Below are 144,179 nucleotides of genomic sequence, written 5' to 3' on the forward strand. Positions count from 1 at the left end.
TTAGCCTTGCGGTCCTCATGACAATCTTCTCCATTTTGCCCTATTTTCTGCATCTCCTCTTGTTAACCCCCTTGTCCGCATTTCTTCTTCGACCATCTTTAGCCAAGTCTTTCTCAGTCTTCCCCGTCCTCTACTTCCTTCCACAATCATTTCCATCACTCTTCTCAACCAGTCACTTTCATCCTTCCTCAACACATGACCAAACCATCTCAAACTGTTTCTCTTCACAGCATCCATCACAGGCTCTATTCCCATCATCTTTCGCAGTTCATCATTTGTCTTCCTCTCTCTCAACGATACTCCACAGTCCACACATCCACCGAACCAGTGCCGTATATTAACAGAGTCTGGCCAGCCTTTGATCTGCTCAACTACCGCCGTGATTGGTCGAGCCCGCGTCACGTGGTTTACAGGCGCCATTTTGCATACCACCTCAGCCGAACAGCTTTCCCGCTGCACCCATTCCGTGCCATTGCTTCGTATCGTTGCATATTTCATTTGAGTAATATTTCAATAAAATCAACCAATATGGTGTGTTGTGCCGCTTGGGGATGTTCTGTTAGACCAGGACAAGGTCGTATCATGCACAGATTTCCTCGAGACAAGGAACGAAGTGCTATTTGGGCGGTTAAAATACGCCGAGTTGGATGGAATCCATCACCTTACTCATATTTATGTTCGGTAAGTGAAATCGCTTAATATATATTGGTTTCAAATCAAAAGTGACATGACACGTGTGTATTAGGTCTCTGGTGAGCTTAACATTTATTTAGTCAACCATATATATATATTATACATATTCCCTGTAACATTTTTCGTGTACATATGCAGTGTACAGGGTATATATATAAGGGATTATGTATAATAACTGAAAATCAGGTATTATACATAATCCCTTATTATACATATACCCTGTAACATGCACTGTTTATATATGCTTATATATATCAGGAAATACTTGTTTATGACGCAATATTTGTCACTGTTTGTGTCAGTTTCCTGAGTAAAGTGTTCTTTGAAAACGTAAAACGAAAGTCTAACAACTTTGAAAACGAAAGTATAACAACATTTGTGAACCCAAGCTAATGAATAAAATAATAGACATTGTACTTTCGTAGCATTATGGGAATATTGTATGTTACGTTTCCAGATAATAGATGAAAACTGGTATACAAGCTCCATTTTATCAAATTACAATTTCATGCCAAGAGAAATAAAATTTATCAGTATGCTGTATGCAGCTGACAATAAATCGTGTGCAAACAATTCGTGTGAATAAATGATGCCGCTTGCAGATTTTATTATTCCAATAACAAACAACACGTCACTTTAACTTGAATTAGTTGTTCCTCATTAAATCTGCGACCAAACAGTAATAACATCGATTCCCTCGTGTCACAGAACCACAGGATTGCCACAACTGACATACATCTTGCAGTTCCAGCGCGCGAAGTTAGGTATGCAACATGGCGCCAGTATTTCAGTTGGCCAGACTCTCAATATACACAGCACTGCACCGAACCATTCGCATTTCCACCCTTTCCAGCCTTCGTTGCTAGTCTACGTTCATTACCCATGTCTCGCTCCCATAAATCATAACACTTCTCACACATGCAGCATACACCTTTCGCTTCAGCTTCAACGACACTCCGCTCCTCGTCAGCACGCCACTCAGTTCCCGAAACTTCTTCCATGCACATCTCACTCTCGCAACCGTTGCCGAGTCTGATCCACCTTCTCCATTCAGCATGTCTCCTAGGTAACAAAATGTTTTCACACCTTCCAGCTTCACGCCGTCTCCAAGATCCAACTCAACATTTCCTGCATCTGCCAGTCCCTCTGTGCACACCTCACACTTGAATATAGCTGCCACACTGGTTAATGACCCTCTCAAACCACTACATTTTTGATGAACCCACTCAGCACACATTGTACATTGAAAGGAATTCACTCTGATGCTCTTCCTGCACACAGCACACGGCCACTTCCCAGTTCTTTCCACCTCACCACATGCTTTAACACTTGCCATCACCTTCGTTTTTCCGATATTCACTTTCAGACCTTTTGTCTCCATACATTCCTTCCACTTGTTCATCTTCTCCTTCAGTCCATCCATACTTTCTGCAATCAACACCAGATCATCTGCATACAACAACTCCCACGGTAAACCCTCCTTTACGTTCTGAGCCAGCACCTCCATCACAGCTACAAATAGTAGTGGACTTAGTACTGACCCCTGATGCACTCCCACCTTCACCTCAAACTCACCACTGTTCCCATCCTTCGTCCTTACAGCTGTGCGCGCTCTTTTGTACATTGCCATCACTACTCTGATCAACCATTCCTCCACTCCTAACTTCCTCAACGCCCATGTCACTACTTCACGTGGAACCCTATCGAATGCTTTCTACAAGTCAACAAACCCAAGAAACAACTTCTTCCTCTTCTCCATGTACTTCTCCTGCAACTGCCTCACAATAAAAAGTGCGTCTGTCGTTCCTCTTCCTGGCGTAAATCCAAACTGCATTTTGTCAATCTTCACTTTCTTCCTTATACTCCTCTCCAACACCCTTTCCAATACCTTCATTCCATGCTCCAATAACTTTATCGCTCAATACGAGCCACATTCCAGAGTGTCACCTTTCCCCTTGTATAGATGGACGAAGGTACTCAGTTCCTAATCCACTGGAATGCGGCCTTTTTTCAACACCAGATTGCAGATCTCTGTCATTCTCTTCACACCCCAATTTCCCACTGCCGTCAACATATCTCCCACAACTCCCGTCGGCCCTCCCGCTTTTCTACTCTTCATTGCTTTTATCGCTTCCTCAACTTCCTTCTCGGTTATCTTCTCTGCCGGTCCTAAAACTGGGTTACTCTCCATTTTGCCATCCCATTCATTCTCTGCATTCAACAGTATTTCCATATATCTCTTCCATCTTCCTTTAATTCCATCTGGGTCCACAAAGATTTGTCCCACTTCATCCTTCAAGCAACTCACCCCCATCACATCACGCCTCTCTTTCGCTATCTGCTTTGCAATCCTGAATACCGCTCTCTGACCCGCTTCCAAATCCAAGCGTTCTCCGAACATTTTCCTACATGCCTCCTGCGCCTTTGCTACCTCTTTCTTTGCAGCATTCTTGGCTGCCTTATATCTTTCATTCTCTGCCTTTTCTGCTCCCATACCCTTTGCCTTCTGCCACTCCTTCAACTTCTTCCTCTTCTCGTCAATCTTCTTTCCAACTTCATCATCCCACCACCATGTTTCCGAGTGCTTTGGTGGTCCTTTTGTCCATCCACATACCTCATCAACGGCTCCCAACAGACTATCTTTCATTGACATCCAACCAGTTTCAAGCTCAACCACATTATCCTCTACCATACTCAGCCTCTCTTTTAATGCCTCCCTCAATGTCACCTCTTTCAACCTCCACACCTTCATTCTCGGTTGGTACTTCACCCGCCGAGCTCTCCTCGCACCTTTCACCCTTATGTCGCAGACAACCAAGTGGTGCTGTGAAACAGCCTCCTCCCCCTGGATCACCTTTGTGTCCCAGAGGTGCCCCCTATCTCGCCTACACACCAGCAGGTAGTCAACGGTCGTCGTCGACCCACAAGCTTATTATCCTCTTTCTGGAACTGAGTATTACAAATCAACAAATCAGCTCCATCAGCAAACTCCAAAATCCTTTCACCTTCTCCATTTCTCACACCATATCCGTAACCCCCATGAACTCCCTCAAAACCATCCATACTCCTTCCAACATGTCCATTTAGGTCTCCTCCTACCACAACTTCCTCATCTTTCACATTTTCCATCAGCTTCTCTATTGCACACCAGAACTTGTCCTTCTCTTCATCGCTCTGACCAACCTGCGGAGCATATCCCGAGATGACGTTCACCAAAAGCTTTCCAATCATCATTTTCACCATCATCAACCTTTCACTCACTCTAGTCACACTCACCACACTGTCTACAAACTCCTCAAAAAACAGGACACCAACACCATTCACGCCTTCTGGGCACCCTTGCCACACAAACCTGTATTTCTGTCCCTGCCTACCCTTCACCATTCTCACACCACTTCCCTTCCATCTCGTCTCCTGCACACAACATATGTCTACTCTTCTTCTGACCAATGCTTCCACCACTTCTCCTGATCTCCCTGTCATTGTCCCTACATTCCATGTCCCAAACCTCAGAAACCGATCTCCACTTCGGGTATCAGATGTTTCGTCGTCATAAATGGAGTGATTTCCACCCTTGCTTCGATCGGGTTCCCCACCTTGAGTTTTGACGAGAGGGAGTGGGGTCCCCTACGGGGTACTTCGGGCTGTACCCTGCCCATATGTAGTTGTAATTGTCATGGTTTACTTTTTGAGGCAATGCTTTTTTTTATGGCCGGATGCCCTTCCTGACGCCAACCCTTTTAGTCGCCTCTTACGACACGCAGGGATACGGTGTACCTATTCTAAACCGGGGTACACATCGGTGGCGGGGACACAGATACAACTTATTCCCACATACGGCTAAACATAGAACTTATTACAGGTAGATTCCCTATCACGACAGTCGAGCACCTACCTATGCAGATCTACCTGGATCTAGATATTCCTCTACCTCTAATTCATGACAAAAATTTGGCCAAAGGTCAACGCCAGTAGTATGTGTTTACCTTGATGTGGACACAGTAAACGAATCCCAACACCACTGTAGATGAGATGATGCGGAGTATTTAATGGAGCACAAAAACAGAGCCAACAAGAGGGACTGTTACGAATTGCGGATTTATGTGAATTACTATTCAGGTCCTTTCTTATTAATGTTTATTCTATTAAAGGTTGTTGTGGTTAAATGGTTAGAAGCACTCCTGGTAACAACGAGACCGGAAACGGGATCGTAAACCGGGAGAAAAAAGGAAGAAGGTCGAAAGAGAACAGCGGCCATTTTTCTTCGCCCCGCTCTGACGCGAGCCGAGTCGATCTTTACCTGCTTTGGAACGCTGAGTTTGAAAAGCCCGTCTGGCGAGAGGAGTTACCTGCGCGGGGTAATTACCTGTTACGTGTCAGGCTGCCGTGTGTTCCTGGGAGGAACCAAGCGTCCGGCACCGTTCGCCTCAACGTCTACAAGGACGCGTACGGGAGGGGCCTTGGGCCTCGCGCGCTTTGCGAGCCGTTCACAGCCCAGAAGCCGCGATCACGGGTTCCGACCTCGGTGGCTTGCCGAGAAAGGGTCCGCTGCAGCAGCTGTTCCCGGTACGGGACGTGCACGTTTGAAGCACGTCAGGAAGGTGTCCGTTCAACCGCCCGCTTGCGGAGATCGAACTACGGGGGCGCAGGGTCGGCGCGAATACCGCCATCCTAGTCAACCTTGTTCGGCCATTGACTGAAGATCGCGATTCGCCGGCGCGAATCGACCTTCACCTGGGTCGGGAGGGGCCCAGAGACATTGTGAGAGACAGTGACCATTGAGGGTGCCGTGAGTGGGGTTCAAGGGGGAAATATATAAGATGGCCATCTTAGAAATATTGTTGGAATATTCATACTGAGCTTTGAAGTATTGTGTTGTTGATGATTCTACTCAGGGGTGAATATATTGTTGATTGATCCGGATCCTTGGTGTGGTTTCTTTATTGATTTGGATTGTTTCCTTCGTTGGTCTACTGGAGGGTTTACTTGGTATTGATTGCGTTACGAAAGCGTATAAATCATATATCTTTCTGGCGGGGTTCCTCTCAAGGTCCGGGGGTCACCGAGACCAGGTAGTCACAGGGGGAACCACGTAACAGAATTGGGGGCTCGTCCAATTGAATTCCGGGATATAAAATTGTATAAAATAATAAAATAATATTTTTATTAATTAAAATTAATTAATTAATTATTAATTGGTAAATTTTTGGGAAATTGTGGTAAAGTCTTGGGTGAAGGTTAACAGGTGTTAACGATAGTCACCATGGCGTTTGTGGCACAGAACTTTGCGGTAACCCCGAGTGAGGTACAGTTCCGAGCGTTACTAAAATCGGACCTCTTGAAATTGGCCAAACATTTTAACTTGGAGGTCCGAACTAATTTGAGGAAGGCAGAGTTGCAGACCGCGGTGATATAATCTATGGTGGGATTAGGAACATGGGACGAATTAGCCTGGGAGTGGCTACCCGAAGAACCAGAAGACGTTGAGCTCCGGAAACTGGAGTTGCAATTACGGAGCCAGGAACGGATCAAAGAAGAGGAAAGGAAAGCAGAAGAGAGGAGAGAAGAGAAACAAGCAGAAGAAAGGAGAGTGGAACGAGAACTCCAGGAAAGGTTAGAAAGGATGAAAACAGAGGAAAAGAAAGCAGTAGAGAGGAGAGAAGAGAAACAAGCAGAGGAAAGGAGAGTGGAACGAGAACTCCAGGAAAGGTTAGAAGGGAGAAAAGCAGAGGAGAGGAGAGCTGCAAGGGAACTCGAAGCAGAGGAGAGAAAAGCCGAAAGGGAATTAAAGGAACGTGACATGGTGCTTCAGCAAGAAATTAAATTCAAGGAGCTGGAGATAATGAGAGAACGGGGAGAGGTACCATCCTTGCTGACTGGGTCGACACCGAGCCAGAACACCTGGGATGTGGGCAGACATGTGAGGCTGGTTCCACCCTTCAGTGAAAAGGAAGTCGCTAAATTTTTTCCACACTTTGAGAAAGTGGCTCGACAGTTAAACTGGCCGGAGGAGGCCTGGACCATACTAGTGCAAAGTGTGCTGGTGGGTAAAGCTCAAGATATTTATTCGGCGCTACCAATGGACCAATGTGCAGATTATGAAGTATTGAAGAAGCACATTCTCAAAGCCTATGAGTTGGTTCCTGAAGCTTACCGGCAAAAATTCAGGAATGCCAGGAAGAGGGAGAGTGAGACCCATGTGGAGTTTGCCAGAGTGAAAGAAAACATGTTTGATCGGTGGTGTGAGTCAAAAGGAGTCGGGAAAGACTTCGAAGCATTGCGTGACTTGATCCTGGTGGAGGAATTTCAACAGTGTGTCCACGAGGACATCAAAGTGTACCTGCAGGAAAAGAAAGTACCAAAGTTGTGGGACGCAGCCACCATGGCAGATGATTATGCCTTAACACACGGGATAGGGGTCCACAAACCTAACTCCTCGCCTAGACTTCAGCAGGGGAGTTATGGAACATCCGGTGCGGAGAACGACAATACATGGTGGCGGCCTCGAGATGATTATGGGGACAACTCTGATACCCCAACTGCTCGAAATCAGGGGGCTACGGGCCCAAGACAAACTTATTTTCCGGGGGGCCTGAGGCAGACCACGAGTTTTTCCTCCGGGCCTACTTGCGCTTTTTGCAAGAAACCTGGACATGTGATGTCCCAATGTTATGCCCTGAAAAAGGAAAATCAGGAGCGGAGTTCGACTCGTACGACTCCAAATGCAATGGCCATTGTGAGAAATTGCCATCAAAAGGGTTACCAACCATTTATTTCAGAGTGGTTTGTGTCACTGGATGGAGCCTCGACTAACCGGAGACCGGTTAGGATATTGAGGGACACAGGAGCACATCAATCTTTAATGCTGGAAGGCATCTTGCCATGGTCCGAGGAGACGGCAATGGGGGATAGTGTTCGTTTACAGGGGATCGGTGGCTGTGTTAGTGCTCCACTTCATGTCATCCATTTGGAGTCCGATTTGGTGTCAGGACCAGACACCGTCGGGTTACAAGCCACGCTTCCTGTAGAGGGTGTATCTGTGGTTATCGGGAATGATTTGGCCGGGGGTCAAGTTTATGGTAACCCGAGGGTTGATAAAGAGCCCAGCAGGGAAAATAACACCACACCAGCTCGGGATGGCGACAAAAGTACCAAGTTATTTGTAGGGGGACTGAACTTCAAAACAGCGGAAGAAGTTCTGACCTCTGTTTTCAACAGATATGGGCCGCTGGTGGAAGTGCGGTTGGTAAAGGACAGGGAAACGCAACAGTCAAGAGGGTTCGGCTTTGTCACGTTTGCAAGCACAAAGGATGCCAAAGAGGCAGAGAAGAATTGGAATGGCAAGGATTTGGAGGGTCGGACCATAACAGTAGGGAAGGCATTTCGTAGGCGTCGAGAGGTCTACAGAAGGGGACAACTTGGCGGTAGTTTTGGTGGTGGCCGCAGCCGATATTACTATGGAGGCTCCCAGAGTTATGGCATCTCCCGAAAGAATGACTATCAGGGTAGCAGCCGAGAGGGAGACCGCTATTCCCGTGACTACTGTGACAAGTGGTCCCACCGTAATTATTAGGAGTCCAGAGAAGTTGAAGCACGGAATGCGGCGGAGCCGCCGAGCCCAGATTCCTACATGGACGAACCGTGAACGCCACGTTCCTAAAGGCGTCCAGGTAGTGAACTTTCCTGCACGGACTAACCGTGAACTCCACGTTCCTGAAGGCGTCCATGTAGTGAACTTTCCTCCCCGGACTAACCGTGAACTCCACCTTCCTAAAGGCGTCCATGTAGTGAATACTCGGCTTGGCCTCCGGGAAAAAGGGCTATCGAGATGCGTAACTTTGGATTTTTGATCAACCCCTTAACCTTCATTCACAAGAAACTGACAGTCAAAGTCAGAGGGTCATGAGATGGAGTTTGGCTTGGCAGGAGTCCAACGGGAAATTGAACATGTAAAGGGCAGGGACAATGTCGTTGCTGGTGCTTTGTCCAGAGTGAATTACCTTTGGAAATCTCTGGGGGTTTTGTGAAATTTTGTTGCTTTATTTTTGAGATGTAATAATTGTTGCCCGGGGGAACTGATGATTTGGGGGTGTGAGTTATCTTGTTTGTTTATCAAAGTTGGCCTGCAAAGAAAGTTTTCGCGGTGTTCAAACTTTCTTTTCTTGAAAGGGGGGAGTGTTACGAATTCCGGATTTATGTGAATTACTATTCAGGTCCTTTCTTATTAATGTTTATTCTATTAAAGGTTGTTGTGGTTAAATGGTTAGAAGCGCTCCTGGTAACAACGAGACCGGAAACGGGATCGTAAACCGGGAGAAAAAAGGAAGAAGGTCGAGAGAGAACAGCGGCCATTTTTCTTCGCCCCACTCTGACGTGAGCCGAGTCGATCTTTACCTGCTTTGGAACGCTGAGTTTGAAAAGCCCATCTGGCGAGAGGAGTTACCTGCGCGGGGTAATTACCTGTTACGTGTCAGGTTGCCGTGGGTTCCTGGGAGGAACCAAGCGTCCGGCACCGTTCGCCTCAACGTCTACAAGGACGCGTACGGGAGGGGACTTGGGCCTCGCGCGCTTTGCGAGCCGTTCACAGCCCAGAAGCCGCGATCACGGGTTCCGACCTCGGTGGCTTGCCGAGAAGGGGTCCGCTGCAGCAGCTGTTCCCGATACGGGACGTGCACGTTTGAAGCACGTCAGGAAGGTGTCCGTTCAACCGCCCGCGTGCGGAGATCGAACTACGGGGGCGCAGGGTCGGCGCGAATACCGCCATCCTAGTCGACCTTGTTCGGCCATTGACTGAAGATCGCGATTCGCCGGCGCGAATCGACCTTCACCTGGGTCGGGAGGGGCCCAGAGACATTGTGAGAGACATTGACCATTGAGGGTGCCGTGAGTGGGATTCAAGGGGGAAATATATAAGATGGCCATCTTAGAAATATTGTTGGAATATTCATACTGAGCTTTGAAGTATTGTTGTTGATGATTCTACTCAGGGGTGAATATATTGTTGATTGATCCGGATCCTTGGTGTGGTTTCCTTATTGATTTGGATTGTTTCCTTCGTTGGTCTACTGGAGGGTTTACTTGGTATTGATTGCGTTCCGAAAGCGTATAAATCATATATCTTTCTGGCGGGGTTCCTCTCAAGGTCCGGGGGTCACCGAGACCAGGTAGTCACAGGGGGAACCACGTAACAGGGACCAAAAACCCCGGAACCCACGCAACCGGAAGCCCCACCTACAGCGGGTCATTGATATATAATGGCGCATTGGCGCAAGGTCATTGTGCCATTAAATCGAAGACATCATCCAATTGATCTGAAACTTTAAGAACTTGCACAATGGGTCTCTGAATTGGTAAACCAATGAAAAGCTATGAGCCAATTGTTTTTAGATCAAAAGATCAAAGGTCAAGGTTGCATAAAATCATCAATTTTCATCCGATTGACCTGAAATTTGAGCAGAGTTGATTTTAAATATCAGGTCAATGAAGCCTCTTGCTTTTGTGGTCAAAAGGTCAACGTCGCGTAAAATCGTCAACTGTTTTCTATTTTTACATCCAACACCCACGGTGGGTGCAGAGGTTAGGTTTTAACCCCTGTCGGTTTGTCTGTCTCTGTGAACAAAATATCTCAAGAAGTTGAGGACGGATTCGGACAAAATTTGGTGGACAGCTTGGGTGTGTGACAAAAATTCGATGTTGGTGAAGTTCCAAATACGGATCGGGATACGAGTACGATAATTATTTAAAATCTTTAAGTGATTCTTCACCATTGAGTATCTAAAAAAATAACCACCTTCAGAGGCCATTTTTCCCCGCAAGCAAGGGTTGGCCTTTTTCGGGAACCGTGGTTGTTGTTGTTTTTTGGTCCCCTTTTTGAAGCAATGTTTTACGGCCGGATGCCCTTCCTGACGCCAACCCTTTTTGCCGCCTTTAGCGACAAACAGGGAATTACCAGTGAACTGGTACTCAATTAGCCAACCTCGGAAGGATGACAGGCTGAGTCAACCCCCCTGGCGTTAATTCAGCGATCGACCGGGATTCGAACCCAGGATCCTAGGATCCTAAGCCGGCACCCTAGCCGCTAGCCCAACACCAGGGATTGTGGCCCCTCGGCTGTCCATATTCTTCACCATTGAGTGATAGGGCTAAAACGATATGTAGCATAATATTTCAAAACGTTGTGGACGACTTATGACAAAACTTGGTGGATGAGTTGGGTAAGTGACAAGAACAAGCGGATTCGATTTTGGTTCATGTCGGATCCAGATCTGACCTTTCAGTGGGGTACAAAACATAAACTGTTCAGCATGCGCTCTAACGGGTGCCATTCTAGTTGTGCTATGCTTCACCGCTGGGTAGTTTTGTTTCATCCTTGGGACAGGTGTTCTGATTTTTAAAACGGCAACGTTCCATTGTGCCTGTGCGGTTGGGTTAGTCCATTTTCTAATGAGGGGTTACTTTGTGATCACGTGGGTTAGTCCATTTACTAATGAGCGGTTAATTTGTGATCACATGCGTTAGTCCATTTACTAATGAAGGGTTACTTTGTGATCACGTGGGTTAGTCCATTTACTAATGAGGGGTTAATTTGTGATCACGTGGGTTAGTCCATTTACTAATGAGGGGTTAATTTGTGATCACATGCGTTAGTCCATTTACTAATGAGGGGTTGTTTTGTAATCACACGAGTTAGTCCATTTACTAATGAGGGGTTGTTTTGTAATCACACGGGTTAGTCCATTTACTAATGAGGGTTTACTTTGTGATCACATGGGTTAGTCCATTTACTAATGAGGGGTTGTTTTGTAATCACACGGGTTAGTCCATTTACTAATGAGGGTTTACTTTGTGATCACATGGGTTAGTCCATTTACTAATGAGGGGTTACTTTGTGATCACATGGGTTAGTCCATTTACTAATGAGGGATTGTTTTGTAATCACACAGGTTAGTCCATTTACTAATGAGGGGTTGTTTTGTAATCACACGGGTTAGTCCATTTACTAATGAGGGTTTACTTTGTGATCACATGGGTTAGTCCATTCACTAATGAGGGGTTGTTTTGTAATCACACAGGTTAGTCCATTTACTAATGAGGGGTTACTTTGTGATCACATGGGTTAGTCCATTTACTAATGAGGGGTTGTTTTGTAATCACACAGGTTAGTCCATTTACTAATGAGGGTTTACTTTGTGATCACATGTGTTAGTCCATTTACTAATGAGGGGTTGTTTTGTAATCACACGGGTTAGTCCATTTACTAATGAGGGGTTACTTTGTGATCACATGGGTTAGTCCATTTCCTAATGAGGGGTTACTTTGTGATCATATGGGTTAGTCCATTTATTAATGAGGGTTTGTTTTGTAATCACACGGGTTAGTACATTTACTAATGAGGAGTTGTTTTGTGATCAAATGGGTTAGTCCATTTACTAATGAGGGGTTGTTTTGTAATCACTTGGGTTAGTCCATTTACTAATGAGGGGTTACTTTGTGATCACTTGGGTTAGTCCATTTACTGATGAGGGGTTACTTTGTGATCACATGGGTTAGTCCAGTTACTAATGAGGGGTTGTTTTGTAGTCACACGGGTTAGTCCATTTACTGATGAGGGGTTGTTTTGTGATCACATGGGTTAGTCCATTTACTAATGAGGGGTTGTTTTGTGGTGATCGTACAATAAATTATAGCGTGGATTTGCTAAACAATATCAATATGTATTAACATTAGGAATTATCCAATTTTTTTATTGTGATTATTGTTGCATTTGTATACATTAAACATACAGTAATTATTATTCCACTTAACTTGCTTTCTCTCCTAATACTAATCTCAACCCCTAATTTTTAAATAATCCCATCTATTTACATCACAGCCCATTGGGACGAAGAGGATAAGTAAGTAAGTTAAACATCAGGGAAAATATTTCTTCATTGATTCATTACTCATTATAACATCATTATTCGTGGCATTGCTTTCTTTCCTTGAGATGAAGCATTCCCTTTGCGCTGTTTATCACCACTCACAAGTTGATATGTTTTGTCGGAAAAGTGAGACCATCCAACCTCAGGGGCCGCCTCGAAAGATTAATGAACCACGATTGGTCATCTCTTGTTATCTTGGGGTCCATACTATTGAACGGGATGCATGGCTCTTATGACGCCTCTGCCCAGTGCCCTCAATGAGCTTGGGGCCCTGCTTGCCCGTGCATTAATCTGCCACTGTGCTGCCACAATCTGCCACAATCTGCCCTATACCAATCATATTTCCCCTATACCATATTTCCCCTGCACGTGCCCTGCAGAAACCTGGTGGGAGGGTGAGAGGAGGGGATAAAGCATGGAAAGCGCAGAGGATGCAAGACCAGAAAAGAGGTGATAGAGAGAGAGAGATAGAGAGATAGAGAGATAGAGAGATAGAGATAGAGATAGAGATAGAGAGAGAGAGAGAGAGAGAGAGAGAGAGAGAGAGAGAGAGAGAGAGAGAGAGAGAGAGAGAGAGACTTTGACTTTTTAGTCCTTTTATTACAAAAATATAAAAATAACAATATACACGTTTTGCAATGAAATCAATAATGCCAACAAAAAGAAAAAAGAAAAAGGAGGAAGAAGAAGAAGCACCCAATGATCATCAAATAAGAAACATAATCAGTATCTCATAACAGTATTCTCAATTCGTTTTCTTTAACCTCACAAAAACCACCAACACACCAAGTATCAACAAAGTTTTGAAAATTTCCGGCCTCGTTGGAAAGGGTAAACTCAAGTTTCAATCTTGCTGAGACTAATGCATTAAAAGACAACATGATATTGCAGTGCTCTATCGGTTTGCCAGATAGTTTGTCTTTTCTTGTCAAATAAACAGCAAGTTTCGCAGTTGCTATTAGGAAACTAAACAGTTTAGATGCAGGATTCTGTTTAGGAGCAAAACCAAAGACGAAATTTCTCAAAGAAAAAGTAACATGCATTTAGTGTGCAATGTAATTCAACCAATGAAACAAAGGAAATAATCGGATACAGTCTATGAATGCATGAAACAAGTCCTCATTGACTGTACAGAAGGGACAACAAACAGATACAGGAGAAAAATGTCTAATAAACGTGTTGGAGGGAACAATCCAGTGGGCCAAACGCCACTGGAGATCACCTGTTCTTTTGGATGTGGGCTCACTATACATGGCTTCCCAGATAGGTTCGGAGGGGGGTCCTCCGGGTAACAATCCTTTCCATCGGGTAACTCCATTTAATGAAGGGTTCCCATTTAACAACTTGAGGCACATCTTATAGATGCCCTTGCTGTCCATTGTCTGGAAAAGCTTTGACCCATCGCTAACAGGGGGCAAATCATTTTGAATGGGTTCAACAATCAATTTAGGCACTGTCGGCTCATTTAGATCTTCTTCTGTACCTCGAGTCCAAGTTAGGCCAAGTTGCCGTCCCACCTGAATCATTTTCCTCAAAATTTTTGCAATCATCCTATGGGACCAAATCCCTGTCAGGTCTGCGATTTCACTTACGGATTTCCAACCATACCCTGAGTCATGTCGGAGATGCCGCACCTTCACGATACCAGCTGCTATAAAGTGTTGGCAAAAATCTCGACTCTTTGGAATGTTGGGAAAGAGAGGGTTGTAGAACAAAGGCTCGTGTGCCAGCATTTTCATTACATATGTGTCCGCCTGACGACTCACAGAAAGGCTCTGCCAGGCATTTAAGAGGCTTTGGTAAAAAGCAGGGAGAACCGATATGTCGACATGTTGGAGGTTCATTTGAAAAAGTTCAAACCCGTACCCGAGCCTACCCGCTCGCTGCAGCACAAGGCGTGCAGGGAGCCGGTCTGGCAGATGTTCCATGTAGAGGAGACGTTGAATGGACCGCAGCCGGAAGGCCATTAGGCGGGCTTTGATGTCGACGAGGTTGTGGCCACCCTCAGCCGAGGGGCGACATATCACATCGGGTCGTAGCCAGTGGTAGCCTCCCCAGAAGAAGTCCACCAGTTTGCCCTGGAGTGCTTTGAGTAGGGCCTCCGGCGGTTACAGGCAGATGAACCTATGCCACAACATTGTGGCAACTAAGTTGTTGATCACTAGCACACGGCCCTTGAAGGACAAATGAGGTAAAACCCTTTTCCATCGGTTCAATCTTTCTCCCACTTGCTCAATTACCCCGTCCCAATTTCTCTGAGCATACTGTGAGGAACCAAGGAATATGCCCAAGTACTTAATTCCCTCACTTCCCCACAGCAACCCTGCGGGGAGGGATGGGGGCGGCTGTGGTATAGGCTGAAGAAGGTTGGGATAAAGGGAGGGTATCCATAATGTCTTGCTCTTGTTCCAATTGATTTTTAAAGAGGAGGCAGCGTGAAACTTTGATAGGCACTCAACAAGGATATCAATATCATCCTTATCTTTTACAAAGATGCAGACGTCATCCGCATAAGCACATAGGGTTAGCGGTGCACTCATGGGAGAAAGTGCTATTCCAGAAATCTTCTTTCTCAGTAGATTGAGAAGAGGCTCTAAAGAAAGAGCAAACAATAAACCAGAGACTGGGCACCCTTGCCGAACCCCTCTCCGAACCTTGATGGGGGGAGCCAGCACATTATTAATCTTAATTAAACTAAATACATCTGTGTATAGCAAGGAAATGTAGGAACGAAAGTTTGCTCCGAGGCCGCATGCCTGTAACACATGATGCATAAACTTATGGTCGATACTGTCAAATGCCTTTTCAAGATCAAGCGACATCATTCCAAAGTCTTCTTTAACACGGTTACCATCAATGAGATCTCTGATTAAAGAAATATTATCATGGATGGATCTTCCAGGAACACAGTAACTCTGTTCTGGTAGTACTAGATCACCAATAACCTTTTTTAGTCGATTAGCTAGTACTTTTGAAAAAAGCTTGTAGTCCGTGCACAGCAGGGAGATCGGTCGCCAGTTCACCAAAAGTCTGGGATCTCCAGTTTTCGGGAGAAAGCACACTACGGCTCTTCTTAGACTCAGCGGCATTATACCAGTCTGTATAGAAGTGTCCAAAACATTCAGCAACTCAGGGCCTAAAAGGTTCCAAAATGTCAGAAAGAATTCGGGAGGTAGACCGTCAATACCCGGAGCTTTCCCTGAATCCATGGCAGCAAGAGCACAGGTTAGCTCAAGGAGGGTGATTTGTAGGTCAAGCTCCAACCGTTGAGCCTCAGTTAGGGAGGGGAAGTGAGAGGTTAAATCCATCATTGTATCATTACAAACAGTCTGCTCCTCAAAAAGTTTTGTAAAGAATTCAATAATGTTTATTCTAACATCATCCTCGTTGACAACAACGTTGCCTCTTGAGTCCAAAACAGAAGAGATTAGCCGTGATGGCTTGCTTAAGGATTCTAAATGAAAGAGACTTGTTTGGGGTGTCTGATAATTTTACATTCTGTATTCTAAGTCTAATTAATGTACCGGCTGCTTTCTCTTGAACTAACTCCCTTAAAAGAGCTTTCTTTACAAGCAATAACCGGTAATTGGCATCATTATTTTCATGAGCCAATTTACTCTCCAATTGTAGAATATCTAATTCCAACCGGGCCATTGTAATGTGCTTGTCGTTTGTGCTGTGTGATTGGAAACATTGACAAAAAACCCGAATTTGAGATTTCATGTTATCCCACCATATGCTGGATGAAGAAAAGGAAGATTTCTTTGCTACTAGACTTGCCCAGAAAACACGAAAGGCTTCTTTAAACATACTATCTTCTCGAAGTCTAACATTAAACTTCCAATAAGCGCTCCTATTTGCGGGTTGAGGAAAGGAAAGGTTTAGGTTTACCATATGATGGTCTGAAAACACGGAAGGGAAAAGATTTGAAGAAACCGCAGTATTTTTAAAGGGTACGTTGATGTCCCATCTGTCAAGCCTTGCCAAGGATACTCGACTATTGGCGCATCGACACCAGGTGTACTGGGATCTGTTTGGGTGGTGCAACCGCCAAACATCAACGAAGCCCATTGTGCTAAAAAAATTGGATAAGTGTACATGGGACTCAGGATGGGGTTCGACAGAGTTTCTGTCAACCGATGGGTCGAAGGTGCAATTGAAATCACCTCCGACACACACACAATGATCAAAATCAACCGATCTTAAGTGATTTATCATTGAGGTGAAGAAGGACTTATGCTCTACGCTATCACTTGGCACATACACATTAAAAATGGTGTAATGGAAGTTATGGCTTACTAGTTTGAGAGAGCTAAGCCGACCATTTATTACCTCCTGAAAATGGCATGACTCACACACGAGGCCTGGCTTCAGCAAGAAGCCGATTCCAGCAGATGAAGCTGATAAATTGCTGAAATAGCATTGGCTCTTAAAAAGTTGATGCCAGTTATGTTCCACATTTGGTGTGATGTGAGTTTCTTGAAGTAAGATCACATCCACCTTTTTCCGTTGAAATATGTTTTTTACTTGAACCTGGCGGAGGTGGCTAGCACCACCACCGTTAATATTTAAAGTTGCAAGTTTTATAGTTTTCATCCTGTATTGATGAAATCAGCCTGTGGCTGGGAACACTCTACACCTGCACGTGTGATGAATTTTCTTAACCTGTGGTATTGTGACTTATTCAGGTCAAATTGTTCAGGCGTTTTAATTATGGATTTTGCAGTGTGGATGAATGCAACCAAATCGTCAAAATAGTCTTTAATGACTATGTTACGCTGTCTGTACGTTTCGGCTAGAAACGACACGATGTGTTGGGGGGGTATCTGTGACTGAGATGCTGATGACTGTGACAGCTCAGTCACTTCCACCTCGTCCTCAGACTCTGACAAGTCTGATAATGTCCCACCTGGATCTTGGGCCTTACTTGCAGCTCTCACGAGCTCCTCTGGAGGCATCTCCTGAGATTTAGTTGGGTACTCTGGTACACACTCACGAGCAGACTGGTGCTTACTTTCTTTATGTGTGCTTTGGCAAATGGCTGCAGATCTCTGCGTAGCCGGGGTTACGATTTCTGTTTGTGAGACAGAGCAATTTGTTTGGTCACCAGTCCGCTCAGCTACTGGAGGGGGAACCGGTAGGGCTTCGCGTTCAGGCTCAAAAATGGCCGCATTGTTCGGATCAATGTAGGCTTTATTCTCAGAGCCTGGGAAATCAGTGACATCCTCTTTTCCACTTTGGCGTTCGATATTTTCGTTTGCTGTAGACGTTTTGCCCTCTTTTGCAGAGACAGTGTCTCTGCCCAAGACAGCCTTCTTTATCGCACCATCGGGGCTATTTGTTAGTGGTGCTTTCCGTTTTTTGGTCAGTATGACAAGTTCTTCATTCATGGGTTCGCCAGCAGTACTAGCATCACCAAGTGCCATCTCACTGGGTTTGGGTAGCACCGGGGCGTCGGGAAGCACGGTCGGGGCGTCGGGAAGCACAGTCGTGGCGTCGGGAAGCACAGTCGGGGCTTCGGGTAGCACGGTTGGGGCTTCAGGTAGCACGGTTGGGGCTTCGGGAAGCGTAGTCGGGACCTCGGGAAGCACAGTCGGGGCGTCGGGAAGCACGGTCGGGGCTTCAGGTAGCACAGTTTGAGCATCAGGAAGCACGGTTTTAGCGTCGGGGAGCACGGTTTGAGCGTCGGGGAGCACGGTTTGAGCGTCGGGGAGCACGGTCGGGGCGTGAGGAAGCACGGTCGAGGCGTGAGGAAGCACGGTCGAGGCGTGAGGAAGCACGGTCGAGGCGTGAGGAAGCACGGTCGAGGCTTGAGGAAGCACGGTCGAGGCGTGAGGAAGCACGGTCGGGGCGTTTTCTTTTTTACAGCCCACATTGGTGTGTCCCAATTTGCCGCACTTCGTACAAGATGCTTTGGGACAAAACCTTTTAACGTGTCCGAAGGCTCCACAAAGGAAGCACGTTAAGGTGCCTGACGAAGCGTACATTTGATATTGACGATCATTTACCGAAATTTTAAACGAGATGTTTAGTCCTGTATCGTCGCCGCGATCAGGAAGCACCATGAATACTTGTCTCCGGAAACTCATAACATGTTTCATTCGTTCATCCCGACATCCCAGGGGAATCATCGAGATTCGGGAAACAACAGTTCCATACCGGGTCAGAACAGCCATTAACTTATCATCTGTGATAAACGGAGCGACATTTGAAATAATAACTTTAATCGCCGGTGTGTCCATCGGGGAAACCATGACGAACTGCCCACCTTTCAATGACAGACCGGTACTAACAACATCATGCACGAACTTCTCGTCCGACACGAAAACAACAAACTTTTGGTTCATCCGCGACGCGGCGCGGACATTTTCATCGCCGATAACATTCCCTACAGCTAGGATAATGTCCTCGGTAGGAACACCTTCGGGAGGGACACACACAAAAGCATGCTTCCTTGTTAGGGCTTCAAACCCTTCCTGCCGTGCACGAACACTCGCCATAACGGCGATGTCTCACCTTTCCACCTTGACCAGGCGGAAAGGACACAAAATAAATAAAGTCGAAATGAAATAATGAATAATAAAGTTCTCATGACGCGAGTAAGGTAAACAGCACCGACGGAGCAGGTAAGCTGAACCGAACGGGTCTGCTCTCACCTTTGGGCTCTTCTCTCACTCTCTCTGTCTCAAGGGAGGGAAAGAGGGACAGGTGGTAAAGAAGGACACGACAAAGGCGCGATGGGAAAGGAAGGAATGGGGGGGGGGGGGGGTAACAACACAACACAAGCACGGAGCTACAGCACACGCACACGAGTGCACGCCATCTTGAGAGAGACAGAGACAGAGAGAGAGAGAGAGAGAGAGAGAGAGAGAGAGAGATAGAGATATCATTGATGACGATCAGGAAAAGCACGGGCCCAGCACACTGCCTTGGGGCGCTAAAACCCTGACAGGGAGAAGAGATGAAAAGATTATGTTGAAAGCGACACATTGGCTATGAAATTAGAGGAAGTCAGTAAGCCATATTTAGGGTAGGTCTTGAGTGTCATATGCAGATAGTTTGGAGAGCAAGGTGGGATGCCAGACTGTATCAAGAGCATGAGATATGTCCAGAGAGACAGCCTTGATCTCAATTCCGACATTGAGGATCTCCATCCATTATTGGGTGAGTAGAATCAGTATGTGCAAGGTATAATTGACTTGGTCTGACACCAAATTGGTGATCTGGAGAAAAGGAAAGATTTCATATCAACTGTGATTGTGGATTCCATGACATTGCTGATGATTGGAAGTAAGCTAATAGGTCTGTAGTTAAGGGGATCGGTTTTTGCACCTTTTTATGTAGTGCAGTGATGTTGGCCGATTTCCTAGCTAATGGAAGATGACCAAGGAAAAATGACAGGGTGAAAAGGGCAGAGCGATGATGTGCAAGAGCAGTAGAGCAGGTTTTTAGGATGTGTGAGCTGATGCCATCCAGTCCAGTTGTTAGGGTTAGGGTTAGGGTTAGGGTTAGAATTTGAGAGCTGCCAGAAACCTCTCCGCCTTCTAAGGTGCAAAAGACAGAGAGTCAAGAAGCAGCAAAGTCGAATGTGATGCCATTTGAAGTGCGTGAGGGGAGCACACATCAGATGTGGCATGTGGCCCTGACAGGCGTGTTTACCACCCTGCTGGCCACTGCACCCCTGGACATGCCTGATTCCCCGTTGCCTGGGCCGCAGCCTCCACCAGATAAGCCTCAACATCGGCCTGCCAGGGTCCGGGCCCGTCCAGGTTACCGACGGGACGATGTATCCTGCTTCCATACCTGAACTTTCCAAAAGCGGGGGAAAATGTTATGTCTGCATATTGGCGTGTTACATCAGTGCTGCGAATTAATGCTTGCTTCACAACTACTATGTTTTACGGCACCTCGGCCATTTTGGGCTCGGGTGACAAATGCTATGTGCACGATTAAAGTAGTTTGTTTGACACTCATCTATGCGGTCGTGTCCCTTCTTTAAGGGACACCCTCCTCGGCCCGGAGAGATGGAGCTTGGCTTGTATCGTGCATTATATATGTCGGGTGCCCTCCTTGGCCTGGAGAAGGTGGAGCTTGGCTTGTATTGATCATTGTATGTCGAGTGCCCTCCTCGGCCTAGAGAAGGTGGAGCTTGGCTTGTATTGATCATTGTATGTCGGGTGCCCTCCTCGGCCTGGAGAGGATGGAGCTTGGCTTGTGTCGAGCATCATATATGTTTGGTGCCCTCCTTGGCCTGGAGAAGGTGGAGCTTGGCTTGTATTGATCATTGTATGTCGAGTGCCCTCCTCGGCCTGGAGAAGGTGGAGCTTGGCTTGTATTGATCATTGTATGTCGAGTGCCCTCCTCGGCCTGGAGAAGGTGGAGCTTGGCTTGTATTGATCATTGTATGTCGAGTGCCCTCCTCGGCCTGGAGAAGGTGGAGCTTGGCTTGTATTGATCATTGTATGTCGAGTGCCCTCCTCGGCCTGGAGAAGGTGGAGCTTGGCTTGTATTGATCATTGTATGTCGAGTGCCCTCCTCGGCCTGGAGAAGGTGGAGGTTAGCTTGTATCGAGCATCATATATGTTTGGTGTCCTCTCGGCCTGCAGAAGGTGGAGCTTGGCTTGTATCGAGCATCATATATGTCGGGTGCCCTCCTCGGCCTGGAGAGGATGGAGCTTGGCTTGTGTCGAGCATCATATATGTTTGGTGCCCTCCTCGGCCTGGAGAAGGTGGAGCTTGGCTTGTATTGATCATTGTATGTCGAGTGCCCTCCTCGGCCTGAAGAGGATGGAGCTTGTAGTCAGGTTCACTTTGTTTTTTCGTTCAAAATTTATGGAGATCAGCAACACCATACATTTTTGGAATATTCAGAGCATGAGGAATCCAAAAATTAATGTTGGCATTTGCGAGTTAATTTTGCCGAAAATGACACAGGACAGTGATGAAGATCTGTAAAAGCATATATATTCCTGAACGGTATAGACCTAGTAGATCCTGTTTATAGGACTTGTAGTTCAATCTGATACTAACAAGGCTGCTTTCTTGCTTTATAAACCCATACCTATAACTTCAAGTGACTTGCAATATCATGTATTATGTAATACAGTTATATCACAAATATAAAGACAATGGTTTTCAATTACCTTTGTTTGTTGCTTTTCTATAATCCTGAGCACTATTTTGAGGCCTTTATTGGATTCCTTGACCCAGAAAACATCGGATTAGCATATTTAATTAAGTTTCTAGGTTGACTAGAAGCCGAGATAGCGCAAAATATGTATGTTATGGCGGCCATTTTGAAAATCCAAAATGGCGGCCATGCAGGTGTTTGTGCAAATGCCAACATTGATTTTCGGATTCTACATGCTCTGATGATTCCAAAAATGTACAGGTTTTTGTTAACATTTTGTTTTTGTTGACATAGTGAACCTGACTATTGGCTTGTATCGAGTATCCATCATACGTCGGGTGCCGTCTTTGGCCTGGAGAGGGTGGACCTTGGATTGTCCTTCTGCACATCTTTGTTTGAAGGTTAATTCTCTGTCCGGAATCAAACCTATTGTATTTAAATTTAATTTTCCATATGAAAAATAGAAAAAAACATACGATGGGCCACTGTCTCTGGATGACTATATTGAGTCTCATGAGTGCAGGTCACATGATCCTGTAATGACCCTAAGCAAGGAAATGTGGAAGCTGTTTCGGCCATCCTTGCAATGTTTGTTGCACTTGCACTCCCAAGTTAATTTTTACTGCAGGTTTGAAGCATGTATTCCTGACTATTGTGGTGCAGAGTGGGCGGGAGATGCAGGAAGTACTGGGGATTGGAAAGAGGCATTTGAGAAACATGGGGCTGAAAATGAGCAAGAAGAAGACCGAGGTGATGTGGTTCGGGAAGCAGAGAAAATAAATGAATATCAGGTTAGCGGGGAAGGATATCAGACAAAAAAACTGGTTTGAGTATCTGGAGGGAACAGTGATTGGGGATGGTAAGTCAGAGGCAGAGGTGTGAAGGAGGATTCAGGTGGGAGCGAATGTGTGGAGGAAGGAGGAGGATGTAATGGCAGACGAAAGATATCAAAGAGATTGAAAGGTTACGTTCTGATGTCATGTGTTATGGTGGCCTACCTTTACAGTCTGGAAATGGTGGCACTAGTCAGGTTCACTATGTTAACAAATATAATTTCGTTCAAAATTTTGGTAGATTAGCAAAACTATACATTTTTGGAATATTTAGAGCATGAGGAATCCAAAAATTAATGTTTACATTTGCGTAGACACCTTTGCGAAAATTACACTCAGGACAGTGATGAAGATAGTCAGGTTCACTATGTTAACAAATATAATTTCTTTCAAAATTTTGGGATTAGCAAACCTGTACATTTTTGGAATCTTCAGAGCATGGAGAATCTGAAAATCAATGTTGGCATTTGCACAGCCACCTGCATAGCCGCCATTTTGGATTTTGAAAATGGCCGCCATAAAATACATATTGTTGCGGATATGGGATTTGGCCTCCATATCCGCTTGTAAATATTCCCCTATTTCCCCAATACTCCCCAACTATCCCCAATCCCCCATTCCCTAGTCCCATTGTCTGTAAACAACACTCTGTAGAACCGACCTTCCCCTTTTCCCCCCATTAAATGTCGTGCCCAGGTTCACCGCATCTCACATAGACAACTATAGGACATCTTGCTAGTTATTCTTAGTCTATGTCAGTTAAGGACTCGTTTCCATTAATTCTGACTCTTCGTTGCACCAGAATGTGATTGTATGGCACCAGTAGTGAGTTTAGGACCTCCCCATACCTCCTCCCATCTTCCTCATAAAACAACAACAACTACAACAACAGCGCGCGGGGAGTGTGCGTCCTCACACCGGCTTGGTTAGCCGCCATTGCCCATGTGCGCCGACGGGGTTACCACGAAGGGGCTGACTGTCGGCCCCTCGTCAAGGGCGGAGCCCGGTAACCCCCCGCACCCAATAAGAAGCAACGGGCCGATTCCATCTGGGGCGGAGCTAACGAGCCGAGGGCGTGTCACTCCCCGCTGGATATACGCAGCGACTTACCGGACGTGACGTCAGATGCGCCCCGAGCTTGAAGTAAAGAGAACCAGTCGCCACCTCCGAGCGCTGAGAGACCTCCCGCATCTCTGGACCGGACCGGGTCGATTCTGCCCCTGAGCCAAGGTGCACCTTGAGCCTCGACTACCTGCCCTTCCTTGCCATCAATCCCGGTGTGAGTCAGTCTTGTCCCGTTTATCTGTCGTCTGTCAGGGCTACTATAAGACCGTATTTAAGTGCCTACCTTCGTATGCTGTCTCTCTCGTCCTTGTAATCTAACGTTCCGAAATATTATAACCTCCTCCGGAGGTCTTGAGAACTGTACCCCTGGTGTCGTGTCATTTTAACCCAGCCGTTGTGTCCTTTCCTCAATTGATTTAGCGTAGCGCGACTCGGCCAACGTTCGAGTATAATCGGGTAAACTGTGCAGACGCGGTCATACCAAACCGCTCGGTAAACCAACATCCACAACCGCGTCTGTAACATTTGGTGTCGAGGAGTTGGATTCGGACCTGGGACTAAATTTGTTAGGCCCAAATTTTGGAACACCAATTGTACCATTAGGGTAAATTTGGTGTCGGGAAGTGGGATTCGATCCGGAGCGCGTTTCACGCGCTCGAAATTATAACGGCGAAATTTGATTTTGTTTTACGAAAATAAAAACCCGAATTTTGAAAGTCGCGCTATGGCAGACCAAGACGGCTGGGTTCCGGTAGAGAGTGAGGCAGGGTCGATCCAGGACCAAATTGAGGGACAAGAGGAGAGCGAAGCAGTGAGGGTAGCAGATTCGCAAAATAGCGCCGTCACGCACGAGGTAGCGGGCGCGCAAAATGGCGCCTCGCAGATGGCCACGGCGACCACGCCCGCGACCGTGGTAGCGCCGCAGGTGGATTCGAACCTTTTTATGTTGCAAATGGGGGCCCTTATGGAGAGGCTAGAAGCAAAAATGGGGGTAATGGGAAACCAAATGGGGGTAATGAGGGACGAAGCGAGGGGTACTGGTGAGGGGTTAGACAAGAAATTTGGGAAGTTAGACAAAAATTTTGAGGGGTTAGACAACGGGATAAAAGAGGTAAATAATGGGTTAATGGGGTTAGAAAACAGTATGGAAGGCAAATTGAGGGACATGAGGGACCAAGCGGAAAGGGAAGTTAAACAAATGGAGCAGCGGATAGAGGGGGTCAGAATGGGGGTAGAGACCAAACTGGATGCTCACAGGGAGGAAATGGAGCAGATGAGGGTGGCATCTGGGCAGGAGATGCAAGTGATGGGAGAGGAGATCAGAAGAGGAGTGAGTGAGGAGGTCGGAGGAGTGCGCGCGGAGGTGAGGCACTGTAAGGAGCACATGGAGAAGGAGGTGAGAAAGGGGACTGTAAAGTTACAAGGGGGCATAGAGGACCTGACGCAGGAGGTGGAACAGCTGACGGAGGGACAAAAAGGACTAACGGAGCAGGTTCAAAGGAACACTGCGGTATTAGGAGGGTTAAAGGCGACACAGAAAGAACTAAAAGATGACTTGATAGCGACGAAGAGGGAATGTCAGATGGTACGTGAGGGACTGACAACGAGGTTGGACGAGGTGATAGAGGTAATGGAGACGAAGGACTGGCAGGTGAGGACGCACATGGAAACGGTCAAGGTAGCCTTGGAGGACGAGCTTGAGGAGACGTACCGGGGAATAAAAGAGGTGAAGCAGAAATTAGAAGAAGTGGAAGAAGGGGTGAGCGAAATTAAGAAGCGACGGAGAGAGGATAAGAAAGAGATAAAAGAGGAGATAAAAGAATTGGTCCAAAGTCTGTATTTGGATCGTGATGATGTGCTCATTAACCGGATGAGGGATTCGCAGGTGATGGAGGAGAAGCGAAGAGGAAGAGGACCCGGTGTAAGTGGTGACCAATATGGTCGTGCGTATGATGCGCCAGGGGATTTAAGAAGCTTGGGGGTCGAGATGGACCCGGGTGTTCGTGAGAGGCCGTTGGTGAAGTGTGCGACAGGTCTGGTGTGCGAAAAAGGAGGTGTGCGAGAAAGTCCGACTCTGGGGTGTGTGAGGAAAAAGTGCGTGCCAAGGAGTGAGGGTGCTGGCGAGAGTGAGTCGGTCGTAGCGCGTGTGCGAGGGAGCACATGGAAGCGCGGTGTGGTAAGTGTTACAGAGGGTGTGACGGGAGAGTGTGCGCAAGAGTGTGCGCGAGAAAGGTGTGTGACGGACAGGTGCATGGGGAAAGAGTGCGCTGTCAAAGGCAAGGAAGGATGCACGCCTGTGGTGAGTGTTACAGAGGGTGTGACGGGAGAGTGTGCGCAAGAGTGTGCGCGAGAAAGGTGTGTGACGGACAGGTGCATGAGGAAAGAGTGCGCTGTCAAAAGTAAGGAAGAGTGTCCACCTGTGGTGAGTGTTACAGAGGGTGTAACGGGAGAGTGTGCGCAAGAAAGGTGTGTAACGGACAGGTGCATGGGGAAAGAGTGCGCTGTCGGGAGTAAGGGTGAGTGCGTTGTCAAGAGTGGTGGTGAGAGGAGTGAGAGTGACAAGGAGCGTGAGTTGGTTATGACAGGTGAGCGAGGATGGACACCTGGAATGGAAGGATGCACACCTGGAATGGTAGAGCGTGAGTGGGAATGCACGCTGGAATTGGTAGTGAGGCACGTGGTTGGGTGTGCGAATGAGAGCACACCTGTGATTGTCACAGAGGAGGTGACCGAGGAGGGGGCGCGAAGAGGTGTGTTGGTGAGGTGTGCGACCAACGAATGTGTGCCAAAGTGTTCGGTGGTCAGGTGTATGACCAAGGCTGTGAGTGGAATGAGTGTACCTGGGTGTGTAAGGAAAGGTACGAGGAGCATGGGAACGGCTGGATGTGTGAGCAAGGAACGGGCTGCGGGGTGTAAGCATGCAGGTGAAGCATCGACGTTAAACGGGTTAACGGTTAGAGCGACTTTTAGCCGAATCGGGCCCTCGGTGCGTGCTGGGCCTCGCTTTGAACGGCCGCGTCTGTGCTCCACTAGGCGGAGCGGGCGGCTGGATAGGAAGGGTCGTCATGGCGACCACTTTTTGTTGAGGCATTCCGGCAGGTCGAGATCGAGCCATGGGATGGCTCCGTGCCGAGAAGGTGCGTGGGATCTCGGCCCGGGTAAACCTCCTTCCCTGCACCGAGTGCCGGACGCATCCAGCCGCTGGCACAGAACAACCCGCATTTATGGCTTGGCCTTACGAAGCCGGGCTTTGGACAGGAATTGGCGCACCGAGAGGCAGTAGTGAGTAGACTGTGTGATGAGGATAGTGTTTTGGCCCCAAAATTAGAAAAAAAACAAAATTTGATGATTGGCAAAGGATTGGCAGTAGTGATTGGCAGATGATGGGCAGTGATTGGCAAATTTTTTGATTGGTTGGAATTTGGACGAGCAAAATTGATAGTGAGAGACCCCCGATGTGGTGGGATGGGCAATCCACCATCCCTCACACCAATGGGGCAAATGCGCAATAGCTTATGGGGTGTATGGCAGTGAAAACTAGCCCGGGTGGGTTAGGTTATATTGTGTGTAGGAATCTAGCGAAGATGACATTAGGTAACGTTAGGGTTTAGATAGTGACTGATACCTGTAGTGGGGACGCAGGTAGATTAGTGTGGATGATAATGACGAGGGAGCGCAATAGTTTAAAGGGACGACTGGGAAGCGCAAGTTTCAGAGGGGAGTAGTTAGATGAGATGATGCTGTGTGAGAATTGAACAGGTGTGAGAACTGGACAGGGGTGTGGAGCAGTGTATGAGTAGTGAGTGTTGTGGATCAGCGCGAATGCGCTTGGGGAGAGAAGGGTGCAGGTGGCACCAGGTGTGAGAGCACAGGTGTGCAAGTAAAGGTGGTGTGGAGAGAGTTGGAGTAAGTGGTACGGAGTGGTGTGCATGGTGCGAAGGTGTGGATGGGGGAAGAGTGGGCCCCTTTCACGAGTACCCGGGGCGGGTAGTGTAAGTGTTAGGTAGAGGGTATAGGTAAATTGTGGTTGGATATTGGCATTTGTGGTGCGGTTGCAGAATGGTATTGTGGATGGGTGCATTAGTGTTGTGGAAATGGCTGGGCGTGTAGCCTGTTAGTGTGTGTAGTTGGTTGGGCACTCCACCACTGTGAGGATGTCGGCCAGGTGAGGCCGCAGGTGGGCTCTGGGAGCCGTTAGTGTCAGTGGGGCCCGAGGATCCGGAGGACGGACCCGGGTAGCCCAGTGCCAGAGAGGGCACCGAGTGGGGAGAGCGCCAGAGGGCCTTCCCCAGGTAGTTAGGTTAGGGTAAGGAGCAGGTAAGCTCGGAGGCAACTGCAGTGGTGGAGGTGTGCAGGTGGGTAGACCCGCTGGGAGAGGTACACGTCGCGGCCCAGAAATTGTGCGAGGGCACCGGGAGATGAATCGGGGCAGTGAGACCCCAAATTGAAAAGCACCACAGTTTGGTCAATGGGAATTGGTTTTTAGAACCCATAGTGTAAGAGGGCCAATGGTTTGGCAAGAGAAAGACCCCGGGTAATGTAAAATTGTTAAAGTCATTTAGGAAATAGTTAGGATTGATGAGCCTGTCGCACCATACGCATCCACTTACCTGAGGTGATGATGATGACTCCACACCTGTGTTTTCTTTGTTCTGTGTGCAGGAAATGAGAATTGCTGTGTGGATTTGTGAGACGCATCACGACGTGGATGAGACATTGGGGTGATTCCATCTCTCCCTCCTTAGGAGGGACTGATGATGAATTGGTAATGGCAAATTTTGATGTTCAGTTGGAGATGGCAAATTTTGATGAGAGTTGAAAATGGCAAATTTGATTGGTTAGGAGGGAGAGAAGACGAATTTGGTATATGGGAGGAACGGGGAAGACAGTAGGGACGTTTGTTGATTTGTAAAGTAGATGTTTATGGGTAGTGTTGTGTTTTGTGGATACAGTAAGGGGTAAGGGAGGGGCCATGTAGGTTACCTGGTGGGGGGGGGGGGGGGCGTACGGTAGGAACGTACCTGTCTCACCTGGTTCCCATGTGCCCCCAGTGTGCATCATCTTGTATTGCGTGCACTTTTGCGCCCTTACCACCTTACTCACTTGTCTTCTTCTTTTGTCTCCCACCTCCGAGGATCTGGCTTTGGGGCAGAGAGAGAGGAGAGAGAGGTGCTGGCTCCGCAGTTGTGGGCCTGCACTTTCACTGCTTGCTGCCGGGATCGATACACCATATGGACCGCAATTTTGGTGGCCACCCACAATGGACCGCAGTTCTTTTGCGGCCAAGCACCACCCGTGGATGGACCTATGGGTCAACGTGGCACCTATGCCATTCAGGTGAACCACTAATAGTTGGCCACCAGACGGCCACAATCTAGAAATGGACGCGGTTGGCGCCTTTCTTTATTTTTGAAGGAAGCCAGAACACCAAGTGCACCACACGAAGGCAAGACCAGCGGCAGAACATCGGCCGGCTGCGACACCACCGGTGATTTATAAACACTTTATTGGTGCACCGGATGGTGCTGACTGTACATGATGGGGTGGTGCTTTTGGTGCTTGGAAGGGGTGCTCTGCACATTATTAAAGGCCGTAAGGCCACAGAGCACTCGTGGGTTGGTGTATCGATGCTGGCATGCGTGCTCTCTCTCTATGCATAACATCTGCATGTGTTCCTCCAAAAACAGGTCCTGGATCGTAGTGTAAATATCAGCGTAGTCTTGTAAATAATGCTCCCTACCGGCTGTATGTTTAGTTTGCGAATTCTTTCCGCGATTCGGTTATCCTGTGGGTGTGTTTCTGTGAGGAGAAGGGTGCAACGTCGCAGGGGGACATATTTACTCATTTGTGAATATCTGTAAAACTGTCGCACTCAGGGTAGAGTTAATAGTAGAGGGAACTACATCTGAGTGCCACACTAAAATAGGTAAAAATTTATCGGGTCGGGACGCCCCGAGGGTAGAGAAGGGTGCAATGTTGCGGATATGGGATTTGGCCTCCATATCCGCTTGTAAATATTCCCCTATTTCCCCAATACTCCCCAACTATCCCCAATCCCCCATTCCCTAGTCCCATTGTCTGTAAACAACACTCTGTAGAACCGACCTTCCCCTTTTTCCCCCATTAAATGTCGTGCCCAGGTTCACCGCATCTCACGTAGACAACTATAGGACATCCTGCTAGTTATTCTTAGTCTATGTCAGTTAAGGACTCGTTTCCATTAATTCTGACTCTTCGTTGCACCAGAATGTGATTGTATGGCACCAGTAGTGAGTTTAGGACCTCCCCATACCTCCTCCCATCTTCCTCATAAAACAACAACAACTACAACAACAGCGCGCGGGGAGTGTGCGTCCTCACACCGGCTTGGTTAGCCGCCATTGCCCATGTGCGCCGACGGGGTTACCACGAAGGGGCTGACTGTCGGCCCCTCGTCAAGGGCGGAGCCCGGTAACCCCCCGCACCCAATAAGAAGCAACGGGCCGATTCCATCTGGGGCGGAGCTAACGAGCCGAGGGCGTGTCACTCCCCGCTGGATATACGCAGCGACTTACCGGACGTGACGTCAGATGCGCCCCGAGCTTGAAGTAAAGAGAACCAGTCGCCACCTCCGAGCGCTGAGAGACCTCCCGCATCTCTGGACCGGACCGGGTCGATTCTGCCCCTGAGCCAAGGTGCACCTTGAGCCTCGACTACCTGCCCTTCCTTGCCATCAATCCCGGTGTGAGTCAGTCTTATCCCGTTTATCTGTCGTCTGTCGGGGCTACCATAAGACCGTATTTCAGTGCCTACCTTCCTATGCTGTCTCTCTCGTCCTTGTAATCTAACGTTCCGAAATATTATAACCTCCTCCGGAGGTCTTGAGAACTGTACCCCTGGTGTCGTGTCATTTTAACCCAGCCGTTGTGTCCTTTCCTCAATTGATTTAGCGTAGCGCGACTCGGCCAACGTTCGAGTATAATCGGGTAAACTGTGCAGACGCGGTCATACCAAACCGCTCGGTAAACCAACATCCACAACCGCGTCTGTAACATGAAGAAAATGGCCGCCATAAAAAAAACATATTTTGCGAGATCTCGGCTTCTAGTCAACCTAGAGACTTAATTAAATATGCTAATCCTATGTTTTCTGGGTCAAGGAATCCAATAAAGGCCTCAAAATAGTGCTCAGGATTATAGAAAAGCAGCAAACAAAGGTAATTGAAAACCATTATCTTTATATTTGTGATATAACTGTATTACATAATACTGTGGTGGACACGGAAGCTCACTGGCGTGGTGACATCATTCCGCGCACCAAGTGGGCGGCGGCCATGCCGAGGAGTAGGCGTGGCCTCAGGATATACACCGGGCGCGCAGCCCGGAGCGCGCCAGTGCTACAGTGACCTCTTTGAATAAAGAACATTAAACTTACCGCGTTGTCCGCTTCCTCCTTGGTAGCAAGTCGCGCGCGTAGCACCGCGCACTTCATTGGTGACCTCCGACATTCGAGTCAGCCGTCGCTGACCTCCCGAAACCGCCGCAACAATGGCTACCAACGCGTCTCCATCAAGCTCCCCGAATTCTGGGAGTCACAAGCCGAAGTTTGGTTCCTGCAGGCAGAAGCCCAGTTCCGACTTCGAGGCATCACGGTGGACGAGACCATGTACTGCCACATGGTCGCCGCCCTCGGGCCCGGCACGGCCACCCGCGTCGTATCGGTCCAAAGGGATCCACCTGCCGACGGCAAGTACGAGGCGGTCAAGCGTCTCCTCCTCGCCACGTGTGGCCTCACGGTGGATGCATGGGCCGATCGCCTCTTGGACCTCCCCGAGGTCGGGGACACGCGACCGTCGGTCCGTATGGACCATATGTTGGCGCTCATGGGCGACGAAACCCGAACGCTCTATTCCGGGCGTTATTTCGACGCCAGCTGCCAGCACGAGTCCGCCTCGCTTTGGCTGGTTCCGCGTTAACGGAACCCCGTGCGCTCGCTGCCGAGACCGACAAATACTACGCGGCTTTGGACACGCAGGCGAGTCTTGGCGCGATTGCTGCTCCCGAGGCTCCCGAGGCTTTCCCCGATGCACCGCACCTCGTGTCCGCCGCCACGCCCCGCCCACCACCACCGCCGCCGCCCACCACCACCGCCGCCATGAAGAAAACCGCGGCCTCCGACGCTGCAGCTGCCCGCCTGGTGTTTCTTCCATGCCAAGTTCGGCCACGAGGCTCGGCAGTGTCGCCCGCCGTGCTCATTCGGCAGGTCGGGAAACGGGCGAGCCGGCGCTCGGTGGCAACGGTGAGCGTCGGCAATTCCAACAGCCTTCTGTACATAACGGACACCTTGTCCGGGCGCCGTTACCTGTGCGACACGGGGGCGCAGGTGAGTGTCGTTCCTGCCGGTACGTCCGACAAGCACACCGCGGGCCGAGGTCCCGCGCTGCTTGCGGCCAATGGTACGTCTATACGTACGTACGGAAAACGCTGTCTCTCCCTGCGGTTCGGAGGGCAGGTTTTTCGTTCGTCGTTTGTTACGGCCGACGTGCCCATGGCACTGCTCGGCGCGGACTTCTTATGTGCTAATGGATTACTGGTCGATGTAAAGCGCAGAAGGCTTGTCCAGGCTGAGACGTTCAGCTCGCTCGCGTGTGCGCTGCACGCCTCGTTGAGCAGCTCACAGAGCGGCTCATCGAGTGGCTTGCTGAGCGGTTCCGTTCCGACCAGGTTCATCTGTACGCTTCTGGCAGCGGACGAATTCGCCCGCCTTCGCGCGGGTTTTCCGGCCCTCACGCGGCCCACCTTCTCGGCGGGGACCATCAAGCACGGGGTGGAACATCACATCCCCACCGCCGGGCCACCGGTCTATGCCCGGGCACGCCGCCTCGAGCCGACGAAGCTCGCGGTAGCTAAAGCGGAGTTCGCTATGCTGGAGCGGCTCGGCATCGTGCGGCGCTCCGAGAGCGCGTGGGCGTCCCTGCTCCACATCGTGCCCAAGCCCGGCGGGGGATGGCGACCGTGCGGGGACTACCGGCGCCTCAATGATGCCACCACCCCCGACCGCTACCCCGTCCCCCACATTCAGGACTTTTCCGCCCACTTGGCGAATATGTCCTTCTTTTCAAAGGTGGACCTCGTATGCGGCTACCATCAGGTCCCTGTCAGGCCGGAGGACATCCCGAAGACGGCTGTCATCACGCCATTCGGGCTTTTCGAATTTCTTCGGATGCCCTTCGGTTTGAAAAATGCGGCTCAGGCATTCCAGCGCCTCATGGACAGCGTCTTGCGCAGCTTGGATTTTTTGTACGTCTACCTGGACGACATCCTCGTCACCAGCGCGTCCCGCGAAGAGCACCTTCACCATCTCCGCACGCTCTTCGAACGTCTGGGCCAGCACGGCCTGATCGTGAACCCCGCCAAGTGCCGGTTCGGTGTCGCTGAAATCGACTTTTTGGGCACCGCGTCACCAGGCACGGGGCCGTCGCCCTACCGGCCAAGGTGGAGGCGGTGAAGGGGTTTCTGCGCCCCCGCACGATCAAGGGGCTCCAGGAGTTCCTGGGCATGGTAAACTTTTACCATCGGTTCCTGCCCCGCATCGCCCAGCTCCTGCACCCCTTACACGAGGCCCTCCGAGGGAAGCCGGGCAAAGGTGACGTTACCTGGACCGAGCAGATGGACGCGGCGTTCTTGGGCGCGAAGCTCGCCTTGGCCAACGCCACCATGCTCGCGCACCCGGCGCTCGATGCACCGATCGCCCTCACCTCCGATGCCTCGGACTACGTGGTGGGCGCGGTGTACGAGCAATGGGTGCATGGAGCTTGGCAACCGCTGGCATTCTTCAGCCGGCAGCTTCGCCTGCCCGAACGCCGTTACAGCACCTTCGACCGTGAGTTGCTTGGGCTTCACCTGGCGGTCAGGCACTTCCGCCATCTGCTCGAGGGCCGTGCGTTCACGGCCTTCGTCGACCACAAGCCGCTGGTTTTCGCGATGGGCAAGGTCGCCGAGCCGTGGTCGGCCCGGCAACAGCGTCACCTCGCGGCCGTGTCCGAGTACACGACGGACATCCGGCACGTCGCGGGAAAGGACAACCCGGTGGCCGATTGCCTTTCCCGGGCCGTCGCCCACGCAGTCCACCTTGGCATCGACTATGCCCGGATGGCGGCGGACCAGGCCGCCGACCCCGGGGTCCAGGCCCTGCGGACCGCCATCACGGGCCTCCACGTCACCGAGGTGCCCTTCGACGGCGCGGGCACGGCCCTCGTTTGCGACGTCTCCCTCGGGCGGCCTCACCCCATCGTGCCCGCAGGCTGGCAGCGCCAGGTTTTTGACGCCATCCACGGCCTGTCCCACCCGGGCACGAGGGCCTCCCAGAGGTTGGTCGCCGACAAGTTTGTCTGACATGGCCTCCGGAAGGCCGTCCGCGGCTGGACCAGGACGTGCCTCGCGTGCCAGCACGCAAAGGTGCACCGACACACCCAGGCCCCCTTGGCCCCGTTTACGGTGCCGGAACGTCGGTTCGACCACATTCACGTGGACCTGGTGGGACCTCTGCCCCCCTCGCGGGGTTTCACCCATGTCCTCGCCATGGTGGACCGCACCACCTGATGGACGGAGGCCGTGCCTTTGGCGACGACAACGGCGGCGGACGTCGCACAGGCGTTCATCGCCACCTGGGTCGCCCGGTTCGGCGCCCCCTCGGACATCTCGTCCGACCGCGGCCCCCAGTTCACCTTGGAGCTCTGGGGGGTGGTCGCGCAGGGGCTCGGGGTCCAGCTGCACCAAACCACGGCCTGCCACCCCCAGGCCAACGGCCTGTGCGAGCGCTTCCACCGCTCCTTGAAGGCCGCGCTCCGGGCCACCCTCCGCGACGGCGGCTGGGTCGACAGGCTCCCCTGGGTCCTGCTGGGCCTCCGGACGGCGCCCAAGGACGACCTGCGCGCCTCCGCGGCGGAGTTGGTTTTTGGGCAACCGCTGCGGGTGCCGGGCGAGTTCCTCCCCGACCCCACGGCACCATGGTCCGCGGCGCAGGAGCGTTCTGCGCTGCAGGAGACCGCCCGGAGGTTCGCCCCGGTGCCGACGCCGCACCACCGGCACCCTCCTACACACGTCGCCCCGGAGCTTCGCACCGCGGAGTACGTCTTCGTCCGGCACGACGGCCACCGGACACCACTGCGGCCCCCGTACGACGGGCCTTTCCACGTGCTGGAGCCCCGGGTGAAACATTTCACCCTGGACATCGGCGGCACTCCTGAGCGGGTTTCCATAGACCGCCTCAAGCCGGCGCACCTCGACGTGGACCACCCACCACCGGTGGCTCGGCCCCCGCGTCGGGGCCGCCCCCCTGCGGGCAGACCCCCGGCACCGCCCAGCACCGCAGGCACGCCGCCCCCCGGTCCGGCACCCATCCCAGGTACAGCCGGGGGCATCCCACCTGGCATCCCTGCACCCCGGACGCCGCCGGTCGCCAGAGGGCGCTTCGGCCGGGTCATCCGTTTGCCCCGCAAACTGGTCCTCCAGGTGCGCGGGAATTCTGGGGGGGCGCGTGTGGTGGACACGGAAGCTCACTGGCGTGGTGACATCATTCCGCGCACCAAGTGGGTGGCGGCCACGCCGAGGGGTAGGCGTGGCCTCAGGATATACACCGGGCGCGTAGCCCGGAGCGCGCCAGTGCTACAGTGACCTCTTTGAATAAAGAACATTAAACTTACCGCGTTGTCCGCTTCCTCCTTGGTCGCAAGTCGCGCGCGTAGCACCGCGCACTTCAATACATGATATTGCAAGTCCTTTGAAGTTATAGGTTGTTATAGGAAGTTATCGGTAGTATCAGATTGAACTATAAGTCCTATACACAGGAATATGCTTTTACAGATCTTCATCACTGTCCTGAGTGTCATTTTCGCAAAGGTGTCTCCGCAAATGTAAACATTAATTTTTGGATTCCTCATGCGCTGAATATTCCAAAAATGTATAGTTTTGCTAATCTACCAAAATTTTGAACGAAAAAACATAGTGAACCTGACTACACTGGCGGTCAACAACAGAAGCTGCACGTTTGCGAGAACAACTGGGTTATAGTCCAGTCAATCTACGCCATTTTGGGGTCGAACCCACCACAAATTGCAATAGTAATGAAACATGCATTTTTCAATGTCAAATTTAGTGGAGAATGACATACTAAAAGTCAAGGAGAATCGGAGCATTGGAACATTTCCAATTTTTGCAATCTTTAAGAGAAGGTTTTAAGCGAAAATCTGCATAAATTTTTCAGACCAAAAACTGTTTCCGTGCTAAATCCTTATGAGATCCTGCAATTTTATGTCCCTGAGGCCTGCAATGTAATGGCTTTATGTGAACAAGTTCATATCGTACTATATATACAAAAAAAATCGTTAAATAATATTGAAAATAATATTGAAAAAAAAATATATATATTGAAAAAAAAAAAGTGTTTTATTTAATAATTGAATGAACTGCGATTCAAGCACCAACCTAAGAGCTTATTCTTCTTCTGGATCACTTTCTGGTTCTGACAAGGTCACATTAGAACAGTGAAGTCCTTTGCATTCACTGCATGCGTAAGAGCATTCCAGGCTGTACTTGCGACAGCTGCATCGTAGGGTGCTGCAGTCTGTTTTGCAGCCACAGTGGATGGCATCTAGAAGGTAATCTGGAGCAGGCTTCATCTCGGTCATCACGGGAACCATTCTCTCGTCACGGATAGCCCATCCCCAACCATTGGCATCCATGGCAACTCCTTGCCACTGCTGAACCTGAACATACACCCGTAGGCAATGTTGCTTTGCAGATGCTGATGTAGGGGGCAGGGTACGAGGCTCAACTCTGACAGTGCTTGTTGAAACCTTCTGGTGGAAGCGTTGAAGCCTCAGCATGTCCAGTGTTTCCCCGGGCTGGGCATTATACAAGCAAACCAGGGCATTCTCTCCAGCTGTCATGACATCCTCTTTTGACGCTCCAGGAGTGTTGAAGTTTGCCAAAAGCTCGGAGAAATACGCACTGGAGTTCAGCTTCTTCAAGGCTGTTGATTTGCCAATCGAGTAAATTCTTGACGTGGTATCACAACCCAGGAGTCCATGTGCAACAAGAAGCTTGTCACAAACATTGCGTCCAAGTGTCTTTTGCACTTGCTCGATATTCCAACATCTTGCTTGCCTCCTTGACGTCAGCTTAGGCTCAGGTCGGAAGAACAGGTTGTGAGATGTGGGCCCTGCACGACTGCAAAGGAGAACAAGAAGATCGGTGTCGTCGCCAACTATCACGGTGTCCTTGGTGTTTGCACATGCAATGGCTGTCTCCACTATGAGAACATCTGCATCTGCCCTGGCATGATGAACAGCGTTGTGCCGCCGTTGAAGGTCATCACTCAGTAGATTGATGAAACGTTGTTTATTCGTTTGGTTGGCAAGGAAGTCATCTTTCTTCATAGTACATACCATGTCCGTTGTGAAGTTGACAAGGGGACTGCTGTGAGATCGAACGCGCCTGCTGTGCGCTACATCTTTGGTGGAGGGTGCGCTCACATATCCATCGAACACTATGACAGCGTTACCATACCTGTCTCCAACATATCGCACGTAGTGACTGGCGATTCCTCCATATGTCTCGCCAGAATTCCAAGGAATTCTGTGTAGCAATGCCCCACCATCCAGAACATATTGCACATTCTGTGGCAGCACTGTGTTGCGAACGTCAAGGGGGAGTTGTTTCCAAATGGCTTCGGCTAGCGCTGGCTTGTCAGCCTCAAGCAGGATATCAGTGGTCTTAAACAGTGCTGGTGGGAAACTGCTTAGTTCGTACTTGAAGATATCTTTGAGGTCATCACAGCGTGATCCTGCCGTACTCAGACGTTGGAACAACAGTTGTGGATCTATCAGAACGGATTGTCTGCCAGTTTTCAATGATGAACGTGTGTCAAGAGTCACAACCTGATCTTTCTTCTTGAACGTGTGATCAAGAACCTTTTTGTCAAGCATTCCATCTAAGATCTTCCTGCCGACTGACGCTGCTTGGTCAGCATTGACCGAATCTCCAGCTGTGATGCCAGTGTCAATGCTTTGCAGAGTTGGATCGTTTCCAAAGGGATCCTTTGATGACAGGTAGCGAATAAGTTTGTGCGTGTCATCTGTGTCCCGTCCTTGTCGAGCTGCGCTTTGTTCTTTGTGCTGGTCACTGGTCCCATACTGCACTGATGTGTACTCTTGCAAAGCCATGTTGACCTCTGCACATATGGGGGTGGACAGCAGCCACGTGATCCTTTGCGGCTCGCTCATTCCACGACCCCTTGTTAGTCCCCCTGTGGTTTTCACACTTCTCATGAGCACTTGCTCGATCACAAGATCTGTGGACAAGCCGGCCCAGTACCGATCTGAACGCCGCACTACGTGAAATCCATTCTGGAACTGATGGTGGACCTCCGGATGCTGAATAGACAGTTGTGCCAGTCGCTGCAGGTAGATGTACACAGATGTTGTGTACAGATTGTGGCCTGCAGCTGCTAGGTAGGGCAACATGTCGTGCAAAGCGTGCACGTGCAGACGCCAGTCACCAGTGCGTTCCGACCTCAGGAATGTCCTCAGAATGTCTATCATGTCCATGTATTGCAGCCATAGCTGTGCTGTACGCAGATCCTTCTTCGATTGTCGAGCAACATTCATGATGTCACGAACAGAGTCCAGAACCGGGGCTGAAAGGATATCTTCAGTGCAACCCTCACCCTTCAACAATGAATCATACAGGTTTCGTAGCTCACACAGGGAACTCGACCGCAATGTTTGCGTTTTTTGCGCCGACCGGACCGCGATGAACACCCCATAGCAGATAAAACGATTCAAAATGTTCTAACGATCAATTTGATGTAATTTGGACCAAGAACGATGATCGTGGAGAAAAATGGTGGACGATAGAAAATTGGTATGATTTTTCAGAACACAAAGACAGGACGCATCAGTTCGGGCAGTTGAGGCGAGGCGAGGCAGGGATTATCTGGTTGAGGCTTCTGATTGGTTCTCAGCTGGATTGCACTATAGGCTATTCCGAATCTTTTGATACCACACTTTTTGAGATTGGTTATATAAAAGCGACCGTATCCAAGGTCCAAAGTCGTTGCTATGGAGATCATTGTTCGTGTAATTAAATTTTATTCACCTAATTAGGCTTTGTTCACCTAATTAGACTAGAGTAAAATCTAATTTGATATAAGAATATGATAGACCATTATATTAGCTTTCAAAATTCATTGATATGTATATTTTCGAAAAAATTCAATTTTATTGGGATAAAGCTACCTTAAATGTCAATTATCTCAATATATATACCTTTACATGTCAAATGTATTGTAAAACCAGGGCATAAGGCCTGTCTTACACTCTTAAACACTTACATTTCTGACATCTTTTGAGAATGTGAACGAAATAACAAATTAAGTGCATTATTTTGTGCCATTTTTATTAGCTTATTTTCGTGCATAACTGTCAAAAAGTGGTTGCTCGAAATGAATGTGTTCCAATGCCTCGTTATTCCTTGACTTTTACTATGTTATTACATGGGTCAAAAGAAGCAAAAATGCCAAGTTTCATTACTATTGCAATTTGTGGTGGGTATATTCGTAAAATGACCGGCCTATTAGTAGGATTGTAGAACACGTTCGACTAGTGGGGCGTGGTTTAAAACAAAGACCAACCAATCAACTCTGGGGACGTGGGACGAAGCACGTGGGTGAAGAAGAAGAGGCCATTTTGCGCTTGTTACTTTTCTCAAGAAGTTGAGGAGCTAAAAGGCTCGAAAACCTGGAGTGAATACTGTACTTCACTGTTCTTTGGTTTCCCTTGGGTTATCAGCGGATTGCTACTTCATCACTCGCTGTTCATGACAACCGACAAACTTTTGTACTTCCCAGGGTTATTTTTTTCTTCCGCCATTTTACGATCGCTTTTTGCCGTTTCGATCTCACCTTTACTCCGGCCTCGTTGGTCGAGCGAGCGTAACGGAGACGGAGGATTTCCACCAGGAAGCATCGAACCACCGTATAACTATAACCACACGTGAGTAGAAACTCACAAACAGAATTTCTACAAGTTGGTAGAGGCTAAAGATCCCACGGTGTCCTTCGCGAAGAGTAGGCGAGCTATCTCCGGCACCCTGAAATTTTTTTTACAAATTCCTGCCAGAACCTGCAGGGGGCACTGCATCAGCGGAATAGCCGTTCCCCCAGCCTATGGTGCTACCCCTCATCTTTATGCTGCACAGGAACGAGGAACACCTCGCGTCATCCACCAATCACATTAATTGGGGGCGTGTTACTCCGCCTACCTCGTGCATTTCCCACCTTCACGTGCATAAGAAATAATTGCTCAGACGGTCCTAATAGTAATATCAATTCAATTACAATTCTGGTATAGGCGCCCGCGGAACCACGTAACTTCCGGTTAGTGCACCCTTCGCGACAACAGTCACGTGATTGGATACGTTGAAAACAAACCACAAAAGGGTACGTGTTCCAGCTTACTTCCGGTACTCACCCTCACCTATTTTAAAAAGTGCGATGCACACATGGTTTTTTTTAATGACTACGAGTACCCGACTGCAAAGCCGCAGTGAGCCGACGAAGCCAAAGCCTCTTGCCACTATTTTACCCATCACTATGGCATCAGTAGGTTAGGGAGTTGGTAGTAGGTAGGTGTAGTAGGTTCCGTACCTATTTTCAAAATGACACCATTTGCATTCTGGATGAGATTAAAATTTATAAAACTTCCTTCTTGATTAATTCGGTGAATTCCGTCTCAACTTCGGATATTTCCGGCTGTGAAAAACTATCCCCTACGGCCGCGAGATTTCTAAAAAATAATTCTTCGTCGATTTTAGAATATTTGACGCCGTTTTCAGCCTCCGAAACGCGGTAATAAACTTTTTTGAAATATTTTTTCAAATGCTCGAATCGCATTGGTTCCGGTGTTTGGTGACGATTTTCGTTGAAGATAACCAGGGCCCCTTGCGGGCCCGTGCAGGCCGAGGTTGGTCTTAAAGTATTTTAATTACAAATTAGAGGTGCATAAGATTGTGAATCAAAAATAGACGGGTGAAACAAACTCCTATTGAAGTTTTTCGCAATTTTTTATGCATACTTCCGCATCCGCAAGATGGCGGCCTCCATGGAGCGATTTGTTGCGTCAAAGCTTCGAAATTCTCAAGGGATCCAGCAAAATCTGGCTTTTCAACATAATACGTACGCGTTCATTCACAACACCGGCTTCGCCGGCTATAAGTTATTACCTCCGTCCACCGCCAAAGGTGTATGGAGGCTATGTTTTCACCCCTGTTTGTCTGTTTGTTTGTGAACAAGATATCTCAAAAAGTTGGGGACGGATTCGAACGAAATTTGGCACAGAGGTGGTGTATGTGACGAGGACGAAATGATTCGATTTTGGTGAAGATCCGGATTCGGATCTGACTTGTAGAATTTTAAAAGTGATTCTTCACCATTGGGGGATAGGGCCAAAAACTATACATAGCAGGATATCTAAAAAAGTTAAAGACGGATTTGGACGGAACTTGGTGGACAGGTTGTTTGTGTGACAAGGAAGAATCGATTCGATTTTGGTGAAGATCCGGATCCGGCTACTAGAATTTTAAAAGTGATTCTTCCCCATTGCGAGATAGGGCCAAAACGATACAAAGCTCAAAAAGTTGTGGATGGATGATTTGGATTAAATGTGATTATGTATTGTGGTTTTCTGGTCTACTCCAGGATACAAAACGCAAACTGTTCACCTGGCGGATGCATGCTCTCTACTGAGTGCCATTCTCGTTAATATTGTTACATTTTGAATGTTAGTCAAAAACGACTTTGGCACTTATGGAGGAAGGGAGGGAGGATTTGGAATTTCTACATTTATATGTACGTATGTAATAAATAGATGATCCCTCTTATTTATTTAATATCAACGGTTCATCATGATGAAAGATCTTGAAACAATGCAAGCGTTGGACGGAAGAGGGCGGGTTTATTTATTTTTTCCTTCACCCCGCCCCTCCATCCCCCGCCCCCCTCGCACCCTCACAGTCAGGTGGCCGAAGAGAAGTTTTTTTTTTGACTCCTGTTTGTGTTTCTCGCCGTAGACGATTGTCGCGTATTTTCGTATCCCACGGCCGTTTAAATAAGGCTGATCCGTTCACGTCCTGAGGGCTGCGTCCCGTGTCCGCGTCACTGCCAGCGCGGCAAGGGGACAGTACCAGTTTGTCTAACCTGGAACATCTGACAGGCGTCCGACTGAATCGACGGACTCTGGTCTAGCGAATCGACGACGAGGAGAAAGGAGCAAATAAAGGAAGAGCGGAAGTCGGCGTTGGCGCTCAGACGCTTCATATCTACCCGGAGGAAGCTTTTCTTGCGGCCTGGTCAGGCTCTTGCTCTTCTTACCTGGGATCGAAAAGGTTTGTGAACCCTAAATCGATTATACCAAACAAGGAGGACACGATATCGAAAGGAATGATGGAGGAGAGTGACGGTGACGTGTCCAACCTGTTCGCTCCGGATGGACAACCTGACAGGATGGTGAACGGTGAAATAGACCTCGGCCTTGCTTCAAAGGTAAAAATGACTCCATTCGACACATGTCATGTCCCAGTGATCACTAAGCTCATATTTGTACTCGAAAGCCCATACCTGGGTGCTCATTAACTTTGTCTGCGCCACATAGCCACACAGACATACTCCTAAAGCCTTTGAATTGTTTTCTTCCGCGATATGACGTCATCAGTCTCGGTGACGTCATGGCTGGAGCGTCTGCGTCCTTGCGTGGTTTGAATTCGACCGAGTCATAACAAATACTTTCAAAACGGTATGTGATGCTTCCTTGATGCGCAGAATTTAAAACGATACAGCACAGCCAAGCAACCCTGGGTAGGCAATGGCAAACCACCCAGTATGAGTATAACCCTTCGCTGCCAAGAAGCTGCTTTGGCAGCACCAACTCTAGGCCTGGTGTTGGTTTAATGGTTAAGGTAGCCGACTTGAGGTCTTAGGGTCCTGAGTTTGAGCCCCTATCAGTCGTTGAATGAACCAGGTGGGTCGACTCGGCCTGTCACCCCTCCGAGGTCTGCTAAAAACAACTAGCAGTGTGCACGTGTTTTTTTTTTTTACCTCTCCCACCCCGCCCCCTTCTCCCCATGTCTCCCCCCCGTTTCCATGTTTTTCCCCCCCCCCGTTCCCATGTCTCCCCTCCCACCGTTCCCATGTCTCCCCTCCCACCGTTCCCATGTCTCCCCTCCCACCGTTCCCATGTCTCCCCTCCCACCGTTCCCATGTCTCCCCTCCCACCGTTCCCATGTCTCCCCTCCCACCGTTCCCATGTCTCCTCTCCCCCCGTTCCCATGTCTCCTCTCCCCCCGTTCCCATGTCTCCTCTCCCCCCGTTCCCACGTCTTCCCCTCCCCATTCCCACGTCTTCCCCTCCCCATTCCCACGTCTTCCCCTCCCCATTCCCACGTCTTCCCCTCCCCATTCCCACGTCTTCCCCCCCCCCATTCCCACGTCTTCCCCCCCCCATTCCCACGTCTTCCCCCCCCCCATTCCCACGTCTTCCCCCCCCCCATTCCCACGTCTCCCCCCCCCCATTCCCACGTCTCCCCCCCCCCATTCCCACGTCTTCCCCCCCCCCCATTCCCACGTCTTCCCCCCCCCCCATTCCCACGTCTTCCCCCCCCCCCATTCCCACGTCTTCCCCTCCCCATTCCCACGTCTTCCCCCCCCCCCCCCGGTTCCCATGTCTCCCCCCTCCCCCCGGTTCCCATGTCTCCCCCCTCCCACCCCCCAAGCCCTCCCACGCCCTCTCCCTCCCACAGATCTCCCGATGTCCCTGCTCTCCATCTTGTTCTCCCGCTGACTTTATCATATGTTTTATGTTTTGTGTCAGTTTGTCTTTTTTGTGATCAATGGAGGGAGGGAGGACTAGCTCTAACACCCTAACTAGCTCTAACACGAGCCTCGACCTTGTATACAAAAATAAAAAAAATAAAAAAGTGTACCAGGTAACAGGGGGCACTGCATCAGCAGCACAGCCCTGCCCCCAGAAAATGATGCAGCCAAGCAGCGCCACAGGCTGCACACAAATATATAAATAATTAACAATAATTAATGTGTGCATGTACAAAATACTGTTTTTACTATTTGAATGCATGGATTGTAGTTTGATTACACGTGGAAAAAATCGGTGGAAAAAAGTCTGCAAGTTGCGAGATATCAGTCAAGGACAGGTGATTGGATGGTATGGGATTTGATAAGATAATATTATTGACGAAATGTGGCAGGGTCCCCGCACCAACCTCTCGTGTTACCTTCCCAGTGACCTAGTTACCTCAGATGGGGACTACGCTTTCGGCCTCCCACCTTTGTGTATCAATTCCATATGGCCGAGTGAAACCGTAGGTGGGCTGCCGGCTAGCAGCGAATTGGTGGGGTATTAATCTCCCATCTATTTATTACACGCTACGTCTAACCAATGAAGGCAGGAGACAATCGAGCGGGTTTGGAAACGACAAATCTTGTATTGACTTTACCAAAAGGCAAGTATTTACAGACATGCAGTCACACAAAGATAGTCTTACCCCAAGCACTCGGAGAAATGCCTCACACAAGTTGAATGAAATGCAGACCGGCACCACATTCACCCGGGGAAATTCCACAGACAAGGGGACAGACAGAAGAAGTTGGGGTGTGGTGGCGAGCCCTTCCTCACCCGTACCTGAGCAAGCTTGGCCCCCGTGGGACTCAGCAAGGTGTCGATGCAGGTGAGTAATAGGAGTAGGTGCGTGATGTGTTGTGTGGTGCTTGGCTCTGAAATAACTGTTGGTGGTCTCGTGTTGCTCGTTGATGCTCCACAACATACGAGCTCTGAGGTGTATGCATTGAAAGATGCAAAGGTTATATCGTGCGTGTGCGAAAGACTCATAAGAAATCGGTTCTCCCGGTTTCGTCAGCGCCCGTTCCGCCTAGAAGTTTTGAGGAGTGCCGCCTTCCCTTCACGCCTTTGCTTTCCTAGGATGTGAGGAGCGTCCGTTCTGCTCAGCAGTTTTGGGAGCGTCCTCACATTCCGTTCAGTAGAGTTTGAAAGTGCCCTCGCGTCCCGCTTAGTAGTACTCATCCTGCTCAGTAGCGCCTCTGATTTCCTTCCCCGGACCGGATGCAAATTCCCTCACGATCTGGGCTGCTCTTATCTCGGACTCAGACTGCACCAGATCTGCACATCAACTCTTTCAGGATTGGATTCCCTCTACAATCACTCTGTCCTCAGGGATTATCCTGGAGGATTTTAGCAATGGGAGAAAATCTCCCTGTGTACAAAACAATGAGATTTTTTCCAAACACGATGGGATTATACAAAATTGTTTTGAGATAAAATTTTACTCGCGCTCGTCAAATCTCATTATTCTCGGGGTATTAATTAAAAATAAATATGGTCAAGAAAACAAAGACTTGTGTGTTTCTTTCTGTATTCAAACAGACTATCTCACTCCCTGTGGCTTTTATTGCGTAAACGATGAACCATGCCACAGATAAGTTTAACACATAAGTTGCCATGAATTAGCACATTTTATCACATTTAATAACACTGATTGAAAACATAAAAAGTCATGTTGTTTGATCACATGACAATGTCCCCTTCCCTGAAGATAGATTGTTATCATAAGACAAGAAACTATGTTCTTAACCTTAGACAGTAAATCATCATCGTCATCGACTTCGACGACATCGACTTCGACGACATCGACTTCGACGACATCGATGACATCGACGACGACATTGACATCATCGACATAATCATCATCATCATCATCATCGACATCATCAGCATCGACATCAGCATCATCATCGACATCATCATCATCATCATCATCATCGACATCATCATCATCGACATCAGCATAATCATCGACATCATCATCATCGACATCATCATCATCATCATCATCACCGACATCTGATCATCATCATCGACATCAGCATCATCATCGACATTATCATCGACATCATCATCATCGACATCATCATCATCATCGACATCATCATCATCATCGACATCAGCATCATCATCGACATCAGCATCATCATCATCATCATCATCATCATCGACATTGACCAGTTTCCAGATGACGATACATGTCGGGTTATTGTAGTCGTTTTGAAATTATTTGTACCTTGACTGTTGACTGTTGACTAACTTCTCCGATCTACACGGTGAACAATACATTTTGTTCTGATCGGCATCATATCTCAGCCAGTCTCCGAATTTAAGGACCCAGCTGTCTTGAAACGTTATTAAAGTTTTGCCGGAAGTAGCTGTCTGCACTGTGGCGGCCCTGGCCACTGTCCCGCTTTCGCCCTGCACACGGTCACTAGCTGGATCATCCTGGTTGTCCTCAGTGTTAGAACTACTGCCGGTACCTATAAAGAATCGTTTTATATTTTGCCCATCAGGCTGTGGTTGTGGAGGTCTCTTTTTCGGCGGCATTTTCGGAAAAAGCGTAATCCAGAAACTACTGCAGACAGCAAACACGTGGTTGCCGAAAAGCCGTCGTTTAATGCCGCAAAACATTGTCACGGCTACCGCAAAGCGTGAAAGCGAAATTAAAATGGCTACGGTCAGTTTACAGTTGAGAATAGCTTCGTCTTTGACAACTTCCAGACCTGACAAAAACAGTAGTAAGTACACCAATTGAGACTGTTTCGCCTGAAAACTATACCGCGACAACTGACACGCTCTATGCGATTTTTTTTTTATCGCTCTGGCCAAAATTGTATGCTGTGGCGGACACAAAAGCCCACTGGCGTGGTGACATCATTCCACGCACCAAGTGGGCGGTGGCCACGCCCGAGGGGTAGGCGTGGCCTCAGGATATACACCGGGCGACCAGCCCGGAAGAGTTCAGTGTTACAGTGTAGTCTTACAATAAAGACGTTCATATGTTACCGCTTGTCCGCTTCCTCCTTGCTCACAAGCAGCGCGCGTAACGCCGCGCTTTACTGGTGACCCTCGACGTTGGATCTGCCGTAGCGATCCTTCCGAACACGACGCCATTGCAATGGCCAACGACAAGTCAATGGCGATTAAACTTCCCGAATTTTGGGAGGCCCAGGCCGAGGTCTGGTTCGTTCAAGCCGAAGCCCAATTTCAGCTTCGGCGCCTCACCAACGACGACCTGCGCTACTGCCATGTCGTCGCCTCCCTCGGGCCCGGCACGGCCGCTCGAGTTGTGTCCGTCCTTCGCCACCCACCGGACGGCCACAAGTACGAGGCACTCAAGCGGCTACTCTAAGCCACGTTCAGCCTCACGGACGACGCACGGGCCGACCGCCTCCTGGATCTCCCCGAGCTCGGTGAGACGTGCCCGTCGGTCCGAATGGACCATATGCTGTCACTGTTGGGCGACGAAGCCCCCGGTTCGCTATTCCGGGCGCTTTTCCGTCGCCAACTTCCAGCGCAGGTTCGCCTCGCGTTGGCCGGGACCGGGCTAACGGAACCCCGAGCATTGGCGGCCGAGGCGGACAAGTACTTTGCCGCTTCGGACACGCGGGCGAGCGTTGGCGTGGCCGTCACGGCCTTCGACGCTGCTGTTCCACAGCATCATCTTCTACAGCACGCCGAGTTTCAGCAGCATGCTGATATGCACCTCGTGAACGCCGCCACGCCCCGCCCACCGCCGCGGCGAAAACCGCCACCGCGGGGAAACCCGTCGACTCCACCGGCCTGGCGGAGCCAGCCGCGCTCCTCCAGCTCCACCACCTGGTGCTGGTTCCACGCCAAGTTCGGCCACGAAGCTCGGCGGTGTCATCCGCCGTGCTCCTTCAACGGGTCGGGAAACGCCCGGGCCGGCGCTCAATTGTGGCGATGAGCGCCGGCCGTTCGAGCAGCCTGCTGTTCATAACGGACACCTTCTCCGGGCGCAGTTACCTGTGCGACACGGGAGCACAGGTGAGTGTCATTCCCGCCGGCACGTCAGACAAGCACGCCGCGGGTGGGGGCCCCGCGCTGCTTGCCGCGAACGGGACGCCCATCCGTACGTACGGAAAACGCTGCCTCTCTCTGCGGTTTGGAGGGCAGGTTTTCCGATGGACGTTCGTCACCGCCGACGTGCCCATGGCACTGCTTGGCACGGACTTCCTGTGCGCTAATGGGCTCCTGGTCGACGTCAAGCGCAGACGGCTTGTCCAGGCCGAGACGTTCAGCTCGCTCGCATGTGCGTTGCCCAGCTCAACGAGCGGCTTGCCAAGCGACTTGCCGAACGATTCGGTTCCGGCCACGTTGGTCTGTACGCTTCCGGCAGCGGACGCATTCACCCGCCTCCTCGCCGGCTTCCCGGCCCTCACGCGGCCCACCTTCTCGGCGGGGGCCGTCAAGCACGGGGTGGCCCATCACATCCCCACCGTCGGGCCACCGGTCTACGCCCGGGCACGCCGCCTCGAGCCGACGAAGCTGGCGGTGGCAAAAGCGGAGTTCGCTACCCTGGAGCGACTCGGCATCGTTCGGCGCTCAGAGAGCGCTTGGGCGTCGCCGCTGCACATCGTGCCGAAGCCCGGCGGGGGATGGCGACCGTGCGGGGACTATCGCCGTCTCAATGACGCCACGACTCCCGACCGCTACCCCGTCCCCCACATTCGGGACTTTTCCGCCCGTTTGGCGGGCAGGTCCTTCTTCTCGAAGGTGGACCTCATACGCGGCTACCATCAGGTCCCCGTCAGGCCGGAGGACGTCCCGAAGACGGCGGTCATCACGCCATTCGGACTCTTCGAGTTCCTGCGCATGCCCTTCGGTCTGAAGAATGCGGCTCAGGCATTCCAGCGACTGATGGACAGCGTCCTGCGCGACTTGGATTTTGTCTACGTCTACCTGGACGATATCCTCGTCGCCAGCGCGTCCCGCGAAGAGCACCTACGCCACCTCCGCACGCTCTTCGAACGCCTGGGCCAGCATGGCCTGATTGTGAACCCCGCAAAGTGCCGGTTCGGCGCCGCCACAATCGATTTTCTGGGGCACCGTGTCACCAGGCACGGAGCCGTCCCCCTGCCGGCCAAGGTGGAGGCGGTGAAGGGGTTTCCGCGCCCCCGCACGATCAGAGGGCTGCAGGAGTTCCTGGGCATGGTGAACTTTTACCATCGGTTCCTGCCCCGTATCGCCCAGCTCCTGCGCCCCCTGCACGAAGCTCTCCGAGGTAAGCCGGGCAAAGGCGACGTTACCTGGACCGAGCAGATGGACACGGCGTTCACGGGCGCGAAGCTCGCCTTGGCTAACGCCACCATGCTCGCGCACCCGGCGCCCGATGCACCGATCGCCCTCACCACCGATGCCTCGGACTACGCGGTGGGCGCGGTGCACGAGCAATGGGTGCGTGGAGCTTGGCAACCGCTGGCGTTCTTTAGCCGGCAGCTTCGCCCGCCCGAACGCCGTTACAGTACCTTCGACCGCGAGTTGCTCGGACTTCACTTGGCGGTCAGGCACTTCCGCCATCTGCTCGAGGGCCGGGCGTTCACTGCCTTCGTCGACCACAAGCCGCTGATCTTCGCGATGGGCAAGGTCACCGAGCCGTGGTCGGCCCGGCAGCAGCGTCACCTCTCGGCCGTGTCCGAGTACACGACGGACATCCAGCACGTCGCGGGGAAGGACAACCCGGTGGCGGATTGCCTTTCCCGGGCCGTCGCCCACGCAGTCCACCTCGGCATCGACTATGCCCGGATGGCAGCGGACCAGGCCGCTGACCCCGACGTCCAGGCCTTGCGGACCGCCGTCACGGGCCTCCGCGTCACCGAGGTGCCGTTCGACGGCGCGGGCGCGGCCCTCTTGTGCGACGTCTCCCTCGGGCGTCCTCGCCCCATTGTGCCCGCGGGCTGGCAGCGCCAGGTGTTTGACGCCATCCACGGCCTGTCCCACCCGGGCGCGAGGGCCTCCCAAAGGCTGATCGCCGACAAGTTCGTCTGGCATGGCCTCCGGAAGGCCGTCCGCGGCTGGGCCAGGACATGCCTCGCGTGCCAGCGCGCCAAGGTGCACCGGCACACCCAGGCCCCGTTGGCCCCGTTCACGGTGCCGGAACGCCGGTTTGACCACGTCCACGTGGACCTGGTGGGACCTCTGCCCCCCTCGCGGGGTTTCACCCACGTCCTCACCATGGTGGACCGCACCACCCGGTGGCCGGAGGCCGTGCCCTTGGCGTCGACAACGGCGGCCGATGTCGCGCAGGCTTTCATCGCCACCTGGGTCGCCCGGTTCGGCGCCCCCTCAGACATCTCATCCGACCGCGGCCCCCAGTTCACCTCGGAGCTCTGGGGGGCGGTTGCGCAGGGGCTCGGGGTCCGGCTGCACCGAACCACGGCCTACCACCCCCAGGCTAACGGCCTGTGTGAGCGATTTCACCGCTCATTGAAGGCCGCCCTCCGCGACGGCGGCTGGGTCGACAGGCTCCCCTGGGTCCTGCTGGGCCTCCGGACGGCGCCCAAGGAGGACCTGCGCGCATCCGCGGCGGAGTTGGTCTTCGGGCAACCGCTGCGGGTGCCGGGCGAGTTCCTCCCCGACTCCACGGCACCATGGTCCGCGGCACAGCAGCGCTCCGCTCTGCAAGAGACCGCCCAGAGGTTCGCCCCGGTGCCAACGGCATGCCACGGGCACCCACCGACGCACGTCGCCCCGGAGCTTCGCACGGCGGAGTATGTCTTCGTCCGCCACGATGCCCATCGGACACCACTGCGGCCCCCGTACGACGGGCCTTTCCGCGTGCTGGAGACCGGGGCGAAGCACTTCACCCTGGACATCGGCGGTACTCCTGACCGCGTTTCGGTAGACCGCCTCAAGCCGGCCCACCTCGATGTGGACCATCCACCGCCAGTGGCCCGACCCCCACGTCGGGGCCGCCCTCCTGCGGACGGACCCCCGGCACCGCCCAGCCCCGCCGCCACGGCGCCCCCCGGTCCTGCACCCATCCCAGGGGCAGCCAGGGGCATCCCACCTGGTATCCCTGCACCCCAGACGCCGCCGATCGCCAGGGGGCGCTTCGGCCGGGTCATTCGTCTGCCCCGCAAACTGGCCCTCCAGGTGCGCGGGAATTCTGGGGGGGCGCGTGTGGCGGACACAAAAGCCCACTGGCGTGGTGACATCATTCCACGCACCAAGTGGGCGGTGGCCACGCCCGAGGGGTAGGCGTGGCCTCAGGATATACACCGGGCGACCAGCCCGGAAGAGTTCAGTGTTACAGTGTAGTCTTACAATAAAGACGTTCATATGTTACCGCTTGTCCGCTTCCTCCTTGCTCACAAGCAGCGCGCGTAACGCCGCGCTTTAATGCGATATTTTCCAACTTTATGCGAGAATATCGCGGGATCGCGGCCAAAGTCAATCCCTGTGTCCTAGGTGTTTATTGTCCCCTGCATGGTGTTGCCAATCACGTCCGCTTTCGGCAACAACCCGATTGGCTGAGGTGCATTGCGATACAGCGGCTGGGATTGGTTGTCGCATTTTAGGAAGCTCACCATTGGATCTGATTCTGGAACGGTGAAGAGTTACGATAATTACAGCACTGGAATGGCGATTATCTGGCCGAAATACTGGTGAAGTAACTTGGTTTGAGAATGAAGCATGAGAATGGGGATTCGAGTGCAGGTGTCGGGTTTGAGAATGAAGTTTGAATACGGAGTTGGAAAATGAAGGTTCAGGAATGAGGCTTGAATACGGACTTGGAAAATTAAGGTTTAGGAATGAGGCTTGAATGCAGACTTGGCAAATGAAGGTTTGGGAATGAGGCTTGAATGCAGACTTGGCAAATGAAGGTTTGGGAATGAGGCTTAAATATAAACTTGGGAAAATGAAGGTTTAGGAATGAGGCTTGAATACGGACTTGGAAAATTAAGGTTTAGGAATGAGGCTTGAATGCAGACTTGGCAAATGAAGGTTTGGGAATGAGGCTTAAATATAAACTTGGGAAAATGAAGGTTTAGGAATGAGGCTTGAATACGGACTTGGAAAATTAAGGTTTAGGAATGAGGCTTGAATACGGACTTGGAAAATTACGGTTTAGGAATGAGGCTTGAATGCAGACTTGGAAAATGAAGGTTTGGGAATGAGGCTTGAATACAGACTTGGAAAATGAAGGTTTAGGAATGAGGCTTGAATATGGACTTGGAAAATTAAGGTTTAGGAATGAGGCTTGAATGCAGACTTGGCAAATGAAGGTTTAGGAATGAGGCTTGAATGCAGACTTGGCAAATGAAGGTTTGGGAATGAGGCTTAAATATAAACTTGGGAAAATGAAGGTTTAGGAATGAGGCTTGAATACGGACTTGGAAAATTAAGGTTTAGGAATGAGGCTTGAATGCAGACTTGGAAAATTGAGGTTTAGGAATGAGGCTTGAATGCAGACTTGGCAAATGAAGGTTTGGGAATGAGGCTTGAATGCAGACTTGGAAAATGAAGGTTTGGGAATGAGGCTTGAATACAGACTTGGAAAATTAAGGTTTAGGAATGAGGCTTGAATGCAGACTTGGCAAATGAAGGTTTGGGAATGAGGCTTAAATATAAACTTGGGAAAATGAAGGTTTAGGAATGAGGCTTGAATACGGACTTGGAAAATTAAGGTTTAGGAATGAGGCTTGAATGCAGACTTGGCAAATGAAGGTTTGGGAATGAGGCTTAAATATAAACTTGGGAAAATGAAGGTTTAGGAATGAGGCTTGAATACAGACTTGGAAAATGAAGGTTTGGGAATGAGGCTTGAATACGGACTTCGAAAATGAAGAGGCTTGAGTACAGACTTGGAAAAATGAAGGTTTAGGAATGAGGCTTGAATACAGACTTCGAAAACGAATGTTTGGGAATGAGGCTTAAATACGGACTTGGCAAATGAAGGTTTGGGAATGAGGCTTGAATACAGACTTGGAAAAAGAATGTTTGGGAATGAGGCTTAAATACGGACTTGGCAAATGAAGGTTTGGGAATGAGGCTTGAATACAGACTTGGAAAATGAAGGTTTGGGAATGAGGCTTGAATACGGACTTCGAAAATGAAGGTTTGGGAATGAGGCTTGAATACGGACTTCGAAAATGAAGAGGCTTGAGTACAGACTTGGAAAAATGAAGGTTTAGGAATGAGGCTTAAATACGGACTTGGGAAAGTGAAGGTTGAGGAATGAGGCTTGAATGCAGACTTGGCAAATGAAGGTTTGGGAATGAGGCTTTCATAAAAACTTGGGAAAATGAAGGTTTAGGAATGAGGCTTAAATACGGACTTGGGAAAGTGAAGGTTGAGGAATGAGGCTTAAATACAGACTTCGAAAATGAAGGTTTAGGAATGAGGCTTAAATACGGACTTGGGAAAGTGAAGGTTGAGGAATGAGGCTTAAATACAGACTTCGAAAATGAAGGTTTAGGAATGAGGCTTAAATACGGACTTGGGAAAGTGAAGGTTTAGGAATGAGGCTTAAATACAGACTTCGAAAATGAAGGTTTAGGAATGAGGCTTGAATACGGACTTGGGAAAATGAAGGTTTAGGAATGAGGCTTGAATGCAGACTTGGCAAATGAAGGTTTGGGAATGAGGCTTTCATAAAAACTTGGGAAAATGAAGGTTTAGGAATGAGGCTTGAATACAGACTTGGAAAATGAAGGTTTGGGAATGAGGCTTAAATACGGACTTGGCAAATGAAGGTTTAGGAATGAGGCTTGAATACAGACTTCGAAAATGAAGAGGCTTGAGTACAGACTTGGAAAAATGAAGGTTTAGGAATGAGGCTTGAGTACAGACTTGGCAAATGAAGGTTTAGGAATGAGGCTTGAATACAGACTTCGAAAATGAAGGTTTGGGAATGAGGCTTGAATGCAGACTTGGAAAAATGAAGGTTTAGGAATGAGGCTTGAATTCAGACTTGGAAAATGAAGGTTTGGGAATGAGGATTAAATACGGACTTGGCAAATGAAGGTTTAGGAATGAGGCTTGAATACGGACTTGGCAAATGAAGGTTTAGGAATGAGGATTAAATACGGACTTGGCAAATGAAGGTTTAGGAATGAGGCTTGAATACGGACTTGGCAAATGAAGGTTTAGGAATGAGGATTAAATACGGACTTGGCAAATGAAGGTTTAGGAATGAGGCTTGAATACGGACTTGGCAAATGAAGGTTTAGGAATGAGGCTTGAATACGGACTTGGCAAATGAAGGTTTAGGAATGAGGCTTAAATACAGACTTCGAAAATGAAGGTTTGGGAATGAGGATTAAATACGAAGTTGGAAAATGAAGGTTTGGGACTGAGGAATAAAGCAATGGGGAAATTTCTACCTTCAATCACAACGCATCACCCTTTCCTCTGATACGAGGTTGGGTAACTTAACTCAACAATCACTATGGAAATATCTTTACTCCAGGATTATTTTATGTGTTCGATGTAACTCCCCGAGGTCTTTTCCAAATCCGCGACACGATATACAGTTAAATCGACGTTCCAATTAGACACGATTATAATATTTTATCTGTCGTCAGTTGCCTGATATGAGTCAGATGCATCGTATCAACACGACCGCAATGGTCGATCGCTTGGAGGTCTTCCTAGCTAGATCACGTGTTTAAAAGCCATGATACAGTGCGAACCGGAAGGCCAAATCCATGAGCATCATGGCGATGAGGTGCCACACGTTGTATGCAAATGAGGCTGAGCGAGCCTGATGTGCGACAGATCAGATGTACTGGTATTGACACCATATTCCAATGATCCCTTGATGGCCTTTTTAATCCCCACAGGAGAACCACGACAACCAGAATTCACCCCAAGACCATGTGTATTTAATAAAATAAATGATGGTTACTGGGAGGGATTACATGAACCTATACCAACAAATAATCAGTATGTCATAAATAAACAATCCCCTTACTCACTACCGATCATACACACCCACAGCCCGATCAAGCTCACCACAGGAGATAGACACAGATAAGAGGCAGACAAGACAGGAAGTACCTGACCTGTGCCAGTGTGGCACAGCTGTAATCAAAGCAAATGGCAGATCTAATGCGTCCTTGCAACACCTGCGGTCCACTCATGAGGAGGAGGAGGAGAGGTGTGGCTGGTGGGGTGGGGTAGTGGCTCTCCTCCCTGCAGACTGTCGCATCCCTCTCCTCTGTGGCACCCTGTTATCTCCTCCCTTTCCCCTCAGCGCACCTGCCTTTATCACCCTGGGCATGCACGTCATCAATAAACTCCTAAACATCAAATCTCCTAAACGTTTGGGGAGAAATGCACCATACTTGGTATTTGGTAGTCATGATCACCACATGGCATGAAAGTGCAAGAGCAGTATCGTTTTTGACCCTGTCCCCTCGGGTGGGGTCAAAAGGTCAAATACAAAAAAATGCAATTATGGCCGCATTCATAATGAAACTTTGTTTATGGATTTATGCAATCAACATTGGAGGATGCATGAAACATGAAATATGATATTTTTTATTTGACCCTGAGTTCATGTCCCAAAGGGTGGGGACTTAAGGTCACAGAGGTCAAAAATGTGAAAATAATTTTTAACTCCACGTTTGATATTGGGTCATTCCTGGTGGAACCTATTGCCATCTTTCAACATTGCTTTTGGTGGGAACCATGTACATTTGTGACGGCGCGTCATCGACTTCGCTGTAGTTTTGTTTATTATTTACTCCTGTTGTATTCATATTAGTGTGTGGAGATGCTTTCTTTTCCCATCATTAGGATACCTAGAACAAAAGATCCAAGGATGTGAGAAAACTGCTACTACTATCCAGTACAAAAACCCTGCGCAATATTGCGCGAGACTTTTAAAATAAAACATTAAACCCCCTGTAGACCGCCTTAGACCCTGATTTTTTTTTTTATGCCGGCAACAAACGTTGGTACATCATGGATGCTGAAGGTTGTGGTCAAGTTTCATTGAAATAGTGTGTACAATTTCAAAAAGAAAAAAATTACCTAGTTTGCGGGGTTTTTTGGTATTGCCGTCAACTAACTTGAGCTGTAACATATCCACAATGACATTGGTGTCCCCTTTGGGCAATGTGGCAAACCCTTTTTATTTGTTGTATAACGAATATTGCCATCCCTGTGGTTTCATGTAAAAATTTCTGTGCATTCAACAGTTTGTTTTGGTCAGCCCGACTGCTGAGCAATATGACAGACTGCAACAGCAGTTGTGGGATCGATTGTGTGAGGGGCAGGGTGAGACCATATATGTTGCTGGACAAGGCTCTGGTAAACTGTCTATGCTACTTTTCTCATTTAACATTTACTTGTGTGTACCCTCACTTTCTTTTCCTGATTGCTAATTACTTGAGGTGATTTACAGATGGTTCAGAGTATGGCCTTAATGAGGTGGACATGGCACCATCAGTTGCAACTCTGCGCAGCCTTTCTGAGCAAAGCCATGCCGATCTCGTATTGTTACGTGAAAGGGTGGAGGCCGCTGGCCGTGTTCGCGAATACCTTATAAGACGGCGAGTTCCGGAGAGTGATTTTTTGGAAGTACGGTAAGTCATGAATACCAGATAGTACTTTTGCACTTATCTGAATATTTTTTTTTATCGATTGTTTTTAAACTCCTTAAATATTTGAGGCTGTAACTCAATTGCATGAAGCAATTTGGCTATATGGTAAATGTTTGTTGTTGTTTTTCTTGCTTAAAAATTGCTTAATATTTGGTAGGATTTAGATCTTAAGACATACTTTAGATTGATGCTATTGCAATTTTTAGGTTGTAATTTTTACCCTCACCAGAGGAGAGGGTATTGCACTTAAGTCAGTTTGTCTGTTTGTTACTTGCGGAAATTGAAGATTTTTTCAAGTACATTGGTTGGTCTTGTGCGTTATTCTGTCTGTTTGTCTGTCTATGTCAGTCGCCTACAGGTCACAATTTTCAACCGATCTTCACAAAACGTCACCAAATGGTAGAGTTGGTCATAAGCAAGAAACCTATTGTTTTGGGGGTCAAAAGGTCAATCGGTCAACATAGGTCAAAGGTCACCAACTTTGCCAAATTTCTAAAACCCTCAATTTTCATCCGAATGGCTTGAAATTTCAAGAGGATTTGCACATCTGGTCACCGAATTCAATCACCAATTATATTTTAGGTCAACATAGGCCAAATTTCTAAAGTCCTCAAATTTCATCTGATTGACTTTAAATTTTAAGACGATTTGCTTGCCAGGTCACTGAATTCAATCATCAATTACTTTTGAGGTCATCTTAGGCCAAAAACTTATTTTAGGGATTTTGCAAGTATCGAGCTATGCACAACTTTTTTTTTTCTTTTCTTTTTTGTATACAGAATTGAGGCTCGTGTAAGAGCTAACACATTGAACATGAAAACATTGACAGACACATAAAACATACAAGGAAGGGAGCAGGAGACAAGAGGGGGAGGGAGAGGGAAGCACACAAGCACAACAACAGCAGAGAACAAGGACATCAGTAGATCTGTGGAAGGTGGAGGGCTGGGGAGTAGGGAGGGGTACATGGTATAAAACAAATGAACACTACTAGGAATTTCAGGAAAGAAGTTGGGGATTGAAAGAGGCGGATTTGGGGTGTTTTAACGGGGGTAGAAAAGATGAAGGTTTTGGATGGGTGAAGACAAGAGATGGTGGTGAACAGCTGTTTTAAAGACCTGGAGGGAGGAGAGGGATTGAAGAGAGTGTAGGAGTTTGTTCCAGAGGTGGGAGAAAAGAGGAATGAAAGAGTGAAGGTGAGCAGAGAGTCTTGATTTTGGCAGTTTCACCAGAACAGGGTTGCTGGTGGATCTTGTGTGTCCTGCAGGAATATTTGGGGGACAGAGCACAGACAAAGCAGGGGGAGCAAGGCCGGAGAGGAGTCGGTATAAGACAGAAAGACCACCTACCTGCCTGCGTTGAGAGAGAGAGAGAGAGAGAGAGAGAGAGAAAAAGAGAGAGAGAGAGAGAGAGAGAGAGAGAGAGAGAGAGAGAGAGAGAGAGAGAGAGAGAGAGAGAGAGAAAGAGAGAGAGAAAGAAAGAAAGAGAGAAAAAGAGAGAGAGAAAGAGAGAGAGAAAGAGAAAGAAAGAAAGAGAGAAAGAGAAAGAAAAAAAAGAAAAAGAAAAAAAAAGACGAAAAAAAAAGACTCAGAATCAGCTTCATTGCGGGATATTCCAATGATTCTGAAAGCTTTGGTTTCAACCACGTGAAGCCGAGCTACGTGTGAGGCAGGAGCACCAGCCCAAAGGGGAGAACAGTATTCCATTGAGCTGCGGATGAAAGCTTTGTATGTGGTGAGGAACTCAGAAGTGCCCAGAAAGGACTTCGCACGGCGGAGGATGCCCAGTCGGCGACTGGCTTTGGAGGCCAGCTTGGAAATGTGGTTTTCCCAGGAAAGATCATGGCAGATCATATTTCTTGGTTGTCTGTTTGTCCGCACAGAATAAATATGATTTTCTCTGCAACCGTTGGTTCTATTGACCGGAAATTTTCACCGCAGGTGCAACTCCTCCTGTATATATATTTTAATGATAATTATGACGCCATAGGTCATGTGGTAAGGGCACCATCTTGGAAAAACCGAAAAACTTTGCATCTCTACATCTCCAAAAGCACTGCATAGAAAAATTTAGACATGGCTCATTGTAAAGAACTCTTCATAGGGAATAACATATGTTAATGATGGTGCTTCCATTTTGACGTCATAATTAGACAAGTACAAAGCTTCATCCGATGAAGATGAAATTTCCTGAGCGTCATCTGAGGATAAATTGGGCGAGACAAAAGTGATGATGACGTCATCGGTCACGTGGTTCGGCCGCCATATTTGTTTTAACACAAAATCCTTAAAAATCACTAAGAAAACATGGCCTGGCGAGGGTCTGCAATCTCTGATTGCTCTTTGTTGTTATTTTTAGTTTTTATTTTATTAATATTTTACATGTGTAGTAGATTTGGGCATTGATCGGTGGGAGATGGGTGTAGTAGGGCATGTCCCTCCCCTACATTCAGGGAGCAACACATCAATTGCTCCCCCACACCTCCCCCCCTAATTCCTCAATTGATTGTTCAAAATACAAAAAAAATGTGTACTTGCAAACGATTATGAAACAGTCTTCCTTGTAATTGATTTAATCCATTTTATGAAAAAGTTTAAATGAGCGATTAATTACATAGCAAGCGGAATACTAATACAGGTACAGTCACGTGAAAAAGTAAGTACATCCCATGTAAAGTTTTGACTTTTTCAACATATTTCAACATACAGCTATTTGATCTTCATTTCAACAATATTGATAGATAAAGGTGATATAATATAACTAATATCATGAAACATTTACATTTTGTAGTCCATTGTATTATTTAAATAAACATAAATGCAAATTTCGCATGTGGAAAAAGTAAGTACACCCCTACATTTATCACTACTTCAAATACTTAAAATTAGAATCAGGTGCACCAGTTCAGTTGCAAATGATTAGAACATCGTTAGAGAGGATCTTGGAGCAACCTGTCTTATTTAAACCTCAGACATTTAGTTTGGTTTGCTCTTTGTTGTTGAAGTGTGCGGCGTCACCATGCCTAGATCAAAAGAGCTCTCTGAGGCCTTCAGAAAGAAGGTTATAGATGCCTACGAGTCTGGGATGGGATTTAAAAAGATCTCCAAACAATTTGAAATCAATCATTCGACTGTTCGGAAGATCATCTACAAGTGGAGAAGATTCCAAACAACTGCCAACTTGTTCAGGCCAGGCCGCCCCAGCAAGTTCAGCCCGAGAGCAGACCGCAAGATGCTGAAAGAAGTCTCGAAGAACCCCAGAATGTCATCACGGGACCTACAGGTATCTCTTGCCACTGTTGATGTCAAAGTGCACGAGTCTACCATTAGAAAGAGGCTGCACAAATTTGATCTACATGGGAGGTGTGCCAGGAGGCAACCGTTGCTGTCCAGAAAGAACATCAAGGCAAGACTAAAGTTTGCCAATGAATACCGAGGCAAAGACCAGCACTTCTGAAACAATGTGCTCTGGACAGATGAGTCAAAGGTAGAGCTATTTGGCCACAGTACCAGAAGACATGTTTGGCGAAAACCAAAGACAGCATTTGACCACAAGAACCTGATACGAACTGTAAAGCATGGTGGTGGAAATATTATGGTTTGGGGCAGCTTTGCTGCATCAGGGCCTGGGCAGCTCACCATCATAGAATCTACTATGAATTATTCATTGTAGCAGAGGGTGTTTGAGGATAATGTGAGGCCATCTGTCGGAAAGTTGAAGCTCAACCGAAGGTGAACCTTGCAACATGACAATGACTCTAAACATACCAGTAAATCCACCAAGGAATGGCTGAAAAGAAAGAAGTGGAGGGTTCTGGAATGGCCAAGTCAAAGCCTGGATCGAAATCCCATTGAGATGTTGTGGGGGGATTTGAAACAAGCTGTGCATGCAAGAAACCCCTCAAACATCGCACAGCTAAAATAATTCTGCATGGAGGAGTGGGCAAAAGTTTCTCGCAGTCGATGTCAGAGACTGGTAGACAGTTATAAGAATCGCCTACTTGAGGTTGTTTCTGCCAAAGGGGGCAATACCACCTATTAGAGCCAAGGGTGTACTTCCTTTTTCCACATGTGAAATTTGCATTTATGTTTATTTAAATTATACAATGGACTACAAAATGTAAATGTTTCATGATATTTGTTATATTATATCACCTTTATCTATCAATATTGTTGAAATGAAGATCAAATAGCTGTATGTTGAGATATGTTGAAAAAGTCAAAACTTTACATGGTGTGTACTTACTTTTTCACGTGACTGTATTCTTCGATTTACGAATGAGTGGTGTGCCTTTTTGCATTATAACATAATTGAGTTTTTATGGCCCATTTTTCGATTTACATTTACATTTTTCACTACAACGAAATTCAAATACTGTGCAGTACTGTTGAGCACTATGAAGGAAGTTTCAAACAGCCCTCCACTCCTTTAGTGAGCCACATCACACATGTGTGCATGCATATGATACATCTCGCGCAGCAGCAAATATTGGTCTACCTTTTCACCATTGGTCTACATTGGTCTACCTTTCTACCTCCATCATTTATAAAATCGGCCGTAATCGTGCTCATCCTTCAATATGTCTGGCAAGAGACGTACCTCAAGCTCAACTGTTGCCCCTTTGAAAAGTTCTTGCCAGGCTATAATACTGAACATGAAGATGGGCATTATAAGACGTAATGAGAAAGGCGAGAAACTCACCGTCATTGACCGTTCGTGGTGAGTTCATACACCTTGAAAAGGTTAAGGATTTCGTATTTATTTAGCATGAAATAGGATTTATTAATGCAAGCGTCTTTTTATTTCAAGTGTTTGTTGGAGTTATTAGTAACGGTTTTTCTAACATTCTAGTGAAAGAAAATGTTACATTTCGCTGAAATTTTGGTTCAGGAACTCATCCCCTATTTCTTTCCTTTTATACAATGGGAAAAACGTTTTCGATTTGTTTTTGGTCTGGTTTACATTCCGTTCTCCAGGACCGCATCCCTTTCATAAATTGTGGCATACCTGAAGATTATTTTCTTTTTGGGAACATTGTTTACTTGAATTCTGTACAGTCTAAACATAATTAATTTAATTATAAACGGCTGCAACTGCTCCACATCGTGTACCGCTCCATAGCGCACTCAGACAGACACTTGAGGACACTAGTTGACAACGCTTAGGATTTGTCTAGTTACATCATAATCATCATCATGCTAAAATACACAATTTGGTGTCTGTCTTCGGTGGATGTATTTGCACGGTAGTTATCCAATCTCAATATTATGGTGCATGATGTTGATAATGTCACTGAATATAATAATAATAAAATCAACAACAAAAAATATTTCTGTTATTTTCTGTTCAAATGTATGAGCCCCCTGGCGTATCCCCCTATTTCATATATTTCATTTCTGTTCAAATGTATGAGCCTGGTGTTGGCTTAGCGGTTAGGGTGCCGGCTTGGGATCCGAGGATCCTGAGTTTGAATCCCGGTCGATCGCTGAATTAACGCCAGGGGGGTTGACTCAGACTGTCATCCCTCCAAGGTCAGCAAATTGAGTACCAGCTTGCTGGGATGAATGATCCCGGTGTGTACCCCGATTTAGAATAGGTACACCGTATATCTGTGCATCGTAAGAGGCGACTAAGGGTTGGCGTCAGGAAGGGCATCCGGCCATAAAAACATGACTTCAAACAGGGAACCATGATTGTCATGGGGCCCGCAAGTCTAACCCCCACTCTAGCGGGGGAAAATGGCCTTAAAACGATCATTCATTCATATTCTGTTGAAATGTATACAAAATATCAGTTATGTGTTCTTCATAAATTGTGTGCAAAAGGATTAAAACATTAACCTGTAACATTTAAGTAGAGACAGGAGATTTATCAAAATATTGTTGTAGAAATGATTTCTCGGGGTTAACGATGCATAGCATAGTTTAGTTATATCTCATAGTAAATGCAATAGAGTAAGCGTGAGGTAATTGATCATATTAGATGTGTGTGTTGCTTTATGTATAGACAGATGACATCCACATTCTCTATTGCATGTGTCTAAAACCCACCATCACTTGTAAAACCTTATTTAATGTTATACTCTCTGTAATGTGCTTTAGAGTATATGTTTAGGCCATCAGCCTGCAATTTAGGCGGGAAAGCTGCGCTCCAGCTGGCCCAAGAAAAGGCGAGGATCTTTCCAAAGTGACAAGTCACAGGGTGGTGGTCATCTATCAATATAACGGACCATTTTGCCAATGGTGAGTGAGAGGGGCTGGGTGCGGTACATCACGGCGTGAAGTGTGGGCCAGAGACCATAAACACTTGTGCAGCCTGGGGGAATCAGGAGATGCTAGGGAGCCACCATGCTGCGGAAAGTCTGCATGCTGCAGCATAAGAGCCCCTACCCTACAAGCTATGCCTCTACTAATCCTCAAGGGCAATACCCAGACCGCAGCTCCTGCAGGAACATGTCTGGGCTTCCACTTGCATCAGTTCCAATCTGTGCCTCGTGGCATAGCTCGGGCATTTATTGTCTTGCCACCTCTCAGGTCTGTCTCTTGTGGAATGAATGGGACAAGGCATTGGATATTTAAGGACCTTCCGATTGTTGTTTCGTGAGAGCGTACCGGTAAGGGTTAAGGGGTTTTATTGAGTTATCATTACCTCCACCACCAAAGGTGGATGGAGGTTATGTTTTCACCACTGTCTGTTTGTTTGTCCGTTTGATTGTGAACAAGATATTTCAAAAAGTTGTGGACGGATTCGGACGAAATTTGGCAGAGTAGTAGTGTATATGACAAGGACGAAGTCATTAAATTTTGGTGAAGATCCGGATTCGGATCTGGCTAGTAGAATTTTAAAGTGATTCTTCACCATTGGGAGATACGGCCAAAAGCGCTATATAGCAGGATATCTCAAAATGTTATGGATAGATTTGGACGAAACTTTTTGGACAGGTTGTGTGTGTGTGACAAGGAAGAATCGATTGATTTTGGTGAAGATCTGAATATGGATTCGGATATGAGAATTATTTAATATTTAAAGTGATTCTTCACCATTGGGAGATATGGCCAAAAGCGCTATATAGCAGGATATCTCAAAATGTTATGGACAGATTTGGACGAAACTTGGTGAACAGGTTGTGTGTGTGTGGCAAGGAAGAATCGATTCAATTTTGGTGAAGATCCGGATTCGGATCTGGCTAGTAGAATTTTAAAGTGATTCTTCACCATTGGGAGATACGGCCAAAAGCGCTATATAGCAGGATATCTCAAAATGTTATGGATAGATTTGGACGAAACTTTTTGGACAGGTTGTGTGTGTGTGACAAGGAAGAATCGATTGATTTTGGTGAAGATCTGAATATGGATTCGGATATGAGAATTATTTAATATTTAAAGTGATTCTTCACCATTGGGAGATATGGCCAAAAGCGCTATATAGCAGGATATCTCAAAATGTTATGGACAGATTTGGACGAAACTTGGTGAACAGGTTGTGTGTGTGTGGCAAGGAAGAATCGATTCAATTTTGGTGAAGATCCGGATCCGGATCCGGCTCGTATAATTTTTTTAATTGATTCTTCACCATTGGGAAATAGGGCCAAAAACGATACAAAGCATGATATCTCAAAACGTTGTGGATGGATGATTTTGATTAAATGTGAATCTGTATTGTGATTTTCTGGTCTACTCTAGGATACAAAATGTAAACTGTTACCTGGCGGTGGTATGCTCTCTTCTGAGTGCCGTTCTAGTTGTAACTGTATTGCTTCTTATATTCCCATTTTCAGTGTACCAACATTTTTATTAAATATTTCTGATCTCGGGGTGAATTTTTAGCTATATATATTAGCTAAATATATTAGCTGAATGTAGGGGAGGAACATGCCTTACTACACCCATCTCCCACCGATCAATGCCCAAACTTACTACTCGTGTAAAATATTAATAAAATGAAAACTAAAAATAACAATAAAGAGCAATCGGAGATTGCAGACCCTCGCCAGGACGTGCTTTGGTGGGTTTTTAAGGCTTTTGTGTTAAAACAAATATGGCGGCCGAATCACGTGACCGATGACGTCATCGTCATTTTTGTCTCGACCAATTTATCATCAGATGACGCTCAGGAAATTTCATCTTCATCGGATGAAGCTGATCTCGGGGTGAATTTTTAGCTGAAGTGATCGTCATTGCAATTTGGCAAGTCGGTTTGTCAGCTGTTTGGGAACGGTAACCAACACCATATAACAAGGCCGTGCCATGCACCTCACCCGCTATGCTCGACCATTAACTAGAGACCGGGCACGCAGCACTGTATCAGCGCATTGCATAGACTGACTCAGAGGTCCCATCAGCATGGTGTCATGCAGTGGACATGGCAGTGGACACGTGATCTGGCTCAGGGCCATTGACTCAGTTGGCAATTGCATCCTTTGTGTTCTTTCAAAGTGCCCGATAGGAGCTGTCAACGCGAGTTTGGGCGGGAAAGCCGCAATGGCAGCGAAGCACGCCAAAATCGCTAGATGAAAGACCGAGGGAGGGTCAGCCCCGCCCACGGACCGGGTGATGAACCAATAGCGGCTGAGCAAGTGGGGGCTAAGTGTGTCACAAAATCGGGTGGAGATCGAGGGTATAAAAGGCATGCCTGGTTAGGGATTAGGAGATAAGGAAGGGAGCCTGTGCGAGTTCATTGTCTACGTTCTCCACAGAACGTGTTTTGTAGCACAGTTTACAGCCACGCCCCCACACAAGCAAACCTCGCCCATTCTCCCCACTCGCGCTTGCTCTGGTCATGGCCTGAGACTTCCTACAAAATATATCACCATTTGGAACACAATGCGTCCTACCAGGCACAGCCTTTGACATTGTCTTATCCATTTATATCTATCGTCTGTCTACTGAGCAATGGACGAGGCTTTAAGGCTTAGGTACACAAGGTTCCCACTCATTTGTTGAGTCGAGGGTGCATACGGTTTTGGGGAGGGGTTATTGTACGGAATTGCTTCCTTTTGTATCCCCTGCCCGTGTGCCAATACACATTAAACTCGCTTGGTCTCTCGGTGAATTTGAGTGTTCATGATCACTATTAGAATTATACATGTCCGTTAAAGGACAGATTGGGTTCAGCGGATAACACCAGGACGGAACCGTGCCTACTCCCGGCGATTTTGCTCGGTTGGCATTAGAGTAATGGGTGCATGGCAGAGATCAGCATGACACATTGACTGGCTTGGTGCCATTCCATTGGAGTACAGTATCGTGTCAAACAGGCCTGTGATCCGTCTCGGAACGATCAAATCAGTCTGCCGTCGTGACTGCTTTGACGCGGTTCATCGGTATTCGGTCTGGGCAACTGTCGGACCCGACGACTGTAACAATGTGTTAGCATTCCTGCTACGATGGGTTTTGATATGTGCATGTGTGTGTTTTCATGACGACCTGCCTGGTGGATCATGCAGCATGCTCGTCTGGGCACATCGAGGTTTGAGATGCTTTGTACAACAAAATTATAATTGATTGGCATCTTAATAAAAATTCAACCAAGTGTAGCAACAGTTATAATAACAACATGTTGCCTTTTCCTCTTTTTACAACTGAACAGTGTTTGCTTACCATCTGACAGTTTATAAAAATGGCTACCTTCTTGTTTTTAGGGTGCTACTTTGTCTTCGCCATGTTTTTTTTTATTTTACTCTTATCTTGCTCAGGGTGGCTGTGGTGGGAAATGTGGACGCAGGCAAGTCGACACTATTGGGCGTGCTCACCCATGGTGAACTTGACAACGGACGGGGTGTTGCACGCCAAAAACTCTTTCGGCACAAGCATGAACTGGAATCGGGGCGTACAAGCTCAGTCGGCAACGACATCCTGGGCTTTGATGGACTTGGCAATGTCGTTAACAAACCAAATGCACATGGCAGTGGCCAGGACTGGACTGAGATCTGTGAGAAATCTTCCAAGGTCATAACATTCATTGACCTGGCAGGACATGAGAAATACCTCAAGACGACAGTGTTTGGCATGACCGGTCACTTACCAGATTTCTGCATGCTCATGGTTAGTGTCATGAGAATGTTTTGCTTTTTAAAATTCATTTGCTTAGCAAATTAAAGTGCAGGTGACTTGAATTGTCAACTTTTGCTATTTTCAGCGGCAACAAATTATTCACACCTCCTCGTGGTCAGCCAGGGAACATGTTGTGGCACGTTTGTTTTTATTACAATTATTATTATTTTAAATAAACGAATCTGCTACCAGGTGTGACCTTGATTGGTGGCAGCAGGAGATTGGAATTTGGCCAGGGTGCTGGCGATAACTTTCCTCCTTTTGGTGAAATAAACTGGGGGAATTTTTAACGTCCACCACCCACCATCCATAAAAACATTGCCTCAAACAGGGAACCATGATTGTCATGGGGCCCGCAAGGCTAACCCCCGCTCTAGCGGGGAAAATGGCCTTAAAAACGATCATTCATTCATTCACCACCCAATCCTGCCACCTGCCAGATGGGTCGTCAAGCTTAATGTCCTTCCTGTGGACTTGCATGCACAATGTATCGTCCTGCGTGTGAAACACTCAGGTGACTTTAAAAATAGGCCCATATTCAAACCCTGGTTACAGAGCTCAAAGATGAGCGTGCATACTTCCAAGCTCTCCTGCCAGTCTCGGTGAGATGAATGATAGTTGTGAGAATAAACAATGTCATACACACCATAAACCATAGCGATGTTAGAGCAATTTGGTGGCGTACAAACTTTCATCCTCACAGATGTGTGTTGTAGTTTTGCAGTGGTGCAGTGTTCCATAGTAATACTGGAACGACTCAACAGTTTGCATTTTATATCTCACTGATAGGCCGGATCTGCATCCGGACCTTAACCAAAATCTAATCATATTGTTATTGTCACCTACCCAACTCATCCACCAAGTTTTGTTATAATCCATCCACAACTTTTGAAATATAGTTTTTGGCCCTATCTCTCACCGGCGAAGAATCACTAGTTTCTGGATCCGGATCTTCACCAAAATCGAATCGGTTCATCCTTGGCACACATCCAACCTGTCCACCAAGTTTCGTCTGAATGGGTCCATAACTTTTGATATATCCTGCTCACAGACAGATAGGCTGGGGTGAAAACACAACTTCCGGTAATAAAACCTTCGATTAAATTTGTGATATGACACAGTTGGTAAAATGAATCGCCCTGCTCTACCGAATGTCCCATGAATAAAAAGCTTGAAAAAGAAACGTACTCTATCTAATCGCACTTTGCAAAAATTAAGATCGCACTTGCACGTTGGAGCACCTTGTAATTGCAATTGGTGCAGATGTTCAGAAACATGTCACCTGCTTTTCAACGGCCAACACTGTAAAATGTGAGTGTAATATGTTGTGCTTTTTGCTATTGGCTGCGGCTGCTGATCGAGTCCTTTGAACAAACTGCCTGCTTTCTTTGCCTTGCCCTGGTGGATTGTGCACAGGTTGGGAGCAATGCTGGCATTGTGGGTATGACGAAGGAGCATTTGGGACTCGCCCTTGCACTCAATGTACCAGTATTTGTTGTGGTCACCAAGATCGACATGTGTCCACCCAATGTGTTGCAGGGTAGGTATATGGATCTGGCAAAGTTGAATGTTGAGGTTCTTGTGTTGCTGCCCTGCTCCTCATTTGGTTTCATATTTAAGTGTTTATGAATGTGCAGTACATTTTATAGTTTGTCTTCGAAATTATAAATTTTCAATGGATGTAGCAAATCAAGATTCTCTATAGTCCTCGAATAAATATGCATACTCGGTCCGACTCACAAATATCCTCTTGTTTTTGACTTCAACTTATTGTTCACGAGGTGGACGGGAGATTTCATCAGCTCAACTATATAATACAGCATCCAATAAATATAATCTATATTATAAATAATATGATTGCTTTTGGCCTGTTTTGTATATCCTCTTTCACCACTTTGTGTGTATTCCTCAAACTTTGTTGGCATAATTAACAATTCTCCTTGTGACATCTACATTTACTTCTGACTCTTCATTTTATTCATTCATCTCACTTGAAAGTAGGATTTAGTCAAAGTGAAATGTCAATTCAAATCAGATCAATCAATTAAATCAGAAGTCAATTAAAATCAGATCTTCATTTAAAAAGAACGATACAATTGAGATTCATGCACTTGCTCAACATTTCTGCTTTCACCCACTGTGTTAGGTCCAGCCAAACCACTTTCCGCTTCCTCCTTGCATTAATCAAATGTATGCTCTCTTTCCATCCCTTCCCTCTCTTCAAATGGCTCCACAGCCGACTCCCCTCATGGGAACCTTGAATGCCTCAATTCTGTAGTTGCTTTTAAGTCTTGTGTCCTTCAACCCCTCACTCCTGGTACCCATCCTTCCCTGTCATACCCAACTGCTCCTGGACACTGTCTTTTACACCTGAGAAGGTGGAGAAGATTCTTTCAACCCTCGATTCTGACTCGTGAGCTGATGCCGTGCCCAGTAGAAGTGTCCTAAACACCTGCTCTGTTGCTCTTTCCCATCCTCTCTCTGCCCTTTTCAACCTGGTCCGATAGGAGCTGTTGGATACGGCAATCATTTGTCCTAGGTCATATTCCATCTGCTTGGAAATCAGCCATCATCACTGCATTACATAATAAATAGCCCTGCGTGGGCTGACGGTCATCTTTTTTTGGTTGTAGGTCAGACCTCTGCTGATTTTGGAGGACCCCACCCCGATCCCCCAGGAAGCCCCCTGATATGAAATTGAAAAATCTAAGACCGATGATCCTGCGGACCATCAAGTAGAAGGGCTGTATCGGGGTTTAGAGCAATCGGTTGATAAATAAGGGAAGGGTAGGGATCCGATTCAGGACGTAACCCCCCTTGGGAGCCTCCATGATCCGAAAACTAAAAATACGAAATCTAAACATTTAAGACCTGACAGATCCTGCGGACCATTGAGTAAGAAGAGCTGTATTTATTTTAGGTGAGAATAGAATGTATCACATTGGGGGTTCACAGTTAGCTGAAAGTGGATACTGTTTCTCATGTTCATTAACTTTGTTCAATCCATGTGTTCAAAATACTACACAAGTTATGCCCTAATTATTTAAAACAAGATGTTATTGGTCAAAACCATTCTTGCAATAGTCATCATTCCAATATGCTAATTAAGCACCACCGTCTTGTCCAATCAGGCCGAGCAAGCCTGTGGCAAATGACGCTGTGCGAGTGTGCATTGCTTTATACAGCAGCCAATTAACGTCTCATCGGGCCTTTCCCAATCACCAGTGAAAACCATGACAGCCAGAATTCACCCCCTGAGACCAGGTGTATTTAATAACAGGACAATGGCACACAGGGAAGGAAACAAAATGAAGCAATCCGAAACGATCAATGATGTAAACCCCTTAGCCCACTGCGACATGAGTGCCCATTAAACCAATGACAAATGGGACTCCTTAATTAACCTGTGCCTCAGTTTACCATACTGGTGATGAATGAAGCAGATACGGAACTGTTTCAGGAACCTCAGTTTACCATACCAGTGAGATGAATGAAGTAGATAGGGAACCGTGCCAGCAACGAAACAGCGGCTAACGAATTGGACGAGCAAACCAATGCTGCATGTCGCATTATGTTAGCTACCACTACAATTGTGAACTCAGACCAATTGCCTCAGGAGCATTACCCCAGATCAAATGTGAGCAGGATAAGACAGGACTCAAATCGACAGAGAAAGAGCGGGAAATAACTGGAAGAATGATTGAGATATTCAAGAGAGAAAATGGTGGGAGAATTCAGAAGAGAGAAAATGGAAGGGGAAATTTAAATACAAATAAATTGTGGGAGAAATTGTTAAATTGAACATGGCGGAAAAAAATCTGACACAGTTGACACAGCCGAGCAATTTAAATACATATTGAACACATATACATTCGCCCTTACCCTAACGGGATCATTCCACATTCCGGAAACTTCCAACAATCACTTGACACATACGTTACTGGGTCAAATACACCCGAAGAAAGGCACAGAGAGTTTGGGGGAGAAATAAGAGGGTCGAAAGTGAAAGAATATGGTAAAGGAGACATGACCCATTGACCCAGCGAACCATTGATCTGATATCACTGCCAGAGCCCCGTCCGACCGATGTGATGTTCTGCGTGGCTCTTGGAAGGCTTGTTCAGTTTCAATATGAGGGGTTTGACGTTTGGAAGGCAGCACGGCCCTAACGTTGGTGCTGAAAACACTCACTGGGACCGTGTTGTGTTGAGGCAGCAATGGAGAAAATGAACTGAGAAATGTGAAGAGGAAGAAGTGGTCGGTTGGTGGTGTGGTCTGAGGAAACATGAGGTGAATGTATGTAAATGCTTGTGGAAAATGAGAAAGGCATGAGGTGTAAGGTGAGCAAGATGTGAAACTCCGTCCTAGCAGATTGAAGCCGAGGGTGGGAAAAATCGAAATCACGCTGGGGAATAGGTTCTTGAACTTCTGTTCTGACTGAGATGGCATTTGAGAGAGAGAGAATTTGCTGTGCTCTGCCCTTGTATTTCCCTTCCCCAGCCCCCCCCTCCCCCCCTCAGCCCCTTTTCCCCCATTTGTCCTGGCCATGCCAGACTCACCTCTCCTCTGCGAGGCCTTTCCAGCAGGTTCTGTCTGTGCCTCTATTGCCCTGTGATCGTGGTTATGACCGTGGTTGTTGCTCTGCAGCAAGCAATTGAACGGGTTTGCGAGTAGGTTTGGTAATGAAAGTGAATGGAAGAGAATAGTGCTAAATGGATGAGATAGAAAGATGGAGAGATAGAGAGGGAAAAGAGGAGCAGACCCTTATGCTGCTCACATGCGCAAAGCATATTTATCACATGAATACGATCTGCTTCATTTCTAAACTGAATATTATGAAATAACTGCTCTACTTCTATGTGTGTGTACTTTTATTCCCCCGGAGGTCCACAGAGTCCTCCCCGTGTTCACAACCGTCACAATATACATGTTATGTTGTTCAACTACCGTCAGCGAAGCGATGGGTTAAATGCTAGTTATAGGTAATCCTTCATAGGTAATCCGCCATCTCTGCCTGGTCTGGTCTACAATCGATATGCGGTGTCAGTCTGAACTTTGCAGATGAAATGCTCAGTGTAACTTGGTATGAGCATTTTTACATGCTACCTATAAAAGATCTCATCCCCTAACGGAATTTGAAACAGATTTTTTTTTCTTCAAATCCATGCTGGCTGTTTAAAAAAAGAAAAATGTCAAAATCATGATTCGCTCTCAACATTTTGTCTCATTGTCCAGAAACACTGAGGCATCTGCAAAGGTTACTCAAGTCTCCAGGCTGTCGGAAGATCCCAGTGCTGGTGCAGTGCACTGATGATGTGGTTGTGACAGCGACAAACTTCACATCTGAGAGGTAGTCATCGTTTCACATTTTGATTGCCCATGTTAATACAATTTAAAACATATCATCAAGGTCAGGGATTTTTTTTTTTTCTCAACGGATTCTTAATTATTCTTGGAAATGTTTGGCAGAACATCAATGGGTGTATTCGCCGTTTCCCCACCCCCGCAGATAAAAAATTTCAACTGGCTGGTTGTCCAACTTAACAGGATGAGCTGAGCAATGTAATATTCAGTTATCTTCCTTTGATTTGAAATTCCAAGGCACTGATGTGCAATACTTCAAACTATCGAGGATGAAAGTGAAGATGAAGAGCCAATCTTTGAGAAAGCAACGATAATCTTCCTCTTTTATACTCGTGTAGTACAGCATATGATCCAATAGTATAGCTCGTTCTTGAGTTTGTTTGTCCTTTTGCGTTTGATGCTTCAGTCCAACAAAAGCTCAAGCATTGTCGGCGGATTTTCAATGAAGAGCAGAATTCTCATAATCCTGAAGCAAATGGGCTCCAATGTCTCATTCATAGTGAGGTCATAACTGTGTTGCATTATGTCAAGGGAAGGTTTAAATCACGTAGTAAATGAACTGGAAAAATCTGAAGTCGCATGTGACTAGACGTGTGATTATATTCCACCAGTTGCGGTTATTGGGAAGAGGTAGGGGAGAGGAGGAACAGTGTTCATCTTTATTATTACTCCCGCCAGGGAGTAATGCATTCGAGTGTGTGTGTGTGTGTGTGTGTGTGTGTGTGTGTGTGTGTGTGTGTGTGTGTGTGTGCTCGTATGTTCGTGTGTTTGTGAACAAGATATCTGGAAAAGTTCTGAACGTATTTGGATGAAAGTTGGTGGGATGATTGCCCTTGGGATAAGGAAGAATTCATTAGTTTTTGGTGAAGCTCAGGATATTATTCCGGATCCAGGAATTTTTTTGGTGTTTCCTTTTTTTTGGTACACTTTGGGTGATCTGGATGAATAAGTAAAGGACTTGGTATCTGTTTGAAGTTATTCGTGTTTGGTTTGAAACTGATATTAAGGGTGAGAGATGAAGTCACGGTAATGATCAAAAAATAACAAAACAAATTGCAAAACCCGCCCACGTCCGCTTTGTACTCAAACTAAACTTGATGAAAACGACAGATATAAAATTTTATATTTTATTAATTTGACTTTGTACTCCATATTCTCATAATAAACGTTGTTGAAGATTTGATGACAAAAGCTCATCGTAAAAAGGTTATGGCTTGGGCAGACCCACGAAAGTTCAACAGACACACTGAAGCTCAATGGTAAAATATTATGGCCTGGACAGATATAAAAATCTCACGATGTCCTTTGCAAAGAGTAGGCAACCTATCATCGACACCCTGAACATATTCCAAATTCCTGCCCGAAATACTGCTGGGAGAGGAATGGCAAACCACCCAGCATGACTCTTGCTAAGAAACTGCTTCAGCATAACCAATGCTCTGTAACACAAAATATGATACATCAGTCGGTCAGTCACAATGATGTCTACAATGTACAGTCACGTGAAAAAGTAAGTACATCCCATGTAAAGTTTTGACTTTTTCAACATATTTCAACATACAGCTATTTGATCTTCATTTCAACAATATTGATAGATAAAGGCGATATAATATAACAAATATCATGAAACATTTACATTTTGTAGTCCATTGTATAATTTAAATAAACATAAATGCAAATTTTGCATGTGGAAAAAGTAAGTACACCCCTACATTTATCACTACTTCAAATACCTAAAATTAGAATCAGGTGCACCAGTTCAGGTGCAAATGATTAGAACATCGTTAGAGGATCTTGGAGGAACCTGTCTTATTTAAACCTCAGACATTTCATTTGGTTTGCTCTTTGTTGTTGAAGTGTGCGGCGTCACCATGCCTAGATCAAAAGAGCTCTCTGAGGCCTTCAGAAAGAAGGTTATATAGATGCCGACGAGTCTGGGAAGGGATTAAAAAAGATCTCCAAACAATTTGAAATCAATCATTTGACTGTCCGGAAGATCATCTACAAGTGGAGAAGATTCCAAACAACTGCCAACTTGTTCAAGCCAGGCCGCCCCAGCAAGTTCAGCCCGAGAGCAGACCGCAAGATGCTGAAAGATGTCTCTAAGAACCCCAGAATGTCATCACGGGACCTACAGGTAGCTCTTGCCACTGTTGATGTCAAAGTGCATGAGTCTACCATTAGAAAGAGGCTGCACAAATCTGATCTACATGGGAAGTGTGCCAGGAGGAAACCTCTGCTGTCCAGAAAGAACATCAGGGCAAGACTAAAGTTTGCCAATGAACACCTTGGCAAAGACCAGCACTTCTGGAACAATGTGCTCTGGACAGATGAGTCAAAGGTAGAGCTATTTGGCCACAGTACCAGAAGACATGTTTGGCGAAATCCAAAGACAGCATTTGACCACAAGAACCTGATACCAACTGGAAAGCATGGTGATGGAAATATTATGGTTTGGGGGCAGCTGTGCCACATCAGGGCCTGGGCAGCTCACCATCATATAATCCACTATGAATTCTTCATTGTACCAGAGGGTGCTTGAGGATAATGTGAGGCCATCTGTCGGAAAGTTGAAGCTCAACCGAAGGTGGACCTTGCAACATGACAATGACCCTAAACATACCAGTAAATCCACCAAGGAATGGCTGAAAAGAAAGAAATGGAGGGTTCTGGAATGGCCAAGTCAAAGTCCGGATCTAAATCCCATCAAGATGTTGTGGGGGGATTTGAAACGAGCTGTGCGTGCAAGAAACCCCTCAAACATCGCACAGCTGAAAGAATTCTGCATGGAGGAGTGGGCAAAAATTTCTCCCAGTCGATGTCAGAGACTGGTAGACAGTTATAAGAAACGCCTACTTGATGTTGTTTCTGCCAAAGGGGGCAATACCACCTATTGGAGCGAAGGGTGTACTTACTTTTTCCACATGCGAAATTTGCATTTATGTTTATTTAAATTATACAATGGACTACAAAATGTAAATGTTTCATGATATTTGTTATATTATATCACCTTTATCTATCAATATTGTTGAAATGAAGATCAAATAGCTGTATGTTGAAATATGTTGAAAAAGACAAAACTTTACATGGGGTGTACTTACTTTTTCACGTGCCTGCACTTATCTTGCAAGGAAATCTCCACATGATGAGGCCAATAGGCCCATCTTGTCTGTGCCTCGTTCACTCCCGCCACACATCCTCCCAATCCACAAAAACAATCGGTGTCCACGACACCTTCCATTTCTGCCTTTGTCTCTCATTGTTTTTTTTACTCCCATTGCTTTTGGGTACCTATATCCACTTCCATATTGAACATGCTGTCCTTGCTTCCCAGGAAGACCTTTCCATACATTAGTGACTCTGGGCAAAATACTCCAGCCTTGCTCATGTTCTTAACTCTCCAATAATTTGCTTAGACATTGGATGTCAGACATTACCCCTCATGCATTCAGGGTAGAATGCTTCTCCAGCATGTCGCCAAACAAACTGCTGACGATCTTATCCATACAGGTTGAATTTCTTGTCTGAGAAGGCAACACATCCTGTCATGGGTTCTGGAGCATGCCAAATCTGCATTCTCCAGAGCTCATTTCAGGTGAGCCATTCGGCATGGAAAACCATATCCGCAAGGCAATTCTGGACTTTGTAGCTGTGCCCAGTCATCCCAGATTAGACTTTCCAGGCTCACTCCACATTAGTTGATAATGCTGCCTTGTACTTAGGGCACAGGTATTTCGACATTCATCTTCTGGACTTGCAGAAGCCTCTTTCATTCGCATCCCTTTTGGTGTTCCGCAATGCCTGTTTCCTTGTTCCTTTTTAAGGTGCTGCGTTGCGGGTGACAGCTTAAATTTCAATTTGGATTCATTTTGTCTCATTGCAATTCAAGCCTCACTCGAATACACAAATGCAGCTTTCTTCTACAATGTCAGTTTTCCTTTCTTGCCTCTATTAAGCATTGCACATAAGCATATCAAACACACATGCACGATAACTGACTCTTCACTTGTTTTTTTATTTATTAATTTAAGGTAATATTACTTAATTTACTTTACAACTCTTGCATCAGCTAACATCAAGATGATATTTCCTGGTCGCAGCAATGTAACTTTCGTGTAAGTATGATTATAAACCTGCATTATTGACCTCGGTCTGCGCAATGCACCTAATGGTGTGCGTGTTGTGGGTTTCTTTAACAGGGCGTTTTACATGGTGTGTTATCCGGGCTTTTCTCATGTTTTGTTTTGTTCTTCGTAGAGTTTGCCCCATCTTCCAAATATCTAATGTGACCGGTGAGAATTTGAACCTGCTGAAGATGTTTCTCAACCTCCTCTCTGCCCGCATGGGTTACAAAGAGGATGAGCCTGCTGAGTTTCAGATCGACGACACGTACTCTGTGCCAGTATGTCGCACAAATATCAATGCCACATGTCTATATAATGCACCATTCTCCCTCCCCAACCCTACTCTATACCAATTGGATAAAGTCAAATACCTTTACCTGAACTTTAACTTATAAAGTCTCACATTTATATGAAATTTCCATCACATCCGTGGTGCTGATTGCATGTGTAAATACAGTACATCACAGTTTGGGTGGTTGGTTAATGTAAATACAGTACGTCACAGTTTGGGTGGCTGGCTAATGTAAACACAGTACGTCACAGTTTTGGGTGGTTGGTTAATGTAAATATGTCACGGTTTGGGTGGTTGCCAAATGTAAATGTCATGGTTTGGGTGGTTGGTAAATGTAAATATGTCAGTTTTGGTGGTTTATTGTAAATATGTCACGATTTAGGTGGTTGGTTAATGTACTTTTTCAGTGTAGGTGGTTGGTTCATGTAAATATGTCAGTGTAGGTGGTTGGTTCATGTAAATATGTCAGTTTAGGTGGTTGGTTCATGTAAATATGTCAGTTTAGGTGGTTGGTTCATGTAAATATGTCACGGTTTGGGTGGTTGGTTAATGTAAATATGTCAGTTTTTTGTGGTTGGTTCATGTAAATATGTCACGGTTTGGGTGGTTGGTTTATGTCAATATGTCACGGTTTGGGTGGTTGGTTAATGCAAATATGTCACGGTTTGGGTGGTTGGTTAATGCAAATATGTCACAGTTTTGGTGGTTGGTTCATGTAAATATGTCACGGTTTGGGTGGTTGGTTTATGTCAATATGTCACGGTTTGGGTGGTTGGTTAATGCAAATATGTCACAGTTTTGGTGGTTGGTTCATGTAAATATGTCACGGTTTAGGTGGTTGGTTAATGTAAATATGTCAGTTTTTTGTGGTTGGTTCATGTAAATATGTCAGTTTTGGTGGTTGGTTCATGTAAATATTTCAAGGTTTGAGTGGTTGGTTCATGTAAATATGTCACGGTTTGGGTGGTTGGTTTATGTCAATATGTCACGGTTTAGGTGGTTGGTTAATGCAAATACAGTATGTCACAGTTTTGGGTGGTTGGTTAATGTAAACCTGTCAGGGTTTATGTGGTTGGTTAATTTCATTATTCATCCCAGTTTTGGTGGTTGGTTCATTTCATTATTCATCACAGTTTGAGTGGTTGGTTAATTACATTATTCATCACAGTTTTGGTGGTTGGTTAATTTAATTATTCATCACAGTTTGAGTGGTTGGTTAATTTAATTATTCATCACAGTTTTGGTGGTTGGTTTAATTTAATTATTCATCACAGTTTTGGTGGTTGGTTAATTTCATTATTCATCCCAGTTTTGGTGGTTGGTTAATTTAATTATTCATCACAGTTTTGGTGGTTGGTTAATTACATTATTCATCACAGTTTTGGTGGTTGGTTAATTTAATTATTCATCACAGTTTGAGTGGTTGGTTAATTTAATTATTCATCACAGTTTTGGTGGTTGGTTTAATTTAATTATTCATCACAGTTTTGGTGGTTGGTTCATTTAATTATTCATTACAGTTTTGGTGGTTGGTTCATTTAATTATTCATCACAGTTTTGGTGGTTGGTTCATTTAATTATTCATCACAGTTTTGGTGGTTGGTTCATTTAATTATTATTTCACAGTTTTGGTGGTTGGTTCATTTCGTTATTCATCACAGTTTGAGTGGTTGGTTAATTTAATTATTATTTCACGGCTTTGGTGGTTGGTTCATTTAATTATTCATCACAGTTTGAGTGGTTGGTTAATTTAATTATTCATCACAGTTTGAGTGGTTGGTTCATTTCATTATTCATCACAGTTTGAGTGGTTGGTTAATTTAATTATTCATCACAGTTTGAGTGGTTGGTTAATTTAATTATTTGTCACAGTTTTGGTGGTTGGTTAACTTAATTATTCATCACAGTTTTGGTGGTTGGTTCATTTCATTATTCATCACAGTTTTGGTGGTTGATTAATTTAATTATTCATCACAGTTTGAGTGGTTGGTTAATTTAATTATTATTTCACGGCTTTGGTGGTTGGTTCATTTAATTATTCATCACAGTTTGAGTGGTTGGTTAATTTAATTATTCATCACAGTTTGAGTGGTTGGTTCATTTCATTATTCGTCACAGTTTTGGTGGTTTGTTAATTTAATTATTCATCACAGTTTGAGTGGTTGGTTCATTTCATTATTCATCACAGTTTGAGTGGTTGGTTAATTTAATTATTCATCACAGTTTGAGTGGTTGGTTAGTTTAATTATTCATCACAGTTTGAGTGGTTGGTTTATTACATTATTCATCACAGTTTTGGTGATTGGTTCATTTCATTATTCATCACAGTTTTGGTGGTTGGTTCATTCCATTATTCATCACAGTTTTGGTGGTTGGTTAATTTAATTATTCATCCCAGTTTTGGTGGTTGGTTAATTTCATTATTCATCACAGTTTGAGTGGTTGGTTGATTACATTATTCATCACAGTTTTGGTGGTTGGTTAATTTCATTATTCATCCCAGTTTTGGTGGTTGGTTCATTTCATTATTCATCCCAGTTTTGGTGGTTGGTTCATTTCATTATTCATCACAGTTTGAGTGGTTGGTTAATTTCATTATTCATCACAGTTTTGGTGGTTGGTTCATTCCATTATTCATCACAGTTTTGGTGGTTGGTTAATTTAATTATTCATCCCAGTTTTGGTGGTTGGTTAATTTAATTATTCATCCCAGTTTTGGTGGTTGGTTAATTTAATTATTCATCACAGTTTGAGTGGTTGGTTTATTACATTATTCATCACAGTTTTGGTGATTGTTTTTTTTTTTTTTTTTTTTTTTTTTTTGTGTATACAAGATCGAGGCTCGTGAAGGAGCGAACATTTATCACACAGAAAGACAAACCGACAAACCGACACATAACCGACAAACCGACACATAACCGACAAACCGACACAAAACAAAAAGCATCAGGAGCGGTAGACAAGATGGGGAGAGAGGGGGAAGGACACAAACACAACATTTGAGAGCAGGAACCGAGAGACTTGGAGACATCGAGAGAACTGTGGGAGGGAGAGGGCTTTGGGGGGGAGGCATGGGAAAGGGGGTGGGAGAGGCATAAAACATATGGACACTGTCAGGACTACCAGGAAAGAAGTTGGAATTACAAACAAGGTGGATCTGGGGAGAATTAGTGGGGGTAGAAAAGATCAAGGTTTTGGATGGGGGAAGATAAGAGATGGTGATGAACAGCTGTTTTAAAGACCTGGAGGGAGGAGTGGGATTGAAGGGAGTGTGGGAGTTTGTTCCAGAGGCGGGAGAAAAGAGGAATGAAGGAGTGAAGGTGAGCAGAGAGCCGAGATTTTGGCAGTTTAACCATCAGAGGCTTGCTGGCAGATCTTGTGCGACCTGTAGGAATATTTGGGGGACAGAGCACAGAGAGAGCTGGGGGAGCAAGGCCGGAGAGGAGTCGGTAGAAGACAGAAAGACCACCTACCTGCCTGCGTTGAGTGAGTGAAAGGCCCTCAGAGATAGCTTCATCGCGGGAGATTCCAATGATTCTGAAAGCTTTGGTTTCAACAGCGTGGAGCCGAGCTAGGTGTGAGGCAGGAGCACCAGCCCATAGGGGAGAACAGTATTCCATTGAGCTGCGGATGAAAGCCTTGTATGTGGTGAGGAGCTCAGGTGTGCCTAGGAAGGACTTCGCACGACGGAGGATGCCCAGTCGGCGACTGGCTTTGCAGGCCAGCTTGGAAATGTGGTTTTCCCAAGAAAGATCATGGCAGATAGTGAGACCCAAAAGCTTGAGCGACAGAACTTCTTGGAGAGGATTGTTGAGAAAGTAGATGTGAGGGTTGTCCAGTCGATCTTTTCGGAGAGACATAGTAAGAGTGTGAGATTTGTCAGGATTGAAAGACATGTTCCACTTGTTTGACCAGTCTGTGATTTTGTCCAGGTCTTCAGAGAGTGAGGAGGCTGCAGACTGCCGATCTGAGGGAAGAGGAATGGAGCGGCAGAGAGTGGAGTCATCAGCAAAGAGATCGAGAGGATTTTCCAGAGAGTCGTAGAGATCATTGATAAAGACCAGAAAAAGCACAGGGCCCAGCACACTGCCTTGGGGAACTCCAGCCTGAACAGGAAGGGGAGATGAGAGAAATCCATTCAGGGCCACACGTTGACTACGACCAGAGAGGAAGTCCGCAAGCCATGCATGGAGATTTCCATGGATACCATAGGAGTAGAGTTTGGTGAGCAGAGCTGGGTGCCAGACCGTATTGAAGGCACGTGATATGTCGAGAGAGACAGCTCTGATTTCCTGTTTGGCATTGAGGACCTCCATCCATTGTTGAGACAGGAGAAGCAGCATGTCCAGAGTAGAGTGACCTGGTCTGAATCCAAATTGATGATCAGAGATCAAGCCATTGGAGAAGAGGAAAGATTTCATATCCGAAGCAATGATGGATTCCATGACTTTGCTGATAATTGGGAGCAGGCTGATTAGTCTGTAGTTAAAAGGATCTGTTTTTGCACCTTTTTTGTGTAAAGCGGTAATGTTTGCTGATTTCCAGGATGCTGGCAGATGACCTTGAGCAAAAGATAGGGTGAAAAGAACAGAGAGAGGGTGAGATAGAGCGGCAGAGCAGGATTTTAGGACCCGTGGGCTGATGCCGTCTGGTCCAGTTGCAGAATCAGAGTCGAGGTTAGACAAAAACTCCTCCACCTTGTCAGGAGAGAAGGACACAGAGTCCAGGAGCAGTTGGGTTCGACTGGGAAAGGTGGGAACAGAGAGAGATGGGTTTGGGACTAAAGATTTTGAGGCAAACACAGAGTTGAGGCATTCGGCTTTGTCACGTGCGATGTCAACTGTGTGGCCATTTGAGGTAAGGGAGGGGATGGAGGGGGAACAAACACCAGAAACGGACTTGACCAGACGCCACCAGGATTTGGAGGAAGGAGACAGGTTTGAGAGTTCGTCCTTGAGTGAGGAGAGATAGTGCTTCCTGGCACTCCTGAGGGTAGACACACACTTGTTCCGAGCTTGGTGGAAGGAACTGAGATTGCCTTCAGTTGGATTAGCCTTCCAAGAGGCAAAGGCAAGTTGTTTCAGGGCAACTGCCTCACCACAAGATTCGGTGTACCATGGACGGGAGGAAGGGTAAGACAACTGAAGACGAGATGGGATAAATCTGTGCATGAGAGAGATCAGTTTGCTTTGGAAGAATTCCCAGGAAGAATTGATATCAGAGGCAGTGGAGATGGGAGACCAATCCAGACGATTGATGGCTGCTTGAAGCCCGTCCCAGTCGGCCTGAGTGAAATGCCAGACTCTTCGACGCTGAGGAGGCTCTCTGAGAATGGCCAGAGAGATGTCCACTTTGACAAGCACATGATCAGAAGAACCGATTGGAGCAGAAGAGCAGCAGACATTAGCAGGGAAGTTTGTCATAACCAAATCTAGAAGAGAAGAAACTCCATTGGCTGAGATCCGGGTCGGGAAATTGACAGATTGTGTCAATCCCAGTGAGTCACAGAAGTCCTTTGCTGAGGTGCCATGACTGGTGAGAGAGGAACCCACACCCAACCAGGTGGCATGATGACAGTTGAAGTCACCACATATGAGGAAGAGAGAGTTGGGATGAGTGGATAGAAGTTGGTCCATGTTGTCAGAGAGTGAAATGTAAATTGAGTCATCACTGTTTGGGGGACGGTACAGAACACATATGAACAAAAGGTGGGAGCGGAGAGGAAGCCGTAGCCAGAGGTACTCCTGGGGGTGAGGAGGAGAGAGGGCAGTGCAAGGAGAATGAGGAAAAGAGTTTTTGATAAAGATAGCCGCCCCACCACCAGGACGAGGCTCAGGTCTATCATACCGGAAGAGGGAGTAACCAGGAAGAGATATTGAGGAATCAGAGACATCTTGAAGGAGGAAAGTCTCTGTTAAGCAGATCAAGTCTGGATTGTCAGAAGCAACCTGTATGGAGAGATCAGTCAGGTTTGAGCGAAGGCCCCGGATGTTTGAGGTCCATACCGTTAAAGAAGAGAGAGGGGGAGCATCGGGTACAGGACAGGGGAGGGGAGGAGTAGGGTAAGATGAAGGATGAGAGGGGGAGGTAGGGAGAGCAGTTGATAGTGTGTCAGAGATTACAGAAGAGTTCCAAGAAAGGGAAGGATGAGGAGGATGAAAGGTTTGGTGGTGAAGGGATGAGGCAGAGTGAGGGGTTGTTTGAGGGGGGGCATGGGACAGTAGAAGGTTGGGGGGGTGGAGGCATGAGATAGAAGGGAGACGAGGTGGGGAGGAGGAAACTTTGAGGAGGGGGGAGGAGGGAGAATTTGAGAGGAATGGTATGGGGGGAGATTTGAATGGGAGGAGTTGGGGGGGGAGTTTTGAAGGGGAGGAGTGAGGTGGGAGTTTAGGGGGGGAGGGGCAAGAGGGGAGTTTAGGAGGGGAGGGGCAAGGGGGGAGTCTAGTAGTGGAGGGGCAAGGGGGGAGTTTAGGAGTGTAGGGGCAAGGGGGGGGATTTGGAGGGGAGGGGCAAGGGAGGAGTTTATGAGGGGAAGGGCAAGGGGGGAGTTCAGGAGTGGAGGTGCAAGGGGGGGGATTTGGAGGGGAGGGGCAAGGGGGGACTTTAGGAGGGGAAGGGCAGGGGGGGAGTTCAGGAGTGGAGGGGCAAGGGGGGGGATTTGGAGGGGAGGGGCAAGGGGGGACTTTAGGAGGGGAAGGGCAGGGGGGGAGTTCAGGAGTGGAGGGGCAAGGGGGGAGTTTAAGAGTGGAGGGGAAAGGGGGGAGTTTAGGAGTGTAGGTGCAAGGGGGGGGATTTGGAGGGGAGGGGCAAGAGGGGAGTTTAGAAAGTGGATGATTAATGAAAGACGAACATTGATAACAAATTGGGTTTGTTGTGATTTTCAAGTCAGCAATCCGATTCAGAACAATGGAGGGATGGAATGAATGTGAATTTAGACCATGTAGTGAGGGAGACGTATAAGATATTGAATTTCTTTTTTTTGACGTGGAATGAGTTGGAGAGGAAATTGAGAAAAGCCTTTTAAATAGGAAGAAAAACAGCGTGTTGTAATATACCACTGAATAAACCACTGAAGGGGAAAGGTTAAACATATTTAAAATAATATTTAAACAGAACCGTGAACAATCTTATATGCACAAAATACCAACGGGGGGAGGGCCGAGAGGGACCACCATGAGTCACGTGAACAGGGCAAAAGGTGGATGGCAAGGAGATAATGGGGGCGGGGCGAAAAGCACCGCGATACACCTGGACAGAAAGTACAGGATGAGACAACGGCACACGTGGAGAAAGGAAAAAGAAGTTTTTTTTTTTGTTTTTTTTTTTGGGTGGGGGGGTGGGGTGGGGGAGTGGGGTGGGGTGGGGTGGGGATTTAAAACGTTAGACAGAGAGTATTACGTTCGGTGTAGAAGGGAAAAACTGAGAGCCAAGCAAAACACGATGTAGGGGACTTAAGTTAACAAACACCGACAGGGGTACAAGGCCGCACACGAGGCGAAGAATAGGATTAATTAATTACGAGTTACAGGAAATTCAAACCAAAACCAACTATAAACAAACAATAAAGCATGGACGATAAAGTAACGAGTTGAAATTTGACAAACACAGGAATGAAAAAATAACCACTTTGGATGCCCGGAGAGAAACCAAGCCTCCAGGTCGGAAGCTTCAACAACTAGGCCGCGTGGCCGCACGCGGCACGAGATACTCGACTATTTTTTACAGGTATGAAAGATTAACCCCGATAAAACTTCCGATGGACACTTAAAAGGTACACACACGGAAGATAAACAGTTTAGACAAGAATACAAATGTGACAATGACTTAGCTTCGAGCGTGCGCGAAGATCGTGGAACAGCTTCGAAAATCCGTGACCGCCCTGATCAAGATCTCGCGAGATTCCATTATTCATCACAGTTTTGGTGGTTGGTTAATTTAATTATTCATCCCAGTTTTGGTGGTTGGTTAATTTAATTATTCATCACAGTTTTGGTGGTTGGTTCATTTCATTATTCATCACAGTTTGAGTGGTTGATTAGTTTCATTATTCATCACAGCTTGAGTGGTTGGTTAATTTAATTATTTGTCACAGTTTTGGTGGTTGGTTAACTTAATTATTCATCACAGTTTTGGTGGTTGGTTAATTTCATTATTCATCACAGTTTTGGTGGTTGATTAATTTAATTATTCATCACAGTTTGAGTGGTTGGTTCATTTCATTATTCATCACAGTTTTGGTGGTTGATTAATTTAATTATTCATCACAGTTTGAGTGGTTGGTTAATTTAATTATTATTTCACGGCTTTGGTGGTTGGTTCATTTAATTATTCATCACAGTTTGAGTGGTTGGTTAATTTAATTATTCATCACAGTTTGAGTGGTTGGTTCATTTCATTATTCGTCACAGTTTTGGTGGTTTGTTAATTTAATTATTCATCACAGTTTGAGTGGTTGGTTCATTTCATTATTCATCACAGTTTGAGTGGTTGGTTAATTTAATTATTCATCACAGTTTGAGTGGTTGGTTAGTGTAATTATTCATCACAGTTTGAGTGGTTGGTTTATTACATTATTCATCACAGTTTTGGTGATTGGTTCATTTCATTATTCATCACAGTTTTGGTGGTTGGTTCATTCCATTATTCATCACAGTTTTGGTGGTTGGTTAATTTAATTATTCATCCCAGTTTTGGTGGTTGGTTAATTTCATTATTCATCACAGTTTGAGTGGTTGGTTTATTACATTATTCATCACAGTTTTGGTGGTTGGTTAATTTCATTATTCATCCCAGTTTTGGTGGTTGGTTCATTTCATTATTCATCCCAGTTTTGGTGGTTGGTTCATTTAATTATTATTTCACAGTTTGAGTGGTTGGTTCATTTCATTATTCATCACAGTTTTGGTGGTTAGTTCATTTAATTATTCATCACAGTTTTGGTTGTTGGTTCATTTAATTATTCATCACAGTTTTGGTGGTTAGTTCATTTAATTATTCATCACAGTTTTGGTGGTTGGTTCATTTAATTATTATTTCACAGTTTGAGTGGTTGGTTCATTTCATTATTCATCACAGTTTGAGTGGTTGGTTCATTTCATTATTCATCACAGTTTTGGTGGTTAGTTCATTTAATTATTCATCACAGTTTTGGTTGTTGGTTCATTTAATTCTTCATCCCAGTTTTGGTGGTTGGTTCATTTAATTATTCATCCCAGTTTTGGTGGTTGGTTCATTTAATTATTCATCACAGTTTTGGTGGTTGGTTCATTTAATTATTCATCCCAGTTTTGGTGGTTGGTTCATTTAATTATTCATCCCAGTTTTGGTGGTTGGTTCATTTAATTATTCATCACAGTTTTGGTGGTTGGTTCATTTAATTATTCATCCCAGTTTTGGTGGTTGGTTCATTTAATTATTCATCCCAGTTTTGGTGGTTGGTTCATTTCATTATTCATCACAGCTTGAGTGGTTGGTTAATTTAATTATTATTTCACGGCTTTGGTGGTTGGTTCATTTAATTATTTATCACAGTTTGAGTGGTTGGTTAATTTAATTATTCATCACAGTTTTGGTGGTTTGTTCATTTCATTATTCATCCCAGTTTTGGTGGTTGGTTCATTTCATTATTCATCCCAGTTTTGGTGGTTGGTTCATTTCATTATTCATCACAGTTTTGGTGGTTGGTTCATTTCATTATTCATCCCAGTTTTGGTGGTTGGTTGATTTCATTATTCATCACAGTTTTGGTGGTTGGTTCATTTCATTATTCATCCCAGTTTTGATGGTTGGTTCATTTCATTATTCATCCCAGTTTTGGTGGTTGGTTCATTTCATTATTCATCACAGTTTTGGTGGTTGGTTCATTTCATTATTCATCCCAGTTTTGGTGGTTGGTTCATTTCATTATTCATCCCAGTTTTGGTGGTTGGTTCATTTCATTATTCATCCCAGTTTTGGTGGTTGGTTCATTTCATTATTCATCCCAGTTTTGGTGGTTGGTTCATTTCATTATTCATCCCAGTTTTGATGGTTGGTTCATTTCATTATTCATCCCAGTTTTGGTGGTTGGTTCATTTCATTATTCATCCCAGTTTTGATGGTTGGTTCATTTCATTATTCATCCCAGTTTTGGTGGTTGGTTCATTTCATTATTCATCACAGTTTTGGTGGTTGGTTCATTTCATTATTCATCCCAGTTTTGGTGGTTGGTTCATTTCATTATTCATCACAGTTTTGGTGGTTGGTTCATTTCATTATTCATCCCAGTTTTGGTGGTTGGTTCATTTCATTATTCATCCCAGTTTTGGTGGTTGGTTCATTTCATTATTCATCCCAGTTTTGGTGGTTGGTTCATTTCATTATTCATCACAGTTTTGGTGGTTGGTTCATTTCATTATTCATCCCAGTTTTGGTGGTTGGTTCATTTCATTATTCATCCCAGTTTTGGTGGTTGGTTCATTTCATTATTCATCCCAGTTTTGGTGGTTGGTTCATTTCATTATTCATCCCAGTTTTGATGGTTGGTTCATTTCATTATTCATCCCAGTTTTGGTGGTTGGTTCATTTCATTATTCATCCCAGTTTTGATGGTTGGTTCATTTCATTATTCATCACAGTTTTGATGGTTGGTTCATTTCATTATTCATCCCAGTTTTGGTGGTTGGTTCATTTCATTATTCATCACAGTTTTGATGGTTGGTTCATTTCATTATTCATCACAGTTTTGATGGTTGGTTCATTTCATTATTCATCCCAGTTTTGGTGGTTGGTTCATTTCATTATTCATCCCAGTTTTGGTGGTTGGTTCATTTCATTATTCATCACAGTTTTGGTGGTTGGTTCATTTCATTATTCATCACAGTTTTGGTGGTTGGTTCATTTCATTATTCATCCCAGTTTTGGTGGTTGGTTCATTTCATTATTCATCCCAGTTTTGGTGGTTGGTTCATTTCATTATTCATCCCAGTTTTGGTGGTTGGTTCATTTCATTATTCATCCCAGTTTTGGTGGTTGGTTCATTTCATTATTCATCCCAGCTGGAGTGGTTTAGTTTTTTTGTTTTTTTTTGTATACAGAATCGAGGCTCGTGAAAGAGCTAACATTTATCAAACAAACAAATCAAACAAACAAGCAAACAAAGTATATAAAAAGGGGAGCGGTAGACGATGGGGAGAGAAGGGGAGGAAGCACACAAACACAACATTTGAGAGCAGGGACATTGGGAGATGTGTGGGAGGGAGAGGGCTTGGGGGGAGGCAGGATAGGTATAAAACGCAAGGACTTCCAGGAAAGAAGTCAAAAGTCACCTCAAAAAAGTGCATTTGGGGTGAAATTAGCGGGGGTAGAAAAGATCAAGGTTTTGGATGGGGGAAGATAAGAGATGGTGGTGAACAGCTGTTTTAAAGACCTGGAGGGAGGAGAGGGATTGAAGAGAGTGAGGGAGTTTGTTCCAGAGGTGGGAGAAAAGAGGAATGAAGGAATGAAGGAGTGAAGGTGAGCAGAGAGTCTTGATTTTGGCAGTTTAACCATAAGAGGGTTGCAGGCAGATCTTGTGCGACCTGCAGGAATATTTTGGGGACAGAGCGCAGAGAGAGCTGGGGGGGGCAAGGCCGGAGAGGAGTCGGTAGAAGACGGAAAGACCACCAACCTGCCTGCGGTGAGTAAGTTAAAGGCCCTCGGAGATAGCGTCATCGCGGGAGATTCCAATGATTCTGAACGCTTTGGTTTCAACAGCGAGAAGACGAGCTAGGTGTGAGGCAGGAGCACCAGCCCAGAGGGGAGAGCAGTACTCCATTGAGCTGCAGATGAAAGCCTTGTATGTGGTGAGGAGCTCAGGTGTGCCAAGTTTCATTATTCGTCACAGTTTTGGTGGTTGATTAATTTAATTATTCATCACAGTTTGAGTGGTTGGTTCATTTCATTATTCATCACAGTTTTGGTGGTTGATTAATTTAATTATTCATCACAGTTTGAGTGGTTGGTTAATTTAATTATTATTTCACGGCTTTGGTGGTTGGTTCATTTAATTATTCATCACAGTTTGAGTGGTTGGTTAATTTAATTATTCATCACAGTTTGAGTGGTTGGTTCATTTCATTATTCGTCACAGTTTTGGTGGTTTGTTAATTTAATTATTCATCACAGTTTGAGTGGTTGGTTCATTTCATTATTCATCACAGTTTGAGTGGTTGGTTAATTTAATTATTCATCACAGTTTGAGTGGTTGGTTAGTGTAATTATTCATCACAGTTTGAGTGGTTGGTTTATTACATTATTCATCACAGTTTTGGTGATTGGTTCATTTCATTATTCATCACAGTTTTGGTGGTTGGTTCATTCCATTATTCATCACAGTTTTGGTGGTTGGTTAATTTAATTATTCATCCCAGTTTTGGTGGTTGGTTAATTTCATTATTCATCACAGTTTGAGTGGTTGGTTTATTACATTATTCATCACAGTTTTGGTGGTTGGTTAATTTCATTATTCATCCCAGTTTTGGTGGTTGGTTCATTTCATTATTCATCCCAGTTTTGGTGGTTGGTTCATTTAATTATTCATCACAGTTTTGGTGGTTAGTTCATTTAATTATTCATCACAGTTTTGGTTGTTGGTTCATTTAATTATTCATCACAGTTTTGGTGGTTAGTTCATTTAATTATTATTTCACAGTTTGAGTGGTTGGTTCATTTCATTATTCATCACAGTTTTGGTGGTTAGTTCATTTAATTATTCATCACAGTTTTGGTTGTTGGTTCATTTAATTATTCATCACAGTTTTGGTGGTTAGTTCATTTAATTATTCATCACAGTTTTGGTGGTTGGTTCATTTAATTATTATTTCACAGTTTGAGTGGTTGGTTCATTTCATTATTCATCACAGTTTGAGTGGTTGGTTCATTTCATTATTCATCACAGTTTTGGTGGTTAGTTCATTTAATTATTCATCACAGTTTTGGTTGTTGGTTCATTTAATTATTCATCCCAGTTTTGGTGGTTGGTTCATTTAATTATTCATCCCAGTTTTGGTGGTTGGTTCATTTAATTATTCATCACAGTTTTGGTGGTTGGTTCATTTAATTATTCATCCCAGTTTTGGTGGTTGGTTCATTTAATTATTCATCCCAGTTTTGGTGGTTGGTTCATTTAATTATTCATCACAGTTTTGGTGGTTGGTTCATTTAATTATTCATCCCAGTTTTGGTGGTTGGTTCATTTAATTATTCATCCCAGTTTTGGTGGTTGGTTCATTTCATTATTCATCACAGCTTGAGTGGTTGGTTAATTTAATTATTATTTCACGGCTTTGGTGGTTGGTTCATTTAATTATTTATCACAGTTTGAGTGGTTGGTTAATTTAATTATTCATCACAGTTTTGGTGGTTTGTTCATTTCATTTTATTCATCCCAGTTTTGGTGGTTGGTTCATTTCATTATTCATCCCAGTTTTGGTGGTTGGTTCATTTCATTATTCATCACAGTTTTGGTGGTTGGTTCATTTCATTATTCATCACAGTTTTGGTGGTTGGTTGATTTCATTATTCATCACAGTTTTGGTGGTTGGTTCATTTCATTATTCATCACAGTTTTGGTGGTTGGTTCATTTCATTATTCATCACAGTTTTGGTGGTTGGTTCATTTCATTATTCATCCCAGTTTTGGTGGTTGGTTCATTTCATTATTCATCCCAGTTTTGGTGGTTGGTTCATTTCATTATTCATCACAGTTTTGGTGGTTGGTTCATTTCATTATTCATCCCAGTTTTGGTGGTTGGTTCATTTCATTATTCATCCCAGTTTTGGTGGTTGGTTCATTTCATTATTCATCCCAGTTTTGGTGGTTGGTTCATTTCATTATTCATCCCAGTTTTGGTGGTTGGTTCATTTCATTATTCATCCCAGTTTTGATGGTTGGTTCATTTCATTATTCATCCCAGTTTTGGTGGTTGGTTCATTTCATTATTCATCCCAGTTTTGATGGTTGGTTCATTTCATTATTCATCCCAGTTTTGGTGGTTGGTTCATTTCATTATTCATCACAGTTTTGGTGGTTGGTTCATTTCATTATTCATCCCAGTTTTGGTGGTTGGTTCATTTCATTATTCATCACAGTTTTGGTGGTTGGTTCATTTCATTATTCATCCCAGTTTTGGTGGTTGGTTCATTTCATTATTCATCCCAGTTTTGGTGGTTGGTTCATTTCATTATTCATCCCAGTTTTGGTGGTTGGTTCATTTCATTATTCATCACAGTTTTGGTGGTTGGTTCATTTCATTATTCATCCCAGTTTTGGTGGTTGGTTCATTTCATTATTCATCCCAGTTTTGGTGGTTGGTTCATTTCATTATTCATCCCAGTTTTGGTGGTTGGTTCATTTCATTATTCATCCCAGTTTTGATGGTTGGTTCATTTCATTATTCATCCCAGTTTTGGTGGTTGGTTCATTTCATTATTCATCCCAGTTTTGATGGTTGGTTCATTTCATTATTCATCACAGTTTTGATGGTTGGTTCATTTCATTATTCATCCCAGTTTTGGTGGTTGGTTCATTTCATTATTCATCACAGTTTTGATGGTTGGTTCATTTCATTATTCATCACAGTTTTGATGGTTGGTTCATTTCATTATTCATCCCAGTTTTGGTGGTTGGTTCATTTCATTATTCATCACAGTTTTGATGGTTGGTTCATTTCATTATTCATCACAGTTTTGATGGTTGGTTCATTTCATTATTCATCACAGTTTTGGTGGTTGGTTCATTTCATTATTCATCCCAGTTTTGGTGGTTGGTTCATTTCATTATTCATCACAGTTTTGGTGGTTGGTTCATTTCATTATTCATCACAGTTTTGGTGGTTGGTTCATTTCATTATTCATCCCAGTTTTGGTGGTTGGTTCATTTCATTATTCATCCCAGTTTTGGTGGTTGGTTCATTTCATTATTCATCCCAGTTTTGGTGGTTGGTTCATTTCATTATTCATCCCAGTTTTGGTGGTTGGTTCATTTCATTATTCATCCCAGCTGGAGTGGTTTAGTTTTTTTTTTTTTTTTTGTATACAGAATCGAGGCTCGTGAAAGAGCTAACATTTATCAAACAAACAAATCAAACAAACAAGCAAACAAAGTATATAAAAAGGGGAGCGGTAGACGATGGGGAGAGAAGGGGAGGAAGCACACAAACACAACATTTGAGAGCAGGGACATTGGGAGATGTGTGGGAGGGAGAGGGCTTGGGGTGAGGCAGGATAGGTATAAAACGCAAGGACTTCCAGGAAAGAAGTCAAAAGTCACCTCAAAAAAGTGCATTTGGGGTGAAATTAGCGGGGGTAGAAAAGATCAAGGTTTTGGATGGGGGAAGATAAGAGATGGTGGTGAACAGCTGTTTTAAAGACCTGGAGGGAGGAGAGGGATTGAAGAGAGTGAGGGAGTTTGTTCCAGAGGTGGGAGAAAAGAGGAATGAAGGAATGAAGGAGTGAAGGTGAGCAGAGAGTCTTGATTTTGGCAGTTTAACCATAAGAGGGTTGCAGGCAGATCTTGTGCGACCTGCAGGAATATTTTGGGGACAGAGCGCAGAGAGAGCTGGGGGGGCAAGGCCGGAGAGGAGTCGGTAGAAGACGGAAAGACCACCAACCTGCCTGCGGTGAGTAAGTTAAAGGCCCTCGGAGATAGCGTCATCGCGGGAGATTCCAATGATTCTGAACGCTTTGGTTTCAACAGCGAGAAGACGAGCTAGGTGTGAGGCAGGAGCACCAGCCCAGAGGGGAGAGCAGTACTCCATTGAGCTGCAGATGAAAGCCTTGTATGTGGTGAGGAGCTCAGGTGTGCCAAGTTTCATTATTCGTCACAGTTTGAGTGGTTGGTTAATTTCATTATTCATCACAGTTTGAGTGGTTGGTTTAATTTCATTATTCGTCACAGTTTTGGTGGTTGGTTTAATTTCATTATTCATCACAGTTTTGGTGGTTGGTTTAATTTAATTATTCGTCACAGTTTTGGTGGTTGGTTTAATTTAATTATTCATCACAGTTTTGGTGGTTTGTTCATTTCATTATTCATCACAGTTTTGGTGGTTGGTTCATTTCATTATTCATCACAGTTTTGGTGGTTGGTTTAATTTCATTATTCATCACAGTTTTGGTGGTTGGTTTAATTTAATTATTCGTCACAGTTTTGGTGGTTGGTTCATTTCATTATTCATCACAGTTTTGGTGGTTGGTTCATTTCATTATTCATCAGTTTTGGTGGTTGGTTCATTTCATTATTCATCACAGTTTTGGTGGTTGGTTAATTTAATTATTCATCACAGTTTTGGTGGTTGGTTCATTTCATTATTCATCACAGTTTTGGTGGTTGGTTTAATTTAATTATTCATCACAGTTTGAGTGGTTGGTTCATTTCATTATTCATCACAGTTTTGGTGGTTGGTTTAATTTAATTATTCGTCACAGTTGTGGTGGTTGGTTCAATTTAATTATTCGTCACAGTTGTGGTGGTTGGTTTAATTTAATTATTCATCACAGTTTTGGTGGTTGGTTCATTTAATTATTCATCACAGTTTTGGTGGTTGGTTTAATTTAATTATTCGTCACAGTTGTGGTGGTTGGTTTAATTTAATTATTCATCACAGTTTTGGTGGTTGGTTCATTTCATTATTCATCACAGTTTTGGTGGTTGGTTCATTTCATTATTCATCACAGTTTGAGTGGTTGGTTAATTTAATTATTCATCACAGTTTTGGTGGTTGGTTTAATTTAATTATTCATCACAGTTTTGGTGGTTGGTTCATTTCATTATTCGTCACAGTTTTGGTGGTTGGTTCATTTAATTATTCATCACAGTTTTGGTGGTTGGTTCATTTAATTATTCATCACAGTTTGAGTGGTTGGTTAATTTAATTATTCATCACAGTTTGAGTGGTTGGTTAATTTCATTATTCATCACAGTTTGAGTGGTTGGTTAATTTAATTATTCATCACAGTTTTGGTGGTTGGTTAATTTAATTATTCATCACAGTTTTGGTGGTTGGTTAATTTAATTATTCATCACAGTTTTGGTGGTTGGTTCATTTCATTTTTCGTCACAGTTTTGGTGGTTGGTTCATTTCATTATTCATCACAGTTTTGGTGGTTGGTTTAATTTAATTATTCGTCACAGTTGTGGTGGTTGGTTTAATTTAATTATTCGTCACAGTTGTGGTGGTTGGTTTAATTTAATTATTCATCACAGTTTTGGTGGTTGGTTCATTTAATTATTCATCACAGTTTTGGTGGTTGGTTTAATTTAATTATTCGTCACAGTTGTGGTGGTTGGTTTAATTTAATTATTCATCACAGTTTTGGTGGTTGGTTCATTTAATTATTCATCACAGTTTTGGTGGTTGGTTCATTTAATTATTCGTCACAGTTGTGGTGGTTGGTTTAATTTAATTATTCATCACAGTTTTGGTGGTTGGTTCATTTCATTATTCGTCACAGTTTTGGTGGTTGGTTCATTTCATTATTCATCACAGTTTTGGTGGTTGGTTTAATTTAATTATTCATCACAGTTTTGGTGGTTGGTTTAATTTAATTATTCATCACAGTTTTGGTGGTTGGTTCATTTCATTATTCGTCACAGTTTTGGTGGTTGGTTCATTTCATTATTCATCACAGTTTTGGTGGTTGGTTTAATTTAATTATTCATCACAGTTTTGGTGGTTGGTTTAATTTAATTATTCATCACAGTTTTGGTGGTTGGTTCATTTCATTATTCGTCACAGTTTTGGTGGTTGGTTCATTTCATTATTCATCACAGTTTTGGTGGTTGGTTTAATTTAATTATTCATCACAGTTTTGGTGGTTGGTTCATTTCATTATTCATCACAGTTTTGGTGGTTGGTTTAATTTAATTATTCATCACAGTTTTGGTGGTTGGTTCATTTCATTATTCGTCACAGTTTTGGTGGTTGGTTTAATTTAATTATTCATCACAGTTTTGGTGGTTGGTTTAATTTAATTATTCATCACAGTTTTGGTGGTTGGTTCATTTCATTATTCATCACAGTTTTGGTGGTTGGTTTAATTTAATTATTCATCACAGTTTTGGTGGTTGGTTCATTTAATTATTCATCACAGTTTTGGTGGTTGGTTTAATTTAATTATTCATCACAGTTTTGGTGGTTGGTTCATTTCATTATTCGTCACAGTTTTGGTGGTTGGTTCATTTCATTATTCATCACAGTTTTGGTGGTTGGTTCATTTAATTATTCATCACAGTTTGAGTGGTTGGTTTAATTTAATTATTCATCACAGTTTTGGTGGTTGGTTACATGAGTTTTAATAGAAATAGCAATTCTTATCTACTTTCTGCTTTTGTTTTTTAAATATCTGCTATTTTTAGTAATGACCATCGACTTAATACTGACATTTATTTACAGGTTTGCCCTGCCGGTATTTGCTGCTTTCATTTGACTTTACTTCTACTTTTGTAACAAGGAATATGCTAAAATATACAGGCCGTGGACCAAAAAAATGAAAGATTTATGTCGACACTTAATAGGGTGCTGGGCCACCATGTGTCCACCAGCGTCTGGAATTCTGCAGAAGGGGTTCTTCCACAGCGGCACCATTCTTCCACGAGAAAATCTATAAACTCAAACCTGTTTGATGGAGGTGGAAAACGCTGTCTCAGGCATCGTTCCAGAATATCCCATAAATGCTTGATTGGGTTCAGATCTGGTGACTGAGAAGGCCATAGCATATGGATAACGTCAGTGTCATGCTCATCAAACCATTGGGCGACCACACGTGCTCTGTAGATGGGGGCATTGTCATCCTGGAAGATACCGCTAACAGCAGGGAAGGAATTCTGCAACATGGGGTGAAGATGATCACTCAGTACCATAAATTAGCGATTGGCATTGACCTTGCCTTCTAAAGGAATGACTGCACCCAAACCATACCAGGAAAATGCACTCCACAACATTACAGAACCACCGCAACCCTTCACGGTTGGGCCCAAGCACTCAGGGTTGTAGATTTCTCTAGGTTGGCGCCACATGTGAATTCGTTCGTTTGTCGAGAACCTGGTGAAGGATGATTCATCTGACCTATGCACTTCCACCCACTGCTGCCCTTTGCTGAAGATGTCTTTCCCTCAGAGTACCATGCTGACATCATTATATAAACCATTGCTTGTGAAGCATCAGCTCGTTGAACTGCCTTTGCCAAAGCTCCCCAACAATCACCCCTCTTTCAGAGTCACTGAGGTTTCCTCTTGCAGCCATGCTAGCCATAGTTATGGGCAACCAGGCCTGTGCAGCATTTTATACATGACCCTTAGCATGTTGGGATGTTATTTGCTTAATAATCACATGGGCCACACCTTTGTGGAAGCTGTTACTTTCAATATACTTGGTGTACCCCACTTACCCAAGTGTTTCCATTTTTTTGGTCCACTACCTGGATATATTTTCATTCCACTTGTCTCAATACTGATTAAGTGCTTTTATGTATGACAGGGTGTGGGGACGGTAGTTTCTGGAACAGTTCTGAAAGGGCTCATCAGGCTCAATGACACATTGCTGCTGGGACCAGATGCTTTGGGGGGTTTCCATTCGATTGCGGTCAAGAGCATCCATCGCAAGCGCATGCCTGTAAAGGAAGTGCGTGGTGGGCAGACGGCTTCCTTCGCATTGAAAAAGGTATGTTGCCACCTTCCTCAACCCTCCATCAACAGGCTTCCCATCTCCTCTTTCTTTTCCTCCATGGTCCTTGTCATCCTACCTAGTTATTCTTTGCTTCAACAGATCAAACGTGCTACGATTCGGAAAGGAATGGTTATGGTGTCACCGAAGCTCAATCCAGAGGCAAATTGGGAGTTTGAAGCGGAGATTCTTGTGCTTCACCACCCCACAACAATTGCCCCACGTTACCAAGCTATGGGTGGGTGGCACATCCATCCCAACCCTGGAGTTTGTGTGCTGTGTGTCTTTGGATTTTTAAGATGTTGATTTCACTTATTTTTTCAATCTTTATTGCTGTCATGGTTTTAACATTTCTTGTTGGTTCTTTATTTGTGTTGCTGTCATTGCATAACTTCCATTTATCAAAGCATCTCGTAATTTATCGGCGGGTACTCTATGGATGTTAGCTCTTTTGGATCAAAGCTCTTTTGGATCAAAGCTCTTTTGTTGAAGGAACACGGTGAGGAGACCGAGTTGAACAAACCAAAAGAGGATCAACCTTGTACAAGTTGAATTTCTGATCGTTAGTCACAAACCCAGACAGAGAGGCACAACAGGTTCAAATTCCACACAAAATGGGAAATTATTTGGTTTCTTGTTTCCTGTGAAGTGGCAGGATGCTCCATGAGGCAGAGCTCTTCAAAGCAGCATCATGACAGTTTTATACACAACAATAACAACATGCATTTTAAAGGCCATTTTCCCTACTATAGCGGGGGATAGCCTTGCGGTCCCCATTACAATCTTCTCCATTTTGCCCTATTTTCTGCATCTCTCCTTGTTAACCCCCTTGCCCGCATTTCTTCTTCCACCATCTTTAGCCAGGTCTTTCTCGGTCTTCCCCGTCCTCTACTTCCTTCTACATTCATTTCCATCACTCTTCTCAACCAGTCACTTTCATCCCTCCCTCAACACATGACCAAACCATCTCAACCTGTTCCTCTTCACAGCATCAATCACAGGCTCTATTCCCATCATCTTTCGCAATTCATCATTTGTCTTCCTCTCTCTCAACGATACTCCGCACATCTGTCGAACCATTCGCATTTCCACCCTTTCCAACCTTCGTTGCTGCTCTGTGTTCATTACCCATGTCTCGCTCCCATAAATCATAACACTTCTCACACATGCAGCACACACCTTTCCCTTCAGCTTCAACGACACTCCCCTCATCATCAGCACGCCGCTCAGTTCCCGAAACTTCTTCCATGCACATCTCACTCTAGCAACCGTTGCCGAGTCTGATCCACCTTCTCCATTCAGCATGTCTCCGAGGGAGCAAAATGTTTTCACGCCTTCCAGCTTCACGCCGTCTCCAAGATCCAACTCAACATTTCCTCCATCTGCAGCTCCCTCTGTGCACACCTTGCATTTGAATGTAGCTGCCACACTGGTTAATGACCCTCTCAGACCACTACATTTTTGATGAACCCACTCAGCGCACATTGTACATTGAATGGAATTCACTCCGACACCCTTCCTACACACAGTACAGGGCCACTTCCCAGTTCTTTCCACCTCACCACATGCTTTACCACTTGCCATCACCTTCGTTTTTCCGATATTCACCTTCAGACCTTTTGTCTCCATACATTCCTTCCACTTGTTCATCTTTTCCTTCAGTCCATCCATACTTTCCGCAGTCAACACCAGATCATCTGCATACAACAACTCCCACGGTAAACCCTCCTTTACGTTCTGAGCCAGCACCTCCATCACAGCTACAAATAGTAGTGGACTTAGTACCGACCCCTGATGCACTCCCACCTTCACCTCAAACTCACCACTGTTCCCGTCCTTCGTCCTTACAGCTGTGCGCGCTCTTTTGTACATTGCCATCACCACTCTGATCACCCATTCCTCCACTCCTAACTTCCTCAATGCCCATGTCAATACTTTGCGTGGAACCCTATCGAATGCTTTCTCCAGATCAACAAACCCAAGAAACAACTTCTTCCTCTTCTCCATGTACTTCTCCTGCAACTGCCTCACAAAGAAAAGCGCGTCTGTCGTTCCTCTTCCTGGCATAAATCCAAACTGCATTTCGTCGATTTTCACTTTCTTCCTTATCCTCCTCTCCAACACCCTTTCCAATACATTCATTCCATGCTCCAATAACTTTATCGCTCGGTACGAGCCACACTCCAGAGCATCACCTTTCCCCTTGTATAGAGGGACGAGGGTACTCAGTTCCCAATCCACTGGAATGCGGCCTTCTTTCACCACCAGATTACAGATCTCTGTCATTCTCTTCACACCCCCAACTTCCTGCTGCCTTCAACATATCTCCCACAACTCCCGTCGGCCCTCCCGCTTTTCTACCCTTCATTGCTTTTATCGCTTCCTCAACTTCCTTCTCAGTTATCTTCTCTGCCGGTCCTAAAACTGGGTTACTCTCTATGTTGCCATCCCATTAATTCTCTGTATTCAACAGCATTTCCATATATCTTTTCCATCTTCCTTTAATTCCATCTGGGTCGACAACGATTTGTCCCACTTCATCCTTCAAGCAACTCACCCCATCACATCACACCTCTCTTTCGCTATCTGCTTTGCAATCCTGAATACCGCTTTCTGACCCTCTTCTGAATCCAAGCGTTCTCCGAACATTTTCCTACATGGCTCCTGCGCCTTTGCTACCTCTTTCTTTGCAGCCTTCCTAGCTGCCTTATAACTTTCATGCTCTGCTGTTTCTGCTCCCGTATCCTTTGCCTTCTGCCACTCCTTGAACTTCTTCCTCTTCTCGTCAATCCTCTTTCCAACTTCATCATCCCACCACCATGTTTCCACCATGTTTCCACCAGTTTTATAGTTGTATAATTTTTGACTAAAATGTCTTGATTCCTACTTCAGGACCTAGATTCTCTAAATCTGCTGTTTATGCAATTACTCCCACCGATCCTAACTATTCGGTACAATTGAATACTTTTTCAGAGATACACCCTCAACGTGCTTGTCACACTACTCAAATTCAGCCTATTCATTAAACATCTCCATGAGAAAACGTAGCTTGCTGTCAGCATCTGGAATGAAAAATTCACAAAACATTCAAAATCTGATTTGATTGTATAAAAAATTTTCATTTTCTTGTCAACAATCCTATTATAAAGCACATTGACCAAACCTCATTCCTCAAACAAAAATCCCATTTAAAAAATAAATATTGAACAAGCTCTTAAATGAAATTATCCAAAGGCTTCTTTTCTTTTAGAATGCACAACCGCAGGCTCTGATTTCTTCACTACCATTTTCATGACAAAATCACTAATATTCGAAACACAATTATTAAAAAGTGCTCCAAATTTAGTGGAGTCTTTAATTATAAACCCAAACGTTTCCTATCTGATTATGTCGACCAACTAATGCGAGCAGACAGGACCCCAGCTCATCATACATCAAAGGATGGCACACCTTGTGAGCAACTCCCTACCAGCAAAGACCGGCAACGGCACCGGCACCTACTAGCTCGGCAGTTTATAGTCTGTTCAGCAATCAAACCCAGCTCAAAGGCTCAAAGGTAAATGCTCTTTCTTTCCACACCATCCTGTGAGATCTACCCTCAACCACTATCCCTTTCTTAATATTAAAGCGCGGCGTTACGCGCGCTGCTTGTGAGCAAGGAGGAAGCGGACAAGCGGTAACATATAAACGTCTTTATTGTAAGACTACACTGTAACACTGAACTCCTCCGGGCTGGTCGCCCGGTGTATATCATGAGGCCACGCCTACCCCTCGGGCGTGGCCACCGCCCACTTGGTGCGTGGAATGATGTCACCACGCCAGTGGGCTTTTGTGTCCGCCACACGCGCCCCCCCAGAATTCCCGCGCACCTGGAGGGCCAGTTTGCGGGGCAGACGAATGACCCGGCCGAAGCGCCCCCTGGCGATCGGCGGCGTCCGGGGTGCAGGGATACCAGGTGGGATGCCCCTGGCTGCCCCTGGGATGGGTGCAGGACCGGGGGGCGCCGTGGCGGCGGGGCTGGGCGGTGCCAGGGGTCCGCCCGCAGGAGGGCGGCCCCGACGTGGGGGTCGGGCCACTGGCGGTGGATGGTCCACATCGAGGTGGGCCGGCTTGAGGCGGTCTACCGAAACGCGGTCAGGAGTACCGCCGATGTCCAGGGTGAAGTGCTTCGCCCCGGTCTCCAGCACGCGGAAAGGCCCGTCGTACGGGGGCCGCAGTGGTGTCCGATGGGCATCGTGGCGGACGAAGACGTACTCCGCCGTGCGAAGCTCCGGGGCGACGTGCGTCGGTGGGTGCCCGTGGCATGCCGTTGGCACCGGGGCGAACCTCTGGGCGGTCTCTTGCAGAGCGGAGCGCTGCTGTGCCGCGGACCATGGTGCCGTGGAGTCGGGGAGGAACTCGCCCGGCACCCGCAGCGGTTGCCCGAAGACCAACTCCGCCGCGGATGCGCGCAGGTCCTCCTTGGGCGCCGTCCGGAGGCCCAGCAGGACCCAGGGGAGCCTGTCGACCCAGCCGCCGTCGCGGAGGGTGGCCCGGAGCGCGGCCTTCAATGAGCGGTGAAATCGCTCACACAGGCCGTTAGCCTGGGGGTGGTAGGCCGTGGTTCGGTGCAGCCGGACCCCGAGCCCCTGCGCAACCGCCCCCCAGAGCTCCGAGGTGAACTGGGGGCCGCGGTCGGATGAGATGTCTGAGGGGGCGCCGAACCGGGCGACCCAGGTGGCGATGAAAGCCTGCGCGACATCGGCCGCCGTTGTCGACGCCAAGGGCACGGCCTCCGGCCACCGGGTGGTGCGGTCCACCATGGTGAGGACGTGGGTGAAACCCCGCGAGGGGGGCAGAGGTCCCACCAGGTCCACGTGGACGTGGTCAAACCGGCGTTCCGGCACCGTGAACGGGGCCAACGGGGCCTGGATGTGCCGGTGCACCTTGGCGCGCTGGCACGCGAGGCATGTCCTGGCCCAGCCGCGGACGGCCTTCCGGAGGCCATGCCAGACGAACTTGTCGGCGATCAGCCTTTGGGAGGCCCTCGCGCCCGGGTGGGACAGGCCGTGGATGGCGTCAAACACCTGGCGCTGCCAGCCCGCGGGCACAATGGGGCGAGGACGCCCGAGAGAGACGTCGCACAAGAGGGCCGCGCCCGCGCCGTCGAACGGCACCTCGGTGACGCGGAGGCCCGTGACGGCGGTCCGCAAGGCCTGGACGTCGGGGTCAGCGGCCTGGTCCGCTGCCATCCGGGCATAGTCGATGCCGAGGTGGACTGCGTGGGCGACGGCCCGGGAAAGGCAATCCGCCACCGGGTTGTCCTTCCCCGCGACGTGCTGGATGTCCGTCGTGTACTCGGACACGGCCGAGAGGTGACGCTGCTGCCGGGCCGACCACGGCTCGGTGACCTTGCCCATCGCGAAGATCAGCGGCTTGTGGTCGACGAAGGCAGTGAACGCCCGGCCCTCGAGCAGATGGCGGAAGTGCCTGACCGCCAAGTGAAGTCCGAGCAACTCGCGGTCGAAGGTACTGTAACGGCGTTCGGGCGGGCGAAGCTGCCGGCTAAAGAACGCCAGCGGTTGCCAAGCTCCACGCACCCATTGCTCGTGCACCACGCCCACCGCGTAGTCCGAGGCATCGGTGGTGAGGGCGATCGGTGCATCGGGCGCCGGGTGCGCGAGCATGGTGGCGTTAGCCAAGGCGAGCTTCGCGCCCGTGAACGCCGTGTCCATCTGCTCGGTCCAAGTAACGTCGCCTTTGCCCGGCTTACCTCGGAGAGCTTCGTGCAGGGGGCGCAGGAGCTGGGCGATACGGGGCAGGAACCGATGGTAAAAGTTCACCATGCCCAGGAACTCCTGCAGCCCTCTGATCGTGCGGGGGCGCGGAAACCCCTTCACTGCCTCCACCTTGGCCGGCAGGGGGACGGCTCCGTGCCTGGTGACACGGTGCCCCAGAAAATCGATTGTGGCGGCGCCGAACCGGCACTTTGCGGGGTTCACAATCAGGCCATGCTGGCCCAGGCGTTCGAAGAGCGTGCGGAGGTGGCGTAGGTGCTCTTCGCGGGACGCGCTGGCGACGAGGATATCGTCCAGGTAGACGTAGACAAAATCCAAGTCGCGCAGGACGCTGTCCATCAGTCGCTGGAACGCCTGAGCCGCATTCTTCAGACCGAAGGGCATGCGCAGGAACTCGAAGAGTCCGAATGGCGTGATGACCGCCGTCTTCGGGACGTCCTCCGGCCTGACGGGGACCTGATGGTAGCCGCGTATGAGGTCCACCTTCGAGAAGAAGGACCTGCCCGCCAAACGGGCGGAAAAGTCCTGAATGTGGGGGACGGGGTAGCGGTCGGGAGTCGTGGCGTCATTGAGACGGCGATAGTCCCCGCACGGTCGCCATCCCCCGCCGGGCTTCGGCACGATGTGCAGCGGCGACGCCCAAGCGCTCTCTGAGCGCCGAACGATGCCGAGTCGCTCCAGGGTAGCGAACTCCGCTTTTGCCACCGCCAGCTTCGTCGGCTCGAGGCGGCGTGCCCGGGCGTAGACCGGTGGCCCGACGGTGGGGATGTGATGGGCCACCCCGTGCTTGACGGCCCCCGCCGAGAAGGTGGGCCGCGTGAGGGCCGGGAAGCCGGCGAGGAGGCGGGTGAATGCGTCCGCTGCCGGAAGCGTACAGACCAACGTGGCCGGAACCGAATCGTTCGGCAAGCCGCTTGGCAAGCCGCTCGTTGAGCTGGGCAACGCACATGCGAGCGAGCTGAACGTCTCGGCCTGGACAAGCCGTCTGCGCTTGACGTCGACCAGGAGCCCATTAGCGCACAGGAAGTCCGCGCCAAGCAGTGCCATGGGCACGTCGGCGGTGACGAACGTCCATCGGAAAACCTGCCCTCCAAACCGCAGAGAGAGGCAGCGTTTTCCGTACGTACGGATGGGCGTCCCATTCGCGGCAAGCAGCGCGGGGCCCCCACCCGCGGCGTGCTTGTCTGACGTGCCGGCGGGAATGACACTCACCTGTGCTCCCGTGTCGCACAGGTAACGGCGCCCGGAGAAGGTGTCCGTTATGAACAGCAGCCTGCTCGAACGGCCGGCGCTCATCGCCACAATTGAGCGCCGGCCCGGGCGTTTCCCGACCCGTTGAAGGAGCACGGCGGATGACACCGCCGAGCTTCGTGGCCGAACTTGGCGTGGAACCAGCACCAGGTGGTGGAGCTGGAGGAGCGCGGCTGGCTCCGCCAGGCCGGTGGAGTCGACGGGTTTCCCCGCGGTGGCGGTTTTCGCCGCGGCGGTGGGCGGGGCGTGGCGGCGTTCACGAGGTGCGTATCAGCATGCTGCTGAACATCAGCGTGCTGCTGAACATCAGCGCGCTGCTGAACATCAGCGTGCTGCTGAACATCAGCGCGCTGCTGAACATCAGCGCGCTGCTGAACATCAGCGCGCTGCTGAACATCAGCGTCGAATGCCGTGACGGCCACGCCGACGCTCGCCCGCGTGTCCGAAACGGCGAAGTACTTGTCCGCCTCGGCCGCCAATGCTCGGGGTTCCGTTAGCCCGGTCCCGGCCAACGCGAGGCGAACCTGCGCTGGAAGTTGGCGACGGAAAAGCGCCCGGAATAGCGAACCGGGGGCTTCGTCGCCCAACAGTGACAGCATATGGTCCATTCGGACCGACGGGCGCGTCTCACCGAGCTCGGGGAGATCCAGGAGGCGGTCGGCCCGTGCGTCGTCCGTGAGGCTGAACGTGGCTAGGAGTAGCCGCTTGAGTGCCTCGTACTTGTGGCCTTTCGGTGGGTGGCGAAGGACGGACACAACTCGAGCGGCCGTGCCGGGCCCGAGGGAGGCGACGACGTGGCAATAGCGCGTGTCATCGCCGGTGAGGTGCCGAAGCTGAAATTGGGCTTCGGCCTGGACGAACCAGACTTCGGCCTGAGCCTCCCAAAATTCCGGAAGTTTGACGAAGTCGGCCATGGCGATGGCGTCGCGTGTGGAAGGATCGCTCCGGCAGATCCAACGTCGAGGGTCACCAGTAAAGCGCGGCGTTATGCGCGCTGCTTGTGAGCAAGGAGGAAGCGGACAAGCGGTAACATAAAAACGTGTTTATTGTAAGACTACACTGTAACACTGAACTCCTCCGGGCTGGTCGCCCGGTGTATATCATGAGGCCACGCCTACCCCTCGGGCGTGGCCACCGCCCACTTGGTGCGTGGAATGATGTCACCACGCCAGTGGGCTTTTGTGTCCGCCACAATATCAGTTATTCTTCCTGTTATCACAAATCCCTGGTGTTGGGCTAGCGGCTAGGGTGCCGGCTTAGGATCCTAGGATCCTGGGTTCGAATCCCGGTCAATCGCTGAATTAACGCCAGGGGGGTTGACTCAGCCTGTCATCCTTCCGAGGTCGGCAAATTGAGTACCAGTTCACTGGTAATTCCCTGCTTGTCGTTAAAGGCGGCAAAAAGGGTTGGCGTCAGGAAGGGCATCCGGCCGTAAAACATTGCTTCAAAAAGGGGACCGAAAAACAACAACAACCACAGTTCCCGAAAAAGGCCAACCCCCTCTTGCGGGGAAAAATGGCCTCTAAAAGTGGTTTTTTTTTTTTTTCTTTTCTTCCTGTTATCACTCTCAATAATAATAAATAATAATGATAATACTAGAACAGCACTCGGTAGAGCACATACAGTGACTTATTTTCTCATTTTGTTGTTACAGCCCGAATTAAAAATGGGTAAAATTGAGATTTCTTTTGGTCACAGATCTGAACGAAATACCCCATAATGTCAAAATGGATTAATTTTTTTTATTTTTTATTTTTACTAAATAATTATAAATGAAATACAGAAATATATAACTTACATAAGTATTCAACCCCTTAATCAATACCTCATAGAAGTGCTTTTGCCAGTGATTACAGATTTGCATCTTCTTGCATGTCTGTGTTGTCTGTGTCTGTGTCTGTGTGATTTGTATGTCTGTGTCGATGGACAAATGGATATGTCGATGGATAAAAGGACCACCGAGGCACTCGGAAACATGGTGGTGGGATGATGAAGTTGGAAAGAAGATTGACGAGAAGAGGAAGAAGTTCAAGGAGTGGCAGAAGGCGAAGGGTACGGGGGCAGAAAAGGAAGAGCATGAAAGTTATAAGGCAGCCAAGAAGGCTGCAAAGAAAGAGGTAGCAAAGGCGCAGGAGGCATGCAGGAAAATGTTCGGAGAACGCTTGGATTTGGAAGAGGGTCAGAGAGCGGTATTCAGGATTGCAAAGCAGATAGCGAAAGAGAGGTGTGATGTGATGGGGGTGAGTTGCTTGAAGGATGAAGAGGGACAAATCGTTGTGGACCCAGATGGAATTAAAGGAAGATGGAAGAGATATATGGAAATACTGTTGAATGCAGAGAATGAATGGGATGGCAACATAGAGAGTAACCCAGTTTTAGGACCAGCAGAGAAGATAACTGAGAAGGAAGTTGAGGAAGCGATTAAAGCAATGAAGAGTAGAAAAGCGGGAGGGCCGACGGGAGTTGTGGGAGATATGTTGAAGGCAGCGGGAAATTGGGGTGTGAAGAGAATGACAGAGATCTGCAATCTGGTGGTGAAAGAAGGCCGCATTCCAGTGGATTGGGAACTGAGTACCCTCGTCCCTCTATACAAGGGGAAAGGTGACTCTCTGGACTGTGGCTCGTATCGAGCGATAAAGTTATTGGAGCATGGAATGAAGGTATTGGAAAGGGTGTTGGAGAGGAGGATAAGGAAGAAAGTGAAGATTGACGAAATGCAGTTTGGATTTATGCCAGGAAGAGGAACGACAGACGTGCTTTTTATTGTGAGGCAGTTGCAGGAGAAGTACATGGAGAAGAGGAAGAAGTTGTTTCTTGGGTTTGTTGATCTGGAGAAAGCATTCGATAGGGTTCCACGTGAAGTAGTGACATGGGCATTGAGGAAGTTAGGAGTGGAGGAATGGTTGATCAGAGTAGTGAATGCAATGTACAAAAGAGCGCGCACAGCTGTAAGGACGAAAGACGGGAACAGTGGTGAGTTTGAGGTGAAGGTGGGAGTGCATCAGGGGTCGGTACTAAGGCCATTACTATTTGTAGCTGTGATGGAGGTGCTGGCTCGGAACGTAAAGGAGGGTTTACCGTGGGAGTTGTTGTATGCAGATGATCTGGTGTTGATTGCAGAAAGTATGAATGGACTGAAGGAGAAGATGAACAAGTGGAAGGAATGTATGGAGACGAAAGGTCTGAAGGTGAATATCGAAAAAAAAAGGTGATGGCAAGTGGTAAAGCATGTTGTGAGGTGGAAAGAACTGGGAAGTGGCCATGTGCTATGTGCAGGAAGGGTGTCGGAGTGAACTCAATTCAATGTACAATGTGCGCTGAGTGGGTTCATCAAAAATGTAGTGGTTTGAGAGGGTCATTAACCAGTGTGGCAGCTACATTCAAGTGTAAGGTGTGCACAGAGGGAGCTGCAGATGGAGGAAATGTTGAGTTGGATCTTGGAGACGGCGTGAAGCTGGAAGGTGTGAAAACATTTTGTTACCTAGCAGTCATGCTGAATGGAGAAGGTGGATCAGACCCGGCAACGGTTGCTAGAGTGAGATGTGCATGGAAGAAGTTTCGGGAACCGAGTGGCATGCTGACGAGGAGGGGAGTGTCGTTGAAGCTGAAGGATAAGGTGTGTGCTGCATGTGTGAGAAGTGTTATGATTTATGGGAGCGAGACATGGGTAATGAACGTAGAGCAGCAACAAAGGCTGGAAAGGGTGGAAATGCGAATGGTTCGGTGGATGTGTGGAGTATCGTTGAGAGAGAGGAAGCCAAATGATGAATTGCAAAATATGATGGGAATAGAGCCTATGATGGATGCTGTGAAGAGAAACAGTTTGAGATGGTTTGGTCATGTGTTGAGGAAGGATGAAAGTGACTGGTTGAGAAGAGTGATGGAAATGAATGTGGAAGGAAGTAGAGGACGGGGAAGACCGAGAAAGACTTGGCTAAAGATGGTCGAAGAAGAAATGCGGGCAAGGGGGTTAACAAGCAGAGATGCAGAAAATAGGGCAAAATGGAGAAGATTGTCATGGGGACCGCAAGGCTAACCCCCGCTCTTGCAGGGAAAATGGCCTTTAAAATGCCTGTTGTTGTTGTTTGGGTATTCTGTATCGGCTTTGCACATCTTGATTTTGGTAGTTTCTGCCATTAATCCTTGCAGATTTTGCTCAAGCTCTGTCACATTGGATGAGGAGCATTGGTGAACAGCAATCTTCAAGTCTTTCCACAGATTCTCATTGGGATTCAAATCTTGGCTTTGGCTGGACCACTTAAGGACTTTCATGTTCTTGTTCTGAAGCCATTCCAGTGTTACTTTGGATGTATGCTTGGGGTTATTGTCCTGTTGGAACGTAAATCTTTGCAGTCTAAGGTCATTAGCACTCTGAAGCAGGTTCTCTCGAAGTATTTGCCTGTATTTGGCTTCATTCATTGTTCTCTTTATCCTTAAGTCTCCCAGTCCTTGCTGCTGAAAAGCATCCCCATAGCATGATGCTGCCGCCATCATGTTTCACGGTAGGGATGGTGTTAGATGGGTGATGAGCTCTGCTTGATTTCTGCTAGACATAGCACTTTGCATTCAGGCCAAAGAGTTCAATTTTTGGCTCGTCAGACCACATAATCTTTTGCCTCATGCTCTGAGTATTTCACGTGTCTTTTTGCAAACCAAGCGTGCTGTCATTTGCCTTTTTCTTAGGAGTGGCTTTCGTCTGACAACTCTCCCGTAAAGCCTAGATTTGTGAAGTGCTGCAGAGACCGTTGTCCTGCAAGTTCTCCCATCTCAGCCAAAGAACTCTGTAGCTCCGTCAGAGTGCTCATTGGGTTCTAGGTCATCTCCCTGACCAAGGTCCTTCTTGCCCGGTTGCTCAGTTTGGTTGGACGGCCAGCTCTAGGGAGAGTCTGGGTAGTTCCATATTCTTTCCATTTCCTAATGTTGGAGCTTCCTGTGCTCTTGGGAACTTTCAATACCAGAAATTGTTTTCTACCTTTCCCCAGCTTTTTGCTATCTCACTATCTCGGCGTTTTACGAACAGTTCCTTGGACTTCCTGGTAAAGTTTCTGTTCTGACATGCACTGCAGGACCTTGTATAATATATAGAAAAGTGTTTCTTTCTAAATCATGTCGAATCAATTGAATTGGCCACAGGTGGACTCCAATCAAGTTGTAGAGATATCTCAAGGATGATGAAAGGAAATTGGATGCAAATCCACTTTGACATTATATGGGGTATTATGTGTAGATCAGTGACAAAAAAATCTCCATTTAATATATTTTAAATTCAGGCTGTAACACAACAAAATGTGAAGAAAGTCAAGGGGTGTGGATACTTTCTGAAGGCACTGTATACATGTCTGTTGTGATTACTCATTAGTGCATATCATCTCTATCCTGTGTGGTTTATCGTAATCATGCCTTTTTCCCCATTTGTGTGTTCAGTGCACTGTGGCAGTATTCGGCAGACGGCCACTATAATCTTCATGAGCAGAGATTGCCTCCGGACAGGTGACAAAGCCACTGTGCATTTCCGCTTTATAAAGAACCCAGAATACCTACATGTGGATACGCGGCTTGTATTCCGTGAAGGCCGAACCAAAGCAGTAGGCACAATTACCAAGGTGAGTGCTGTGTACACATCCATATGCATGTACTTAAGGTTAAAACGTTTCCAATTTTCTTGAAGCAATGGGGTTTTTAATGCATCTGGAGACTTTGTTGCCGGAGGCATTGTTTTTGGGTTGTCTGTCTGTCCATCCGTGACAGCTTTTCGTTACCGCAATAAATTGAGAACGGCTGAAAGGATCTTAGTCAAACTTGGTGCAGGTATGTATAATGAGGTAAAGATAAACTGATTAGATTTTGGGGTCAAGAGGTCAAAGGTCAGAATTCATGTCAGGTAAAAATCCTGTTGCTGTAATAACTTGTGAACCAGTGATGGGATTCTGACCAGAGTTGGTGCAAGTATGTATTATGATGCAAAGATGAACTGATTTGATTTTGGGGTCAAAAGGTCAATGTCTCATAGGTTTATAACTTGAGAACGGTTGAAGGGATCTAATTCAAACATGGTACAGGAATTTTTAATGATGTAAAGATCAACTGATTAGATTTTGGTGTCAAGAGGTCAAAGGTTAGACGTCCCGTCAGGTAAAAATTCTGTTACCGAGCTAACTTGTGAAGCAGTCATGGGATTTTCACCAAACTTGGTATAATTATATATTATGATGCAAAGATAAACTGATTCGATTTTGTGGTCAGGAGGTCAAAGAGCAGAGGTCATGGTAAGTTGCGATTATTTATTGACCGCAATAACTTAAGAACGGCTGAAGGGATCTAAGTCAAGCTTGGTACAGGTATGTATAATGATGAAAAGATGAACTGATTAGATTTTGAGGTCAAAAGGTTTTAGATCATGTTAAGTAAAAAATTATGTTTCTGCGCCAACTCGTGAACCAGCGATGGGATTTTGCATCATATATAATTATACCTAGTTTGGTGAAAATCCCATGACTGGTTCACAAGTTAGGTTGGTCACAGAATTATTGTTATGTAGACAATGGCAAAACCACCCAAAATAGCCCTTGCCAAAAAACTCCTTCGGTAGAACCGACGCTCTGTAACAGAGTATGTTGCATCAGAATCAGAATATCGATGAAGCTGCTCTCTGTCAACTTTGACTGCGATACGAATACCTTTGTATACAATATTGCATTCGATTCCAAGTGTTGGTGTTTTAAATTACACTCAACCTATTTGTTTTGTGATGGTGACAGATAGATCATGGTACAGTGTACATCACTTAATCACATACATCTTTACAAGTTAGAATCTTTTGACATTTGCTTCAGTTGTTTCAGACGTCGAACATGGCTTTGTCTAACACAAAGCTCCAGCAGATAAAAATGCAACCAGCAAGGAAGGGCCAAGGTTCTGGTACTCGGAGAGACGATGGAGCAGCTGCTGGATCATCTGCTACGCTACATGACGAGGCAGCGGAACAAGGGGTGTCCGGCTCAGCACTTGCACAGGTTTGTCAGGTGAAATGCACCACCAATGCCACTGTGGCTTTGTAGGCAAACACAATGCCCTTGTCATAGGTTTTTGACCAGTATTCGGATGAGTTAATGGTGTTTCGTGTTCTTTTCAAAGTCCACCCAAGATAGTGTCTTCGTTTTCAAATAATCTTCGCTTCCTGGTCAAGTAAAGGATAATAAAATGTATGGAGAGGTTGGGTTTTCCAATCGGATTGATTTGGCAAGTCATGCTTGCTGGACCTTAAGATCCGAAGCCAGTTTGTTGTTAAATATCCGTCTGCAAATGAGATAAAGCAAGCGGTAAAGCACAGTAGTTCATAAAGGAGTCCTTGTATGTAGCTCATGTTTCCCACCAAGTGTCCATTTCAGCCCTTTATTGAAATCACCATCGACAGGCTCCAGGTTTATGGTTACATTTCAATCCCAATAGTTTTCTTCCTTTGCTCATGGTTTGACTGCAACAAACAGATCAAGAAGCCAGTTTAACTTCCTGTAAACCCTTTGGGTTTTATTGGTTTTGCTCTCTACATTGACCAATGTTTATTTTGAATTTGAGAGTTTTAATTTTCACAAATTTAATTGCACAATCGTTCATCGTTGCGTATTAATTTAATTGGTAGGAATAAATTGTTGTATATTATTCATTATACAGAAGATTCCTGCTCCGAGCATAGATTTGAAGATTTTTCATTGTTGTTCATAGTTGTTGTGGTCCTTGAATGCATGGGTGTGACATCATCATGTGATTTTCTGTCATAATCGCAGAACCTTTTTCTTCAGACACGAAATAACTGGACTTGGAAAGCCGTACAGTCTCACCACAAGGCCCTCAACCAGTGTTTCTGTCCTCGGACGAATCAGAACTCGGCAACAGGCCTACCTGACGTCCAAACTGGCATGTCTTTCACAATCCATAAAACTTGGTGGCATTTGGTCAACATCTATGGAACATCACATCTGATCCTTCATGAATGATTGAGTCGACAATGGACTCATGCTGAGGCTACCTGCCTGCGCCAAAAAGGCCGTGGTCCCCAATCCTTCTCTTTCTGTACCAATCCTACACCTCCTCACTGAAAATATCCTGCATCATTTGAACTTCACTCCTGCCAAGGTGGAGAAATTCCTCACCTATTTCAATGACCCCCACAGCATGTGTCCTCGTACTCAAAAACCACTCCTCTGCCGTGTATTCTTGTGCTTCTTTGCTGTTTTCCAGGTCATTTTCTGAGAAACACCTTCCTGCATCTGGAAAATTGCCAGTATTACCCTAATTCATAAGAACGTTGCCAAACTTGACCAACTATTGATCAGTCATCCATAGCCTGAACAAAGTACTGGAATCTGCAGAAATCAAAACTCACCTTTTCTTTGTAATTCATCTTTAACCATCAGTTTGACTTCCAACCATGTTATTCCACCTTGGATATGCTACTGCTTCTGTCATCAATGAATGAATGCCCTCAATCTCAAACAAGAGGTCAGGAATATCTTGCTGGACATCTCATGTGCATTTGCCCCAATCCAGCACCCACATCAATTTCCAAAATTCCAGCTAATGGTATCCTGGGTTCCTTCATTGACCGCAATCATAGTTCCTGTGCACTTGCAAACAGCAGGTTGCTTTTCACGGAATATTATCCTTTGCCGTACTTGGAGCCCACTATTTTTCAAGCCAATATTTTTGGACCATTGTTGTTCTTGATGTGCATGATTGAAGTGTCTTTGTCACTGAAAAAACCCATTATATCACTTTGGAGAATATTCCATTCGGTGCTGTGGTGATCTGCCTCAGTCATCCTGGAGAAACGAAATTGGAACATCTCCCTTAAACATGTCTTTTAGTGGCATATTTTACTGCCCCTCTTGAAAGACGAGCAGGTAAATGCCCCAGTTATGTGGTTAGCCTCTGAGTGGGTACCTGGAGATACAGCCTCACTATTCATAGCATGTTAGTCTCACAGCTCTATTCTGGTCTTTCTCTTCCTGCTCATTCACCTCTCCACATAGCCGGATGAGAGCAATTTTCTCAAGGCCCTGCCCCCTTCAACTTGTGCACATTCGTGCCAGAAACCCTTTTTGTTACCCTCCCCAAATCTAATCTCAGCAGTTACCCCAATTCTTTAATACCGCTCTCTTTTCTTGCCTATGGAACTGTCTGAGGTCACGCGAGTTATTCAGTATGTAAATAAGTTGGTCCGCTGTAATAACTCTGCTGCCCACTACTATCTTGTGGTCTCGACAATTTACACAACTTAACTTTACTTGCTCTATTAAGGCACTTTTCACACCTTATACATCCATTCCTCCTCTTGTGCTGTGGTGTGTAAGTTTCTTGTCAATCCATTGTTTTCTCCTTGCACTGTTTTGTCTGTTGATCCATTCTTCCATGAGCCTCAATACCTTTATTAAAAAAAGAAAAGAAAGTCAAAACAAACTTGACATGGATGAATACTTCATTTGGTGACTCAGAGGCTGAAGATGTAGCCCCTGCTGCATGATTACAAGGAATATTATATGGATGGATGACCTTCCTCACACCATTAGGTGGATAAGGCGACCGAGGCAGTTTCATTGGTTAGGTGGCATAATCCTAGAGAGGTCACCACTCCGAAACAGGACTGCGCTGGCTCACTCATTTTGCTGACCATGCTGGTGACCAGCTGGGTCAACCTGCCCGGTGTTATTTTGGTACGACTGGGGCTTGAGCTCAGGCCCTTAAGATCCCAAGCCAACTGCCTTAACCACTAAGTCACCATCGACCTTGCAAGGAATATCTTCACTAATAATCCTGATTACAGTGAAGGATTGCACGGTGCAGGAACATACATTTAGTGATGTGCGCGTGCTGTCGCTTGAAGGCTGAATGCTACCTTGTTTGCAGGGCCAACGTGGTGGGAAGCGGAGAGGCGGACAGCGTCACAGAGGGAAGCAAGCAGCACAGACCCCCATCCAGGTCTTCTCTTAGGCATCCACTGGCATTAACTACAACATTTAGCTGCACTTTCTTTGTTCTTCATGTGCCATATGGAACAATCTTAAAAATGTCGGTTTAAGAGAAAGGGTATTTTATCATTTCGGACGTTTTCTCTTGAAGCCAGAATTTCTTCAAGTTCAGTTATGTAAATGGTGGCAAAGGATAAACTTCTTAGTTTGCACTTTTGAAAAAACAAAAAGTACAGGTTTTCAGCATTGTACATTTCCAAAATATCTTATAGTCCTGCTTTAATTTAAGTACACGTTGTGCTTCTTTCGTAGCTTTGATCAACCACGTAAATGTGTGAATAAAGGTGTGGCATGCCTTCCAGTAAAACGTACAGTAGCCTGAAGTGCACCTGGATGGTCACCTTGGTGGGGTGACAACATTTTTTATTTCAATTTTATTCCCCACAAGTATTTTCATGAATATCCCTCATTTGCTTATAAACCAGCTCATGGAATCGATACCATCATCTCCTATTGCAGATCTTGGAGGGTGCGGGGAAGTTTTCCCAATGTCAGTTTGTAATGAAGTGGATAAACTGTTTGGTGGATGTCACTATAATCAATAATCAAAATCAAAAAAATCTTGCCGATCCTTGTCAATAATGAATAAGCACATAGTCATCTGTGTACCATGAGTTGCATTGAAAAAATAAAAAAATATTCAGAGAGGGTAATGGAAGAGTTTGTCTACATGTTGAATGGATAGGGGCAACCTGTGCATAGCTTGAAGGATCGTTTATGACCAGCCCATAATCCCATAGCACGGCAGTGCATTTAGACTGCATTCAAGATTCATCCTTTTGATTGGTCAATCTAATCTGATGTCATTCAATTGGGTTATGCAAATGAGGCATTTTCTTGAAGTACTCTTCACCTTACATGGCATTGTGCAGTAATCAATTGTACAAGTTTTAAAAACTTTTGTCTGATAAGGCCTTGCGATCAAAAACACAAATCTTCTACCTTTCCGGCTGTTTCATCCCACACTGTTGTGTCAGCTGCTCCGATCTTCTGTCTCCAAAATACCCTGTTCTCTGCATACTCTGATCTTAATTATTTCTTCTCCATGTCACTTTTCAATACGTCGAGCCATCTCTGTCTTAGTTTGTCCCTTCTTCATGATTTAATAGCAAAAAAGATTATTAAATATAAATTTGAACAACTTCTTATGGATTTTATTTGGCAATTTAAATTGCAATTTAAATTGCCAAATATCTCTGCAGAGAAAGATCAATCTCGGCAAACCAGCTTGAGCATTTGTGCATGTGTCTTAAAAAAAAAAAGCATTTTACTGATTCCATTTATCAGGTCCATGATGCAGGCAAAATTATTCCTCGATGGCAGCAATAAAGATGGACGCCCTCCTTTGGCTGTAGGCTTGGAAATCCTTTGTTTGGTGTTTTGGGAGCGACTGTGGTTTTTGTTTGCAGTAATGGCCAAATAGAAAATGTCTCCCGAAGGAAAATTCCAATAATCGGTAAAGGCTGCTGGCAATGTTGGAACTGCAAGTGTTCCTACTATTTGCAAAAGTTGATGCATCATGAAAAGACTTTTCTTATTACACCATGTATCTGCTGTGCTGCAACGATGCAGTCATTCGGTCGAGGTTAAGCGAAGCAAGGTCGAGACCGTTTATTCCTGATACGTAAAACACCCTGCAACCCATGCCTACAGAAAACAAACTTTATAGAATGCCAGAAGCATTTTCCATCTAATCATATAGCTTTGTTGAAAAAATTCTCCTTGTATAAGCGCTCCTATGTTGAAAGTTTTGTGTCGATCGCCGAAGCGGTTGCGGAGAAAACAAAAAAAAGTGAAGAAAGAGCAATCAGATTGCAGACCCTCGTCAGGACGTATTTTTAGTGGTTTCTAAGGCTCTTGTGATAAAACAAATATGGCTTCCGAACCACATGACCGATGACGTCATCATTTTTTTTTTCTCCACCAATTTATCCCTAGATGACGCTCAAGAAATTTCATCCTGATCAGATGAAGTTTTGTACTTGTCGAATTATGACGTCATAATGGAGGCACCTATGACATCGGCATTAACATATTTTATTCCACATGGAGTTCTTTACAATGAGCCATGTCTCAATTTTTTCTATGGAGTGCTTTCAGCAATATAGATGTGCAAAGTTTTTCGGTTTTTCCAAGATGGCACACGTACCACGTGAAGTCGTGAACTATGACATAATTATCATTAAAAATTCTATAGGAGGAGGTGCACCTGTGGTGAAAATTTCCTGTCAATTGGACTAACGGTTGCAGAGAAAATCATATTTATTCTGTGAACAGACAAAACAAATAGACAGACAAACGGACTCAAATGCAATACCCTCTCCTCTAGCGAGGGTAATAAAGGTGAAAAAGTGAGGGCCTCGGCCGACGTTCCACAACATGGTCAAGGATGGTAGTGGATGCCTGGATTAGTTTAAATAAATACAGAACATGGATTAATAGCACAGTTTTTTATTTTTTAAATAAAGAATCCTTTCAAATTTCTACAACAGTTTGTGAACATGTTACCGACATGGAGATGTGTATTTACACCGAGTCTCAGGCCTCACCAAGACTTTCATGGGCAGCATTTTGTGTTCTCTACACTTGCTTACAGATCATACTACCTGTTCACTTTGAGCAAATAGTCAGCAAGGTGGATGTGAATGGAGGTGAAGGAGTTGGATGGGGACGGGGGAGTAAATGCTATGTTATTTACTTTACATAAAGTTTGCCTGTAATGTTACCTTTACCTGTGCTCATTCATTTACTCCTACCCACATCTGAGATCGATTTACATTCTTCTTTTCTATCTCCATCGTTGGTCTCGTTTCACAGTTCATTTCTTCACTCCAGTGCTCTTGGCATTTTTCTAGCCATCGATGTCCCAGCTGAAGAGGTGGTGTTTCACCAAGAGGTCTTGTATCCCCTCCTTTAGAGGTAGACTGTCTTTGGACTGCAGGGGGGTTAAGGGAACAGTTAAATGTTGTGTTTGTACCGTGATAAGGGCTCAGTGGAGCTTGTCCATACACCATCAAGCACGACAAAGACGTTAGTAGACGACGGTATAATTTTACATCTATTACAAGGATGCTTGTTCATAAAGCAGTCATTTAATATTTTCACTTATCTCCTTGGGATTACACTGGCTTAGGCTTTCCCAGTTCTTAAAACCATGTTCGGGGCCATCCATATATTGAATATCAATTGATGTCACTTTGAATCATTTACACTTCCCTTTTAAGTATCATATATCCATTGTAATTGTTTCAAGTCTTAAGTTGAGGTTCTGTTCGAGGTGTTTTTTTCAGCGAGTCTAACTTTTTGACCATTTCAGTGGATGTGGTGCTTCCGAATCTGTCGGAAACTTTCTCCGTGCTTATTTTGGCCCGTACGCTTTGGCTAACTTTACTGGAGTTTGATTTTTGAAAGAGTGGAAAAGCACGAGAGAGTCCGTTGGTTTGTTTTTGAAAAAAAAAAAAAACTAGAGAGAAATCCTTGAATGTACGAGTCAAAATAATTAATGCAGCTTGTTGTTTGTGTGAGGAAAATACAACAGCTCGTACAAAAAAACATTACAGGGCATCGCGAGCCCCATTCCTCGTCAAAAGTAGGTCAGGGTTTGAACCACCAACCTCCCAGACTTGGACCGGACCCTCCAACAATTACACCACCGAGTCTGCACACCTTTGTAAAATTTCATGCATGGAAGCAATTGCAAGAAAGCAACTTGCTTTTTCCCTCCATCCTGGAAAGCCATCCTATTGGTGGGAACCTGCAGTCTCTGGAAAGCTTGTAATCATTATCTTTCTATCATCAGATGGGCAAAACTTCAGTACCTAGCCCACCTGAATTCAGAACTTGCAGGTCTTACACCATATACAAATGGTGGCACTAGGCCAAATATGTCTCAATAAGTGCTACGCGTCTGTTTGTTTGATCTTGAAAGATGTTGTCACAACAGATATCGCTTATGCTGAAGCCGATTGCCTTCACTCTGTCTTTGCAGCAAAGGCCAAAGTCCAGAATATATCTCTTCCCTCCTCCCTCCCCACCCCCCCCCCCCCCTCGTCTCCCTTCCTCACTCTCCTTCCTCCCCATTCATGGGAATGGTGTGAAAATCACCTCTCTTATTGATAGACCAGTCGGACTTCTCTTCATAAGAAAAGTAACAGAACTGGTAGCAGCAACAGACATCAAACCATCACTTTGGCTTCCACCCAAGTCACTCCACCTTGGACATGCTATTTATATGCAGTTGATATCAATGGATAGATGCCCTCAAATAAGTGGTCTGGGATATCTCACTGGATATCTCTTATAGATTTGGCTGTCTGTCTGTCTCTGTCTCACTCTCATGAAGCCCTTCACCAGTCAATCTGCAGCAGCATCCCTTTCTGTTTCTGTTAATGTATTTCCAAGATTAGCTTTAAGGAGAGGTCGTGTCTGGAGCTCCAAACCTGGCTGTGCTCTCGAAATTACCCGCAGGGTCAGATCCTTCGTCCAACACCCTCCGCTTAACGGTGTGCAAAGACTTCATCTGGAGTGTGTTTCTTCTTCGCCATAGGCAGATTGATGGCCTTGCAGTTTCTTTTTTTAACCGACGGTATTGTGGTATTGCTCTTCCTGCCCTCTCACCTCTCTGTCCAGCCTCTGCCCCCGACAGTTTGCATGCGTTGTGCCAGAAACCCTTTCCTTGTTTCATCTCAAAGACCAAACTCAACAATCACTTACATTCTTTCATACCCCTATCTTTTGCCAGTGGAACCATTTCCTGAGTCAGTTGTCATGAGCTCTTACCTAAACGACTGCGAGTCACCTTTCCATTTTTATGCCACAGTCTCTCCCATTTCCACAACTGAGCTTGACTGTGCCAGCGCTCAGTCTAACATACACTGCTCACAAGTTAGGGATATTGTGGGAGTGAGTTTATTTTTTTTTATAGGGGTCAGGGTTAGGGTATTGAAATCAAGAATGGTGTGTTTTTTCCACACTCATTAATAACCATAGAATTAGGACCAACAACTTTTTTCAACATAATTAATACACAAAATCAACCACACCGAAGAACCTGCCAATATCCATAACTTATTGTGAGTAGTGCCATTTCCTCTTATTGATCAGTGGTGTATCTATTTGTTCTACCACTTTTCCCTTTGCCCCATTGTTGTTTTCTTCTCTTGTTAATCCGTTGTTTTCCCATGAGCTCAATACCTGTATTTAAAACGAGTATAGTGGCCCTATTTATGCCCAAGGCTTTGTGACAATTCCAAGTATGAATTCATACATGGATAATGATGTCATGCTGATGGAGAGCTGGAGCTTAGTTCAGGTTTCATCTCACTTCAGAATGGACCAGGTATACTTTTTTGGAGACTAGGTATGCTACTTACAATTACACAATCAAAAGACCTTATTTTAACACTTTATGCTAAAAGTAGCCAAAAAAGTCAAATTAGCCATGTTAATACACCGAGGCCAGCATTGTGTACCCAGCAGCTGGCTACAAGTGAATGATTTACCAAGGAATGATGTAATTTGCTACTCTGAGAAATGGGACATGGTGGTTACGGAACCTTGAACTTTTGGCCTTTCCAAACCAGCAAAACCCTGCTGCAGGTAATACTACAAACGAGTAGAAACCTGTGGTTAAAAAAAGACCACAATATAAAAGAATAAAAAGGAAGCCTTTTCTTGCACTCGTTGAAAGAGCTCAAAAATGGGAGGTTGTACATTTCTTAACAGCAAAGAAAAAAAAATTCAGGATCGATCAAGGCAGTGGTCTGTTGCCTATACATACACTGCCTGGGATCAATTATTTGATCTTGTCATTGAAAAAATTATAGTTTTCCCATAGATTTGGATTCATTTGAAACAACTTTTACTTAATTTTTTTTTGCACTCCGAAGAGTGTTTCTCTATTTCAGGGTGTGACAAACAAACAACCAGACAAACCAGGGTGGGACAGACTGGGGTAGTGAGGGGTGTCTGGTACAAAGCAACAATGGTTGGTTATTGGAAGGTAAACGGTCAATAAATGCACACCTTACATGCAAACAAAAAGATGTGTATTTATGTCTGCAAAGGATGTAGATAATCAAGGGTTGCTCGAAAATGTTCTCGAACAATATTCTTACCTGATCATGTCACCAAGCCCGTTAAAGGTCCCAACTGAAAAGGTGATGCTTCACTAATATTTCAACTACGCACTGCTTCAGGTCGTTTGTGAACTTGGGTTGATCCGGGTTTGAAAAAAAGAAAAAGTAAGGTTTTTTTCCGTTAAAAACTTAATGGCTCTTTACTGTGTAACATTGGATGTACACTGGTGTGTCGTATATGAAAAAGACGTACCTCCTTTTTTGTGGGAAGCTCCCAGTCTGAAGAAAGGTGAAAAGAGAACTTTGAAAGAACCCTGCAATGAGATGTACATATATTTGAGGGACAGAGGGAGACAATTCAATACGTTTGTCCTGTAAGTGAAAGAAAAAGTAAGATGCATATTAACATTGTTAACTTGAACCATCCGGTGAGAAATTGCAGACGACAGCCTCCCATCGACTTACCTTAGTTCACACTTTATCTGCACCCAGCCAGGACTACGGAGAAATGACCACGGTTGGTACCACTTCTCGACGGCTTGTAAGCTTGAGCAGAGCGCCTCCAGCCACAGGTGAAGAACCTGTTCGCTGCTCGCCATTTAAGGTGATGGAGAAAAATTGGGAGAACGAAGTAATGTTATTTTCATGAAATTATCAGCACTACTGCACTAGAATTAAGCAGCCATAGAGACATTTGGCATGGTTGGCCTTCTAAGATCACCTCCTTCACCGTGACAGATATTTGATGACAGATATGCGGAAAGCATGGAACTGTTCGTGCACATGTGTTGTACAAGACAAGGCTGTGCTGAGTGTTAGATTAGTTCGATTTAGACAAGCAAAGGCCTCTGGAGACAGTTGAATGAAGTGCCCGGGCGGCTTCAATGGGCGTGCTTTTGCCTTCTCAAACAGTTTTCACTTTGATGATTCGTGTCACTTTCCTTCAAAGGAGACAGGTTGAGGAATTTTATTTGGTCTGAAAGAAATATAAAATTGCACTTTCCTGCTTGAGGCAAAAGAACCAAGCCTAACCTTGATTCACATGAGAAAAAGCAAAAACTGGAAATTAAAAAAAAGGATAAAAGGCAGGGTATGCCATCAGAAAGGATTTCGAGAGCATTCTATCCTATTGTATTACCGGTAAATAAGCCAATTATTTGTATGTAGGTATGTATGTATCTAAAAGCCATAAAAAAAAACAGGGCTAGGCTGATCTGGGGTCAGGTCAGAGGCACAAGGAAAAATAAATAACAAGCCTTCGCCCCCCGTCCTTTTCATCCGAAGGGTTCCTGCCGTCATAGAATAACAAACGCTGCCATTGGAACCGCGACATAAAGCTCTATTCCTGCTTCTTCAATCTCAGAAAGCGGGCTTTTAAAACCGGCATCTGATTCCTAAACGGTTACTAATTTTTGCTCGTCCACGACAAAGTCGAGATTAGCTGTGAACGCCATCACGATGTCCCTCGGCCAGTCTGTCCATCCTTCCTTCCTTCCATTCGCGTTTTTTCCATAATCATCCGCAGTGGCTCAATGGATCGTTTTGAAACTCGGCATGATGATTCATGAGGACCGTGCGCAAAAAAATAATGGAGCCCTTAAAAAACCCATCCAGGTGGTGAGATAATAATTAGCGAACTAACGCAAAATGTAATTATGTTTGTATGTCCGTCACATATCGCGAGATTCCATTATCTCACAAGATTGTTTCATCGTAGTTTAATTTAACCTCTTAATGCCTTTTAATTGAACCTGCTAATGTAATTTGATTTCACTTCGACCTTAATGAGATTAATACCCGTCTTGCTTTGAAAAATGGGAAATAAAGGGGAAGAGGAGGACTGAGTTGGAGTAGGAATGGGAGAGGAGGGGAAACTCTGTCTAGTCTCTTTTCTTTTTCATCCATTTTAGTCATTTTACACTTTGTAAGACCTTTTAGGCCCCTTACACCTTGAGACCCCAACTACTATTGAAATGTAACCTTTGGAACTTCAGACCCAATAGACCCTGTAGACTGTTGGACCCCTTTAAAACTTTAGACACATTAGAATGCTTATACCCCTTGACCCTTTAGACTCTTTAAACCCCATAGACCTTTTAAAGCCCTTTAGACATTAACATCCTTCAGACTTTAAACCCTAATGCCTTTTGGAGCATGACCTTTAGACCCATTATGGCCCTTTAAACCCCTATAGACTCTATAGACCCCTTACACCTGTCGACTCTTTAGACCATTACACCTTTTAAAACTCTTTCGACACTTCCAACACTTTAGATCCCTTTTGACCCTTACACCGCCCCCCCCCCCGCCCCCTAGATACCACAGAAAGATTAGACCTCTTACACCCTTTAGACCCTTCAGGGTCCTTTCACTGGACAGAAATGAATGGAATGTATTTTTTATCAATTCAGAAGCCACATATCCTACATAGTTTTCACTGCACGAACACAACGTCCCTCATGCCATAATTTTCCATCAAATCAAACTAAAAATAAACTTTATTACCCAAGGACCCCAACTACGACCACCCTCCATCGGCAGACAAACGTCTGTCCCACTTGGGACTATTCATTATTATTTGATGACAAAAGGAACGACTACAGTGAAGCTTAAGGTCTTCTTCTTCAGTCCCAAAAAGGTGGCTTTAAAAACACGCACCTTTAAAATTAAATGGACACGAACATTTGGTCCAAATAAATCTTTGGTCCAGATTATTAGCTTTCCAACCAAGTAAATTGATCATGGAACCGCTACATGAAACTCACATTCCCATCCATATTGTAAAAAAAAAAACTGCATATAAAAAAAAACTTTCAACGATACCATTTTTATATATTCTACGACAGCAAGAACGCTTTAGAATGAAGTGTGAAACCCTGACGGAAGAACATGTCGCCTTTTGGTAATATAAGGGCTAGGCTGATTTAGAGCCTTGTTAAGTATTTTAGAGATACTAGCTGAAGTGCCCAGCCTTGTCTACGGAGGGGTGGGTAATCTTTTGAGGGGGTGGGGGTTTTGACAGGCCCTCCGTCTTGGGAGGGGGGAGGAGAAGGGGAAACATTTACCCATGATAAGAGTGCTTTAACCTCAGCATTTCCCAGGTAAAAAAAGGAAATTGTAATACCCTCTACCACCACCACCAGGTGGCGATACACATTTACATAGAAAATGTATGCCCCCCCCAAACTTTTCCGCATGAGGCTGCAGCCACAGAGCCGATGTTACCCCCCACACAAAGTTGTATTCCCCCCCTCCCGCCCAACCACACACGCAATCCGCTGCTGTCACATAGCCTATGTTACCCCCCACACAAAGTTGTATTTGTACCCCGACTTTGGAGTTTGTAACTCAAAATATGTGGCTGTGCATAGAACAGAGAGAGAGAGAGAGAGAGAGAGAGAGAGAGAGAGAGAGATAGAGAGAGAGAGAGAGAGAGAGAGATAGAGATAGAGATAGAGATAGAGATAGATAGATTTGCCTTTTATAGTGTTGTGGATTTGAGAATTGTATTTTTTGTGTGTGTAAATATCACCCTCCGTAGTGTAAAGGTCAAAAGGTCGTCCCTTAGTTAGTCCATATACAATCACGTAGCAAATCATAGATTTCCCTTTTCAACAGTTATTTCCTTATTATGTGTATTAGTTTAAGGTTGTGTTTCCCATTAGTTGACTCTACATTGCACCGAATTCAAATAAGGTAGATTCCCTTCCATTCCCAAAGCCTCCGTTGCCAACTGCATTGGGCGGTTTTCAGCATTTGCCGCCATTGGCCATGTGCTCCGTCTCGGGGAAGAAGGGCGTTGCCCTCCACTCGTCATGAGAAGGTGGAGCCCAGCGAGCCCCCACCAGCCAATCAGGGCTGGTGAGACACCATCACGGGCGTGGCGCGGCTTGATCGCGACGGGCCTTATAAAAGGGTGTGGGGAAGGATTGCGAGGGGAGATGCGTCGGAGAGAGAACCCGTCATGCAACGCCCCCACGAGAGAGAGGAGATACGCGAGATGAGCTTTGAGTCCACCACGCAGCTTTGACTCCACCACGCAGCTTTGAATCCACCACGCAGCTTTGAGACCACGCAGCTTCGACCCGCTGCTAAGCGGGAACCAGATATCGGTGGCCGTCGAGGTCCAGCCCGACGTCCCATGTGGGATCAAGCTCCAGCCAGCGTCCAGCTGAACCTTCGTCTCCCTCCAGCCATCCACCTCCTGCCATTCCTGTCATCATCCCCCGTGTAAGTGTGCTTGTAGTCTGTCTTTTGTCTCGTCCCTGGGTTTAAGTAAGACTGCAATAGGTAAGCTAATATTTGCACTGTGTCCTTCTGGTTCCTCCATCCTTTCTGTAATTATTTTCTTATTCTTCCTTCTCCTTGGTTCTTTTTTTATTGTGTAAATAATAGCTAGTAATAAATTATATTTGTATTTCCTACCTTTGTTCTTCTTTCCTTTACATCCGTTTCGTCCTTGTCTTTTCCCTCATTGAATACCTGTGGCACGATTTGGCCAACGTTAAGGATCGGGTCAGTGCTTGTTAATAGTTCGTGCCGCGGTTGCTAAACCGCTCGGCAATTACCATCTGTCCGCGGTCGCGAACGGGGTTGCGCACCTACCTCTCCGGAGGGAGCTGTGCAGCGTCAGGGACCACGTCCGGCCAGTCATAGACGAGGGGATTAATCCCCCCTCGATAAGGGGAACAGAGGCCGACGTTGGGTTCCGTAACATGCCTTTTATAGGTATAGATCGCAGAGCGAGGGAGGGGTGGAGGGAGAGGGGGGTGGAGGGATGGGTTGCTAAATTATGAATATAACAAAAAAGGAAAAGTATGGTATGAAAAGGAAAATAAAAAGAAAGGGAAGTTGAAGCTTTTACATCATATTTAAATGAAACTTTAACAAATGAGAAAATGTAATGAACACAAATTAATTGAAAGAAAAGCTAAAATAACTTACTTGAGACCAATGCAGATGAGGGACCTGAATTTCACGTCCATCTGCGTGTGTGCAGCATCATGTGACTGGTTTACGGACTGGACTGCCTGGTAATGGAAGCAAAGCAATAATTAATCATACATGTAATCCAACGTAAATATAACACATGTGCAAAGATTGTTTATTGGAGAGTTTGTTTATTGTTTATTGCAAACTATTTTTAAAGCCATTGTCTTTTTAAAATTAATCTTTCTTTTAAAATAATCATTGAATAATTATTTTTCAGGTGAAAATCCTCGAGCGATATGTCACCATATGTAACTAGCGATATGTGACGTGTCAAATATGATGTCACACGTTAAGGTTACCAAGATGATACTGAAGATCTGGTCACTGTTTTTTCCCAGTTTGTCCGTTTGGTTTTGCAATATATCTTTGTTTTAATCTTTGCAAGGGGGAGGGCTGGAGGAAGGGGGAGGGCTGGGGGAGGGGGGAGAGGGTACACGGTATAAAACAAATTGTCTAAAAGCCAATGTCACCTAAAATCATCAATTTTCATCCAATTGACCTGAAATTGCAATATACCATTTGAGATTTCTCATCAAATTTTCAACAAAGCTTTATTATGATAATAATTATGGATAAAACAACGTAATAATTGTTTCAAAAGGTCAAAGGTCAGCATCACATAAAATCATCAATTTTCATGCAATTGACCTGAAATTTTAAGAATCTTCATCCTGGGTCACTGAATTGGTTCAATGATGACCGTGAATTGATGAACCGGCTGTGCCTCGGATGCAATGTCCCTCCCCCATTACCAGTCAGCTGGTACTCATTTTGCCGACCTCAGATTCATGGTTATAAAGCTGTAATACCAAATATCACTACATCTTTTAATGGTTAGATCTGCTGAACCCTCTCCTTGTGTAGGAGGCAAAATGATCAGTGTGAAGATATCTTGTCTTTTGATGTTCTGATTTTACGAAACCAACTGAAATTTCACAAGCAGATTGGTGGCCTCAGACTTTTTTTATGGCTTCGCCTAAAGTCTTCCTCCCTCCACCTTTTCTTCCTTGGTGCCCACCTCAGCTCCTCCAGGTCACACCCATTCTTTGAGCACAACCCCTTGTGAAACTCCCAAAATCCCTTGCTCCTCTTCTGATTGTTGGATCTCCTTGCGCAGTCTGTTCAATCCCACCCTCCCCTGCCAGGGCTTCAAGTTGGCAATACCCCACCACCAAGTCATCCTCCATCCCTGCCTTTGATCTCATCTATCCTCATTAATGTTTCCCTTCCCTCTTCTCTCCTACTCTTCGTTCATCGCCATCGTCGTGCTGCGTTTCTCCCACTTCCCCACTTGGTGTGTTTCCTTCCGAGTGTTTCTCTGCCAACTAGCTCTTCCATGAGTCGAGATGTGTTCAAAAAAGACTAACCAACTAAAATACAATGCATCCAAGCTTTAGAACACAAAATATTTAAGGGACATTGGAATTGGAACATGAGAAAATGTAACACAACAGCCATTCCATGTCAAATCATCAAAGAATCTGCCGTCATCTCTCAGATTTTTGTAAAACTTTGGGAACCAATTGGGACCCATGAAAAACGGCAAGAACTCAAATATTTTTGATAACAGCCTCTTAATTAGTGAGATACAGACTAACGAACTTTGGACTAATTAGCGCGACGTCGCAAATTCAAATGGCCATATCTCTAAAAGTATAACACCTAGAGAGCTGGTTTTGGTGTCATTTTAAAGGTATTTTCATGCCCTATGAATTTGTCTGGGCAACATTTTCCTACCTCCAACCACAAAAAAGTTATCACAAAATATAAACTTCAATTGTGAATCCCCAAAAAATGTATCCTTCAAATTTCCTCAAATTCATCCCAGAGGTACCTTATGATGTCAAGAAGCTTCCACATAAATTTTGTGATGGGCACTCCAATAGTTTCTGAGATATGAGCAATAATGTACATGTACGTATGGCATATAGGTTCGAAAATCAGCATTTGTAATGTATTATACAATCAATAAGTGAGTTCAAGTACACAGTGTTCACTAACCTGACTTAGGTTCACTAACCAGTGTCACCGATTTTCTTGGTTTTGGATTTCACATATTTATCTGCAGCAAGTCTCTTTTTTGGAATAGGTGATTCTCCAATCAATCCCAAAGACTCATTCAGTGTATTCAGTTCCATTTCAGGAGAATGAAATTCAAACTCCCCTGAACTGCCTGGTATTGGTGATTCACCTCCACCATCATTGTCCTCACTACTGCTAATAGCGCTGCTGGTCACTGGTAATGGTATTTCACTCTGAGTCTCTACCACACCTGGTTGTCTTTTTGCCAGTTTCTTACGACACTGGGTACAGATTTTCTGTGCACTTTGCAGTTTGAGGCTTGGATGAGCGGCTATGGCTTTTTGGCTAACAGCTCTCAAGCCAGACGACTTTGGTTTTTCATGAGCTCCAAAGGGATTGCAGCAGGATTTCTGCTTCAAGATGAACTTTTCCTTGGCAGTCGTCATTTTTCTGCAGCTCCTTCAGAAGTGAACTGCCAATTTCTGTTGGTGGCAGGCCTAAGCATTACACTAAGCCAACTTGGACTTTCCCTGGGGATCTTAGACTGTGAAAGTTGCATCACCTCGACTTACCCACATGGGAAATCCCAGTTGGAATTCCCCAGATGAGAATTCCCCTCAGGCCCAGTTGAAAATGAAAGTATATGATACTTCAAAGCAATTGATGGTTGTTCCCTGTGTTCCCTGTCATGGCTAGGTTAGAATGATTGTATAATACATTACAAATGCTGATTTTCGAACCTATATGCCATACGTACATGTACATTATTGCTCATATCTCAGAAACTATTGGAGTGCCCATCACAAAACTTATGTGGAAGCTTCTTGACATCATAAGGTACATCTGGGATGAATTTGAGGAAATTTGAAGGATACATTTGTTTTGGATTCACGATTGAAGTTTATTTTTTGTGATAACTTTTTTGTGATTGGAGGTAGGAAAATTTTGCCAGACAAATTTATAGGGCATGAAAATACCTTTAAAATGACACCAAAACCAGCTCTCTAGGTGTTATACTTTTAGAGATATGGCCATTTGAATTCGCGACATCGCGCTAATTAGTCCAAAGTTCGTTAACCTGTATCTCACTAATGAAGAGGCTGTTAGCAAAAATATTTGAGTTCTAGCTGTTTTTCATGGGTCCCAATTGGTTCCCAAAGTTTTACAAAAATCTGAGAGATGACGGCAGATTCTTTGATGATTTGACATGGAATGACCCACAACTTCCATTTCCGTTAGCAGTCTTTCATTTGCTGCATTCATTTTATGAACCATCGATTCATTTGTTTGGGCTTAAAGAGAATGAAAAAAAACATAAGCCATGTAATGAAGTCCGTCCATGTAGGGGGAAAAAAAAGGTTAAAGCTTTTCCACTCGTATACCAAACTATTAGGTGTAAGGGAAGAGGTAAGAGTGTGAGTGCAAAATGTTTCTGCATTAACCTTTCCGAGCTTCCTGTGCCCACCGTTTCCGTAATTTCCTCTGTCGCCTATTGTTCAAAGGTCAGGTTTTCGTTTTCATTTGCTTAACATTGGTGCTTAGAAAGTCAAACACAGAAGTGGAAAGAGGAAGAGGAATTTGACTCGGCTTACCCTGTACAGTAATTCTTCTGGTGTTAGTACTTTACCATCTTCATCAAGCCTTGGGAGTGGGGAGAGTGGAGGGAGGAGCATGTTGTGTTATTGCAAATGAATACATAATTAATGCGCTCTCGGATAGCAAATGGTGACCGCACTGGTTTTCTTCCCATAACAGCGTCTTACTTTATCATTTTGTAAGACTTGCTCTCTCATGTGCTGCGACGCAGAATGATTTGAACAACCAACATGTTAATATCACCGTTATCGATGCTCAGGCTGATTCTGTTTTGAAAATGACTAGGGGGTTAAGTATTAATAAGTTATCTCTTAATGCTTGTTAGCCTAAGTGTTTCGTAATGCCAGTTAGCAACGAGCAGAATCAGATGTATAGGAAGCTCTTTGTCTCCATAGCTCCCGTGTCTGTCTCTTTTCCCTCCGGAATGAACACTTGATAGTTCGCCATTGTTATTTCTCACCTCCCCCAAATGTTCCACGTCAACATGCCATGTCCACATGTGCAAACCCCCAACTTCACACAGATCTGATAACAGGGCGGCAATACGTGAGCGACTTTGTTGCTGCAAGAGCACATGTGCCACCCTCACGGGGGTGAGAGGGGGGGGGGGTTGCCCACATCAGGAAGCCAGGGGCAGTGACTATATAAACCAGCCCCACTCAGACGGAGAGAGTCGGAAAGAGTGAGGAGAGAAAGTCAGCGCACGCAGATGCCAAGGAGAGTTGAGAGAAGGGAGTCTGTGCCCAGGGCTCCCTGAGGAAGAGAGACTGCAGTGGGAGCATCCCGCATTAGCACAGTGCCTGAACCACATGCCCACATTGGGCTCCCTGACATCCCACAAAATGAAAATCCACTGAAACCTTCACCTCATCCATCCTGTCTAATCTTCTGTCTGTCCTGCATGCCTGAACGAGTCCACATACGATAAGTTTAGTTGAATGTTTAGTCGTCAAAACTTTCTGCCGAATTAAGCGCACTGTCCAGTTTCCATATCGTCTTCATTAGTCCCCTACCGGTGTACACCGGAGGGGACTATAGGTTTGCACTCCGTCTGTCCGTCCCTCCGTCCGTCAGTCTGTCAGTCTGTCAGTCTGTCAGTCTGTTAGTCTGTTAGTCTGTCAGTCCGTCACGCAAAGAACAGTTTTCCGGACTTTGTTTCTAAACGCTTAATGCTAATAATTTCAAACTTGGTACATGGTTTCCTCATGATAAGTTACAGATCAAGTTCGAACCTCACGACGTTTCGATCATTTTTGACAAAGTTATGGCACTTTGAACTTTGGGAATTCTGATAATTCTGATGATCCTTAACTCGGTGCCATTTTAAGTTTTAATTTCCTTTAAAAAAGATTTTCTCTGCAATAATAGGACCGATTGAGATCAATTTTTCACCATATGAGGGACTCGGTCTGTAGAATATTTTAATGGTAATTACGACGTACAGGTCACGTGGTTCGGCCGCCATATTGTTTTCCGTGAAAACACGAAAACCCCTTTTTCTCTGCAACGGCTGAACAGATCGAGGCCAAACTTTGCAGGCAGAATCGCATACCCATGACGAACAAAAAAGTCAGCGAGCTAGACGTCATGCGTCACATGGTTTCAGAGTTATGACGTTTTTAAGCATGAACCTTTAAAACCGAGCTCCTCCCTCATTTTTGATCCAATCGAGGGGAAACTTCACAGATCTATTCAGCATGTCACTCTACTAAAATGTCATTTTGGAATTTGCGATAGGGCACGTGGTTTGGCAGATATCGTTAATTAAACGGAAATATTTTAAAAATGGATATCTCTTGAATCGCTAGTACCTCAGACCGTGAGTTGGTAATTATATAATTCACACAGTGCAATACGTGCAGGCCGCTCCACGGAGCGACCTTGTGGGCTTATCAACGAGGCGAGGCGTGACACATGTGTCTCAGCATACCTCAGATCAAGTTTGAAAACCAGCATCAACCGTGCATAAATTTGCATATTCGATCATTTTTGACAAAGTTATGGCACTTTGAACTTTGGTAGGGGACATGTATTGCAGCGCAATACTCAGAATGCTTGTTTATTACTGCCCTTGCTATGTCCCCTTCCTCATGATTTACGAAACGATTTTAAAAGCGTATTTATTCACTGTGGATTTTAAGCCTCAAAATCACTCTCCAGCATAACCCAACCCCCCCCCTGTAAAACCGAATGCACATGTGGCCAAATTCATTAATCATAACCACATGGCACCGCAGTCGCCATGTGTGTAGAATACCTCGGGAGTTCGTTTTGCCCGTTACAATACTTTGTTTTGTGCATCTCGTACACCGGTAGAATTCTGTGCAAAAATTGTTCATTCTGCTTATACAATGAAATGCAAGCTCGTCTTCATGGAGGGTAGCGTATGCATCTGTGGACAAGTCATAAAATGGAACTTGTATACCGATTGTGCCAAAAAGTGAGGGGAGGTAGAACACATGACCATCCTAAACCAATGATCTTCATTCTATAATAGAAACAGCCAATTAAACATTCTGAAAAGATTACCCAATGTAATTTTTAAACCCCACGCTGCATTGGCTTTGTGCTACGTGCCCACATGTCCGCGCTCCCCCACTTCTCGATAGCGATCGACACCCATGCATATACACACCTTTATATCGGTTATAGGTTTTAAACCTTTTACACAATTCACCCGACTATTCTGGTGTTATGCCTTAATTGACAAGCATACTATCGCACATCGTGGGGTCAAAGGTTACCTGTAGGTTCTGCAAAGAATCAGACGAGAGTAGACAGAATCAAATTCTTTTTCCACTTCTTTGCCTGCAGCCTGCAGAAGCCAAAATAAAAAGGAAGGAAGCATGCATTGAAATACGACCAATATGCCTGAATGTATCTGTTTTACAAACTATCCTGTCCGCAGAATGCTCAGATTTAACAAAAATATATCCTCTACTTCTCAACATACAATTCTTTATGTCTGAACAAAGAAAGTTGACTCTGGAAAGTGGATGGAATACTGCTCTCCCCTCTGAGCTGGTGCTCCTGCCTCACACCTAGTTCGTCTTCACGCTGTTGAAACCAAAGCGTTCAGAATCATTGGAATCTCCCGCGATGAAGCTAACTCCGAGGGCCTTTCACTCACTCACCGCAGGCAGGGTGGTGGTCTTTCCGTCTTCTACCGACTCCTCTCCGGCCTTGCCCCCCCCCCCCACCCCAGCTCTCTCTGGGCTCTGTCCCCAAAATATTCCTACAGGTCGCACAAGATCTGCCTGCAACCCTCTTATGGTTAAACTGCCAAAATCAAGACTCTCTGCTCACATTCACTCCTTCATTCCTCTTTTCTCCTGCCTCTGGAACAAACTCCCTCACTCTCTTCAATCCCACTCCTCCCTCCAGGTCTTTAAAACAGCTGTTCACTACCATCTCTTATCTTCCCCCATCCAAAACCTTGATCTTTTCTACCCCTGCTAATTTCATCCCAAATCCACTTTTTTGAAATACCAACTTCTTTCTTGGAAGTCCTTGGTGTCCTTGTGTTTTATACTTCTCCCACCCCCCCCCCCCCTTTCCCACGCCTCCTCCCCCAAGCCCTCCCTCCTACACATCTCCCGATGTCCCTGCTCTCAAATGTTCTGTTTGTGTGCTTCCCCTTCTCTCCCCATCTTGTCTAGCGCTCCCTCTTTTTATATACTTTGGTTGTTTGTCTGTTTGATTTGTTTGTGTGATAAATGTTAGCTCTTTCACGAGCCTCGATTCTGTATACAAAAAAAAAAAAAAATCATGCAGAAACGGACATTGATCGTAATGATGCGTTGTACAGCGACGATACAAAATGGTGCACTGCAAGTTGAAAGTAGGTTGCAAGGCAGAATAAGACAACTTGGAGAAAGCAGAAGGGAAGGGAAAAAGGAGTACAGTACAAGGAAAAGACAACATAAATACCTCCTCAATGAAGAGCCATGGATGACATGTACCGCCGAGGAGGGAGGGCCTCTTCAATCCATGCTCGAAAATTCCCGTGAGTGCGGGGCATAACGATCCACGGACTAAATCGGTGACAGTCTCTGTGACAGAGTCGTCTCCGGCTGTGGAGTACTGCCAACACGACAACAACATGGTGTCCTGATTAATGAACGTCCCAACTAAAAAAAGTTATTTTGTCAGAAATTCAACACCACACGGATCTTTGCTTCGATGAGGTATTGCTCGTGGCATCAACTTAAGATTGGCAGACGTTCAGACACTCAATCGAGGGAGTCCTTGTGCCCCTTCTACATCTGGCCCGGACCAAGTTGCTACAATGTTATGAAATACAGAATCAATCTCATAATGTCTGTTGTGCTTCCACGAGCCATGTAATGAGTTAAGTAGATATAATACACCTGACGCCAGCCTGATAACAGACCAGAATAGAAAAAGAAACACCTTCAAATAAAACAAACATCCTCAAAACCAAAAACTGGTCAACGCAGTTTAAAACAGACTAATAACAATGGCTTATCAACCAAGTTATTGTTTGCAGTACGATATCACGTCGATCCTTTCACGTCTCGACATCTATTCTATCTGCCTCATGGTGACGGCAGTTCAATTTTATCCTCAAAGGACTTCAATGAAGGTGCAGTTACAATTGTTTTGAGAAGTTTTTTCTATGCATCAACCGCCGGTTAATGAAGAATTGAGTGAGGATCTGTGTTCGGTGATGTTTGTCAATCCTAAGAGAATGGCCTTGAAGCTGAAGTGAAAGTAAGTAGTTGAAATATCTGATCCACAGGTGTCTTTTGAAGACCATTTATATATTTAATGTCTGAGAAACTAAAGTGTCTAGACTCTAGAGTCTAGACTGACAAGGATTAGTGGGAATAATTTACATCTCTTTTTTTTTGTCCCCCGTCGCACCGCGGAGCGAAAGGGGGACTATGGTTTTCCCCTCCGTCCGTGTGTGCGTCCGTCTGTGCGTGCGAAGGTGCGTGCGTGCGTAAGCAAAGGACCGAATTCTAATTTGGTGTGTGGGTGCAACTAGGCATATGGAAGAACCCTAATGAAAATTAGGTCGCCACGGCAAAATCCAAGATGGCCGCCGCCATGTATGTCTGACGCCATGTATGTCTGAACCTTGTGAGCGGAATATCTTGAAAAATAAGCGAAGTACCAACTTCTAATCTGGTGTGTGGGTGTATCTAGGCATAAGGAAAACGCTATTGAAAATTGGGTCGCCACGTCAAAATCCAAGATGGCCGCCACCATATATATATGTCTGAACCTTGTGAGCGAAATATCATGAAAAATAAACGAACTACTAACTTCTAATCTGGTGTGTGGGTGTATCTACGCATAAGGGAGAACGCTTTTGAAAATTGGGTCGCCACGTCAAAATCCAAGAATGGCCGCCTTGCGTCTTCCACTTTGTCAACTCACATCACTTCAAAGACGAGGGGGGGGGGGGGGGGGGGACGGACCTGGCGTAACGCTTGTTTGCACTAATGTTGCACCTTCGAATAAATTTGTGTTTCTGCAATCGCGTGGATTCCACAACCAGCTGCAAGTCTCCAATTCATGGCCTTTTTGAAATGAATGAATTCACCTTTCCTGTCAAATTGTATGGCATGAAGGGTCAAAAATGTAACTCCTATTTTAAAATGTAACTCCTATTTTAAAATGTAACCCCTATTTTAAAATGTAACCCCTATTTTAAAATGTAACTCCTATTTTAAAATGTAACTCCTATTTTAAAATGTAACTCCTATTTTAAAATGTAACTCCTATTTTAAAATGTAACTCCTATTTTAAAATGTAACTCCTATTTTAAAATGTAACTCCTATTTTAAAATGTAACTCCTATTTTAAAATGCAATTCCTATTTTAAAATGTAACTCCTATTTTTAAATGTAACTCCTATTTTAAAATGTAACTCCTATTTTAAAATGTAACTCCTATTTTAAAATGTAACTCCTATTTTAAAATGCAATTCCTATTTTAAAAAGGTAGCTTCTATTTTAAAATGTAACTCCAATTTTAGATTGAAACTCCCATTTTTAAATGTAACTTGTTTTAAAATGTAACTCTTGTTTTAAAATGTAACTCCAATTTTAGATTGAAACTCCCATTTTTAAATGTAACTTGTTTTAAAATGTAACTCTTGTTTTAAAATGTAACTCTTGTTTTAAAATGTAACTCTTGTTTTAAAATGTAACTCTTGTTTTAAAATGTAACTCTTGTTTTAAAATGTAACTCTTGTTTTAAAATGTAACTCTTGTTTTAAAATGTAACTTGTTTTAAAATGTAACTCCTATTTTAAAATGCAATTCCTATTTTAAAATGTAACTCCTATTTTTAAATGTAACTCCTATTTTAAAATGTAACTCCTATTTTAAAATGTAACTCCTATTTTAAAATGTAACTCCTATTTTAAAATGTAACTCCTATTTTAAAATGTAACTCCTATTTTAAAATGTAACTCCTATTTTAAAATGCAATTCCTATTTTTAAAAGGTAGCTTCTATTTTAAAATGTAACTCCAATTTTAGATTGAAACTCCCATTTTTAAATGTAACTTGTTTTAAAATGTAACTCCTATTTTAAAATGTAGCTCATATTTTAAAATGCAATTCCTATTTTAAAATGTAACTCATATTTTAAAATGTAGCTCCTATTTTAAAATGCAATTCCTATTTTAAAATGTAACTCCTATTTTTAAATGTAACTCCTATTTTAAAATGTAACTCTTGTTTTAAAATGTAACTCTTGTTTTAAAATGTAACTTGTTTTAAAATGTAACTCCTATTTTAAAATGCAATTCCTATTTTAAAATGTAACTCCTATTTTTAAATGTAACTCCTATTTTAAAATGTAACTCCTATTTTAAAATGCAATTCCTATTTTAAAATGTAACTCCTATTTTTAAATGTAACTCCTATTTTAAAATGTAACTCCTATTTTACAATGTAACTCCTATTTTAAAATGTAACTCCTATTTTAAAATGTAACTCCTATTTTAAAATGCAATTCCTATTTTTAAAAGGTAGCTTCTATTTTAAAATGTAACTCCAATTTTAGATTGAAACTCCCATTTTTAAATGTAACTTGTTTTAAAATGTAACTCTTGTTTTAAAATGTAACTCCTATTTTAAAATGTAGCTCATATTTTAAAATGCAATTCCTATTTTAAAATGTAACTCCTATTTTTAAATGTAACTCCTATTTTTAAATGTAACTCCTATTTTTAAATGTAACTCCTATTTTTAAATGTAACTCATGTAGCTCCTATTTTAAAATGTAACTTGTTTTAAAATGTAACTCATATTTTAAAATGTAGCTCCTATTTTTAAATGTAACTCCTATTTTAAAATGTAACTCCTATTTTAAAATGTAACTCCTATTTTAAAATGTATCTCCTATTTTAAAATGTAACTCATATTTTAAAATGTAGCTCCTATTTTTAAATGTAACTCCTATTTTAAAATGTAACTCCTATTTTAAAATGTATCTCCTATTTTAAAATGTATCTCCTATTTTAAAATGTAACTCATATTTTAAAATGTAACTCATATTTTAAAATGTAACTCCTATTTTTAAATGTAGCTCATATTTTAAAATGCAATTCCTATTTTAAAATGTAACTCCTATTCTTAAATGTAACTCCTATTTTAAAATGTAACTCATTTTAAAATGTAGCTCCTATTTTTAAATGTAACTCCTATTTTAAAATGTAACTCCTATTTTAAAATGTAACTCCTATTTTAAAATGTATCTCCTATTTTAAAATGTATCTCCTATTTTAAAATGTAACTCCTATTTTAAAATGTAACTCCTATTTTAAAATGTAACTCCTATTCTTAAATGTAACTCCTATTTTAAAATGTAACTCCTATTTTAAAATGTAACTCCTATTTTAAAATGTAACTCCTATTTTAAAATGTAACTCCAATTTTAAAATGTAACTTGTTTTAAAATGTAACTCATATTTTAAAATGTAACTTGTTTTAAAATGTAACTCCTATTTTAAAATGTAACTCCTATTTTAAAATGCAATTCCTATTTTAAAATGTAACTCCTATTTTTAAATGTAACTCCTATTTTAAAATGTAACTCCTATTTTAAAATGTAGCTCCTATTTTAAAATGTAACTCCTATTTTAAAATGTAACTCCTATTTTAAAATGTAACTCCTATTTTAAAATGTAACTCCTATTTTAAAATGTAACTCCTATTTTAAAATGCAATTCCTATTTTTAAAAGGTAGCTTCTATTTTAAAATGTAACTCCAATTTTAGATTGAAACTCCCATTTTTAAATGTAACTTGTTTTAAAATGTAACTCCTATTTTAAAATGTAGCTCATATTTTAAAATGCAATTCCTATTTTAAAATGTAACTCATATTTTAAAATGTAGCTCCTATTTTAAAATGCAATTCCTATTTTAAAATGTAACTCCTATTTTTAAATGTAACTCCTATTTTAAAATGTAACTCTTGTTTTAAAATGTAACTCTTGTTTTAAAATGTAACTTGTTTTAAAATGTAACTCCTATTTTAAAATGCAATTCCTATTTTAAAATGTAACTCCTATTTTTAAATGTAACTCCTATTTTAAAATGTAACTCCTATTTTAAAATGCAATTCCTATTTTAAAATGTAACTCCTATTTTAAAATGTAACTCCTATTTTACAATGTAACTCCTATTTTAAAATGTAACTCCTATTTTAAAATGTAACTCCTATTTTAAAATGCAATTCCTATTTTTAAAAGGTAGCTTCTATTTTAAAATGTAACTCCAATTTTAGATTGAAACTCCCATTTTTAAATGTAACTTGTTTTAAAATGTAACTCTTGTTTTAAAATGTAACTCCTATTTTAAAATGTAGCTCATATTTTAAAATGCAATTCCTATTTTAAAATGTAACTCCTATTTTTAAATGTAACTCCTATTTTTAAATGTAACTCCTATTTTTAAATGTAACTCCTATTTTTAAATGTAACTCATGTAGCTCCTATTTTAAAATGTAACTCCAATTTCAAAATGTAACTTGTTTTAAAATGTAACTCATATTTTAAAATGTAGCTCCTATTTTTAAATGTAACTCCTATTTTAAAATGTAACTCCTATTTTAAAATGTAACTCCTATTTTAAAATGTATCTCCTATTTTAAAATGTAACTCATATTTTAAAATGTAACTCATATTTTAAAATGTAACTCCTATTTTTAAATGTAGCTCATATTTTAAAATGCAATTCCTATTTTAAAATGTAACTCCTATTCTTAAATGTAACTCCTATTTTAAAATGTAACTCATTTTAAAATGTAGCTCCTATTTTTAAATGTAACTCCTATTTTAAAATGTAACTCCTATTTTAAAATGTAACTCCTATTTTAAAATGTAACTCCTATTCTTAAATGTAACTCCTATTTTAAAATGTAACTCCTATTTTAAAATGTAACTCCTATTTTAAAATGTAACTCCTATTTTAAAATGTAACTCCAATTTTAAAATGTAACTTGTTTTAAAATGTAACTCATATTTTAAAATGTAACTTGTTTTAAAATGTAACTCCTATTTTAAAATGTAACTCCTATTTTAAAATGCAATTCCTATTTTAAAATGTAACTCCTATTTTTAAATGTAACTCCTATTTTAAAATGTAACTCCTATTTTAAAATGTAGCTCCTATTTTAAAATGTAACTCCTATTTTAAAATGTAACTCCTATTTTAAAATGTAACTCCAATTTTAAAATGTAACTCCAATTTTAAAATGTAACTTGTTTTAAAATGTAACTCATATTTTAAAATGTAACTCCTATTTTAAAATGTAACTCCTATTTTAAATGTGATTGTTTTTCAATCCCATTTAAAAACGTAACCCCTATTTTAAAATACGTAACATGTACAATCCCATATAACCCATGTAACATGTACAATCATGATTAAATAATATAACTAGAACGACACTCGGTACCAAGGTGAACAGTTTACATTTCGTATCCCACTGAAAGGCCAGATCTGGATTCGGACCTGAACCAAAATTGAATCGGGTTGTTCTTCTCACCGACCCAACTCATACACCCAGTTGTCACAAGTCGTTCTCAACTTTTTGAAATACCATGCTACATATCGTTTTTAGCCCTATCGCTCAATAGTGAAGAATCGCTGATATATATTTTTTAATTCTCGTATCCGCATCCGAATTCGGATCTTCACTAAAATCAAACAGATTCGTCCTTGTCACACACCCAACTTGTCCACAAAGTTTCATTGAGAACTTTGAGATGCTGTATCCTGCTATATATTGGTTTTAGCCCTGTTATTCAAAGGTGAAGAATAACTTAAAAAGATTTCTGATCTGGATCCGGATCTGGAACCAAAATCTAATCATTTTGTCCGTATCACACACCCACATCCCCACCAAATTTTTCCCGAATCCGTCCACAACGTTTTGAGATATCCTGTTCACAGACAAACAAACAGCCGGGGTGAAAACATAATCTCCATTCACCTTCGGTGGCAGAGGTAATAAAGCAAAGTGTGTTGGACACCCACCTGCTTGCTTCGTTCATCCAGAGCTTCTACAAACTTAGCTGGGAACCAACCTTCATAGAGTGCACCACAAATGCCACATGAGCATGGCAATAAGGTGTTGGGAAGGAAAAGAAGAAAAATAACCATGTGGTGAAAAAAGTGACCAATGCCAGTGTATACATACAGCGGTATCAGAGGCAAATGCTTTATAAAAAAGAGATAAAAGATGAAGACAAATTTCCACTACATTCCCGAAAGCCATCTTCAGCTTTTTCCAACATAACTTGGTCAATTTGAGTTTGTTTGGAAGTTAGTTTGCATCTTTCAATGCATTCCAAAGATCAGGGACAAGACCAACTCCATCACTCACCTCGAAGTCCATTAAGTTCTCCCACCCAACAGTGTTCGTCCTTCTGGGAAATTATCTGCTCAAAATATGGAGAGGGACAGGGGAAGGATATGTAAAATAACTGAATGTGAAACACAAGCGGCAACAAAAGAATAGGTTTCATACTTTGAAACATTGTGAATCAAGATGAAATGAATAATAAAGACAACTTGAACTGCAAGCAGTGATGATAGGCTTCCATGAAAAATGGCCACCATATCACGTGACTGATGATGTCATCATTTCAATAAATTTTCCTCATCGGTAGTTGAACATATCTGTAAATTTTGGTTTGGATCGGTTAAGCAGTTCTGGAGATATGGATTTTAAATTTCTCTTCCTTAAATCCAAGATGGCCACCATACCATGTGACTGATGATGTCATAGTTCAGAACCATTTTTCCTCATGGGGAGTTGATCATACATATGAAAGTTCGTATTGATCCGTTTAAAAGTTCTGGAGAAAATGATGTTTGAAGGTTTTGCTTAAATCTAATTTGGCAACCATATCACATGACGTCATAGTTTACAAATGTTTTTCCCACGCCAGTAATTGATCATATGTTTGACATTTTGCATTGCTCCGTTAAGAGGTATTCCGGAAAAAGTTACTTAATTTTTTCCTTAAATTCAAGATGGCGGGCAAACCACATGACTGAGGAAGTCATAGTTTGCAAATCTTTTCCCCCATCAGAATGTAAACATGTTTCAAGTTTTGTAACAATCAGATAAATGGTTTCAGAGAAATAGATTTTTTAAGTTTTATTTTAAAATTAAATATGGCCACCAAACCACGTGACCAGTGACATTTTTTTTCCCCGCAAATTTTTATCCCCATGGTTACGTGATCATATTTGTAAAATTTCGCATTGATCAGTTCAGCGGTTCTGGAGAAGATGTTTAAAGTTTATGATGTCAAGGCAATGGCAGCCAATGCAAGTCAAAATTGCAAAACATAATTCATGATGCACTAAGCTACATTGGTATATATAATGAGTTAAAGTTTCATCGAGCTAGTTATAAAGGTTTTCTTGGAATCGTCTCCACAAAATGCATGAGAATAATAATAATCCTTACAAGAACAAAAGGCTTCCAGTGGGAGCCTCACTGGAAGCCTAATGAGGTCCTTCATTTGAATCAAGTCTTCTCTGCCAGTACCCCAAGGGACAACGGTTTTCACATGCACAGATATACTTACAAATTTACGTATTACAAACATGGTATTGTAGCGGTTACCGCTGGATGTACATAATCGCCTTGCACCGGCCAGAACACGGCCAGACGCGCCTCTCCCGGGCATGCCCGGACTCACTGTTCCCGGGCACGCCCGAACCTCCCGGGCACGCCCGGTCTCGTCTTTCCCGGGCATGCCCGCTCTCGCCTTTCCAGGGCTCGCCCAGAGCGTCCGGGCATGCCCGCTATCGCCTTTCCAGGGCTCGCCCAGAGCGTCCGGGCATGCCCGCTATCGCCTTTCCAGGGCTCGCCCAGAGCGTCCGGGCATGCCCGCTATCGCCTTTCCAGGGCTCGCCCAGAGCGTCCGGGCATGCCCGCTATCGCCTTTCCAGTGCTCGCCCAGAGCGCCTGGGCATGCCCAGCCTCGACTTGCCAGGCCGCAGCCAAACACGCCCGGGCAGGTCCAGACTCGCCTTTCCAAGGCTCGCCCTTGATACCCGGGCATGCCCGGTATAGCTTTTGCCGGGCAAACTTCCCGACATAAATGTGTATATATATTGTTGCCCGAAAAACGGGCTTGTCAGAATACCTGAGCTGTTTTGTTTCAATAAAGCAACTCGGACGAATTCCGTCTTTGGTCGCGTCAATTCTTTCAACTCGCGTTGGAGCGCAGTTCCTTCATTGGTGACCTACCGACATGGATACGGCAGTGACGCTTAAACTGCCTACCTTCTGGGAGGCTCACGCGGCTGTTTGGTTCACCCAGGCGGACTCCCAGTTCGCCCTGCGAGGCATCACCGCGGACGACACCCGCTTCCACCATGTTGTGGCGGCGCTTGGTTCCGCCACCGCGGCCCGCGCCTTGAGCCTCCTCCAGCACCCGCCGGCTGCTGACAAATACGACGCGCTGAAGACGCTCCTCCTCGGCGCTTTCGCCCTCTCACCGGCAGCACGCGCACGGCGCCTGCTTGACCTGCCCGAGCTCGGCGACACGCGCCCGTCCGAGCGCATGGACTATATGCTCTCGTTGCTCGGCGAGCACTCTCCGGCATTCCTGTTCCGGGAGCTGTTCCTCCGTCAGCTGCCTAACCCGGTACGCCTCGCCCTGGCTGGCACGTTGATCACGGATTCCCGCGCCCTCGCCAGGGAAGCCGATAAGATCTCCTCGGCGGGCCAGCACATCGGCGCGGTTACCTGGAGCCCGCCGCCGTCCGAGGCGACGCCCGAGCGCCCTGCGCGGTTGGAGGCCGAACTGCCGGTGCAACTGGCGGCCGCCACGCCGCACCGCCCGCTTCCGACACGATGGCCGGGGCCTCCACCTGACCGGGCGTGGTGTTATTACCACGCCAGGTTCGGACACAAGGCTCGGACGTGCCGGCCCCCGTGCACTTTCGGCAGGTCGGGAAACGGCCGGGCCGGGGTTCATTCCCAGCCATGAGCGCCGGCCACTCGGGCAACTTGCTGTTTATTCGGGACAAAGCGTCTGGACGGCGTTTCCTGTGCGACACCGGCGCCCAACTGAGCGTCATACCTGCCTCCGAGCAGGACAGGCTGGACGCAGTTTGCGGCCCCTCTTTGGTCGCTGCTAATGGCTCGGCCATACGCACTTTCGGCCCACGCGTCGTCACCCTCTGCTTCGGCAGCCAGCGCTTTCAATGGACTTTTGTTACCGCCAGCGTCCCCGTGGCTTTGCTGGGCGCCGACTTCCTCTGCGCGCACGGGCTGCTGGTCGACGTCAAACGACGTCGCCTTGTCCACGCCGAGACCTTCAGCTCCCTGGCGTGCACAATGAGCAGCTCCGCGCCGACTGAACTGGCGTGCGCCCTCCCGGCAACGAACGAGTTCGCTCGCCTGCTCATGGAATTCCCGGCCCTCACGCGGCCGACATTTTCGGCCGTCGCGGTGCGGCACGGGATCGAGCACCACATACCCACTACGGGCCCGCCGGTCTACGCCAGGGCCCGCCGCCTCGACCCAGCCAAGCTCGCCGTGGCAAAGGCCGAATTCGACGCGTTGGAGCACCTCGGCATCGTGCGGCGCTCCGATAGCGCGTGGGCCTCGCCACTGCACATCGTGCCAAAGCCGGGGGGTGGATGGCGCCCGTGTGGCGACTACCGCCGTCTCAATGACGCTACCACCCCCGACAGGTACCCGATCCCGCACATTCAGGACTTTTCCGCCCGTTTGGCGGGACGGGTCATCTTTTCGAAAATTGACCTGATACGGGGCTACCACCAGGTACCTGTCCGGGCGGCCGACGTCCCGAAGACGGCCGTCATCACGCCGTTCGGCCTGTTCGAATTTTTGCGGATGCCGTTTGGCCTCAAGAACGCGGCCCAGGCGTTCCAGCGCTTGATGGACGGCGTGCTGCGCGACCTGCCGTTTCTTTTTGTCTATCTGGACGACATCCTCGTCGCCAGCACGTCCCGCGCCGAGCACCTCCTCCACCTCCGAACACTGTTCGGTCGCCTCAGCGAGCACGGCTTAATTGTCAACCCGGTCAAATGCCACTTCGGCGCGACGACCGTTGACTTTTTGGGCCACCGCATCACCAAGACCGGGGCCGTGCCGCTGCCGACCAAGGTCGAGGCCATCACCACGTTCCCGCGTCCCCGTTCCATCAAGGCCCTCCAAGAGTTCCTCGGCATGGTGAATTTTTATCACCGATTCGTGCCCCGCGCTGCTCAGCTCATGCGGCCCCTTTACGAGGCCCTCCGGGGCAAGCCGGCCAAGCATGACATTGTTTGGTCCGCGGCCATGGACGCGGCCTTCGCCAGTGCCAAACGGGCCCTCACCGACGCAACGCTGCTGGCTCACCCGGTGCTCAACGCGCCCATCGCCCTCACTACGGACGCCTCCAACTACGCGGTGGGCGCCGTCCATGAGCAATGGGTGGACGGGGTTTGGCAGCCACTCGCTTTTTTCAGCCGGCAACTCCGGCCGAACGAGTTAAACTACAGCACGTTCGACCGCGAGCTGCTCGGGCTATTCCTGGCCGTTCGCCATTTCCGACACCTCCTGGAGGGCCGCCCGTTCACGGCTTTCGTCGACCACAAGCCGTTGGTCTACGCAATGGCTAAGGTCACGGAGCCGTGGTCGGCCCGCCAGCAGCGCCACCTCTCCGCCGTGTCGGAGTTCACCACGGACATCCAGCACGTCGCCGGCAAAGACAACGCCGTGGCCGACTGCCTTTCGCGGGCCAGCGCGAACGCGGTCCACCTCGGCGTGGACTTCACGCTCATGGCGGCCGACCAGACCACCGACGCCTCGGTGCAGGCACTCCGCGTGGCGGACACGGGCCTCCGCCTGGCCGACATCCCCTTCGCGGGCACCGTCCTGCTCTGCGACGTCTCCCAGGGCCAGCCTCGCCCCATCGTGCCCGTTTCCTGGCAGCGCCGCATCTTCGCCTCCATCCACGGCCTTTCTCACCCGGGCCGGAAAGCTTCTCAGAAGCTGGTGTCGGCGCGTTTCGTCTGGCACGGCCTTCGACGAAACATCCGCGACTGGGCCAACGCCTGCACGGCCTGCCAGCGAGCCAAGGTCCACCGCCACACCCAGGTCCCGCTGGCACCTTTCGCCGTGCCTGAACGGCGTTTCGACCACGTCCACGTGGACCTGGTGGGTCCCCTGCCCCCCTCGCGGGGGTTCACCCACCTGCTCACCATGGTGGACAGGACCACCAGGTGGCCGGAGGCCGTGCCCCTCACCTCCACCACCACCGCCGACGTGGCGCAGGCGTTCATCGCCACCTGGGTCGCGCGCTTCGGCGCACCAGCGGACATCTCGTCCGACCGCGGCCCACAGTTCACGTCTGAGCTTTGGGGCGCGGTCGCCCGTTCGTTGGGGGTCACGCTGCACCGCACCACGGCCTACCACCCCCAAGCCAATGGGTTGTGCGAGCGGTTTCACCGCTCCATGAAGGCCGCACTCATGGCCGGCCTTCAGGATGACGGTTGGGCCGACCGGCTGCCGTGGGTCCTTTTGGGCCTTCGCACGGCCCCCAAGGAAGACCTCCAGGCGTCTGCCGCCGAGCTCGTCTACGGCCAGCCACTCCGCGTCCCGGGCGAATTCGTGCCTGACGCTACCAGTCCCTGGTCCGCCGCTCGCCAGCGCTCGGACCTCCAGGAGGCCGCCCGACGATTTGCCCCCGTGCCGACGTCCCGCCACGGTGGCCCCCAGTCCTACGTCCCCCCGGCGCTTCGCACAGCGGAGTACTTCTTTGTGCGTCATGACGCGCACCGGGGGCCACTCCGGCCGCCGTACGACGGGCCCTTCCGGGTCCTGCGACGGGGCGACAAGTCTTTCATCGTCGACTTCGGCGGCCGGCCGGACCGGATTTCTGTGGACCGCCTCAAACCGGCGCACATGGACGTCGACCGACCTCCACGGTTGGCCCTTCCTCCGCGGCGAGGCCGCCCCCCGTCCACAGTTCCCCCCGCTCGACCACCCACCACCACGTCAGACCCCTCCCCACGACCCTCCAGGGGTCGCTTCGGCCGGGTCATCCGGACCCCCCTTAAATTGACCCTGCCGGTGCAGGTCGATTCTGGAGGGGCGTGTGTAGCGGTTACCGCTGGATGTACATAATCGCCTTGCACCGGCCAGAACACGGCCAGACGCGCCTCTCCCGGGCATGCCCGGACTCACTGTTCCCGGGCACGCCCGAACCTCCCGGGCACGCCCGGTCTCGTCTT

The 144,179-nt window shown here is 45.7% G+C and overlaps 2 protein-coding genes across 7 annotated transcripts in view; one reads left to right on the forward strand and one right to left on the reverse strand.

Annotated features, from left to right (window-relative positions):
• The first annotated feature begins 41,678 nt into the window (after nt 1–41,678).
• On the forward strand, nt 41,679–114,078 carry GTPBP1 (GTP binding protein 1). 3 transcript variants are annotated; one of them, XM_068110429.2, is made up of 12 exons: nt 41,679–42,221; nt 55,763–55,874; nt 55,969–56,149; nt 65,862–66,210; nt 67,636–67,759; nt 71,455–71,569; nt 75,841–75,985; nt 95,496–95,678; nt 95,784–95,919; nt 108,134–108,312; nt 109,591–109,722; nt 112,613–114,078. In XM_068110429.2, exons 1-12 carry the CDS (start codon nt 42,120–42,122, stop codon nt 112,694–112,696), a joined length of 1,842 nt encoding a protein of 613 aa, XP_067966530.1. In that variant the 5' UTR covers nt 41,679–42,119; the 3' UTR covers nt 112,697–114,078. The 3 variants fall into 3 exon arrangements, with proteins under 3 accessions (XP_067966530.1, XP_067966528.1, XP_067966529.1); XM_068110427.2 differs by having other exon boundaries at nt 41,682–42,221; nt 109,543–109,722; XM_068110428.2 differs by having other exon boundaries at nt 41,682–42,221; nt 109,588–109,722.
• Nucleotides 114,079–115,169: 1,091 nt separating this feature from the next.
• The window catches only part of SGSM3 (small G protein signaling modulator 3), an 87,370-nt gene continuing 58,360 nt past the window's right edge, over nt 115,170–144,179 (reverse strand). Inside the window, exons 15-25 of one of the 4 annotated variants that reach the window (XM_068110424.2) lie at nt 138,295–138,349; nt 137,946–137,995; nt 131,352–131,504; nt 130,166–130,236; nt 127,418–127,466; nt 123,756–123,841; nt 123,417–123,530; nt 119,277–119,399; nt 119,065–119,125; nt 118,851–118,943; nt 115,170–115,669 (exon numbers count right to left, since the gene is read on the reverse strand). In XM_068110424.2, the coding sequence (XP_067966525.2) occupies nt 118,872–118,943; nt 119,065–119,125; nt 119,277–119,399; nt 123,417–123,530; nt 123,756–123,841; nt 127,418–127,466; nt 130,166–130,236; nt 131,352–131,504; nt 137,946–137,995; nt 138,295–138,349 (834 nt within the window). In that variant the 3' untranslated portion in view covers nt 115,170–115,669; nt 118,851–118,871. The remainder of the gene's footprint in view (nt 115,670–118,850; nt 118,944–119,064; nt 119,126–119,276; nt 119,400–123,416; nt 123,531–123,755; nt 123,842–127,417; nt 127,467–130,165; nt 130,237–131,351; nt 131,505–137,945; nt 137,996–138,294; nt 138,350–144,179) is intronic. The other 3 variants (XM_078774300.1, XM_068110423.2, XM_068110425.2) reach the window with 3 other exon arrangements.

This window comes from Myxine glutinosa, chromosome 3, assembly GCF_964187855.1.
Source record: "Myxine glutinosa chromosome 3, kmMyxGlut1.1, whole genome shotgun sequence".
Taxonomy (NCBI): Eukaryota; Metazoa; Chordata; class Myxini; order Myxiniformes; family Myxinidae; genus Myxine; species Myxine glutinosa.

What these genes read in the sequence shown, in the direction of transcription:
- GTPBP1 (XM_068110427.2), top strand. Translation starts at nt 42,120, where the DNA reads ATGATGGAGGAGAGTGACGGTGACGTGTCCAACCTGTTCGCTCCGGAT. An exon ending in CAGATTTCTGCATGCTCATG is followed by an intron (nt 66,211 to 67,635) that starts GTTAGTGTCATG and finishes GATTGTGCACAG; the next exon opens with GTTGGGAGCAATGCTGGCAT. An exon ending in ACAAACTTCACATCTGAGAG is followed by an intron (nt 71,570 to 75,840) that starts GTAGTCATCGTT and finishes TGTTCTTCGTAG; the next exon opens with AGTTTGCCCCATCTTCCAAA.